Raw genomic sequence first — 107073 nt, 5'->3', positions numbered from 1 at the left:
AAGGAATTCTGAAACAGATCTAGGGTATGGTGTTGTGGATAGAAAGTGTTTTTGAAATTAATTTTCTGGATTATGTTTTATGTAAATGTAGGGAAAAGATATAAAATTTTTCTTTCATTTTTAGGTCAACTGGACTAGTTGTCAATCATTATGTCAGAATTTTCTTAATGTCACTTTTTGCATTTTACATAGATACAGTAGGTGTCAGTAATACACCGAGAGCTTGTGCATTAACTCAAAAGGAACGAATCTGCGCAGTTCGTGAGGCACTCGGAAATATTTACTGGCGTACGGAAGAAATCACATTTGTGGTGTGACAGTGTTTCGAGTCCCATTGTTGAAATATTGTAACACAATTTTGTGCTGTATATAAAATCAAATTACTTTAAAGTAATCCAGATTGTTTATCTTTATCGATGGAAGGTGGGAATAATGACGGAACTCCTTCTGTTATTGATCGGTATTTTACCCGATGGTATAAAACAGGTACGTAAATTAGTTCTTGTCCATTTAAACTGTTCTTAAACGAGAGAGCAACTTAAGTATTTACACAGATTTTAACCCTTTTTGAAATTTTGCCTTAATAAATAAGGTACATGGAGAGAGAAATAATTTAGGAAAAATTATATGTAAATTTCAAAGTTTAAATTTATAATACAGATTGTTGTGTCGAATGTTAATGTTATTGCACGCTTTGTATTTGATTTTACTATATTATTAATGTATATTTAACATTACATTTGTATGATATTACGACTTTTTATAATCAAGATTTGAAGAATAAACCGTGTGAGGACCACTGCATTCTGCAACATTCCAATAGGTAAGTACAGAAATTATTTTTTAATTGATGTTTAATTTACAGAAACAATTTGTAGTGTAACCAATTGCTTAGTTATTAATAATAAATACTTTAGCTCCCCTTTGCGATTTTTGGATAAAAAATAACAAAACCTAAAAGACCTGAGAATAAAATGTTGTAGAAATAAAAACTTTATTTAGCTGAAGTGTATATAAACCTATTAACGCTTATCTAAAATTATATACATTTATAACAGTGCAGTGGTCTTGCCCTTTTTATATCATGTTTGAAATTGTGTTTGTTCTAAGATTCATCTGAGCTTTGTTTGTGATTCAGGTTAGTTCTACAAGATGCACACATGCTCTGATACAAAAATACACATATAATACTCAAAAAGGGATTTTTTAAAGCATCTTTCACCTTGAATATCCAGTGCTGTTTGTACTGGATTGTTGTTGCATAGGAGATGTTTTCATATTTTTTACTATACCCCCCAAAAATCTTTATGTGTAGAAAATAAAGATCGGTTGTTTTGTAAATATCCTTTTTTAACCTTCAAAAAATGACTTAAAATGGTACGATAAGAAAATTTTACGTTTGCACTGAGGCTGTTTGGTAGAAATATCCTCTCCTTAAGTTCCTGGCTGCATATTGAAAGAGGACATTCCGTTATAAGGATCAAATAAAATACACTTGTAATAAAAAAAATTAACCTAAGCTTATTATTAAGTTGGTATTAGATTACTTTAGCATATCCTTTGTATCAAATGCCTTCTGACATTAAATGTGTTCTATTGGGGACTTTACATGCAGATCTGCAGAACAAGCGTGCTGTTTTCTAATTAGCTTAAGTACTGCTTGGGAACCAACTGTTTCTATGACAACCTTAATATTAAGTAGCCACTTTCAGTCGTTTGGAAATAAAGTGGTTTACTTCAAACATAATTAAAAAAACATTAACACCTAGATTTGTTAGTTTCTAGTTGTCCAAAGACTTTCTGACATTTAGAGTTGGGGAAGAATGTAGTCTGTGAATAAGGTCGTTGATGTGGGTGGTATTGAAGTCTGCATTAAGGCATTTTAACTTGTCAAAATTGTCAACCACAGAAATGTTGTGAAAGGTGAAAATGGCTGACTGTCAGCCATGTTTAAATGAATGAAATGTATTTGGACAGCTGTTTTTTATGAAGCTGCAGGGCTTACTTTGTGACACATTCTAGAATGATCTAAAAATCCAAGAAGCCCTTGTAGCAACGCCGATGTTACGTACAATCTGTTCAAATATGAAATATTCGGTAGAAAAACATTTCCCACTTAAAAAAAATGTATAAAATTGACTTTTAGGTGGGATTAGACAGATCCACAAACAGAAAGGATTAGCTTCTTGTATCTCTCTCATTCTGCATTTCCGCATTAAATAATAGTCTCCATTTGTCTTCATGAGCTTAATGATAAAAAGATTAATTTCCATTGCTGCTGTTAAAGTTTCCTTATTGATTGGATGCGTCTCGAAAGCTGTATCCACACTGCAGTCAGGGATTCAGACTGCATCTGATTTGCACCCCAAGTTCATAACCTGCCAGAAAACCCTTTCACCGTTCTTCTTTAGTTTGGTGGCTCTAAGTGTGGTGCTTGTCTTTTCTTTTTTTTTTGTGTGCAGAATCTGTGTCGTCACACTTGCGGAATCACATCCCATTTTACAACATGGGAAAAAAATCAAGAGCATCAATTACCAGATCAGTGCCAACTGCAGCCGACTTCAGAACAAAGTGTCGGGGAAATCAAAAAGGGTATTTCTCAAGCCTCTGTATACAGCATATGACATGCATGAACAAGCTCCTTCTTTCCAGTTTGGTGATACTTGTGACAGTCCTCTCAGTGTTGTTTGTTAGGTGATGGAGGCTTATTACACTGACTGAAAGCATTAGCCTACTGTATCGCGTGCTGCTGGTTAAATGTAAATTACATCAAGTATTGAGTCAATAATTTCTCCGATACTACCGAGGTACAAGGTAAAAATTGTTTTAAAATCATGGGGGGATAACATCAATTTTAGTTTGAAAATGTTCCCAAATTACAAATATCATTACAAGCCATAAGCATGTTGAAAGGGGTGTACGAAGTAATACAGCTACTAAACAGCAGAGATATCATTTGAAGAAGTATGTGTGAGCAATATATATATTTCTGTATATTTAAAACGTAAATTATTTCATCCCACTACTGCCCTTGTAATAAAATGTTTTATCCCTTTATTTCATTTTCTAGGGTGGACAGTTTCTCACGGAGCTTGCGCCTCTTTGTAGAATAACATGCACAGATGGAGAAGAATATACTATTTTTAGGTAAGACATGTACAAAGATGTCACATTTCCTTAATTTTAATCTTCTTCATATCCTCGGTTCTCGTGTCTTGCATGTACACGATGCCTGCAGCGAATGCCTTTGAGTTTCAGAAATGTAAATTAGTTACAAACCACACTTCTGACTACAATTATTTTCATATTTTAGAGTATTGTTAAGAAATTCAATGGTGAGAAGAGCATTATTCCTGAATTTTGGAACCTATTTTATATCTAAATGTTTTATTGGTATATCTCCAACTGAACTGCAGTTAGCATTACTTTGTGAGTAGCGACTTTATTTTTGAAGCTTTAGATCCCACGTTTTAAGTATTGTTCATTAATAAATACAATATATTTTAAATGTATTTGTGCTTGTAATTTGAACAGAGATTAAGTATTGTTTTTCAACTGTTGACTGTGGTTATACTATTCTAGTCTTGAATACTACATTAATGGATTCGTGAGTCATACCTTGATCACCCCAGACAGTAGATTACTTGATTGTGGGAGACTCTGGCAATTAATGAGGGAGATCTTATTCATTTTAATAAACCAGTGATATTTGAGTATTCAGACTTGTTGACGCCACATTAAACATAGCAGTGTATCGTCAATTTCTCCATAGCAGTTTGTCTTCTGAATGCATTGTGCCACGGTTCAACAGTGGCAGAGGAATGTTGTACAACTTAGTATTATAAATGCAAATGACTTTGAAGGTTTTAGACTTCCATTAGTGGAAAATTGTGAAAATCATGATTTTTGTGCTGTATCCTTTCTAGCTGTATCAGAGGACGCCTGTTAGAAGTAAATGAAGACATCCTCACGAATCCAAATCTGTTACTGGAAAAGGTGAGGTCTTTTGCTGTTGAAAGTTTGAATGTGGTAGTTTTACACTGAAGGAAAACTTAAGCCTAATTATGTGGATGTACAAGTAGTGGACAAAAAAATGGAAACACAAATGTAATATTACGAATAGGGCTCTGGTCCGCCATGTGTGACCTGTGTGCTCTGTGTTATGGAGTCCGCCAGGAGGAGTTCTGCAAGAGGGATGTGGCACCATTCTTCATGAAAAAAAATCTGATCAACTCACATCTGGGTAATGGAGGTGAAAAATGTTGTCTCAGGCATCTTACCAGAATATCCCATAATTCCTCGATCGGGTTGGGTTCTGGTGGCTGAGAAGGCCATGATGTATGGATAATATTTGTGCTCATCAAACCATAAGGTGACCACTTGCTCAGTGGATGAGGGCATTGTCAACCCGGAAGACACCCCTTGCAGCAGGAGAGATTTCTCCACCGGGTGGTAGTTTACTTCCTTTGCTCTTTGTACCACTGGACTCACAAACATCCACTGCCGGGTATGATGAGCGGTTTGTACACTTCCACCTGAATACGGAATCCTGCTCTGAGGAGATCTAAAGCAGAGAATGTGGTGAAGTGCTCGAGGCAATCAAAAGAATCACTTTTAATGAATGTGAAGCCCAAGTACGTTAACCATTCTGGATTGAGAGCTTCTGTCCACTGTTAACCTTTGCTGATGATGGCTTTGCCTTGGAGTTTCATGTTGACATCACCTTAGACACTGTTGCTTGTGAAGCATGAAGTTGAGCCATCTTGGTCAGTGAATCTCCAGCCAAACCCACAAACCCTTCTTTCCAGTCACTGAGGTCTCCTCTTACAGCCATGGCTAGTCATAATTAGAGGCAACCTGGACTGTCCATTTATATACATGGATGACATGTTTATACATGGCCCAAAGCATGCTGGTATGTTATCTCCTGAATTAATGCATGAGCCACACCTATGTGGAAGTCCTTTTGATATGTAGCGTCCCTCTTTACCCAGATGTCACCTTTTCTTTGTCCACTGCCTGTAAATATGCTAGTGTCAATTTCAGTGCCTGATCCAAATTTCCGCTTGAAATGTAATGTGCATCATCATTTTCTGTGAGCTGTCACAGTGTTTTAGAACCTTTCAAAACAAGAAAAACTTAGTGTAGCTTTTGGAACCACAACTTTCTAGTTTTACTCGGTTTCTTGAAAAAAAACATGCTTAACTAGTATCTGAAATTAACCTTTGAGGATAATAATAATAATAATAATAATCTAAAAGTTTATAAATAGTTATTAATAATTTATTAAACTAAAATTATTTTAAAAGTTCACTATCTTCCAGTTGTCCAATATGTTTATCTCTATGTGGGACCAAGGAATAGTGTAGTTGTACTCTCTGAAATGATTTACTGTGAATACTGTGCAAAACTTATCAAATATATTTTCTTCAGATTCAATACAGTATTTAAGGCAGGGATGTCCAATCCTTGCTGCGGAGGGCAGTTATTTTCATGTTTCAATTAATCTCTTAGATTAATTCATTATTAGTGTAACTGGACTCATTTAAAATCTCCAAAGTGTTTCTGCTTTAAAGAGAAACACTCCAGAGACACTCCTCCAAAAGAAGGACTGGAGAGTGCTGATTGAAGATGTCTAAATGATTATTCCCCTTTCTCTCACTAGCCATCCACAGAAGGCTACATTGCTGTGGTGCTGCCTAAATTTGAAGAAAGTAAGATTGTTACTCAAGGACTGCTGACCCCAACAGAGTACGAGGAGATTGTCTCCAAGAGACAGAACACCACTCCAGAGCCGTGCTGACAAGAGGAGCTGCTGGATTGTTAGCAGCTTTGTACAAATAGCCGTGTGCTTATGCAGCGTTTAAAGCCCGCTCTTGAATGCAGAAGGGATGTCAAGAAAATACAGCTTTGGTTTTGAGAGTTTGAAGGTCCCATTAGATTTAAGGGGGAAAACATGTAAAGAAAGCAGAGTTTTCTTTTGGTTTGTTTCACAGTTGAAAAAACAAGAGTGAATGATATGGGAACTGCTTTTTGAAAGGAGGAAGACGTAAGTGCTTATATATACTCGGAAAACAAAGCCAATACCATTCCAGATTGAGGTGTTGTAAATTAAGATTTTTATTTGAAAAATATAATTTTACAGGTTAGAGAATTGTAAAAAAAACTTGACTTTACATGAAAAATAAATATGGTACAAGTCTTCTACACTACAAATGTGCTCAGTAGTTCATTCATGCTTTATTTTCCTAACCCATTTACAAAGTACCAGACTGGCAAGACATTTATGTTCAGGCAATGACATGTCAATTAGGTAGAACATTAACCCTTTGATTATGGATGTGCATTTTGACTCAGGGCCTTAGTTTTTAAAAGGTGAAAATGTATTAGCACAAGAGAAATACACAGTATTTAGACACTTTGTCACAAGGTTATAACCAACCCCATGGTTTTAAAGGAGAGGACAGCTCTTCAGATGTCATAGAATTGGTATTTTGAGAATAGAGAAAATCTAAATCTAAAGAAATGTATGTAAAATCAGAATATCATTTTTCTGTATACTTAAAATATACTGTTATATATATTCTATGTAAGACAGTCCTAAAATATCATGTTATTCTGCAATCAAAGGATTAATGGTCCAGAGCTTACTATAATCAACATTTACTCCTAAACAGTAGATTTTCACTACATACAAGATACATGACAACTCCAAATATTTTTTTTTGCAAATGACCAGTTTAGCAGCATCTCTGAATCTTCAGGACATTTATATACAGTTACTCAGTCAGGTTGTAATTATGTAAGCAAAGGAATTTGGTATCGTTCTTTTCTTTGAATGTGTGGTGTTCCACGTGCCTTGAATTGTATACAGTGTGGAAACAGAAGGGGAGATGAGGTGACAGAATTGTTTTTGTAAAATTTACTGTGCTTGTTTGAGACACTTCATTGCTTTGTAGGAACTCACACATACAAGCCCATCCATGCAGTTCCAGTACTGCTAACAAATTCTAATGTTCTCTCCTTTAATTGATAGCTTTCTTTTAAAAACACATTTCTCACTTGATGCAATATCTATTACAACTAATGGTCAATAAAATAAAAACTAGGGGGGTACTTTTTTTAGTCAATGTTCAATGAACCAGGTATTGAAAAAGTACCCACCTCCCTACTTCTCTACTTGATGCTACATCTGGCTTCATTCAGTCATGGTGACAGTTCATGCATAGTCCCAGTCCCAGAAAGGATTTAAAAACGGCATTTTTTTTGGTGTTAGCATTTTAAAATGATGTGCTCTTTTCAAAAACCTTGACAGGCACTTACCTTGAACTACCTTTCTGTAAACAACACTAGGTAGTTTAAGATCAATGTAATCAGGGGTTGCTTGTCATTACTGTACACGGCTGAATATTTGTGAGTAGAACCCAGTCTTACTGCCCTTAATTCTAATTTGTAGTTTCCATTAGGCTTTTTCCACCCACAAAACACGCACTGTTTTGAGTTATTTTCCTTGTGTTTTTTTTAATTTCTACAAATCTATTCGATGAAGGCTAAAATCACATCAAAAAGCACTGAAATGATGCACAGCGATGCCAGTTTGTATTTTCCTCGGCGGAGCTCTGTAATGTCTTTTAATGACATTCTTTCTGTGAGTGCCAGGTGGTATACACCGAAAGGAGGCAGCTGGGAATGTCTAGCTTATTTGGGAGGTTGATGAAGGAGCCTTGCTAATGAATCTCAACAACCATAAAAGCTTAATTTAGTCCAGGTGGGCAGTGTTACTTGCTCTCAAGAAAAGTGAGGTTGGACATGTGGTGTTCCAGCGATTTTACTCCGAAGCCATTGGCATTCTTTCTATCGACAGCATCTTCATTAACAGGTGTTGGCAGCTGTTTCTCTCTCCAACTCTGAGGGGATCCCAGACTGCTCTTCTCAGACATGTACTGCAAAAATGTTTAACATTTCATTTTCTAACAAAATTTGCATTGTAACTAACCAGATCCTTGGGTGCTTACAAAAGGAACAAAGAGTGAACATTTGTAATGGGCACACCTTTTTTGTTAAGTGTAATTTTTTAGTTACAAGAGCAATACAATTTCCTTGTAATTTAGTGAAATTTTATTGGAAGCTTTTTAAAAAAAATCAATTCCTTTACTTGCTTTTCATACTTACACAATAGGGAACCACCAGTTGCATTTTACTACAAGCCAATGTAAAGGGAATGAGGACAATACCCACATCAGGTACAAATGCACACTGGAAGTTCCAAAGTGCTTTACAATTAGCATAGACTGGAGAAGTCTAGTCATTAACATATTTAGAATCCAAATAGCTAATTATTAAAACTATCACATCGTGCTATGAAACAGCATGATATTACCTTAAGATGAATATACTTTAATGACACTGGTCTTATAACAAGTGAAATACTTTATAAAAAAGCTTATGAATAAATGCAATAAATTGAGTTAATAAGTTTGAAGTACAGCTCCGTGATCTGATCTGATGAAAACATGAGTATCTGATCTATTATCTCTTGAAATGCACCACTTGGAATCTATAAAACAGCACTTTTTAAAAATATATGTTTTGGTTCTATATATTGCAGGCAATTTGGGTTCCTAAGAGAACACCTTCCTGATGTCTTTCAAAGACACTTTAGAAGTTTTATGTCTTCTTTTGAAAAAGCCTGTGGTATTTAACTTGTAGACTCTTTTATTTTGATGTCTGTCATGAATAGCTTTCCAGTTGGTTAGCTCTCCAATTGCTCTACTGTAGGTATTGAGCAGAGCAACTGAAGAATTAAACTAACACTGCTCAGTTTTACCATCAAGATGTAAATGAATGAGAAGCATGGTTTATAATATTATGTATTTGAATAATAAGGGTGAGAATTTAGTTTGTTCAGTAAATATAACTGTATGCTTACCTTTCTGATTAACTTATAACAAACAGGAAGGAGATACACCACCACTGTCATGATGTTTTTGGTGTTCTGAATAGATGAATCAACCTGAAGAGATGAATCAGAAGCAAAATCAATCAGCAAAATGGATCAGGGGTCAAAGATTGAGTTCCGATATTGTTAAGATCCATACTGACATTTTCCTTAAACCCATATTTTTAATCCTTGTTAAACAGTACTTTGAAGAAATGATTTGCCTTTCTAGGAAGCTTAAGAAGAGGCTTGTTTTCTCTGTTTTCTTCTCAGACCACTCAATCAGTTCAGAGAGCTAAATCCACTTAGCATCAAATATGACAGGAGAGTGGATCAGTGGCATCCCAGAAGACCATGGGGCAGTGCTGGTTTATCAGAAAAGAACTAAATGAGCCCATCCACATGTTCCACAATTGAATTCTGTAAAACTATTGACGTTTGCAATTGAATTTGATGATACTTTCATAAAGTGTTTTAGAAAATCTCACTGCTTGCCTTCAGCTGTGTACCAACAAACACTAAATCAGTTTGGATGGCATTTGAAATATCCGTTGGCTAAGACTAGCTAATTAGAATCCAATAATGGAGACAAAATACTTTAATTCCTCTAACTCTCTGGGATTAAAATCCATTAGTTAGAAAAATGTATTACAACTTTCATGGTGAGCATTGATTTTAAAAGACATAATGTCCAAAAGTCCTTGTGTCCTTAAGTGCTTTTAATATATCATTTTTTAAACTTTCCCCAATAGAACTATCCAGATCAATTTTACATGATCAGCTATATCAAGGGATCTCCATTAGCTAATTATTTAAAACGTTTACAGACGTAATATTGACAAAGAGTTGAAGTACCTTCATGAAAGTTGCATTCTTGCCTTGTACAGGTGTTTTTGCAGTGACCTGCAGTTGCTGACATAAGGCTCCAAGCTTCTCTTTCTCCGATACAATGAGAGATTTCTCATCATCTCCCAGCTAAGGAAAAGAAATGTATAATTTCATTAAATTGTAATACTAAACAGTACAGAAGATCCTGTTAAAAAATAGATCCTAGAATTACATTGCTCTGAAAAGGCCAAAACGCACTTTTTCCTAGATGACACTGAAACCCGCAGTAGGATGTAGTACATGGATTTCCACAAAACTTCTAGAGATGGCCACAGAAGAGGTGGTGTTTCGTTGGAGTATCTGCAGTTCCATTTTTCCTCAACACATTTTCATCGTTTTGGTAAAGGTTTGCCTCGTCTGTCCATAAAATTCTCCTGGTTCATCTTTAAACTCCTGAGCAAAATTTGAACTAAGGAAGTGGTAACATAGTAGCCAGGTCTGTGGAACTGCCTTGCATTTATTGATGGCAACTAATGGCAGCATCAGAACGTATTCTGAATTTAAGAAAACTTTTTTTGGTTATGTATTAGACTCCATATCTAAATTTATTTGAGCGTGCATTTTACACGCTGAAGTAAAAACTGAAGTCAGAACACACAAAGAATAGATAAGAAGTCAAAATGGGTGGATCAAAGCACCTCAAATGATGACACGAAGTTTAGTGAGCTCAATAGGTAGTACATTTATGAAGTTATTTAAAGGGATTTGCAGCCAAATTTTGACTTATATAGTCTGTATTTCAAAGTAAATCAGTCCCAATACATACGGCAACTTGATTTTCCTTGGCTAAACACAAAGTATGTTTTTGTTCTGATGTGACCAAATGTGTCATGTTAAAAGACTGAATGTCCTGTCAGGGGAAGTAAACTTAGTTTTATTGAACTGTACAAAAGGAATGAAAAACATAGGCTGAAAACATCCATTACTGTAGCATGGGTAGCCTTGGTTACTATTACTTACCATGCTATTGAACACTGCAGTGTACCCACAACATAGTAGTACTGTCATAACATTGTATAATATTAAGCATGAAATCACACAAAACCAAAATCTACTTCTACATTACACAAATCCAAATTTCATTTAAAGCAAAAATAACAGTTTAACTTTTCTGGTCCCCATACTTTTGGAGGGCACTGTATCTCATTATCCTTTAATGTTGCAGCACTTAACAGCTCAGTCTATGAATATATCTGATCACAGCTTAACGTTCTCCCTCCTGCCTGTTCAGAAACTCAAAGACGACAGAAGCAGGCGAACAGAATGACTCCAATTTGTCTCCCAAGATGGATGGAAACCATTAATGGTTGTCAAGGAGAGACTTTTAATTAAATACTGCTACTGAGGCTTCAAGGTGCACGGCTGGAAATATACCTTTATTATTTACCATGTCAGGCAAAAAAAAAAACAAATTAAAGTCTTAGCAATGATTTTAATTTCCTGGTATTGTGATTTATTGTCATACCTGAGATGAGAAAGCCTGGAGTGTAGAACACAGTTTAAACCCCTCTTCAGAGAACACCTGCAAAAATAAAAATGGAAAAGCAGTTTATTTGAACCACAAAATGATATTTTGTGCCTAACAATGTACATTGTAACTGATTCACTACATTGTAGGTTCAATACTCATGTATGGTTTCAACTCTCAATCATAAAATACATTCCTGGCTATCGAATGAGGCTTAATCTGCTCAGTACTTCAACAACACATAAATATATGAATATTTTTAGATATCACAGTTAAAAGGCTGCCAGGAAAGGTTTACTGTATATTCCTCATTTGAAGGTCTCGAAAAGACCCACTCCTGTTTCATTATCCAATGTACAAAAACCCTAGCAATATTAGAATTTCTAAGAAAAGAGCACAATGAAATAATATAAATACTGTTTTTTAAAATAAGATATTTATTTACATGGTCTTTGTCTTTTTAATTTGTCATTCTGTCTGGAAAAAAGCCAGCAAACTTTCAAGACGCCCTGTGAAATAGCACATCAGAAATATTATTATATATTATTAATATTATTTAATAAATGACCCAAAGAGAAAATGCATTCCTATGCATCCTATTCAAATCACATTAATCTATAAAGTATCTGAGCATTTATACTGAAGACTTGCTTTCCTTAAAATGAATTTGTGTTCACTAGATAAAATAACCAACCATTAAGGAATACACAATCACCATACATACTCAAAAGCAGGGGGCCTCATTAAATATCATACTGTATGTCCAAATCTCAGTACTGCACCAATTATTATTGTTGTGTTTTTTCCCCATTTTACTTCACTTCAGCATTCCATAGGTACTGTACTTAAATAAAACCTTCAGAAAGCAGAAAGCTTTAGGGTTAAAATGTTACTTTCCATTTCCAGACAGGAAACACTGGACTATGTCAGAGAGGCTGTTGTCAGTATGGTACCAGATTATTGTTTCTATGTGAAGCAGTGCTGCAAAGTCTCATCAGGCATCTGCAGATGTCTCAGGCATACAAACACATGATCAAGGATGCAGTTTAACAGTTAAGAAAGACAAATGACTGTTAGGCCTTTTAATAACATATCGATTGCTGGGCTTTCTGAAAGGAAAATACTGAAAGTCATTACTTTTAATGATGTTCCTGACAGAGTGCATTTAAAATCCTGATAAACTACAAGAAGGCTAAATTTTCAGAAGTGAAAGTCACATGTACCTCAGCTTGGTGGAATAAATCCTGGGTTGTCTTCAGGAGACCCTCCCCTCTAAATCAGAAGGATTAAAAAACTGTATTAATCAAATCTCTCCTGCATCTAGGCAGTTATTGAAAATCAATAAAGAATACAGTAAAATGTATTACATAGATTGTTTCCGACTGGTATGTGTCTGAAATAACTTTAGCTTGAAAACTATCATCCTTCTAAAGAGTCTGAAATACCAATATTTAGAAACATTAATTTACACTTTCAGTTTCTGGAACTACTGTGTACAAAAAGTGGATATGTGCCCTTTTTCCTCCTCAGTGCAAGAGGAATTTGAACTTGAAGAAGAAATTAACCTGTTCATCACTGCTGTATGTAACTCAATGATACCACAATACAGCAAACCACATCCTTGAGGAACTGATTAAAGTAGCTGAAGAGCTGGGCTGATCCAGATTAAATCCAAAACTTGCCCTTGACAGAAACTATCAAGATACCATGTTAGTATTTAACCATTACGGATAAAGCACTGAGCTAGTGCACACTGTCAGGGCATTCAAATCACAGAAACCTGAATCAAGTGGATCAAGTTTTCATAGCTACTGTTAGCAGAGGAACATTTACACTAGGTAATACTTAAGTAAAGGTTTTTCCAAAACTCAGATCAGAATTACTGTACAGCACTATATCATGACTATGACAGGTTTCAGACATCGGAACTTTAGAATTTCCATCACCAACATTTTTATGAAGTTATTTCTACATTATTGAATTTTGCTGCAGGCAGGAGAAAACAAAAAAAAACCTAGAACTCAGAAGGACTTGAATCATATTTGTTGTGGATTAAAGGGCTACTCATCTACAAGTGAAAACAGTTGTGATTTGCTAATGTCCTATGAAATCAAAACATCTGTTTTCCAAAATAAGGAGTAAATAATAACATTTGCAATGCAGTCCAACTATAACAATTTATAATAAACCATATATGTTCATTATTTAGATAGATAATCCTATTTTGAAGAAAGCCTTGAAAGAAAGGAGACCTCTTTAAAGATAATCTTAGCTGATATATTGGTCGTTTTGTAATTCTTTTTGTTACTGACTTCAGACACGTTTTGTGCAGCAGATTCCAAAATGACAGTGTAAAGAAAAGGCAAGATCAAATCTCAATTCAGCAAATTGAACATGGATTTATTTTTAAATTGCATACATATTGTTACAAACATAGGGGTGATATGGGATAGACCATGTGGCCTAATAAGTAATTAAAATGAATGCTTTCGAAATGATGGAATTAAATAAATTTTGTTTGTGATTTGGCTTATGATGCCGTCACTTGACAGGTTAAATAATACAATGTTAAGGATATTTTTTCCCCCCCGATTCCAAGAAGTTCTTTAGTTTCAGAAGACTACACCACAAAATGTAAGTGGGCCAGAAAACAATGCTCATACACACTGTACTGCTGTGCTGTTCAGTATTATCCATAGTGAGAGTTTTACAATGCAGAGTTTCACAAATGTCTACATCGAGAGCCTTCTGATAGTTGATCCAACAATATGTGTCCAATAACTTTATAAAAACACCCTTTGATCAATTTTTAAAAATTGAAGAGATGATCAAACCCTTAAAAGACAGAAGCTATGTACAACAGTCGCAGGTACCGTCTTTTCTGTGTAATATTTAGTCACTATTATGGCTGAGTTCTGTACATTACCTGGTGAAGAGATACATAGAATAAGCCATACTGGACATGCTCTGGCCCTGACGCACAATCTCGTGCTCCTGGTCCTCCCATTTGTCACTCTCAGAGTCCACGTCAGAGGTCAGCAGCCGTAATTCAAGGCCAAGTTTAGCTATAGTGCTCTGCTCCTGAAAAAGGACAGAAATGTCTTTTTTCCCCAATTAAATTCTCTATAGGACTAAACCCATTCTTGCTGTGTGGCCTAATTAATTGCACTGGAAGCAGGAAATGCAATTGGAGGTTTGTGTTCACGTACAGTGTATGCTAACATGCTGTATTTTAAAAGGGTTACATGCCCTGCAGTGACACAATCTTATGCTCAGGCTTATGCTCAGCAACACTGTTAAAAGACCTTGCCATTCTTCCATGTCTGTACAGCACTGGCTACTGTATATTCAAACACTGCAATGGTCAGGCCCAGGTTCAGGTAGAAAAAAATAAAACATTCCCGATTTCCATCAGAATGGCCTGGAGGAAAAAGTTGAAAATAAACTAAAATCTTACAAAGCGGGCCAAGAAATGAATGAGAAAAGGTCAGAACAGTCTGTAGGTTTATTTATGGCATCTAAGGTGCAGTTTGGTCTTTCTAATATGTACTTTCTTTACCATTTGCTATCCTTATAACTTTTTTTTTACACCAACTGTAGGACACACAGCTTTTATAGGCAAATGTATTATTTTTTAGTTAGTTAGGTCTTTGGACAAGACCTTTTATACTATGCTATGCTGAAAGTTTATGAATAGCAACTTGTGTGCATTCAAGATTATAATCACAAGATTTTCTTTATCTAATTTTTTTTCCCTTAGACTAGGGTGACAGATTCCCCCTAAGTGGAAATTTCACAATATTAATCATCCATGCTAAGGAATGTTTTTATCATGGTCTTTTAACACAAGGTTTGCGAGTCATGTCAACCTACCTCAGCGTCTAGCTTGACTGCTTTTACTGTCTTCAGGTTCGCTGAGTGTTTCTATAGGGGGGAAATGATTTAACAAACAAAAACTTGAGTAGCACAGATCGGAGCAAAACAAATAAAAAAGCAAAATAAAACTAATATTAAATAATTGGGAGGGACAAACAATAATACAATGAAGGCCCAATGATGGCAAAAAAATTGAACGAGTAGGGGAATGTTCTGTTACTCACCCCAGGTCTGGGTAATGATAAGTATGTTCGCTTGTCTCCTGGCATGAGACATAAAACAAAGATTATAGTTGTATTTCAACCTAACAACGGGATTTAGCACAATTTAGGAACTCGGACGTCTTTTAACGGCCATGTAAATTTTAAGAACGCTACAACAAATGTGATTGAGTTGTTTTATGGCATCTGAAAAACGCTGTAAAAACCGTCTGACTGAACATAAACTTTGCACTGGTATAGAAACCCTGTGGTATTTTAATATACCCCCTACTACCATCTCGAGAAGCAGACAAATGATTCAGAGTTTTACTATGAGAAAGCATCTCATGGGAGCACAAAAACATTCTTAAACTTGAGAGTGTTAGATGGATTCTTCCTCAGTTCAATGACTTTGCCAGGGCCTGTCAGGCTTACAGATTGGGTACCATTAATAACAGTATGTGGCAAAACCACAGGGCTTCAAAATGAGAGACATTGTGTCACGATAAAAAAAAAACACACAGAGAATAATTTAGTTACCATTAGCCATTTACAGCCTAGTTTGTCAACTTCAGTGAAGTAGCAACAGAAGGTACTGCTGAGACTTTCATTTAATGAGAAGTACAGATTTGAGTAACAAAAAGCAGTACTTTACTTGTTACACAATTCCTGCAAATTGTTTTCTTCAACATTGTGATTTTTTTTACTTTGCCATCAAGTTTACTGCTCTTTATATATAAAGCATATAATAATGACATTATACATAATTGTATATTCTAATACTTATACACTGAGCAAAAGAAAATTAGAACGCCAAAAACTTTGCAATGCTTTTATCAAGAAAATAATATTTTTGGCAGCGCCTAAAAATGAAGCATGAAATGTTGATCTTGGCGAGTTGGTGTCTGCATGTCTCTCAAACAGAGGCTGGACACCGAGAGAATGTGTTTAGCTATAATGTCATGCCAGGTTAAAAATTGTCGTCTGTGAATACCCCAGAAAATGAGGAAAAGTGTCTCCAATAAAGTGATGTTACTAAGGCATTTCGGGCTTGAAAACTGGGACATATCAGCTCTTTCTGAGTTTTCTTACTCGTATCCATTTTTGACATTTAACAGCTTAAATCACCTTACTGCCTTTGCCCTGTCAGTTCTATGACTAATGGGGCGATTAAGTGCTTATGCAACAGTCAAATTTAAGAATTTAATGGTCAATCAATCAAAGCTCCGCCAGAAAAATAAAAGCAATATTCAAAATCTGTAGAATTTGCATACATGCCTTGATGTATTCAACCATTGGCATAGAATACACATTTCTTGTGTGTAGCACTGTGTTGGTGAAATGAAAATACCCCTGTAATGACTTAAATAGATAAATATGATATTTCTATTGCATTCAAGGAAGAGCGTCCGAAACGATTAAAATAGCTGATGGGCAAGATCTAAAATAACTCCCGCAGTACCTCTCCGTCCTTCAAACACATCATTGATTTCTCTCAGAAGGATGGACATGTCGTTTAATTGAGACTCCCAGGCTTCACAAAATACATCCAGGTTCTCTTTTGCAATTTTGCTGGATGGGTGGAGGGCCAGCGTTTGTGCAGCAGAAATGATCTGAAGAGCAAGAAAAACAACAACAGTTAATTATTCTAATTAGGAGTCTGATAGAGTACAACTGCAATGCTGATCTCAGCCTTTGTTAGGACACAAAATGTTAGAGACTTTTGAGAATCCCCTGATTTTGAATATTGTAATTTTTATAAACATAGATTATGAAGTCCTTGTAAAATTATATTTAACATTAAAATTCATTATTGCTTTAGGTAAGGGAGTCTATAGAAGTTTTCCTACTAGTACTACGGCCCCAGTGTAAATTACAATACACACACTAGCACCTCAGGGCATGCTGTGGATTCTCTGTGGAAATACTGTGGAAAACTTCTATAGCATATTTGCATTCAACTATTTGCGATACAGAATATATTTTGGTAGTTGGTGTCTATATTCAAGCTATGAGGACATAAATATCACCTACCTCTGCAAAAACACACAATAAACATTTTTTACTACAGGGTTTTACAAACGAATTTACAATACAGTCCTACTGGACAGGTTTTAAAGTTTTTCTTTACCTTCCTTTCCATCCTTGGCTTTGTGAACCCTATTCAGTCCAATTATTACCACAAGATACTGTGGATACTTTGCAACCAAGTGACTATGATGTTAAATGAACTTTGCAATTACAGCTCAGAATGTTAATAGCTGTAATTCTTCATTTTTGTGCTCACCTGTAACATGTTAAACATTATGACAGATATGCTTAAATTCTCTCAAATAATTTTGGGATCACTTATTGACAGCAGTTTTCAAGTATTTCCACAAATTCTCAGTAGAATTCTGACTCTGACTGGGCCACTGAAGTATATATTTGGCCTTGTGCTTTGGATCACTGACTTGCTCTAAGCAGAATGTTTGCCCTCAGCTTTAAATTTCGACCGACTGAAACAGCTTTTCCTCTACTGTTGGCCTGTACACTTTCTCTTTAATCCTAACAAGCTATCCAATCCCTACTGATGAGATACAAAGCTATAACACTGTTGCCGTTACCTTGTTTGACAGCTCAGGTGACTGAGTGATGTGCTACGTTGGATCTGTGAGAGATTTTTTGCATTTAGACCATAAAATGCCAATTTTGTCTGGTCTCACCACAAAATCTTCTGCCCCATGTTGCCAGTATTACCTATAAGTTTGAGACTGTAAGTGATTCAAGATGTTTTTCTTTTAGTTCCATACAAGCCCCCTGTGAAGTGACTGGGATAGTGTTGACCAACGGCCATTTTTTCCTACACCAGCCACTGGACTCTGTAATGCTTTCAAAGTTGCCTTTGGCCTCATGGAGCCATTCCTAACCAGTTACTTCTTTGCCTGGCTGTTCAGTATGGGTTCCTTCCAGTTCTAAATGATCTACGTCACCAAGCTCAAAGAGATATGAAGGGTCTTTGAAATGTTTTTATATGCTTCTCCTGATCTATGTCTTTGAACAATCTTAGTGGGGGGGGGCTTACAGAGATGTAGAGGTGTATTTGTTTTGTAATCATGTGCACTACTATTAATTAAAGTCACTCAACTTAGGGAGTTGCTCACTAAGATAATGTTGTACACCTACATTTATTCTATGTTTTCCATGGCAAAGGTTTTGAATATGTACGCAATCTTTTTCAATTTTTCATTCATATCATCTATCTACTTATTTCTTTTAGATTTTTGCTTTGAATCCACAGAGTAGATTGTGTACAGTATATAACAAAAGGTAATGGGTACTTCAAAGTGTCGATACCCTAAAGTTTCGAGCAATGAATTGTGAAAACTGTGCAGGGCTAGTATATGCTGACGTATAGATTTTCAATGGGGCTTTCAACTGGAAAGAGGGCAAAAATCCAACTGAACACAGCAACTAGCAATTCCTATAAAAGCAAACTAGGTCGTCATTGTAAGCCAGGCCAAAAGCAATCACAATAGGAGATGATGTAACTTTTTGCAGCTAGAATGCATTTCCTATTGAGGCCCAAGTTCTATTGACTTTGCACAAGAGGTTTGCAATAAGAGTCTAGCTGCCATGTGTTTAAAGCCTCAGGCAAGAATGGACAGCGAATGCTCTGCTCTGCTTCCAAATTAAAGGGACACAGTCTCAGAGCTGAATCAGTCCACCACAGTGCTGGCTGGAAGGCCAGCATTAAAGTTGTACACTACAATGCTGATCACACGCTTGAGTTTTTACATTTGATCACATTATAGCCCTTGCTTCACAGTAAGTATGGTACGTTCCAAAAAAGCTCCTAAAGCCTTGTCACTGAAACCCTTATTTTAAAATTTTAAACTATCCAATGATACCTCGATTGGATCTGGGTGCTCTGTTTACAACTTACCTGTGGGCCTATAACCTGAAAGGTGTCTTCTGCATGTATGCAGGTTATCTCTAGGGGTTCTGTTCCTGAAACGTGCCGCAGTAATCGACAGGTCTGAGCAAATAAAGAAAAGAGAAACAAGCAGCCAGCGCATAAATCTCATGACTTAAGCAAGACAGAAGGTGGAAGGCTGAATTTTTTTCTCGATGAACTCATGTTTAATTACTCCAACAATGAGACCAAAGCAGAAGGAATGGCTTTGTTCAAGTTTCTAGTAGTCACTTCCTCCAGTGTCAAAGCAAGACCGCCCCATTACTATCGTTCGACTCCCCATCTCACAACCTTTGCTTGTCTAATTCTGGCCTCCAGTCCGCCCTCCTAGCCCGTCTTTACTCTATGGATGACAAGGTCTTCTGCTGCTACGCCCCCGAACTCTGGAACTCTCTCTCTAAAGATATTAGAGAGTCACCTTCCCAGATCTCCTTCAAATCTAGAATGAAAACCTTCTTTTTTAGAAGCGCTGCTATTTAACTGGTTCTGTGTGCCCCATAGCTTTCCTACTGTATTCCAAACCCCCATCTACTTTCTCCTTTTGTGTTGTCCTGCAAGCACTTTGAGAAGCCAATTTTAAAGGCGCCATATGAAAATAAATGCTAGTTGATGTTAATTGTGCAAATGCCCTTGTTGCCTAATTAATTCGCAGGATAAATAAAAGACTGCACCCTGGGGAAAAGAGGCCTCACCTCCACCAGCTGCTCCTTCTGCTCAGTCAGTTTGCAGGAGTATTCAGCCACGGTCTCCAGGTTGCCCTCCCCTCCAGAAACCTTCAAGGCTTTCAGCACAACATGATCTGCGTGGTACTTCAAGAGGTCAGCCGCCAGCCCCACTGCGGCCTTGTGAAGCTGAGGAAAAAGGACGCTGTTAAATGCGCGAAGTTTTATTTGGAGTTTCAACACTTCTCGGTCTGAGCTGCAAAAACCCGGCACAAGTTCCACTCCTTTGGGCACATCCACACATTCCGAGAGATCTTTTCCGACTTTATCTACAGCATTCCACTCAAAATCTCATTTCCTTCTGCTGCCTGCAGCCTCCTCCTTCAATTATGGTCAGTTTCATTTTTAACTCTCAAGACAATTTTGTTTCAGAGTAGAATTTATGCAGCTTTGCAATTTACAGTATGTGTTTGTGGGTATAATTTATTTATATACTACACGGTGGTATTTCCCTTGAAATGAAAATACCAGAAATCCTGTAAGTTTCATGGACCACAGCCAGACGATGCTGATTTAACAGAGCAGCTTAACAAGATAAATTAATGTTTTTTAGACTTCATGACTTGATGATTTACAACCAGGAACAGAGGTGCTACACCATCTTTTAAAAAATAAGAATCTAAAATCATAAAACACACACATGTAGGACCCAAAAAAGTACTTCAAAATCAAATGACTTCCTAAAAACCTGTAATCTGTGAAGTAAAGCTTTACCCACAGACATATGATCTTGGTTCTATCTTATTGGGTTTCATGTATTCAGAGCTGAAAGAATGTCTCTCTAGCAGTTGGGATCAAGTGTGTGAACTCTTTTTTTAAGATATAAAAGGTAGCTCTCACCTCTCTCCTCAGCTCATTCAGACTCTGACAGGTTTTAAGAATGGACAGCTCCATTTCCTCTGTCACTTCTTTGACTTTATAGGACTGCTGCTTTAAAAAAGAAAAAACATATTTAAATGCACAGGAGCTGGTAGGATCTCTTAATTTATCTCAGAATTATTGAGTTTTTGATCATGTTACTACAAGTGATTTTGCACAATTATCTGTATCAGCACCTGGGGTATAATAAAGCCTAGTGTATAATATAACCTTCAACTATGACATTAGTGTCCTCAGATCAAATTGTTTTAACTAATCATCAAACAGCTGTGGCCTTGACTAAGGTGGACTGGATATTTTCCAAATTTGTCAACATACACTCTAATACGGAGCTATATAAAGACATCTACAATATTTTCACTTTTTAAAAAGTGACTGAAAAGTGACTGAAACTTTGCATCTACTGAATATTTTTATTGGTTTTGGAGGTGGTCCTCTTGAATATGGCTGTTATGAAAAATCTCGCCCCCTTTTCATTGTAGTGGTTTAGCAGGCATTCATCATGTAGACACTAGTCTAAATATGGTTCTTGTGCAGAATGTAGCATCATTTGAAAGTGTTTCAATACAAACAGATTTCAACCTGGGGCGGAGCGGTGGCTCTGTGGCTAAGGATCTGTGCCTGTCGCTGGAAGGTTGCTGGTTCAAATCCCGCAGCTGGCAGAGGAATCCTATCTGTTGGGCCCCTGAGCAAGGCCCTTAACCCCAGCTGCTCCAGGGGCACTGTACAATGGCAGACCCTGCGCTCTGACCCCAAGCTTCTCTTCCTGTCTTTGTGTCTCATGGAGAGCAAGCTGGGGTATGCGAAAAGACGAATTCATAATGCAAGAAATTGTATATGGCTAATAAAGTGATCTTATCTTATCTTAACCTCTTGCTTTCCATCCCCATAGGTTTCTACCTCTGTTTTCAGAGCTATTGACACATTTGGAACCATTCGGCTGTCAGTCCTACTGTGACCAGACTATCACTTTCCATTGACTGAATGTGGTGAATTCAAACAGTCTACAGGGAGAAATTACAACAGCGCTTACGGTATACTAAGGATTCTGTTACTCTTTACATAACGACATCAGTCTAGCTCTTAAAATGTTTTTTTTACCTTGTTTCTTTCCCCAGTTCAAAACTGAACTGCATTCTGGAAGGCAGCCGGATCACAAGGTAAACTATTAAGGCTGACAGTTCTTCCTTTCCGTCATGAATAAAAAAGATCAAACCAGTTAAAAGATCTACTTTTCCCCTGTTGGCTAAACAGTGTAATACATAATATTAATAATCATCTGCTGTCCTTGCCTTCTGATAACATCTACCCCACTCCTCCTTTCCCAAGTGTTTAGTTTTCTGTCATTTTACTGCTTTGAATGCTTCTTATGTGACTGAGATGGTAGTTAAAATGAGTCCTACAACATACTTTGGACTTGTTTGCTATACTCGTAGTCAAGTGTATTTTTTTTGCCTTTTGTCAATTTGTTATTTAATTCTTCACCAAGTCCTTGAAATCTGGTTTTGTTACTGTAAACTTAAAATCTGCTATTACACTCATTTTTAAAAATAATGGTTTGGACAAGTAAGCCTCATCTGTAAAAGGCAGATGATTTAGGGCGATTGGGGTTCTCTAGGATCAGGCTAAGAGACCCAGTGGCTGTGGACATGTTTAAAACTTGATTGAAAGACAAGCTAGAACAATCACCTTTCTATGAATAACTTTGTTTTGTGCTTGGTTATTCTTTTGTAAATGTACTGTGTAATTCCTTTTACCTTCTGTGTTCTCTGTGTGGATCCTGTACTGTATACTGTAAGGGCATTGGAATAGACTGTATTTACTCTTCTCCATCCTGCCCATGCAGACAGGCGTTTTAACAGAATAAAGTTCACCACTATATTGTGAATTTGAACACAACCTGTGAAATACAACAGTCTTTCAGAGACACCAAACAAGCTCAAGTGTAGAATGTGTCTTCCTGCTGTGAGCAACTGCAGCAAGGTGTGAAACATGAGTAGCAATAGGATTGTTTTGTATATTTGGAATATGATTGCTCAAAACTATAGAATAACATACAACAACATCTCATGAAAAGCTGCAGATAATTGAATGCTCTGCTTTTAATGAAAAGGTGGAGGAGAACATCCTGTTTTCTGATAATGCTGACTAGTAAACCGTAAAATGAAAAATAAAGCAAACAGGAATCAGGACTGGATTCTGTGATATCATTAACGTCAGCTACAAGTCTAGAGCAGGCATTACTTTAAAGACACAAAACCCACAACCGAGTGCAATAATTTTCTACCTCCCTATTAATTATGATTTGAAAGTGTTGCCTAAGCAATATTAAGGGAATCTAGGCACAGTTGTACAAAATTCATGTCCACTGGGAAGCAGAGTAAACTGCATTATTGTCTTCATGAATCTCATATAAAAATAAAACGATGTGCAAGAAATCACTAACGGACTAATTCAGTACACTACTGAATATAAGAAATATAGTTCATTAGGCACATAGTACCTACTAGGATGTACAGTATGTCTATGAGATATGCAAATAATTACAAAAACTCCAAGATCAGAAGGACAATGTTCATGAAAACAAAAGAGGAACAAGACAGAGAGGAAAAAAGACTTAGTTGAATATAGTTATATAGTTATATTAACAATAAGCAAGGTTTCACTAAACGGCGTTTGTGTGAGGTGAAGTATAGAAGTGTTTAAAGATGAACATAAAATTCTTTATTGTGAAAATGTGCTTATAACAAACTATTTAGCCATCATGTTGACAAAAGACTGCAGTTAAAAAGAGAAAAACCTTCAGATGGCTCAAATACAAAAGGCTTTGTAGAGCACTACAGAGCAGGAAATTTGATTTTGATTTTTATAGCTCTTTTTACAAAAATACCCCATGGTGCAGTCCATTGTGAAGAAACCTAGCAACAATCTAAATGATCAGAAACATGTGATGAAAAGAAAAGAGAGAGAAGGAACAGTTGCAGTCTGGCTTTTAACACCAGAAACGAAAACTTGAATAACTGCTTCTCGGCAAAATAAAATACCAAAAAGGTTACTACATCTCTCAGAGGCTAAAGTCAAACCGTGAGGAATAGCAGGTAACCCAGCACCCAAGAATGAATTTGTGTGAGTCACCAATCTGTATGGAATCAACTGCACAGAGATCCAAGACAAAGCAGACCCAGGAAGCCAACCAATTACTGACATCACAAAATCAACGGAAAGCAGAAGGTCGCAAATAATAATTATGTCCATAAAAAGTACTTACTGCAATCCAAAAACTATTACTGAAGCACACTTTGACCTTTTCTTCCTCTCCCTTTTTTAAAAAATAAAGTATTACATTTCCCCTGCTTACGCCTGAAATGTCTTTTTTTTGCACCAGTAGGTACACAACTGATGACCCCTAAACAAATTACCAATCATAATTTACCTAAAACCAGAGGCCACTGTTAATTTGGTTTGGTTAAGCAAACAGTTAAGTCATTGGACAAAATCATTTAATTGAGCCGAATGAAAACCAATAAACCTTCAAGGTATGGAACTTGGATACCTATACTACAAGAGCCACAACTGTTGTAAAAGTCTTTTCTTTGCCTTGGGAGTACCTTTCTCTGAGGATTTTTATTCTTAAAGAACAGCACTGGATTAACCCTCGTGTCTCGGCTATATTCCACTCTAGGTTTTGCAAACTGGCCGCCTGTTAAATTCTTCCTTAATTCAATGTCTCAACTTTCCACCCCGATCTCATGTGGAGTGGAACCATGTACTGCTCTTCGGAAGCTACAGTGAAGGGGGTCTCCCCCTCTACAAGTAATGAGCTTCGGAATGAAAAATAATAAGGATGCCTCCAGATCTTACTGCTTGAATCCACACTGTGACGAGCTGCTCCAGCTCCTGCCTGGCCAACTGAGACAGCTCAAGGATTCTTTCCCGGTGTTCATGGCTGGTGTAGGCTGAATCTGTGAAGTCCTCTGTGTGCTCCAGGATACCCTCCAGTATCGCCAACAGGCTCTCTTGTGACATGGAGTACTGTTCCTCCCGCAGGCCCTCTACTTTGTTCTGAAGGGGAACAGAGGGAAGGGAAGCAGTCCTTTCAGGGACATTCACTGTTGTTAAGGTTATTGGGATATCTGACCTGCGTTCTATTCAATACTTGCTTTACAATGCTTGACTGCTCAATGGAGTCTTTACCTCCTGGATCACACTCTCTTCTAACCTGCCTATCCGTCGGGTCATTTGACAGCACAGCAGCCTGCAGGCGACCAACTACAGCACAGCCCTGTCCCTCGCTGAGATCAGGACAATACCCTAGTTGCCTGGGGCTCCATGCTTTCAGATTACAATCAACAGTCACTCGGACAAGTGGAGTTCTGCAGTAACTAGATACTCCTGCCCAGACCATCATGACATCTGGTCTTGGAAAGTTGGTCTTCCCTTGACCAACTGTCTTTGGCTGTCTTCACAAGTTTAAAACAAGCCAGTGCCTTGAGTTAGTCTACCCTCCAACATACTGGCACTGGTCTCTTGGTAAGCAAGGTATACTAATTCCTTTCCATGTTTTTCGTTCTATATTTTCACCAGATGTGACATTCAACAAGTTCAATCATCTCCTGTGACCAATTAACTCTCTCATTTATATAGTGATTTAGCACTCCCTTGAGTATACAGCACCATGGTCACGAATTTAATTGTACATTCAGATATAGATAACCCTTTCTAAAACAATATGCAGAAATCCGGCGATAGGTTTGTTCTGATGCTTACTATTCTTTAGTGCTGCCACTCCAACGTATTTCTTTCGTAATTGAGTCCTTGCCTGTTGTTACACATGGCTGGTTATTCCATAGGTAACCATGACTTTCAGTGAATGCAGATGTTCAAATGAATGAATAATTAAATGAAGTTAATTTTTTTTTAAATGTGAACACTCTGAAGTATAAGAATAAGACGCAAGAAAATTAAATTTGCCTTGACAAACAAATCGTCATAACAAGAAAAACAGTTTTACTCTCTTGAGCTATAAAAAAAGATACATTAGTGTTATTGCTCACCAGGACACAGGAATATAAAAATAAAAACAGATTACACGTTTCTTATACCCATGGGATGATTTGTATAACATTATAATTTCATACAAAAAAAAACAATAAAATTATTCAGAATTAGAATAAAAAAACAGACATAATTCATTCGTTCCCATGTGTTTAATAATAATAGTCATAATAATCATAATAATTGCAAACACTTATATAGCGCTTTTCTGGACACTCCACTCAAAGAGCTTTACAGGTAATAGAGACTCCCCTCCACCACCACCAATTTTTACCACTCCCCTCCGAGGAAGGGGAAGTGGGTGCTGTAAAAATACTTCACTGAGGGGAACACAGAAACCTGTAAGTCTTTGGCTCAGCTGTTACTGACTGCACTCTCTATGCCTCATTTCTGGAAAGTCTTATCAGGACACTTTTTACTCTATGTGCTTAAATAACGTAGTTTTGCATCTCTTTCATAACTGTAGGGTCCTTTCACCTTCACCAATGTGAATGTGCATTCGGATAAAATGAACCTGGTGTGTACACTTCCAGACCTAATATACAGCTTTCCAGCAAGGGCAGTACAACCTAAGCAACTGACTTTCGGTGTGTGTCTCAAAATCAGTGACAAGCCATGCAAACAAGAAAAAATATGTTTATATCATTGTGTGTAGTTAATCCCTGCCAATAATCCGTTAGCTAGAGTTCCCCCCACCTCCACTCCACTGAAAGAGTCCCACCTTGAAATCCCTGATGCCTGTGTAGATGCTGATGGTCTGGACCTCAGTCTCTCCATTGGGCCTGGCATCTGTCACAATCTCAATCACCTGCTCCAGGGCAAATCTCATACGGTGGAACACTGCGTCCTTGTTAATCCGTGCTGACTCACAATCTGGGTGTCTCAGACACGTCTGGAGGAGACGATGACAAATTCAGCATCTACAAATGTCAGGCCGCTCCACACTTCCTCAGGTACTCAAGTGGAAAGCTGCTTGAATGCTCACAAAATGTAACAGTTTTGTTACATTGATTAAAAATTACTTTTAGTAACATTTTTCCACATAAAAAAAGCATATTTTTTATATCTTTACATCAAGTACTGTATAAGCAGCTGAACTCTTTAAAGGTGAGGCACAAAATATAACATTCTTGCTGTGGTATTACGAGGTCATGTCCTGGTATGTCCAACACAATGTGACTAAAGATCCGTTTTTCATCCCCAAAGCACATGTTTCAGAAAAAAAGAGGTGTTGAGGTGCCTTTTCTGTTAAAGCTTTACTGATTTTAGCTCATAACATCTTTGAATGAGCAAGACAAATCCAGAGTTTGATCAGCTCCAAACCATGGTACTTTAAACCATGAAATTGCAAAGCTCATTCATACAAGTTCAAAGAGAAATATATAATGAGAATGGAAGTCCAGGTTTTACTTCAATAGCTCACTGGCTATACTTGAGGTAACTCAAGTCAAGTGATTTCCTAAAAGTACAGTGTGCTCACAGTTTTGTACTTATTATTGATCAATTCGGCTAGCACTCGAATCCAAAGCAACTAACATTTGTATCCATTTATACAGCTGGACATTTGCCTGAAGACAGTTCAGTGAACTACCTTGCTGAAGCATACAACAGCAGTACTTAGCAGCAGTACAACATCAATCAATTCTCAGGACTTAGGACTCCAGAGCCCTAACCACTACTCCACATTGCCACCATCCTCACAATCCACAAAAGCATTAAATCAGATCTCTTCAGAATCCATAAATCACAAACCAGAGGTCACAAGAGGAAATTACAGGGAAGTTCGTTGAAAACAGTAGACACCCTTTTTAATGGATGCTTGGAACAAGCTACCAAGCTATGATGCTGGGCTTCATTCAGGAAATGGCTGGATGAGATCCTTAGATTAATCAACTACAGGCAAACAAATGCATCAGGGAGGCCAAACAGTCTCATCATACTTCTAACCACTCATATGTTCCTATCTGGTCTGGTGGCTCTCTGGCTAAGTATCTGCGTCTGTAGCTGGAAGGTTGCCGGTTCGAATCCTGCGGTTGGCAGAGGAATCCTACTCCGTTGGGCCCCTGAGCAAGGCCCTTAACCCCAGCTGCTCCAGGGGTGCCGTATAAATGGCTGACCCTGCGCTCTAACCCCAAGCTTCTCTCCCTGTCTGTGTGTCTCATGGAGAGCAAGTTGGGGTATGCGAAAATGACAAATTCCTAATACAAGAACATTTATATGGCCAATAAAGTGATCTTATCTTATCCTTCAGCAATACTCCAGAGACACTACCTTAGAAGCAGTGAGAAGCATCATAGTGCATTTTTCCAGGACTGCCCTTGCTGCTGCCATCCTTGACTTCTTCTTCTCGTCTTTCAGATCCTGATGAAGACAAGTGGAAATGCACCTATCATCTTACATGACACGACAGCAACCGGACACTCATTAAAAGAAAATCACCAGATATAAGCACTTCACTATATATTCATCAGTACTGGAGAATTAAAGCTTTCTTTGTGTGGAAATTCAAGGAACTGGGATATAAGTACTTCCTAAAATGATCTACAGCTTTTTCCACGTCTTACTTTCCCACGTCTTAAGGTCCAGCACAGGTGAAAGGGCAGCTTTTGCTGAATATTGTTTCAGGTTGTGTTATAATCCCTAAGGTCACTATGGAAACAACAGCACTGTATTTCACCTGTCATAAAAACAGTACTTACACTGAAATATATTAGTGTAGTCTCCACAGAGCCTTATAATTACTGAAAAATTGCTTAATAGTAACTGAAGAATATATCAAAATAAATGTGTTGTTATCTCTTTTATCGCTTATCCCTTTATTTTTTCTTTTCTACCAATAAGATCAGCCCAAGAGGTGTTTCAGCAAGACAAAACTGATGACAGACCCTTCCCCAAGCATTGTGCCTTGGGTTTCAAGGAAAGATCGATTATCTCTTATTTTCTGTTGTGAGAACATCAACAGACAGTGCTTTTGCACTTTTGCTGTTGTAGGACCTAATTATGGTCTGATCATAATTCAACTGCAATAATAATAATAATAATAATAATAATAATAATAATAATTGCTTACACTTATATAGCGCTTTTCTGGAAACTCCACTCAAAGCGCTTTACAGGTAATGGGGACTCCCCTCCACCACCAACAATGTGCAGCATCCACCTGGATGATGTGACGGCAGCCATAGTGCGCCAGAACGATCACCACACATCAGCGGGGAGGAGAGCAGAGTAATGTAGCCAATTCATAGAGGGGGATTATTAGGAGGCCATGATTGGTAGGGGCCAATGGGAAATTTGGCCAGGACAAATTACACCCCTACTCTTTTCGAGAAGTGCCCTGGGATTTTTAATAACCACAGAGAGTCAGGACCTCGGTTTTACGTCTCATCCGAAGGACGGCGCCTGTTTACAGTAAAATGTCCCCGTCACTATACTGGGGCATTAGGACCCACATGGACCCATTAGCTTCAATGGGTTGCCAGTTGTGAGTTGCAGGGTGATATGGCTTCTGGCTTTGTAATGCTTTGTTTACATTTATAACTAAAACACAGTTTGCTTTTAAACCTGTCTGGCAGAAACTACTGTGTGAAATCAGATGCTCAAATATTAATGAAACAATTACACGAAAATTTAAAAATGCATGAACTCTTATAGTCAATGCAATCAATTATAAAATAAAATGCTTTCATGTATTCTTGTGAATTCTGCAAACTGAACCAATCAACAAGGCCCAAAAATATCACACTGCTGTACTGTCCCAGTGACCGAATGCTCTGTGTGTTCCAAGAGACTTTTGCCTAATGGATGGTGTTAGAATATCTTGAACCAGGGGGTAAAACACAACTAGAACAAGTAATCTAAAAAGAAGGACCAGTGGACTTATGAATATTACTTTATGGACAGCAAGCTGGGAGGTCACTCTAGCTTTTCAATACCCTGAGTTGTGTGGTACTGAGAACATCTCTAGACTAAATTCTGTCCCAATGCAGATAGCATTTTATCTAAACCACACATTCTCGTTTGATCTAATAAGACTGCCACTCATTTTACAGACCCCCTGGCTAAATAATATACCAACAAAACCCTCACTTGATAGAAGACATTAATTAAAAGATATATCTTTGATGAATGCATGAACATCTGTGTATTTGTTTTATAAATAGCTGTATTTATAAGGGCAGGTGGTAAGGTAGAAGTACATACATTCTGTCTGTCTCCTGTTAGATGAGCAAATTCCACCATCTCGTTCCCAAACTGACTGAAGATCTGCACAAACTCCTGGAAGCTGCCCACCTTCTCCAACTGCTCCAAGGTTGTGAGAACCTGCAAGATTAATAGAAAAATAATTTCACATCAACATCACTAAGCGGCCAAGACCGTCCTGAATCAGGTAATACTGGCAAAAGACTGAAAACTGACTTCAACTTGGCAAAACGCTATTTGACATGCAATGCAAGTGTATCAGTGTAAGTTTTGACAATATGTACCATACAGCATCAGTGACAGATTATGAAATGCTATCTTATTTTTCAGCCCTTGTTCTCAGGCATGCCATCTCTGCTTTTAGCCAAATGTTTGCATCTGTACTCCTGACCTTACTTTGCCGAGCCATGTTAAATAAGTTTTCAAATGGCAACAGTTAAGACCGTGTTAAATACAAACTCACCAACACTAAAACTTAAATCAAAGGACACTATTGGCACAACATGAAATTGGCTTAAGTTAATAAGAGTACTTCAGATTTCTCTTTTATTGTTAAAAAAAGAAAACAACCATAGCTTGTTTAGATATACAGTAAATGTGCATTACTTTTTATATTTTGAATTTCATGTTTCTCAGATTTCTTTAATTTTAAGATGTTGTTCCTCCAGGAAAGCATTAAGAGTACTCTAACATGCTGTCTAATTCCTGATCCCAATAAAAACATGAAATAGTGGTGGTATAAAGACCAAATCTTCACTTCCTCTGAGCTCAGGTTTTATGACTCGTTTAATTCTTATGCAGTAGATGCTTTTTTTGTATTAAGGAACACACAACTCTTAGAAAAAGCTGAGAACAGAACAACAATTTGTCATCAATCCTTTTCTCTGCTGCTGACTTCCGACCCAAATTTTAAAGAAAATGAGTGAAATAGAGGACAGCGCAGACAAATGGACTTTTCGTCTTTATGAAGCTCTCCTGTTTTCCTTCTCAACAGAAGATAACACAAGCTGGGATTTACACGCTTGCCAGCTGAATCACTTCACCCCAGCTGCAGAAATTCAAATACAGTACGTGTCTCCTGACAGCACAAAGAAGATAAGTGCTCCCTGGGTCACCCATCTCACTGTTTCTAAGGACTTCTTGTTTCATTGTCTTCTATAATCAGCCACCAGAAATCAGGGGACACTTGAGTGAAACTCTTATTCATTCTGTACAGGAGTGCTTCAGTAAAGGTTCATCAGCAAAGATGGGTTTTGTAATTCACACCCTTTTTATGGCATCAAACCATCTGGAAGAAAATAAAAGGTTCAGCTGTGCTCTGATTGTGGCTCAGCGACGCATTTGTCTCCATGTAAGAACTTGGTTAATTAATAAAGTTTTCCTCTTGAGTACTTTCTCAGGCATTCTGCTACTGAATTTTAACTTATTGACAGAATTATATAAATTATATCAGATCCAAAAGGGGGAATGGAAATGAAATGTTTGATTACACTTCTATTTCATCTAGTTATACCATTCATAAACTTCACCATTCTCTTGGTTGTCTTAATTTCTTATCATTCATCTAATTATTTTGTATCATATTACAATTCCCCATCTATTCACTATCATTCATCTATTCATTTAGCTTTATTCCTGTAATATTTCTGCAGAGCGGGCAGGGAGTGATAAAACATATGAAAAAAATGTTTGTGAAGGCTTCAATCGGGGTTCATAATTTTAATGCTGGCTGCAATCATTGCAAAACAAAAACCTTCAGTTTCAGTTCAAAGAAAGGCAGGGAGAAACCTTCTTAAGCCAAACTGTATTAGCTTTTTTCCTTTGCCTGCTTTCAGTGAATCAATCTTGTGTGGCCAAAACTCAAACTTGTGCCTTTCCTGTCACATGAATCAATATGCAAACAGGACCATAAAGCAAACATAATACCATGAGAAAACTACATCAACACAAAACTGTTCTACTACCAGACATTTGTGAACTACTAGCAACTATGTACTAGACAGCCACATCTCATTTAAAATCTCTTCTTCTTCTAATCTTTAGCTTTGCATGTAAAAGCTATAGCTTATCAACACTTTCCTTCACTAGGATTAAAGTACTATTTCTGCAGTTTTCCAAATGTATGGCTCTATTAAACACTTCTCATTGGCATAAACTTGTGCTATGAAAAATTGTTATTATTATACATTATACTGTATGATTACCATGGATGTCATGAGTGGGTTGATACTGTTGCCTCACAGCTCTTGGGTCCTGGGTTCAATACTGAATGTCCTCCCCATATCTCTTTCGCTCAGATCCCATTTTCTCCCACACTTCAAAGTAACGGTGCCTCATTGCTCCTAACTTGTGTGTGGAAGTAGTGCATATGGGCCCAGTAGTGGGCTGGAGATCCATTCAGGGTGTGTTCCCATGTTATACCTTTCAACAGCCAAATCAGGCTCTGGCTCACTGCAATATTCCAAGGATGAGGGGGTTGCTGAAAATGGATGATTAGCTGGAGACCATGACCTCAAGTGAGATTGATATCCTGTACATCACAGTAAGACAAATGAAGCCATCCAAAGATTCAGTTACTCAAGCTTCCAGCCCAGGTGTGTTCTGGTTTAGTATAGAAGAAACAGTACCAAAACAATACGTACAACTGACTTCATATTTACATGAGCAACGCCGGGGTGCTGGTATGATGGGGACTTTTCAGTGCAGTTTGATTAACTTGGAGACCGTGTCAATTCGGTCTGGCTTTTGTTCTTTACATCACACCCACCAAATCACTTTGCCCTGGGACACGACAAATGATTTCTTTTTATAGATCTGAAGGTTAAATGTGAGAAAAAATTCAAAATTAACATTCAGCGGAGTCAATGACAATTTATACTAAAGCTCTAACATTGATATGGCCAGCAGCCATATCAGTCTACAACTCACAACCGGCAACCCACTGAAGCTCAGCAGGTGTGAGCCTGGTCAGTACCTGGATGGGAGACCTCCTGGGAAAAACTAAGGTTGATGCTGGAAGAGGTGTTAGTGGGGCCAGCAGGGGGTGCTCACCCTGCGGTCTGTGTGGGTCCTAATGCCCCTGTTTAGTGACGGGGACACTATACCGTAAACAGGTGCCGTCCTTCAGATGAGACGTAAAACCGAGGTCCTGACTCTCTGTGGTCATTAAAAATCCCAGGGCATTTCTCGAAAAGGGTAGGGGTGTAACCCCGGTGTCCTGGCCCATTGGCCTTTACCAATCATGGCTTCCTAATAATCCCCATCTATTAGGAATAATAGATTCCTTAATCACTCTGTTCTCCTCCCCACTAATAGCTGATGTGTGGTGAGCATTCTGGCGCACTATGGCTGCCGTTGCATCATCCAGGTGGGGCTGCACATTGGTGGTGGTGGAGGGGAGACCCCATTACCTGTATTGTCCAGATAAGCGCTATATAAGTATAAGGAATTATTATTATTATATTCTCTTTACTGTTTTGTCAATAACGAATCTTTCAAAGTTGTTTTTTGTCAAATTGGGCAGCTCAACCGACGAAAGATTTCACTCTTTATGCAGGCCAAGAGCTTGAGCTGCGATGTTCTGTTCTGGGTTCATCAGTAAATTGTGACCTAGTATTTCCCAAGCATTGTAAGGCAATCAGGAGAACACCGAGAGGTCTGCTGGAACTGGGTCAGCCAGGTTTTTCCCTCCATTATCTGACTTAACGGGAACTCCTGGGTGCTTTGAGGTGCCTGAACACTTGCAGTAATTAGTGATACCCTCTGTGAACTCTGAATCAGTGCTCACTCTCCTGTCAGGCACTGTCAGGTGCTGTGGTGTTCGCGAATTGTCAAATAACGAATGGTTCTGACAAGCAGGCAGGTCAGAGATAGATAGATAAGACTTTATTGATCCCGAAGGGAAATTGAGGGAAACAGGAGTGTGAGCGCAAGTCTTCAATTTTGCTGTGCAGCTCATTGCATAGGCTAGAGCACTCAGTTGAACGGTTGGCGATTCTGATTGGGGTGACTATAAAGCAAACCTCCATCATCCTCCTTCCAGAATTATCAATGCAGGCAACAGGAAGTTCCAACTAAATATCTAAAGCAGTGGTCAGCAGCCTAACTCCTGGAGATCCCCTAGAGCAGCCAACAAATCTGCAATAACACAGTGGGCGATTTCACTGTGACCAGCTAAACAGGTGTTTTTTTTTAAATCAGATCTAGTGTATCTAGAAAAGCCTATCTCCTAGCTTCTGCAAACCCACCCAGGTAGATTCATTGCTACTGCTGCGAAAGACTACAACCAGAGTTATTCACAAGAGCACCAGGAGTAAGCACGGCATATTTTTGTATGAAACACTGGAGCAGGAAGAAGAAACCCAAGTCCAAAGCACTACCAGACACTCAAATATGTGGGTTAAAAGGTTCATGGACAACATACTCAGGAGCAGGGAAATATTATGATAGCACCTACGAGGGGGTCAAGGAAAAGTAAATAATTTGATGCTTAAGATCTTAAATTGAATTCATATCTTGGGGCCACTGTTTTCTGGCGAGGGATGTGTTGAAAGTGATATGTGGGTCTTGAAGTGACAAAATAAATTATGGAGATTTAGAAAGGATTTTGCTTTCCCACTCACAGAGACGTTATGGATTCAGGGAAAAAAAAACATTCCTTTATGGTCATGGCAAAGTAAACCTACTGCCTCAATTCTCTCAAATCTTCACAAAGTAAACATTACCAGTTGGGCTTAAGTAAAAAAAAGTGTACTTTTGTTTATGGAGGAGAGACGTCGGCTTAAAAACACTACTTTCTGAAATAAAGTACTAAGCAATAACAGCACAAGAAAAGTTGTTAGACTTTGCTTTTATGAAGGAAATTATTATAGTTTTGTTTTTAACTTTTAGGCATCTGGCTTTTATACTATTTTTAAACAGAGTACAATAATTGAGTTTCTAGTCAGACAAACCATTAAGGAAAGGCATAAAAGCAGCTCTGCTCTTCATCTGACCAAACAACCATAACGAGACTTGATTACTTACTGCTTTGAAAATGACTTATATATTTTGTAACCCTAAAAATAAAAGATAAAAGCTGCTTTCTTTTTCGGGGAAATATGCTCCATTCTTCCATTATCTGAGATGTAATTTGTGGCATATTCTCTGCTCAGTACGAAATACCGCGATAATACTGGACTGCAAGTGCACTACAAGGTAAGAGATCAAAAAAGGTATAACAATCATAGTTTATTAATGCTTTAGAGTTTCTGTGCCTTTCTGATCCATTTGAAGGTGCATTTTCTGAGATGTAAACAAAGCCATTAAGGTTTATTTAAATATCACTCCCTATACTTCAAAAGCATTTATTACAAATGAAGTTACTATTATTACTATGATTACTTCCATTTCTTTAGTTGTGTGACTGCCCAGTTTAGACTGGCAGCAATAATAGAAGATGGCCATGAATTATCTATCTACTGTATGTACTAACAGAGTGGAAAATCTCAGTCAAGGTGACATTCATATCTGATATCTCATATGAGGAAACATGGTTCTTTTGTATCCTCTTATTCTTATGTATGTTCTTATGTTCCTCCTCAACTTTAACTTTTGTCTCTCTAATGAAAAATGTAAAAACATCCAACACCCACATTTCAGGTCCCTAGGACGAACAACAAGATTTTACATAATATTCAGGCAAATGTTCATAATGATTGAATCTTAAGGGCAAATACTACCAATTTATTTTTTACTTTGAGAACTACCATTAGATACATGAACTCTGGTATGACTTTTTATACTGAAAGTGAGATATTAAGCAGAGGCGTAAAAGGTTTACAAAAGCTTTTTTTCTCGAATATATTTAACATTGGACTGTGAAAAGTAAATAGGAGTCAACAGATTAAGATTAAAAACTACAGTCATGTTTCACTACATTTCTGACTGTACTACTGCTTGCTATTTGTCTTTCCATAACTCATATTAAAAGAATAGCAGTATAAAAATTGATAAAAAATGTTTATACTGTATTTATGAATGGCAAAACAACACTCTTAATACCTCTAAAATAAAAAAACACATTTACCCCAACCATTTAAACTCATTCAGTATCTATGATATAAAATATATCATATATCAACTATTTTTTCAAACTTGTACTTGCATTAAGACACAGAAATGTTTTTTTACAAAGATATTATGAATTGTAACAAGAGTGTACAGAGTATGTATTTTTTAGAATAGTTTTCTAAGATAGAGTTGGAGAAAGATGTTTATCCTAAACAAGATACAGACTAAAATCACTGGGAGCTGCCAAGAAGCTACAAGAAGGAGCCTGTGAAATCTTGTGAAATTGTGCCCTGGCACCACTACAACACTAAACAACGACAGCAAGGTTTGTGGTTTGTGCTTCACAGACCCATTTTGCAGGCTATTGGAACATTACCCACCTTGTTCCGGGAAGTAACGATCTGTTTGATAACGATTCTGTCAGCCAATACCAGGACTTTGGTCACAGAGGAGAGCAGCATCCGTGCTGCTTTTACCATCCCGGTTTTGTCGCTGAAGATCGTCGACCGTCCATCCGACTCCGGATGCTCGGAGCTGACAACATCTGTGAGCTGAGCAATGCTGTCTCCTGGAAGCACAAGAGCATTAGAAATGCTGGTACTGTACCTCTTTAGGAAATGCAGTAGTTACACCAGACAGAGAAACATTACCACAGGGAGTTCTTGTAATCCTGTACAGATACGGTAGTCCCTATATATAATCTCTTGAAATCACTATTGTGATATAAAGTCTAGACTTAAAAATTATGCAGTTATGATACAGTATATATACTATACACACGGCGCAACTTCTGACTGTCTTTATAGTGCAAGGGTGTACAGTGTCAGTGTTTCTGTAAGACCTATGTACAGTGTCTGTTTGTCAATCAACATTAACAAAAGAATACTGATATCTGGAAAAAAAAGATTCTTAAAAAACCACAGTGCATTTTGGGTTAAAAAAGGCTTCTGGAAAGTAAAAATGGAAGGAACCTGAAATGAGTTGTACACTGTTAAACCTGTTTCTGAATGACCAGACCACTAGGAACTGGAATGTCAGCCACATATCAACTAGAAAACAGTTAGGGCATGTATAATTTGATAAATGTGTCTTCATGAGAACAATTTTAACCCTAAGCCATAGCAAATCTATGAGAAGAATCAAGAGTGTCCAAAATTTTTCTAATGGAGAAGCCTATAGGCAGACAGGACCACTGTTAGGACATTGAATAAGAAACATACACTTTTAATACATTTAATACATCATTCTCATGAGCTAATGAGGGATCTTCCAGCATTTCAGGTTTAATATACTGCATACAAATACTACTTTTTATACTGTAATTATAGTTTACCAATCCAAACATTTTACGAACTAAAGACTTAGGGAAGAAAGGACTCTGAAAATAGACATAGGAAAATTTCCCCCATTAATGTCATCAAACATCCTAAAGCACTTAAGCTAAGCCTGCACTGGGAGCAGCTGTGGGAGAAGTGATTGGCAAACAGTACTCATGCCTTTCGGAAAAGCAAAATGCCAAACGTTTAAGGAAGGAAATAAAGCAAAGACAACAGTGAATAATAAAAAGTAAAGAATGGTTACAGAAAATCACTGGCAGCCATAACAACTGTACTTTGCTCCCTTCTAAAACAGCTTTGAGATCTGAGAGTCCTGACAGAATCTTAGGCAGTGCTAGACTCTGAGCTGAGTACGTGTAGCATTAGAATTATGTGACTTAATCGGTGATGACCTCTGTTGCTTTGAATTAGCAAAGATTCTGAAAAGTACTGTACATTGCTCTACATAGGGAAAAGCTGTAAGGAAAACTGAAGTAAAAAAAACAGGTGTATTACATATAGCACATTGTGGCATTTTTTTAAATGTGCAGTGAATGAGGAGAAACAGCTACAAAGAGTCCTTAAAAGACTGCTTTATCTGTGAAATCCTATTGGGGAAACAAAACAAATTGTGATTACCTTCAAGTAATAGGCTCTACCAAACTGAACACAAAGCTTTGCCTTACAAAGAGCATTTCCAGCACTTCAGTTTTCATGTCATTTTCTCATTGAGCTGTATATTAACTCAGATTTCAGACTCACAATGGAACTATTATAATGTAAAACAGAGAATCAAAAGACAGTGCTATGCTGTGCACCTTGTTTCTATTTGCTTTTAAATTATAGAACGGCTGCTATTACACAAAACAAAGGTTTGAAAAAAATCTTAAAGAGGTTATACACAACTGGAAATTCCAGGCCTGTTATTCATATCATAGAGGATTTGTCATATCTAGTGGAACAGATTAAATAATTCGAACAAATCTGCCTCATTTCACTCTGGTGTCTCAAAATGACACAGATCAGCAGATTAATCAACCACATATTCCATTAAATTACAGTGAACATATTGTTACAAAGTGGGGGAGTGATAAAATTTGTAAAATATAAAGAGATGATTAAATCAATATAAAATCTGGTTCTGACAGCAATATGCTAGGCAAGCAAATTATAAAGAATGATCATTTCATCTCTATTACAGAGCGTTACACAGGACTTGTGTTCTTTTAATCAGCAGCACAGCAGAATAATAATTAGACACAAACTTATTTGAGAAACAACACAACCGTTTCTTTTATATATATACTGTATAGGTCTGTGAGCATCAGAGCCCTGCTTTCTTTAAACATAGCCTAGAATCACCTTTATAACCTGAAGATGACACCTTGAAGAAAGGACCTGTGTCCTAATAAAATAGATCATACTTTGGACTACCTCTCTACACAGATGCTCACCAAGGAAAGGCAACTAACTTCCCTAATGTTTATTTAATAAAATAGGAGAGATGTTTTTAGCGATAAGCACTCTTCTATTACAAAGGATAGAGTCAAGTCTTCCAATGTTCAGATTATCAGACTAATCACGATTATTGTGTTTCTAGTCTCACTGGAAAAACGTGCCGTTGAAATGATTTATCAGTGACTTTGTTCAACCAGTCCTAATTATGAGGACTCCTTCTTTAAACATCTATATCATGGTAAAGGCAGATGTATAAATAATTATCATGTTTCAAGCCTTTGGAATAAGAAAACTTTGCTGAGAACTACAAACGCTAATGACTTAAAACTGAGTTATACTTTTCTAGTGCTTTAACAAGCTCAGCAAAAAGTTTTTCTTATAGGCTTTTCTTAAATATTAATGGTTTTACTGCTTTTACAATAGCATAAGGGACACAGATAAGGGTCAAGAAGGGAGAAATTTGTCAATTTTTACAAATACAGTATCAAAATGGCCTCTATGGATAAAATTCAAGAAGTTAATAATTATAACAAGAATTAAAGAACAACAGAATATTCCCTCATGCATGCCTCTGTCTTCAATGTTCGTAAAGAACAGATGAGAAAATGAAAGGATGTATGTGGATGGATAGACAGATAAAAGAGATAAATAGATACTTGCTGTAACACTTGTGCTGTAAAATGTCAAATTTAGCATTTAAAATGGCAAACAAAAAGATGACATCAGCTTTGCTAAATTTCAACTGCCCTGTGGAAACACACACAATAGAAAGTGCACTTTTAAATGTAAGCAGAAATGACAAAAAGAATGCCAATGAAGAGCATAATGTCTTGAGGACACAGACCACAGCCAATAATTGTCAAGTGAAATTAGGTTCTAAAATCAAACTAAAGGCAATGACCAACAAGTGGGTGCTTTCTGAAAAATCTCAACTTTTCTCATGGAGAAAATAATTATCTAGGCTCCGCTTTTATATTTCAGTACCTCATTTATGTGATACGTATGTTCAGAGTAAAACTGAATCAATCTTTCAGTAGGGCCCTGTAATTTAATTCTTCATATAGTAAAATGAAACAGCAAAAAAAAAAGTGTAAAGTGTAACGATGGGGTCACTGCACAGTCTTTCAAAAGGCGTGTTAAAGTTTCTGTTTCGGCAAGAGTGGCAGGATGAGCCGTACAGTATCAGCTGAAGAGCTAGTGCAGGAACACTGATGTAATTGTAACATGTAGAAGAAATAAAAAAAGATTAAACAACCAGCTCATCGTGATGGTATAGAGCAGGGGTTCGTGACAGTACTGCAGGGGGTTCGTGAGATTGTGATGGAAAATGTCAAATTAAAATTCAATTTTAAAATATCTAAATATTTTTTACAGTAAAATATATTACATTATGACAATCAAATGTAACACTTTACCGTGACCTTATATGCAAAAACCAACGACAGAATTAGCGGATAGAATTTGATTTATTTAAAATCTCAAGAGGATACTTGAGGCAAATAATTTAGGTTGAAGGGTTCAGCTGACAAAAAAGGTTGGGAAACCCTGGTATAGAGAAAGAAGGCCTGGAGAAAATGCTAAAATCCCAATAATAACAATAAAATGGGACCCTGGGTTCAATTCCCAGTGTGATGCCAGTGTGGAGTTTGCATGTTCTCCCCGAGTTTGTGTGGATTTCTTCTGGGTGCCCCAGTTTACTCCTACAGTCTAAACATATACTGGTTGGTTAATTAGCCTCTGGGAATACTTTTGTGAGTGTGTGCATGTACGTGTCTGTGGGTGCCCTGTGCTGGACTGGCATCCTGTCCAGGGTGTATCCTGCCTTGTGCCCGTTGCTTGCCAGGTTAGGCTCTGGCTCCTGAGCAACCCGATGTCCTGGATAAGTGGACAGAAAATGGATGGATGTTCTATAGGTATGTTTCTTAGCCTATTTTGCAATTGTATAGGTCTATAGAAAACGCTTGATATTTTAACCACTTTTAATTCAGTCCCTTGGTAGCAGTAATCAATTTGTTATAAAATTCATACAAGGTTTGGTTGTAAATGATACACTTCCTCCACTGTATGTTTTCTGTGCTCTCTTGTATCGGGATTCAATGAAAAGCACTTCAAGATAGTACACAAACGGGAATATCCTCTCTCTAGCAGAAAACAGATTGATTAATTGAGCCGTTATATATTAGTCACTCTCAAAGGCGCTGCCCTTATTAAAATCTTGTATACTTACACATCTGCTTCCAGTAGGCTCATTTGATGAAAAAGAGGTTTTCAAAGAAAATTCCTTTTTATATAAGCATTCAGCACCATTAACAAATGTGGACTGATTACAAAATCATTTTGGCATGAGAAAGACACCTATGAATGAAGAAATGTAACATTTTATAGGGAATGTTTATTTAGCAAATTTTACAACAGACACAAAAAGGGTGATAATTCAGCATTTAACCATCTAACACATGTAATTTCAGTGTTTGATCCTTGCTTGTGAAAGACTTTGAATACATCAATGTTTCAGGTATAATGTTCTGCTAAAACTTATTACATAGGCCATTTTCAATATTCCTGTGCTTATCAAAGACAAGCTGTTACTAAAGTAGAAGACCTGCCATGACTACTCACAGCAAAAATGACATACTGACAATTGTCTGGACCATCTTCCCTACATTCTCACAATTCACCTCACGGAGTTGCTGGTCTTTATTTTTAATGAAGTCACAGATACTACTTTCACATTCTGGAAGATATTTAGGATACAGAAAACACTCTGTATGTGGGGTGCATACATACACTGTTTTTGCAGCATCTTCTGTTTACTCAGCTGCTCACTAATAAAACATCAATGAATAGCTCACAATGAAGCTGTTAAATAAGCGTAAGAAAATACACACAGCATACCGCAAAAACGAGCAAGGCTGTATACACAAAACACTTCTTAATTCTTTTCTGACTTGGAAAATACTGACAGTAAACCAAACCACATTCCGGAAAGGATCCACCTATTCAACCATTATGTGACATATCTCAGAATCAAAGGGTGAATGGAGAGACACACCCTGGACAATGTCATCACGGGACACACATGACACCAAAGTCAATTTAAAGACACAAAAAGTGTGGAGGGAAAAATAAAAACATAGCATGTCTAAAGTAATGAATGAGAAACTCGAAAAGAAAACCTCAAAAACTCGTCCACATGTGGACACACCCAAAGAAAACAAAAATAAACACGGTTTTATTTCCTGTTTGGCTAAACAGTGTATGTAAACTATACCACGCAATGGGCACTGGGTTTTGTTTTGGCTGAAGTTATTATTTTCACTTCTATATTCAACTTTAGAATAATTTAATTTTTCTTTAAAAGATGCTTGTTAAGCGTCTGCGGCATTACATTTTGGGATATATAATTTACCTGGAAAATCTCCAGGAAGTTTCAAAAGTAAAAAAATAAAGTCATTTGTTTAGTTTGTTATTGAATGGTAACGGAAAGGGAAACTGACAATGGGTCTGCAGGGCTGACAGCATTTGCCTTGATGAGGACGCCCTATTACTACTGCAACACTCAGGAGGCTACTTCACAGGGTTTCCAAGAAGGACTTCTGTCACTTGTAACAACAACAAATGTTGCTGTTTATTATTCCTTTAGTGATCGCGTAACCTGGACTCAATAAACGAAGATCCAATTTCAAAGCTGTGCCAGCCATAGGAATTCATTTTTGAGCCCAAGCATGTTCCGCTGCATATGAGAATCTATCAGATAAATGAGGTTTGTTTCCTTTGGAGTCATGCAGTTACAGTAAGCCAGGCAGCTCATTTTGGAGGGAGGCATTGTCAAAACTCAGCTGGGCTCTTCACTACACAGGTCCACGGTATCTGTTATTGCATCTTTGAAGCTCTGTGATTGGATTTAGTAATCTCATTCTGACAATACTGTACCGACACCCTTTATGTCTCCCAGACATTTTTTATAAGATACTTTGATTATCTCAGAGGATATGAACCTTAAATCCCTTGCAACTGACAATGGGACAGTCAAACTGCACTTCATTCTTCCTCTGAAAAGATACAACACAGGGGAATAGTTAGTGGAACTTTAAGAAGAGTTGGGCAACTGCATATTAAATTTAGAACGCACCATTAAAATGGGCATTTAAATTTTCTCTATATTCTTGACCCATTTTTCCTACACTGGAGGTTAACTTCTAACTTGACCAGACTGGAGGTTTTAAACTTCACAATCTCTGTCTTAGGCTACTCTGAACATATTTATTATTTACCATTTTGTAATGTACTGTCCACATTGTGTGGTGTTGTCGGCCGTACTGTGTTGTCTGCTGTACTGTGCATGGCACGAACAAGAACGTGTACATACGGCAATATACTCCTCTACTGCTACTTTACTCTTAATGTAGAAGAAAAATATACTGTTGCAAGAAATAAAACAAGTTACTTGGGTAGAATTTTCCATTTCTCATTGGTAACTGACAATGTTCAATTCTGGACTTGAGGTGCTATCTGGTGTTAATGGGCCCAGTAGGAGGTGCTCACCTTGTGGTCTGTGTGGGTCCTGATTCCCCAGTATAGTGACGGGGACACTGTAAAAAGGCACTGTCCTTCTGATTAGATGTAAAACCGAGGTCCTGACTCTCTGTGGTTATTAAAAATCCCAAGACGTTTCTGGAAAAGAGTAGGGGTGTAACCCCAGTGTCCTGGCCAAAAATTTCCCATTGACCCTTACCAATCATGGCCTCCTAATAATCCCCATCTATGAATTGGCTTCATCACTCTGTTCTCCTCCCCACTAATAACTGATGTGTGGTGAGTGTTCTGGCACACTATGGCTGCCATTGCATCATCCAAGTGGGTGCTATACATTGGTGGTGGTGGAGAGGAGTCCCCATTACCTGTAAAAAGCTTTGAGTGGAGTGTCCAGAAAGCGCTATATAAGTATAAGGGATTGGAATTATCATCATCATCATCATCATCATCAGTGTGGTGTATGAATGTTCTCCTCGTGTTCATGTGGATTTCCTCCCACAGTCAACAGCCAGATTAACAGGCTTCTGGGGAAATGGCCCTGCTTTGAATAGTGCATGTCTGTGTGATTCATGTCCTGTCTGTGACCCCGAATTGGATGAAGTGGTTAGAAAACAGATAGACAGATTTATACAGCCCTAACTCAACATCTTGGAGCAACCAAACTAATTGGGGAAAAAAAAAGCTATGAAATTAGCATAGTTACTTTTGCAAGATATAAAGTTTAGCCTTAGTACAAAATATAAGGTAAGCAATTTAAGTAAAGTCAGCAGTAGTAGCTCTGGAGCACCCAATATGTACTGCCTTTCTAGTCTCTGTTCTGTATTCATAAGTTGTAACAAACGTTGGAAAACCTAAGACCATATAGGAGTGTTTCTTAATTCAATCCATTTCACCTGTTCGTTGTAATGCCATGAATATTGAATAAAAATAGTATCTTAAAGGAAAGAATGGGGGAGGAAATGGAATCCATGTAGACGGTAAATTCTGCTGAAGGTCCCTATATGTTGTTTACCAAGTTTGCACTTCAGTGACTCAATCCAAGTAATGCCTGTTTTAACTGTAGACTGTAAAATCCAGGGTTGCTCTCCTTGGAAAAAAATCAACCATTCTACTGTATGCCTTAAAAACACAGTAGAGTTTAAGATGTACTGTGTATATTGGCATATTGAGTATTTTGCTCTGCTATCACCATTGACTGTAGCTATAACATTTCTCTGTTTTGGTGTTTACAGCTATGACCATCTTTCAGGCTAGTATTAATTACTAGCTGCAGTTCTACCATTTGACCACAAGAGAGGCCTCAAAGTTTACCCTGAACATTGGGTTAAAAAGCAGCACATAATTAAAAATATAATTTATACGATTTATTCCCACACACAATGCAAATATTGTTTCCCCCAATATGATGGTTATTTCATAGTTTAAGAGTTAGCAGTGTACAGTATGGGGCACATTTAAATTGCCTATACTGTAATTCTCCCTGTTAAGAAGAGAAACAGATTCAAATGTTAAGATGTAAAGTCAGTGTGTAAACACAGCGGAAAACCGATGGAATACAATAAGATTGACAAACATTGCTTACTATCAACTTTGGTTATTTTTCGGGTTTTCAGATCAAATAAAAAATACATTTTTAGCACACTACATCTTCTTAAAAATTATAGAAAAAAAAGTTGACCAATTCTAAGCAAAAAAACTTCTATCTACTTACTAATGCAAGTTGGCCAAAGGTAAGTGGAAGTGTTAACATAAGAGCTAAGAAATGACATTAAATCAGACAAAGCATAATCCTAAAATATGTCAGCCCTTCACCAGAATGGTTATGACTGCTTTTCCATCTCTAACTTGACAGCTGGTCTTGTTTTTTATATCTGTATCCCATTTGGATCCAATCCCTATTAAGCCCCACTGGCAGTTGAACTCCCTCAATAACCAAAGACAACTTAAGAATAACTTCAGACAACTTGTGCCGCAAGGCCATGCCAGGAGTAGAGTAAAACACACCAGCGTATCTGTCATTCAGCTGACAGAGACCAGACTCGATGTAGCCAGCAAGCGTGCCTTGAGACCTGACAATCTAGGTTTGATTCCAGCTCACTGCCTTCAGTATAAAGCTGAGGATACAGATGTACCCTCCCAGCAGCTCCCCACCATATGCTACACTGTGATCTACACTGGAGAATTGGATTTTTTCTTACAACAACATTTTAAATGCAGTACTTTATTTCATTTTAAGATATGTAAATTAATTAATATGTAAATGTAGGCTCACACCTGAAGAAGGCTCCACGGCCGAAACGTTGTGTTTTCTTTCTTCTTTTTTTCAGCATGGAATAAACCTATAACTTGTTCCTATATAGATATATCTTACTATATAAAGCGTATGCCTCTAATGGATTTTATCCTGCATTCTTGGAACAACCAGCATAACTTCTATTTAAAAAACAGCAAAAGAGAAATGGTTAATTTTTCATTACCATCCAATAACATGACTTTCCACACAGACCTACCAAAATTCATATCTTCATTCATAATACCCGTGTCTCAATAAAATTAGCATGCTAAAGAACAAAGCACTCCATGAAAAATTACAATATGATGCACTGCACTAATGTATTTTCGGTGCAGCGTGAACTATAACCCACGACCTCTATTGGATAAAGTGGTTAGAAAATGGATGGATAGAAACTACATCCCAGTTTCAAATTTTCTAAAAGGTAAAATGCTCACAAACTTGCAGGTTTCAGCATATAATTAGGATTAATGAAAGCTGAAATTCCAAACATTTAACAACCATAGACTGCAACTCTGCTGAATTCTCGTATGACTCAGGGTCCCCATTTCTCTGATTCTTGCAACCTGTGAAAAAGGGAAGACTATACAAAGCCCCGGTTATGAAACCACATCTATATAGATTAAAGGAACAGTTCCTCTTCATGCTTGAGGATTGGAGAATATGAGGGGTCTGAAAGACATTCACAATTTTCAAAGGTACTGACGAATTGAACCCAAATGTTTACTTTATGCTCAACACCAAAATAACAATATAATTGCAAAACTGGAACTTATGAGGACTCAGGAGTAACTTTTTTACACAAGGAGTGGGGTGTTTGGGGAAAAAAGTTCCCCTGCTATTGAACTGAGGATCCTAACCAGATGTTTCTAGAAGGTTCCTATGGAAGCAGGCTCAATATGGTACTTGCCACCAAAGAATCATAACTTGTGAAGCTCCCTCATTTGTACCCTAATTTTAAAAGCTGATGGATTAGTTTACTTATAAATGGCCATTACAGCAGAGAAAATGGTCTCCCCATTTTTGAGAAAAAACAAAACACTGTTATTGTAAGATGATATACAGCCTCTTCATTATCAACCACCTGTTGTTAAAAACAAACTGCAAGCCTGTTTATCATGACATATTAATAAGACTGGCCAAACATTGTGCATATTATCACCTGGGCCCTAGCTCTATGAAGGGCACAGAGAGAGTGTGGCGAGTACAATACGTCTGCTGCCTTTCAGCTAAAAAGGTTCATGTCGAGACATTCTGACACTGCGGCTGAATAGCCGAAGATGGGCAGTTAAATGAGATCTTCCTCTGGTTCATTTCCACAAAATTAAAACCACATGTGCTGGAGTACTCAGCTCTCATTATATTTCCTAGACAATAGCTAACAGGCAGGTAAAAGAGTTTTTGAACAAAATGACAAAAAGGAAGAGGACAGTAACGGACTGAAACGTCTCAATATAATACGATGCACACTAGACTACTAAAAATTCTAGTGAACGCATTTTTAGCAAATAGAAATTAAAAGACATCCCTTTTTGATCGTATAAGAGACAGAACCAATGTTAAATAGGAAATGCTTTGTACTTAAAATGACTAAAATTTCCCAATGTCAACCACATTTTATTTTTATGAATATATTCTGTGAATCATGCCAAAAAATAAAATCTAAAAAAACGTATGCAGACTAAAACTAATTAAAACAACTACAATTAAAATAATTAAAAGCTATTAAAAGTAATCTAAAAAACAAAAGTTTTTTGTTTGTATCCTCCACCCTGTCCAACAATTTCCAGATTTCTATTTAAGAGTTACATAATGCAGGAAGAATGCTTTTGTTTTTACACTCAGTTAGATTTGTAGTGAGATGAAAAGAGAACTCCTTTGATCAAAGCTAGTGTCTGGGCTGTAACAATTACACTCTGTTCCATGGGGTAAGCTATAGTCAAACAAAGGATGATAATTTAACAAACAGTACCGTATCTTTAAGGGATAATTACATAGGGGACACAAAACTCAAAATTATGAATAGGCATAGAAATAACTGATAATATTTAAAACTGAAGAAAAGTAATAATAAATATTAGAAAGTCTAAGAGAGAGAAAGAAAAGGAATATTGGAATAAAAACTAAACTAAAGCTCCTGAAGAATAAAGTGGCCCTAATATGATACGCTTTGAAGTATATCCTTAAACACTTGAGTCCGAAATGATTGCTTACTATTTCAGAAGTCTATGAGGAATGAGACAGAGCTTCAGAGACAGAACTGGGAAAGAATGGATATGGATTGTAGAGACTGGAAAATAACAGTTTGAAGATATTCTGTTTGAAACTCTAAATAGGTCTGCTGCAATAGCACGTAAATTGAAGGGTAGTGGCCCAAGTGGGTTTAAAAAAGAGCTTCAACAATATGAGAGAAAAGAATGACTGAAAAGGGAACAAAACAATACAATGAACAATGGAAGGGCCAAGAGAGAATGAAAGGAATATTGAAATTGAAGCAAAAATGTTCTTTTCAGCATTAAAAAAAGCAAAAGACCAGCACAGGATGAAGTATTTTGTTTCAGGGAACCACAGGACTCTCGATAACGTTGAACGCTCTTATGGTGGAAGGCCAGCCTTTTGGCATAATACAGGGCTGTCCACCTCCTCCCCTGTCCAGCCAGATTGTATAAGTCTCTCCAATATCTCCAGCTATTAAGTGCAAAGAAACGCGTTAACTCACACAATCAAGTAAATAATGAGTTCAATTATATAATTAAGCGCTCTGGTGGAAAGAAAAACCTTTTGGCCTTCTAAGACCGGAACTGTTCACCTCTGGCACACTGCAGTTAGTGGGAGGAACTTGATGGCTCCTTGATTACCACTGGGTATGAAGAGTCTAAATAATGAAACAAACCACAGGCACAGATAGTCTAAAGATCTAAAGTAGAAGATTGCCGACCTCAACGGTAATCTCAAGCACTCAACAACTCTGGGGGTGGTTAAAATATTCAGAAATCAACAGCAATAATAATCTGTGTGCAGTGTCTTCTTTTAAAATAAACTGGAAAGGTTGCCGGTTCGTATCCTGCGGCCAGCAGAGGAATCCTACGCCTTTGGGCTCTGAGCAAGGCCCTTAACCCCGACTGCTCCAGGGGCGCCGTACAATGGCTGACCCTGCGCTCTGACCCCAGGCCTCTCTCCCCGTCTATGTGTCTCATGGAGAGCAAGCTGGGGTATGCGAAAAGACAAATTCCTAATACCTGAAATTGTATCTGACCAATAAAGTGATTTCATCATAGTTTTACCTGCTCGTCGTGCTTCGTAGCAGGCAAAATTCATTTCCTCCTTGAGATCCTCGTTCTCCATGGCGATGGCCTCCCCAACGGTGACAAACCTGCCCACAGCGACATTGACAGCCTGCCCCACTCTCTGAATGGCTCTCAGTGTCTTTTCAGACTTCTTTGGTTTGTCTTTGTGGTTGATCAGGGTAGTAATCTGAAAGATGAGAAAAAGGTCAAGGCTACCCAGAATAAATCAGAGCCCTTGTTAAACTGGTTATTCATTTATTTGGCCGGTGCTGTAATTCATTGTGACTTAAATAACCAACCATTTATACAGAATGGAGCAAACTGAGTGCATTATCTTGCTCAAGGATATAACAGCAGTGCGATATCTGGGATTTGAATCCTCAAACTTCGATTTATAAATCCCCAGCCCTAACCATTAATCCACACTGTTGACCACATTGGTTGTTATAATTTGGGGAATACTGGAGAAAAAAAAAACCCTCAGAAATGTGGTATGTATATAGTATACTGCAAAAACCTCAGTGTTATTTTGTATTTAATGCTTGATGTCACCACAACCCTCACTAGACCAAGCAGACTGAAAATGGCTAGAGGTTTAATGTCCTAAAATATCACAGAAGCTAGGAAACAGCAAAAATAACAAAAAAAGCCTATTTTATAATTTGCTTTATTACTATCCAAAGACAACAGCTAATATAGATTGAGAAAAGGGTGCTATTTTATATTGAGCACACTCAAAAATCCATCCGTTTCTTTGTACTTCATGTATTTGAAACACTGTCAAAGCCAAAAGACCAGAACCAGAATGCAGTTTCTCAAGGCAGAATGGGCAACACCAGAATTGGAGGATTGGAGCACTATGGGTTGTTCTTTTCCTTCAATGGCAGATAGAATCAACAACCTAAAAACACTTTATACAACCTTTTTTCCCCCATAAATAATTAGCTCAATTAAATAATTAAGATCAATGTGATGAAAACCAGGCCTTCACGCCTGGAATTGGTCATCTTTACTATCGATTTCTACCCTAGCCTAATTTAATAATTCCAACTTCCATTAACTGGAACGATAGTTTTCCTGCAATGAAAACTAAGTCTACGACACCTGTACTCTCAATTTCCACTTGCTCCAATTGCTTTTCATAACTGCCTGTTTTCCCAGATGCTGTTAATGACAACAGCAAAAGGAAAGTCACTCACTCAGTGCTGCTTTTAAGCAGCCTCCCCTGCAGATGAGTTCAGTTAAACTTTGCTGGAGTGCATTTCAGTGCAGTCCTAGGAGACCCAGGCTTTTGTCTCCAATCTCACCACGGACCTTATATTCCTTACTCCTAACACAGAACTGGATTTCTGATTTTGAAGTGCAATTCAATTTGATTTTTACAAGACGCACTCCAGTAACAAATATAGAGCCATGTCAGTAATTAACAACAGAGGCAATTAATACCACTGCAACAGGCCAATCCATTCTCAGGAAGTGTACACTGCATGCTGTCTTCAGACAGAAACAGCTGTCATGGTGACCTCTAAAGAACAAGACATCTCTTCAATAGGCGAGATGGCAGGATTAAGAATATACTCCAAAGGCAGTGGGTATTTTGAGAAAAAAGCCCAGTTACCAAATGACCTCTGAGAAAAAAAAACCTTATTAAGCACATTACAGAAAACAAGCTAGGGCAGTGAACCAAAGACTGAATGAACCATCTGACTCACAGGAAGCTGAGCTAAATGAGAAGTTGCTTCATCAGCATATACTGTTTAATACTGACCATACATCTGGTGAACAGCGGCTTGTACAGTATAACATGACACAGTGGGAGGAATTAGAAATCTCAAATGTCCCAAATGAGAGGGACTGACAGAAACCCTAATTAAAAGAAAGGTGCCTCAGTTTTCGCTTTCTTGGACCTTCTATATAAAATGAGTGACAGAGTGAATTTTAACAAAAACTGCATGCCATGCTACAGCAATAATCACTAAAAGACAAATTAATTAAATCTGTGCATTTTATTTCTGGCCGAGTTTGTGGTTGTAGTGAACTGAAAGATGTAAACAGTACTTCTTGAGAACATCGGGCAATAGGGGTAAAATGAATATTCTGTAACATAGGTGTATCATTTACAGCACCACGTTCTGTTTTCTCTAAATTTTAGTTTTTGCCTGAAAAGCGATACTTTTCGACTTGCTGATCGGCACTGACATGCACCGACGTGGTTAATTTAACGGAGGAAGTTCCGCTATACAGATTAACACAAAAAAAAAAAACAAATTGCAAGAACTCCCCCGGTAACGAGCAAACTACAGAAACAACTGTTAAATCTTTCCTGTCTCCTACAGCCACTTGTCATCACCTCACGCTTCCCTCCCCCACAGCACAGGGCTGCAGTCACCCCAGGAAATCTGAGGGGAGAGAAAAACACAGAAGCTCTCCTCACCCCCCCCACACTCACCCACGCGAGGTTTCCCTGCGACCCACTTAACAAAACAACCCGGGAGAGCGGCCGACATGCTAATCCAACAGCCCCGAGATATTTAGCGCTGCATTGCAGCACTCAGGCCATTGTTGGCAAGAAAATGACACAACAACCCTCTGCTGCAAGGAGGGCAGACGCTGAAGTGAAGGCAGACTACTTTAAAAGTCCTGTGACTCATCTAATTTTCATTATCCCTGGTATTGCTGCATTCTCTGGACCAATAATATACAGGTAAAGGTTCATTCCATGTTGAAAAATAAGGGAAAAAAACTCAATTTGGCTGTGCAGCCTTCTTCAGGTGTGAGGGAGATAGGGAAAGTCACAGATAAGACAAAGGGGGACAGAAGACAGATTCGGCAAGAAAGGATGGAGAGAAATGGGGAAATGGGGCATAAAGCAGGTGAGGTGAGCAGAGTTTTTTGAAAGTTTCATCCCCATTTCCACAGTGTTTCCTGCCTCTTCTTATTTACCGGAGACTTTTCCTCTCTCCCTCACACCTGAAGAAGGCTCCACAGCTGAAACCCTGTTTTTTTTCCCCTTTCAGCATGGAATAAACCTTTACCTGTTCCTTTGCAGCCTATGCATGTTGATGCAGCTACCTATTCAAACATATTTAATATACATACAACCCAAACAAAGAGGTGTGTGTGTCTGAGGGGTGTGCAGAGGGCTTGTGTAGAGTTTACAAAGTTCTTCACTAGATATACAGTAAGTGTATGCAGACCAATTTAAATGTCTGTTAGTGTGGACAGGGGACAGGGCGTAATGTATGAGACATTATGGGAATTCTAGAAACAAATGCTTTGCTTGTCAACTCCAAGCTAAAATCCCTATATAGAGGACTTAACATCCTACCTATCAACCTACACTTAGTCACGACCCTTAATAGCTTTACAATACAGCTGATTTCAGAGACTGCATGGAGACTCACACTCTGCATCAAATCAGTCTTCTGAACCAACATTGAAAAGGAAGACAGGATGCACAAGCTGGTAATTCACCGGTTGACTTTCGACTCACTTCAAACAAATGTTCCAATTCCCAATTTATTTCTCGGTCTGACAGTGGTGGACCTTTAACACCCAGGAGGCCCGTTCATCTCTAAATGAGGTCATCAAAAATTTATTGACTGGGCCAATTACATTTCCAATAATTATCCTCTGAAACCGAGACGGAAAAGCAGAAAATAAAAAGCATTTTAATTGCCGCACAGCTGCAGGGCCACATGCTATTCCCAACGGGGATGGTGAATTTCTGAGTTTTATAGAGCGGGATTAAGGCCAAAGAGCCGAGAGTTGCATTTTGAAGCATTTTCCAGATATGTATAACTCGAGGTTAATGGTATTTTTTATTATTTTTATTTGCATGTATGCTCCTATACAAAGACATCAAGGAAACCCCAAAAACAAAAACACAGAACAGCGGAAGCAACAACAAGTTAGATAACATCAAGTGGAGTATACCATAGGATTCAAGCTGTTCAAACACCATCCCTTACTTAAGGAGCATTTTGTCTGAAATTCTTGTGTATTTACATCAAACGTAGGTTGATTAAATAAATGAAGTAATGAATGGGAAATTCCAAAATAGTTGTATAGACCGGGGATTAATGAACCAATGTGTTTTTGTACGGGAATAACAGGAACCATCATTACAAACATTACAACAGTTTTTACAGAAGTTCTCATGCGTTAGGCTTCGGGACCCCTGAGAGCTAAGTTAATAAGACACAGAAATAAAGAATGTAGGGTTTCCTTGCAGCTGAATCACAGGGGTCACAGACAAATAGTGTCCCCCTTGGTCGCTTGCCACTTCATTTTCAAAGTGGGGAAAAAAAAAAGATTTATTGCCTGAATGAGCACAAAATAATAACGCCTCACAATGAACAATAGCAAAAAGAAGACAATGATGGCTTGATGCAGACAAAATAGCAAATAGCAATACGTTTCAAGCACAAAGCTTACCTCTAAAATCAAACTAGTTGTTGTGGTCAAATAACAGCTGGTAATATTATAATATTTAAAATATAAAATATCATATTTAATTACAATAAAAGATATTTCGCAAGCTAGTACAGTAATGTAGCTGCTAGATAGCTAGAAGCTGGGGGGTGGAGGTTACCACTTGGCTTAAGCTTTTTCCTGTGAGAGACCCTCGACTGACAACATGATAAATGAAGGCTGAAACAGTGCCCTTTACCTACAGTATATAAGCCAGCCAGCTAAGACAACCTGCGACTCACAACTGACAACCCACTGAAGCCAAGCAGGTGTGAGCCTGGTCAGTACCTGGATGGGAGACCTCCTGGGAAAAACTAAGGTTGCTGCTGAAAGTGGTGTTAGTGGTGCCAGGAGTGGGCGCTCACCCTGCGGCCTAATGCCCCAGTTTAGCGACGCAGACACTATACTGTAAAAAGGTGCCGTCCTTCAACTGAGACATAAAACTGAGGTCCTTTCTCTCTGGGGTCATTTAAAATCCTATGGTGTCTCTCAAAAAGAGTAGGGGTGGTCCCCTGGCCAAATTTCCCACTGGCCTTCACCAATCATGGTCTCCTAATAATCCCCATCTATGAATTGGCTTCATCACTCTGTTCTCCTCCCCACTGAAAGCTGGTGTGTGGTGATCTTTCTGGCGCACAATGGCTGCAGTCGCATCTACAGTAGGTGGATGCTGCACATTGGTGGTGGTGGAGGGGAGTCCCCATTACCTGTAAAGCACTTTGAGTGGAGTGTCCAGAAAAGCACTATATAAGTGTAAGAAATTATTATTAGATAACCTCTGGTACTGGTACGTGTGTTGTTGCAGTGCGCTGATTAAGAAAAAGAACAAAAAAGTAAATTACCCTGCCGATCCCAACTTCTATGCAAGAAATGAAATTCTGAAGACGTCAAAAACGGTGCTATCACCATTGCTAAAGAAAAGAGCACAGAAAACATTGCTAGAGTGGTGTCGGAGACCTGTAAAACACAGACTCCCAAGAATTCTGTTTTGATTCTACTTTTCAAATATGTGACGCAAAAGAAATAGTTCAAACATCTTAAGCGCAACGCAATCTGTTGTGTAGTGGGGCTGTTGGTGGTCAATAGCCGCCGCACATCACATAGCTCGATGCTGCACAGCAGGTGGTGGATGAATCAGGTTCCCTTTAGTATGAAAAACCCTTTGGAACTCTTAGATGAACATATAATTATAAAGAAGGATGCCACATAAACTAATTTGTGCTACTGATACTATTTTCACTTTGATGCTATTTTTATAGTGATTTCGTCAAGCATGGTTCTCTGCCAGGGGCTCCAGTTTCCTCCCACAGTCCAAAGACTTAAGCTTAAGTGGCTTCTGGGAAAACTGGCCCTGGTGTGCATGTGTTTGGGTTTGTGTTTGTTCCTGTCCTACAATGGCCTAGTGTCCCATCCAGGCTGTATCTTGCTTTGCACCCCTTGCTTGCCAGGATAGGCTCCCCCATGACCCTGAACTGGATAAAGCGGATGAATGAATGATAAAATGGATGAATGAATGACTTGAATGAGAATAATGAGAACCGATTTTGGTCTCTTTGGTCACACACTTTGTGCCATTATTGCTTTGGTAGGATTGGACAAAGGTTTCCTTATTTAAAAAACAGAAACAGCGGTGAATATACAGTATCTTAGGCTTGGAAAGGGTTCTACTCAGACTTAGACTGTTCATTCGACCATGATAGTCAAGAGATTTCTCATTGCACTTTCCTAATGCAGAGAACTGCAGTGATGCTTTAAACCTCTTCTTTCACTACCAGTCAATGCTGATCTGTACATCCATAGCCATGGTTACCACTTACATGTTATCTAGACTAAGCATCATAAAGAGGCCCGAGTTCAAGTATGGTATTTATGAGACCAAAACACAACTCTAACTGGCTCCCATCCAAGAAAATCATCTAGGAGCCTGAACAGGAACAAGCTTGTCGTACCTTTCTCTAGAAAGCACGCTTGGTAATCACAAGCACTTCAAAGGAGTTAAAAACAATCTTGTTTTCTTACAGAAGCTTGATGCTTAATTGCACAGGGCCTTTAGCTAATGGCTTTTAAAAAAGCAAATGCAGGTGGCAGATATTGCCCAAATTGCCAGCTGAATCCCATCTTTCATTTCCCTCAAGAAAGATTAACATATGGGCTGCATGCACTCTGTAAACAGAGATGATGCAGAAAGGAAGGAAGAGGAAAAATACTAACAGAACCACGGGAGGGACAACCTGCTCCTGGAGGGATTTTTTCAAAAGCCATTTTTAAAAAATGGGCCTTGCCCATTTCTGTTTAATAATAATAATAATAATAATAATAATAATAATAATAATAATAATAATAATAATAATAATAATAATAATTGCTTACACTTATATAGCGCTTTTCTGGATACTCCACTCAAAGCGCTTTACAGGCAATGGGGACTCCCCTCCACCACCACCAATGTGCAGCATCCACCTGGATGATGCGACGGCAGCCATAGTGCGCCAGAACACTCACCGCACATCAGCTCTCAGTGGGGAGGAGAGCAGAGTGATGAAGCCAGTTCATAGATGGGGATTATTAGGAGGCCATGATTGGTAAGGGCCAATTGGAAATTTGACCAGGACACCGGGGTTCAACCCTACTCTTTTCGAGAAACGCCCTGGAATTTTTAATGACCACAGAGAGTCAGGACCTCGGTTTTATGTCTCCTCCGAAGGACGGCGCCTGTTTACAGTATAGAGTCCCCATCACTATACTGGGGCATTAGGACCCACATGAACCGCAGAGTGAGTGACCCCCCCTACTGGCCCCACTAACGCCTCTTCCAGCTGCAACCTTAGCTTTCCCAGGAGGTCTCCCATCCACATACTGACCAGGCTCATACCTGCTGAGCTTCAGTGGGTTGCCAGTTGTGAGTTGCAGGGTGATATGGCTGTTTTGCGTTCTGACAATTTTAAACTACCCCTTATGGCAGAAGAACCTCAACCTCTTGTACCAACGATCACTGCTAAATGACCTACATCATAGTTTAAAACCAAAAGGCAGATACTCATTCTGGGCCCCTAGGGAACAGCTTCAAATAAAGTCACGCACAATCACATCCACTACTTGACTGCTAACAAAAACAACAGCTAATTCTTTCAGCTTTTCCAAATATTCGATTTAGCCAGTCCTTGTGAAATCCTGGCAGAAGGTTGAGCATGCTTGACTGACATTTGAACTTAAAAGGCATGTGCAGTGCTGGTTTGGTTTGTGAGTTTCTGTAACAAACATCTGTAAGTAAACGTAAGAAAATGTTTGAGAGGCAAAGTGTGATATTGACTATTAAAGACAGCAGACAAAGTGAAAATGTTGTTTGATGTGCCTAAAGAAATTAGGTATAATGATTCAACTGCTGTTATTTCCCATGTCAGCACTTTAGATACACAGTGTAGCACTTTTCAATAATGAAAAATTTGCTAATTTTTTTAACCCTCATCAGTGGACTTTTTAACATGACAATATGTTATTTTAATATTTGTATTCCTATCTAATGTGTCAATAGGAATCGCACAATGAGCTTGATATTCTCTGTCAAGCCATGATTAGCTTTTTATTTAGATTTAGATCGAAGTACAAGTTAAAAAGCACTTAGCATAACATTAACACTTGTGTGTTTATATTTGACGTCAAACTGTTTCAAACATGCTCTGTAATTTTCAGAGTGACAGGCACAGACTGATAATTATACTTTGGTGCTCTGCCAAACCACCCAATTTGTCTGAAAAATTGTAGAGATGGCAAAAATATTACAGAAATTTTAAGATTACGAAAAAAAGTAATACATTTTCATAGAGGTTGGTTCTAATGTTGTAGCACAGCTTTACAATATAATAGAACAAGTATAAATTCACCATGGAATTTAAGATGAGATGGAATTAGTTTTTGATAAAACCATGCTTCTTCCCTTATACAGAGGAGGTTTCTTCTTTCTCTTTCTCTTGGATAACATCTTAAAAATGTTGAGAGTTATGAGAAACATGCAAATTAAACAGGGATGACTTATCACTTTCCTATGTAGAAACTATCGAAACTATTTGCTATTTGACAAAACAACTAAAAATATTGATTTTCAAACAAATGCATGTCTGGAACTGACACCTAGTTGGCCCTCAGTATATAAGCGAAAGAGACAATGTTCAGCTTAAAATAACTTCTGGGTTATTTGTCTAAGGGTTAACAAATGATGTCAACGTTTGACAACTTGCATAAATTGGAAGAATCTGGTCCACCAAACTAAGTTAGTGAGATGACACTTTTATCAGTTGTGGCTTCATTTGCCCAGAAAGCATAGCAAATCAAATTACTGCCTTGTGTTATCTCCACACACACTGATGCAAGAATGTTCTGCTTCATTATTCCATCTCCAATTTCTTAATTCAATTTCGCTGCTCGTCCCTAGTTTTTCCTCCTAATTAGGTCCTCTCATGTAGAGCCACATTTCTGCTTGTCCTCCTATACATACACAGAAGCAATTAAAGAAACAACCCATCTTTTAATTTGTTCGATGCTGCTCATTAGAAGTAGTAATCATAATACAAACCGAGTGTGCAAGAAATTAATGGAGAGGAAAAATGTGGTTTCATATACTTTTCCATGAACGGAAAAAAAAAATCACAAATTTTGTATTAGAATTTCATTGACTGATTAACCACAACTATAGATTTTTTGTGTTAAGCTGCTGAACACCTCAAGTAAAACCTATGATTTATTGTGTTCTAAATGGCACAAATTGTATGGTGTCTGAATCCTCAAAAACAAAAGTCATATATGTGAATAAGGCTTGCTTTTACAAGGCCATTTTTTTATCAGCTAAACCCACAATTCTGTCTTGTATTCATTCCTTTTGACCTCCTGTTTAATTAAAATTACACATTTCTAACACTTAGAATTCATTTTTACCTTCAGCTTAAATGCAGGCATTCCAGTTATTTATTTAAAAAAAGAGGGTCGTGTAGGAAAAGCACACCAGTCCTTTGTCAGGAAAAACTGACAAAACAGCTCTGAGCGGTTTGTGTTGGTTTAAGTGTCTGGAAAGCAGCTTTTAGAATGATTTCAAAATAAATCGTTCCTGGCATTTACATAAGACAGAGTATTAGGTTTTGCTTTTGCTTAAATGGCAAAAGAACTCAGGAAAAGGTCCCACCTGGTCCAAACAGTATCTTGGTTAGACTCCTAGGTTAAAGAAGCCTCAAGTCAGATGTGTTTCCTGGCCTCAGGATTGGATACCTTAGATCTCATTTAGCACAGTTAAAGTCGTCAGCTGGTTAGATCGTGCTTGAGATCCATCTCTTGGTTTAAATTACCATTTAGAGAGGGAAAATGTGTTGGGGGAAAAGGCACAGTTAGACCTCCCTTGGAATGCTCCACCAGCTAGGGAGCTAGATTATTATCCTGAAAGTTGGAAAGAGTGGGGCAAACACTTGCAGTCTGGCTTTAGATGTGGAAGGAGAGTATCATGGTTACGGCTCCCTACAGTGTAGGGAACACTATCTGAGGCTCATGGTTACAGAAGAGAAAACTGGGTGAGGAATGGGAACTTCTTCTTAAGTATGCTGAATGTATAGGATTTACATTTTTTAGAGGTTAGAGAGGGAGTGGATGCTCTTAGGTAGGAGTCCTATCAGCAGCAGTTGGGTCAGGATGAAGGAATCCCCATCACAGATTAGATAAAAGGAAACTGAGTAGACTAGGTAATGACCCTCTTCTACAGACCTGTCATTGAGTTTTTTTTTTACCTTTTCCATCACCGTGTGATATGCCAACACTTCTGCCCAGGACAAGAAGCAGCTAGAGTGAGTAGTGTTTATCCCCTCCGAAACTGTAAGACGTCATCTTTTCTCCGTGGACTCACTCTACCTCTCCAGACTGAAACTCAAAGCTCTAAAAATCCTTGCCAATGCTTCCCACCCTACGAATTCTCTGTTTACTTTCCTCCCTCTGGTAAGTGGCTCCGGTCTATCAAGACAAGGACCTCTAGGTCCTCTAGATGCATAAACGCCGCACTTTCATTTTGACATTTAAGTGCAGCTCATTTGTATTCTACCAGGCCCCACTGTTACTTACCACACTGTTATGTATTTTATTAATGCACTGCTGTGTGTTTGGGATGGTTTTTGAATGTGCTGGGTGGATGCTCTCTACTATCATCTTTACATTTTATATTTGCATCGCATGTCTTTAACTGAGCTCGCCAAACCAAATTCTATACAATTGGTTGTTATGGCAAGTATTGAACTCAAACTAAGTCAAGAAGAAAGCAACAGCAAACCTGACTACTGCTGTGTTACGGGTGCTGGAATTGGTTATTGAGAAGCATCCCTGTCTACATAGGATTAGCCAGGCAGGTCTGCAAAACAGATTTAAGTTAAACAGGTTATATTACAGGTTAACGAAGAACAAGGGAGAGATGACACCAGAGTAGAGTTTTCTCTCCTCCCCAGAAGGGCAGTTTACATAAATCCCATAGGGGGTTTGGGTTCTGGGGTTTTCAACACCCACGTGGATGCGCCTGAAAGACTTAAATCTGCTGGCTATAAAAAGAGGCGGCTCTAAGGGATCCTTGTGATGCATGACTGCTGGTTAAAAAGGGAAACAGTAGCCAGGGAGCACTCCCAGAAACCGGAACTGAGAAAGGGATAGCTCTTGGAAGGCAGCCTGAGGAAGGAAACCCTGTCTCGGTGAGGTAACGGAGAAATTCCCTGGGAAGGGAAATTCCGGTTATTGATAATCCCAGAGGGGGTTATGTCAAGAAATAACTAAAGGTTAGGCTGAGAGAAAATGGTTTTGGTGCTGCAAAAAGGAAAAAAACAAAAAAACTAACGGTTAAAGAAAGAAAACAGGTTAGAGAAAGGAGACAAAGTTTTGGCTCTGGAGGTACTGCAGTCCTACGCCTTTATCACCGTCTCCCAGAGCTGCAAAGTCCCAGGACTGTGGAAGAAATATCCATCTGCAAGTCAGCTGAAAAACCGCACATAATTTGCGTAACTGGGAAATCACAAGCTGCAAATGGCTGAGGCTGCAATGGCACTCAGCCAGCAACAAGCTGTGCACCTTGTATACTGATTTACTATACACATATAAAGTAAAAAATACAAATTAACAATTTTCAAATATTGACATACTTTAGTATGTGATTTTAATACACAATTCAATTATGGCACTGGTGTCCTCTGCACATATACAGCACTTCTCTATCTGAACAACCCAAGTTCTATTTCACAAGTATTATTCCAAATCTCACTTGTTTTCAACATGTGTTCCTAGGTTAAAATTGCTTCTATATAAAATAAGTCGGCAAAGTTTAATTCTTTCAACATGATCTGAAGGAATGGTCTCGACAATTAAACCTGCTTTTGATTTTACATAACGGTCATAATAGTTTATTTTACTACAGTGGTTTTTACATCAAGCATGTCTTATTTCCTAAGCTCTGAAGGGAACAGAGGTTTATAGAGTACAGGATTTGTAATTGTGTACCACTATTGGCGAATCAGCAGATGCTCACTTTTAAGGGCTTGAACGATTTGACTGCTGACTTCCTCAATCAACTGTTAACTGTTAACAGGCCAGCAGACATATCACCCTGCAGCTCACAACTGGCAACCCACTGATGCTTAGCAGGTTTGAGCCTGGCCTGTACCTAGATGGGAGACCTCCTGGGAAAGTTGCTGCTGGAATTGGTGTTAGTGGGGCCAGTAGGGGGAGCTCACCCTGTGGTCTGTGTGGGTCTTAATGCCCCAGTATAGTGACAGGGACACTATACTGCAAAAAGGCAATGTCCTTCGAATGAGATGTGAAACCGAGGTCCTGACTCTCTGTGGTCATTAAAAATCCCAGGGCATTTCTCACAAATATGGACCACTTCAGAATAAACTTGTGAAACCAGAGGACACAATGGAAACTAAGGGTAGCATACTTAAAACTATGTAGGGGTGTAACCCCCTGTGTCCTGGCCAGATCTCCCCCTGGCCGCTACCAGTCACAGTCACAATCCCCACCTATGAACTGGCTTTATCACTTTGCTCTCCTTTAGCTCTCCATTACCTGCAAAGAGCTTTGAGTGGAGTGTCCATTATTATTTAGGATCAGATGCCCATTGCAGACACTGCTGTACAATATCAGAATGAATATGTCTAAATATGTTTTACAGTTACATCAGACGTCTCTCAAAACCTCATGGCTTTGACTGGATCAGCATTCAAACTGAGCCTCTGCTGTCCTCCCACCGGTAACACAGATACAAGCAGGAGAGGTCTCGGGATAGGCCTAGACGCAATGCTAGCAAGGCACTGAACACTCAGGCTCCCATTACATTGCCATCATCTTATTAGCAGTAGTCAATCCAACCACCCTAAGAGAACAACACGTGGACACTCACAAAACATGAAAAGGTGCCACCGTGCCCTCTAGACAGAGCAAACATAAAGGAATAGAAACTACTACAGGTTCATGTTCATGTGACATTGTCTATGAGGAGTCAAATACACCCCGTGAAGTATTTAAGAAAATGATTATTTGTTTAGGACTTCCGAAGGCAGCAGAGTTCATGTTACCCCACATAATGTCCTAAAAAATTGCTTCATCTACTAGAATCCAGTTTTCTGATAGCAGTGAGTTAATTAGCACAGGTGCTACTCTTGCATATCTTTTCAATACAAAAGCAATTGTGAAATAGTAAAACAACCAGAGCAGACAAAACGGTTCAAAAACTGTACTGGGAACGTGAGCACTAACTGGGCTAACTGGGAGGAGAAGTACCGCTGCCCCTTTCAGACCAAAGCAATGGAAGCCAAAGACCCATCTCTCCCCTTCTGCAGCTCAGACTCATCAGGGAGTCTATGAATCTCCCGTTCATGACATCAAAGACTGAACGACTGCTGTGTGCATAAACTGTGCCTCATACCTTGATCAGTCCAGGCGATAATTCATAATCATTAAGTACCTAGAGGCAAAGACTCACAGTTAGATACACTGCAAGCTCAAAACATCTTTTTGTAGAATACTCAGCTCTTATTTGTTTTATACACAGGTATAGCATGTTGTAGGCTATTGCCAATTTTTCTTTAGTTCAAGGGCCTCTGTCACTTAAGTCCCAAATAATTCTATGGAAGACAAACGAAAAAGTGAAACACAAATGATCAGAAAATATCCCTTATTGCAAAATAAGGCTAATTACAAAAAAAGAAAATGTTCTTTATGGGCAACAGAACAGCCGCTCCAATGGAGAAGGTAAAAGGAATAAACCATACTGAATCTGATTTTTTAATACAATAATTCAGTTATTGGAGTTTTTACATTTTAAACATACCCAGATGTTTAAAAAACACAGGGAAAAGTGCAAAAATAAAACCTTATGTTCCACACAGAAAGCGTGGCAGCTTGGAAAAGAACATCAGAAGAAAACAAATTTAAATCATACATATTTATTCTGACCTACTCTGGTATCTTGTGATAAGGCCAAAAACTATTTTAGCAGTTTGCCTCACTGTTCAAACAGTAACGTATAAAAAATGCATTTTAGCAGTGTTTGCAAAAATGCAATGAAACTTCAATTATCTGTGATTTGTAGAACATTTCTCCTTGAAAATGAATTCCAAATCAAGTGTGACTGTGTGTCTATACATACATTTAAAACATTATGTTTAAATATTTTTGCATCCTTAATCATCTTTCTTTAATATATGCATACATGCTATCCGAAGTAGATAGTTAAATTAAAAATGGAAAATGTTTCACTCTCTAATTAGTTCAGTCAGTTAAATGAGGCTAGTTCCTTTGACTGAAAGAGAGAACATCACTACATTTGCTAAATAATAACTGGATAGCAGTTGATAAAAACATATTCTATTTCTTTATCACCATTGGGTCATAGGAAATTCCTTGGGATTAGCTTTGTAAGACAAAAGTTTAGCTGTCAGGGTTGAACAGGCACTTGGCCTAGTCAAGACACCTTAAGTAATTTTAGATCTTATTGTTTTACGGGCTATCAGTAATAACTAGCTGTCCTTTGCACTGAAAGCTGTCATTAACTAGTAGCTGTCCTTTTCCATGAAGCCTAACCTTGGAAAATTAAGATATGTCAGGCTTGTAGACAATATATGGCTCAAGGCATATACAGTCAGACCAAGACACCTAATGAACAAACTAATAATTAACTAGAGGTTTTTTTTTTGCATAAAATCAAATCGACAAGTGGATCCTTACATATTTTATATATGTATACCGGGCAAAGTATATCACCAATTCATGAAAAAATGTGAAAACTAAAGAAGGTTAATGCTTAATGCATTTAGAAGTAGAAGTGCTTTTCTTGAACCTCAAATAATTTAAATTCTTTGAAAATATACACTCTTTTCAGTCCTTTGTACTCTTTGGAAATACATGATGGACTCTAATGGCCAGAATGAGTCAGAAATTATCTGCACATACTGTACTTGTAATGTTCCGTCTCCTCCATTGGCTATATTCTAATTTCTGATTTGCAGGTCAGTGTGTGGTTAAAATAAACTTCCGGGCTGAATTCATTAGTATGCCATAAGAAAATGTAGGGCACAGGTTCGAGTCCCACCAGTTTTTGTTCTTAGAAATCTACTTGAAAAAGTATTTAAATTTAATAAGCATGATTTGAAAGGAGTAACTGAATAACACAAAAAGATTTTTAATTCACCTGAAGAATAAGCTTTACAACTGATGTATAGCCTGCAACTGGAAATTTAAATTATTTGATTGTAGTGTTGATTTATAGATGTTCACACGATCTCTAAGAGCAAAGCAACCCAGACAGAAATAGTAAATTGATCAAACAATCACAAGTTGTCCTCACATACTGCCAAGTTACAAACCTCAGGATTCTTAAGAGGAATGATAACTTGGAAAGTGTGCTCCAATAGTAGTCTCAATAAAACCGTGCTACAGAAACAGTGGTTGCCGCTTAAATTTCATGCCTCACTAAATTCCTCAGCCCCAATCCATCAGTTTGGATATACTCAAACCCCACAAGCTACCATTACATCAACATTTGAGTATTACAATTAAAATAGCAGGAACAAGTATTGTACACACTGAAGCTTTGATGATTTTGGCTCATAGTAATAAAGAATACACAACTGTACTGTACTGTAGTTTAAGCACATACTACACACTCAAAACAACATCCTTAGATTCTTACAAGTTTTAAAAGCAGTATTATTCCAAAGTTTTCCTGTACCCAAGCTTATGAAATCATTTCTTTCCTCCTTCCAAACTGCTGGCCAATCATGCCAGACCAAGCTGGCCAACACAACAGAGTTTGACAAATCACCTGCTCTTAACATTTTCACAAAAATTGATGATAAAACGCACATCATTTCATGCAATTTAAATAAAGGTATCTCTGTTTCAAATAATTAGAATTGAATGAACTTGCTAAAAACAGGAAAAGTGTTTCCTATTTTTCTAGTTTCTCCCCTCAACTCATTACAGCACTTGCACTGTGATAACCTTCGCAAAGCTGTATCATCATAAGAACTTGTTTTTGAGGAAGCACAACTGTTCTTATGTATCACTGTCATGCTTTTAATGTTGGTGGTAAAAGATCTAGGTTGTTGGTGTTTAATGCTCTGATATGACAAATAGAATTTTGTGAATTAATTCATTTCTAATTCCCTAAAGCTGAGATCTTTCCAGAAATGTCTGGCCTATGATCTGTACAGGTTTGAATTACATACTGAGAAATACCACCCCAGTCCATTCGCATTGGCAGAGAAAGTGACCCAATAAAAATGAAGCTGTTTAAAAATACTTTATTTATTCTTGGTAAATTTAGAAGATTGACATTCTGCCAAGTGTCTGTGGCCATATTTTCAGATGGGTTTCTACCCTGCAGATAAAGTGACGAAGATACAACTTTGATCCAATTAAATGCACAGACATTATAAACAGTAATTAATGGCTTAATGCAATTACTGTATAACACATTCATAAAGAACTAAAATCAATCCATGCCTATTTTAGAAATGAAAACAAAGTACAGTATCATTAAAAGTGGGCAAACGTACTCAGTATTTAAATCAATTTGTTTCTAAGATTCTATTTGAAGAATCATGTTATATTTTTTTATTTAAAAAATCCTGCTGGCAGTTAAGAGACATTTCAAAAGAGTGAGTTATCTTGCTTCCCAATTTCCAGTTAAACAGAACAAGACTTCACAGAGATTCATCCTAAGGACACCTAGAAGAGCTCAAGTAACCAATATGTTTGATTCAAACCAGAAACCCAACACTGTTAACAGGTCTATATAAAGGAACTTCATTTCCTTTGTGTTAGATAACCTGGGAAATAAGCAAGACAGTAATGTCCCTAAAGAGAGTATACAGTTGGTGGCCTACTCTACTGTACAGTATGTTATGAACAATATGCTGACAGGAGACCAAGTCTATCAGCAATTCACATTTCAAACATGAATCCAATCAGTGGCAAATCGCTAAGTAAAGGAAAAGTGATGAATAATTCTCACTGTGGTATAGTGCTTGGGTAAACTTTCTAAGCACAATCAGCAGATAAAACCTAAAATGCAATCAAGGAAGAACACATTCATAAAACTGAAAATAATCTAAGGCAAAAAAAGTCTTTACAGGAAATAAGTGTCAAAAAGACATGTTTATATATTGAAGCAGAATCTGTTTAGTTGAATTGAATTTAAATGTTAATTGCTGATGTGGAGACACCTCAAAATTGTAGAGCACAACTGACAAATGACCACCAGGGCTTAGTGACTTTATTTTGGCCTGAGGTGTTTCATGCTTGCAGTATAGCAGTGACCCTTGTAGCACTGGTCATTATGAACAGCAGAGACCCATGTGGCAGTGAACACTAGGTACAAGCATGAATCCTTCTTTAAAGGGAAACTGCAGTCCTAATTTCTCAGACCAATTATTAAATCTCGGTAACAAAATACATTCAGTGATGCTATAGAAAACTTTCAGAACTTTTGAATTAAGCACAAAATCGTGAAGTTTTCTGTAAGTCGACATGTTATCACAAACCCATGGTCTCACCACGGGTGAGAACAAGAGTTCCCACGAATTGCGACATAAAGGGGCCCTTCTTGCTCACTAGTCACTGTAATGACTAATGTAAAGCAATGTACAAGCGAATATATACAGGTTGTGCAACGGATGTCTGTAGTACTACATAGTATTTTTTGGGTACCATGACCCATTACAGGAAGAAGTGAATGTCATGATGTAATGATAGAATCATGAAGAAATGTCAAGATGGATGGATAAGCCTTAGATATGTGCTCTGACTTTCTGATGATTGATATATTGGCCTCGTCAGCACATTTTGGAATAGAAAAAAATGTTTTAATCTTCAGTGTGCAGGTTGCCTACAAACTAAGTTGATTATAAAGTGACGATAACAATAAAATAAATGTAAATACCCCCTTTATTAAAAAAAAACCCTCATATCAAAATTGTTCATTTTAATTACCGCCATTCGGCAAGTGTAATTTGAATGTTCTATAATAATTTTCACCAAATCTGAAATGTCAGCATTCCCCAAACAGAGACTCTGCTACCAGAATCACTAAAATGTTCCAGGGCTCTCAAGCTAGTGCAGAAACTAGCAGGCTTAGAGTGTTGCTTCAAAGCAAAATGTGATCAGACTTTTTCAGAATTGGAAAAAAAATCAAGATCGATCTTTTCACTATAGCATAAGAATAAAATAAATGAAAAACTTAAAAAGAGGTGCACCAAAAAACTTTTACAGTTGTCCTGCAAGCTTAGTAAATAACCAAATACTCCACTGCTGTAAAGAGACTTAAAGTGTTTGGTTTCATTCCATAATAATGTTCTAACAAACCTTTAGAACGTGTGCATGACAAAAAATTAGCAGAATTAGCAGCGTTTACAAAATGCAAACTTAATAAAAATAGACTTTCTTTTATAAAACACGTTTAAAAGAAGAATCACAAGGCCCTTTACAGTAGGTGTAAGGACACCAAATTACAGAACTAACATATAAGAAACGCAAGCAGTAAGAGATGAAGCATAGATATATGGTCATTATAGCAGACAAAGACATTTCTTAAATAAAAGCCTTTCTGAAAAGAGAGGTTTAAGCCTAGATCTAAATACACTAAGGGTGGGTTACTCTGATATCCTTGGGGACAGAATTGAAGAACTCAGGGGTATAAGCAAGAAAGCCCTCCCACCCATGCGTTTTGCAAAGTTTTGAGAAGGCTGGAGATTAATAACATAGAATTAAAGGAACCTTCTCGCTCTTAAGAATAAAGCAGGAGTTGAATAAAGCCTCATTGCACATATGACCAAGTGAAGCCTGCAGCTTTCAGACATGGTACACCAGATTGCTCCCAATTCACACTCCCAAACTGTACACATTCCACTGTAGTGATTACTCACTCACTTCATCCCTGTAGACAGGTCTGTGATTGACTGGCTTTAGATGAAAAGATGTTTACTCAGTTTCAGCTTTCTCCTGATTCGCTAAAACAGGTGCTTGTCTCTTGGTGAAGAAATGTGACACATTATGAGTTAAAACATCTGCTTTAACATAACATGTACCATAACTACGTGTGGAAATGGGGAAGACCGCGTTAAAAGGTTTGCTCTGAAGCTCAAGGGAAAAACTCTTGTGGTGGTGTTGTGAAAAGTTACTACATACAGTTTAACTTGTACTGCAGAATTGGTTACTAACTGGTGGATATTAAAAAGCTCATTCAATTATAAACAAAATTATAATACAGGTCATTATAATTATCATCAAAAATTTATATTCTATTCTATTTTATAACACTCCTATGATTTACCATGTTTTGATTTTAAAATATTCTGCAATTAAAATGTCAAGGAGGTAACTATCAGACCAGAGACTTAAAACATCTTACATTGCTGGCTCTTAGTCAAACAGGTTTTAAAAAGTTCCAGTCTTTCTCGGACTCCAATTTGTTTTTAGAAGATTTACATATATAAAGCCATGTATTATAGGGTGAAAGCACTGCTCCAGAACCATACAGATGCCTTTGGAGTGGTCTGGCCTCTGATGCAGGCCAGAAAGTTTGACAAAAACCCATAATGACAACTTTCAAGTCTCAAGACCAGTGAGTCCAGGCAGTTGCAAAAAGATCCTGTGACCACGGACGACAGGAATGTTAATCGTCTTGGATTTTACTAAACTATTTTTGAACAAAGAACCAAAAAAAAAATCATTCCACTGTATTATTTTTCCTTCAAGAAGTAAAGGGCAGGGCAAATTACCACACGAATTAAACTGCTTTAAATGTGAAAGAAGCCGTTAATACCTTTTCAACAGCACATTATGGATGGTGTACAGCTGCTAACCCACACACTGTTTTCCAGTCACATTGGAATCCAATGGTTCAGCAAAAAGTCAAGTGCTACATGCCATGGGTTAAAGTTGTTAAATACAAATATTTCACAGTGACACCTACACCTTCTTTACAGAATTCCTATATCTTAGCGATTGCTTATGGAAGTGTGTGGAAAAACAGGACCTTTAGCAGTCATTAGCACCCACCATCTAGAAATAAGTCCATGGTGCGATACAAATGGAATAAACTATCTAACAAAGATGTTGAAGGGTCTGATGAGAAATGGCTGAATGAGGTCCTTGAATCAATTAGTTACTGGTTGCCAAAAGACTGACCAAATGGATTCCTCTCGTTTGTTCTTAAGTCAAGCCATAGTAACATAGTAACTAAAATATCTGTTCTGTATAACATGCAGCACTGTTTTCTGTTACTGTCCAGCTGTTATTTCATCACTTCAGTTTTTACACTTAGCTCTCTGGAACACTTTTTTTTGTGCCATGAGTCAAAGGTTTCCTTTTTTATCGATATTGCCAGGAAAAATGCTGAACGCACTTCCCCACTGCTTCCCACACAAAGTGGCATTTTTTCCATGGAGCTCTCCAAATGCAGCACTAATTACTGCGCAAGAACATCTGCAAGACTAATCGCATTAGGTGACTGTGCCTCACAACCATGATTGTTTAACGCGATAGAACATGTATCCTCTGTGCTGTTCTTCCAAAATGTTATGTAATGTTTTTACTTGATTGTGTAAAGAGGACTGAGAGAGCTCTGAATTTCAACGGGGCTTTCAAAAGGGTGTTCAATTGCAAAACAAACGCCTTCCTCTCTTCCTTCCTTCCTTTTAAGCTTTGAAAAGCAGGTGGATTTTACAATTAACCATGTATCTCCTCCTCTCCTTTGTAACACTTATGTTCAAGACAGACATCTTTTCACTGTGTGAAAGAAGACTCAAAAACAACATGTTAAGGGAGTTTTAGGTGTAAAAGAAGGTAACATTTGGTTAAGCCTCCACATCATCTTCGTCAGTGATTACAATCTTTGCAGGGCTTTTTGCTTAAAGTTTGACCCCACAGTCATAATAGGCCCAATACACATTCACCCACTCAAGCACACATTTTTGTTATTTCTGTACTTGTTAGGATCTCCCCTTCACTCCCAGTGACTCTCATTCTATTATTGTTCTACATTTTGGAGATTAAAAGATTTTTACATTTAACTTGTGAGAAGTGACTTGTGATCCTAGTTATCTTGATGGCTTAATATATTTTAACTTACTGCAGGGCTTATATTCCGTACATTTGTTAGGTCTGTTTTGCTGAAAACAGACTGCAACATTATACTCTTCAATTGCTTATGTGTGTGCAGCAGTCACAATGTCCACAATTCTGTCTTTTTGTTCTGGGCAGCTGAAAATGAAACAAAATGATAACATGTAATAGCAATTTAAAGGTAACTAGAAAGTTTTATGTGAGAAAATGTAAGGACTGTACAAGAGGAAAAAATATTAATATTAATTCTTTTGCATCTTATTCATCTGAAGGCTGAAGGTGTATAAACCAGTTCTAAGGAAGCCAGACAGAAATCACATGCCATTTTTGGGTTGTTTTCTGTTATTTATTTTATAATAACTTAAAATTAGACTAACGAAGCAAAGGCCCTGGAGAATTTCAAACAGTATCCCCCTATTAATTTCCAGTACAAACTCCAGGGTTACACCAAGCCTGCAGAACAACAGACTCCACCGAAAGGGATTAACAGCAGTTTACGCTGCAGTTTCCCATACCTGTGAAAACATACCCTGCTGTTCTGCATACGCTTGGGGGATTTATCTAAAACCTTTCTTCAGAATGTAATTTTGGTCTCCTTTCATCTTCTGGCAAAAACAAATATAAATGATGTGATGGTGTACAGTACATATTCATTGAATACTATAAATCCTAAACCTCACAGCCCTGTTCTCATTCAGAAGTGCTCTATAAAACAAACTTTTTCAATCCCTCAGCTACAAAGAAAATAGAAACCTCTACATCTCTCTTATTAGTATGACAGAATTTTAGACATGTTTTAACTCTTAACGTATCAGAGATCAAAATAATCAGAACACCTCATTTTTAAAACAGCACATTTTAAGGTACAGAGTTCCCCACTATCACTCTGATACTCAGCTGCATAACTGTATAACCAGTATAAACCATACTGTGTAACCAGTTATGCACTAAACATAAACAGGATTATTAACATGAATACTTCCTAGGAAGATAACACTATGTTATTCAGTGTACTAAATGCAATTTATAAGTATCCCAGGACTTGCTGTGATGAGGGTTGAAGTTTAATCTAAAATATACAAATAAATAAGGCTTTGTACCAGATATCTTTGGTATATCTTCACACCATTGGATTCATGCTTCCTTTCTGGTATAAAGAGTACAGCTACATGAAGGCAACTATACATAAGAAACTACATTTTAGCCAGGATAAAAGTGGATCTTTGAAAGCTGACTTGCAATGAATCCCAATCAACGGGTATTAAGAAAATTGTAAAGTTAATTTTTACCGGTGTGTCATCAATTACCACACAGAACTTCATTTTGAAACCCTCACAAGCTACTGGCAGTGGTAATACCAAAACCATTTTTTCCATGGGTCATGAACCTTGCCTAAAATGTTCGCATATTTTAATCAGAATTAAAAAAAACAGCCTTCTGGGTAAACTAAAATGTGATGTTTACAACCTGTTTTTTTTAATTACAAAACCTACTGAGAAACCTTTTTTTAACAGTGTTTAGCACATCATCTCTTCCATCTTACCAGCATAAAAGATGCAAGTGCTGAGATAAAAAAAAAGATTAAAGTTTAATGCATAGTAACTAGTAGTCTGACTTTATGGAGGAGCCTGTCTGTCAAAACATTCAGAGAACAGTATAGTTTTATGTGAAACACAGATGTTTTCCTGAGCCTATATAATATCTGTATCACAAACACAGATCAGGAACATATGTTCCTCAATATACAGCTTATTTTTTCCCAGCTGGATAGAAAATTTATATTTTCAATACGCCAACGATGAGGGAATTATATGAATAAAATTCCTAGCCTAGCAGCAATAAAATCAAAGCCTCTCAAAGTCTATAGGTTTTAGAATTCTCAAGCGTTTTAAGACAGTTTTAAAATAACAATCAGCTACAGTTACAGTTCAGATGTGATACTGAAATGAATCATTGCAATGTTTAAGGCAAGAAGGGTCCAAGACACAATAAATATGGTATCTGTGAAGGGAGCCCACAGCTTGAAATACTAAAGAAATAAAGTACTACTACTGCACATGCCTTTACAGCAATATTTATAGGCAGTGATATAATGAAAAGAAAATGATCACCAAGGAGTTGAATTAAAAGTGCCAAAAAAAGAAGATCAGATAAATACAAATGCTCCAGCATGATAATCCAGGTGTCAGATCTCAGAAGTGGAGCAGAGAACATAAGGAATATACAGTACAGGTTCGAGGGGACTCCCCAGTGAGTATGTAATGGCTTTTCCTACCATGGTGTATCAGCTCTCCAGGCTCTTACTATACAGCAAAGTCACTTTTAACTGCTCAGTGCTGCCCATGACGTAGAGCAGAAAGGAACTTTTTTCATCTTTCATACTAGACGGTAAACACGAAAATACGAAAAGCAAATTCCCGGTAACACAGTTTACAAGTTTATTCAGTCTAAAAACCATGGCTGAGACTGCATTTGCCAATACCTTAAAAAGAGAACCGGGGTGTGTTTGGGTTAGTGGTGTGAGGGATGAGGCCTCTGTAGACGAGTATTTTTTTATTTTCTATATTCTTTCACTGGATTACAGAAGGTTTAAACACATGCAAAGACCAAGACTCCAAAGACCTGCCCCTAGAGATGCAGCATAATAACTGTGTTAGTCTACTATATTTTTCTTATACTATACTAAAATGATTTAAACACTGGAAACAAGTATATTCTACTGCTAATTAAAGCAGAGAACCTCACAGCAGCGTCCACACTCCACAGGTGTGGCAATTTACATTAATAGATTCACCGAAGCAGCAAACTTACACTTAAAAGCCAAATGCAGAATATAGAAACAAAAACACAGACGACAGACAAGCAATGAATAAAATTCAAGTGCTGCAGAGTAGCAGTACTTAACAGTAACAGTAGTTAAGTCTTTAAAATAGAACTTCTAATGCTCATGCTTCAAGAAAGGTTGCACTAATAATAATAGTTCACAGTGCTCCAAACACTTTGTGCGGAGAGGCTCTGCGAGGGTTTCTGATTTTTCTTATTGGCAGCAGTTGCCAACAGTTTTTCCTGTTCATATTTCATCTGTCTAGCTTTGATAACTCCTCGATAACAATAACATACTACTGCCGGGGTGTTCCTCAGAGCCCATCACAGAAATCTGACCTCTGACAACATCCAAAGGAGACGTCTTCGGAAAACGGCATGCAGTAGCTGGTCCCTAGCACATCATTCCACACATTAGGCATTCTGGGGGTTATAACAACCTTTTGCACAGTGCATGCACTGAGAACTGCATGACCAGCTCTGCAAAAAACTTAAGTCCACGTGTGCAATTTACAACAGTGCTGCAGACTCTAGAAGTGGCATAAGAAGTAAACAGTTTATATGCCTGAAGGAGAAGACAGAGCCTGATATACCCAAAATGTATCCTCAAAGCATGGATAACTGAAAGGATTGTGATGGCCAAAAGAAGGTACTAATTTCAACCAGCAGACCAGCAATTTTAGGAGCGAAATAGCACTTTGGTCTCCAGCTGTCTCACCCCGTTTTGAATCAAGGCCAGCATCAGTAGCACAATGCGTTGTGCAGCTTTCCTACCAAGGTTAGTGTTCACCGAGGTATGAACTAAAACTAATTAGACTTGATCTCCAGGTATGAGGCACAAAAACTACATGTATTTTTTATCTCCTATACCCTTTCACTTCATGTCTTCCGCATGTCTCACACCAATGTAGCATTCAACATGGTTCGCAAATGTCAAAACAGTGAAAACTGGCTTGCAGATAAACACTTTAAACTTTAAGGGTTATCTGCAAGGAAACCACTGATCAGTAGTTTTTTACTGAATACGTTAGTTATATAAATAATTAAAAAATCACCTAATTATGATGTTTTATTAGACAAATCAACTTGATTTTGCTATGACTCAAACGCTATGAGTTTGCTATATCTCATTTGTTTCTGATATTTACAGCAAAGTGTTTGAGATGATCATTTAGAATGCTCAATTTGGGGCATTTTTGTTTGTACTCAGGAAACTTCAGATCTATAGGTGATACAGACTCAAACTTGGCATAATATTAAAATGATTTGCACATCTCAATACAGTACATTTACCTTATAAATAAACTTTATATATGCGTTCATATATCAGCACCGAAAATTTAAAAAAAAAAATCCGATACTTTCAGTACCGTAACCAGCTATGTGATGGAGAGGGTGAGGGGTTGTTGGGATTTAAGAAAATGCAACAAATGGGCTACAATTCTAAACACAAACAAATCCCCTTTCTACCTGTAACCAAAACCTGTCCTTCTGTACCAAAAAAAATGGTATCTAACAGATGTTCTTTTGGGATCCCAGAACTCTATTTGTTTACCCATTCGTCTTCTTCTGACATATGCTGCATTTTTCCTGTTGTCTGAAAATGGCTCTGAAACTGTCAAAGCGTGGTCTCCAGATATCACAAGAAGACTAGCAGTTCTAGGATACGGGTATGAGCAAGCAAGTCTATCTGGAAGGGAGAAGATAACTTGTACTTAGTTAATGCTATTCGACGTGGAAAACCTCCAGTACACAGCCAAGCCACAACCCCATCACATTATATTGTGACAGAGACAAAATCCAAATTCTATTTATCCTCCAGGTTGCACAGTGTAAGCCAATTTGGACGAAGTGCTTCTTTAAAAAATACTTTTTGTTCCCTACCAAAAATGGAGATGTGACCTTTTTTTTCCCCTTGACATCATCCTGCTAATTTTGATATAAACCGATAGATAGAACTCGCTCTTGCTGAACCTGCAATTTAGCTTTTCTACTCTGTCTGTATTGTTTGAAAGATCCAGGCTTTTGGCAAGAGTGTTAATATTTGAATGCTGTTTTCTTTTCTTTTACAATATAGGAACGTCTCTTAACTGGACCACCATATCTGTCACTCTTAATCTTATTCCAGTGCATACAATTTGGCTGTATTTTTCTGACAGTTTTAAATGACTCTTTTGCATTGGAGAATTCCCAGTGTGAGAAGAGAATTTACTCGAGCTCCTGCTCTACAGTACCAAATCGACATTGGTTAGGTTTGCTGACTCACAGCACTGGGGCCCTGGGTTCAACTCCCAGGTGTACTATCTGCATGGAGTTTGTGTGCTCACATGGGTTTCTTCCAGGTGCTCCACTTTCCTCTCATAGTCCAAAGACATACTGGTATGCTAAAGGACTTTGGGGAAAACTTGCACTGGTGTGAGTGTGAGTACATTTGTGTCTGTGTGTGCCCTGCAATGGACTGGCATTCCATCCAAGGTGTATCCCTCCTTGTACCTACTGCTTACTGGATTAGGCTCAGGTGCTCCCTGCAACCCTGCATCGGATGAACCAGTTAGAAAATGGAAGGATGGATATTGCAGTATTAGAATATGGAAGGTTAATGACAATTTCCACAGACACTCAGCCTTGCTACTAGAAGAGCTGGTGAGATTTGTACGATTAAAAAAAAGCTAAGGTAGCTCTCAATCCTCTAGCAGCTTTCTTGGCATGTATTTTGAAGGCAATGGCATTTCTGCTTAAGCTTATAAAATATTTTTCCATTACTGAGAGGCTGTTAATCAACTCAAGAAGTAGTTTAATCTCTCGTATCTTGTGAAAAATTGCAACTATTTCACTTCACCTCTCTAAATGCAACTAAACATTCTTCAACATTTTCTTCTGTGTCTTTTTATAACACTCATTTGTAACTGAATAATTACCATGAATGTCAGAACTGTTCGTTGGTGATGATCAAAATGTTTTGATGATCCTGCATGTGCTGAGCGCTGACTCTATATGACAATCTCTTCTCCACATCATATAATTGGTCCATAGCTCTTTAACTACTGGGAACTCCAGGCTGTAATTTTCTGTACTCATGCATCAGAGTCTGTAGAACATCATACCAAAAAACAAGATTTTTTGAAAGACTTTTTCTTTTTTTAAATTTAATTTAATTTTTTTTTAAATGACCATGTGTCAAAAGCTATTTGAGGTTTTTTTTTTGCTTCTGATTCGCCCTCCATAGGATGGATGTACTATACTGTATGTGCCAACTTAAAGTAACATTTGAGATGGTTCTATCAAACTCAGTTTGATTTCACACAGAATGACCTTTCTAAAACTAAACTACAAAAGTCAGGCTATCACCTAACTTACCTCACAGAAAAAGAAGTTGCATTGAGTACTACACTAATCACTCATTTCTCTGAAGGTCAAATCACACTCTGATACTGTATACCCTGCTAATCATACTCTGTGCAAAAGTTTCTTTTCTAATTTTGAAAAGCACAGTATAGAATTAAAAAAACATTGGTTCACTGAAGCTGGACTGTGGAATTCACCGTTTACAACATCCCTGTCATCAGATCCTGTAGATTTTACAACTCTGCTTATCTTTGATTTTCTGCTTTTGTACAATGCTAGAGAAACAATACTTGGCAAAACGACCAGAGAATACAAAGGCCTTCGACTCCTACAGGGGCAAGCTGAAAGCAAAGGGCACAATCCTTAGAAATTAATTTGATTAGCTGTTCTAACTGGGGAAAGTCCTGCTCATCATCTACCAGTGTCGATTTTCAAGGCCACTTGCAAGTGAATGATGAATTGCTTAAATTTAATTTTATATAAAGAAGTAAAAAGAAAATTTTATAGAAACCTTTATAGTAATATTTACACCTTACACCTACGCTGGTAATATGTTAAAGATCCTTTTGGTGATTTTATGAATCTCCAATGAAAGAAAACAGATTTATTTTATAGTTAATTGTTTTTAGAATCTTTTCTCTGAATATAGGTAATGCTTAGTGTTTAATCAGCTTGGCAAAATGCTACTTAAAACAGTTATATGTAGAACACTATAGCTTATATAAAAATTGAAATAGAGAAAGAGTTAAAATTATTACTTCTACACTTTGATTAAGGCTCTAAGTAGCAAAATGTTGCAAAAGAGGAAAAGTAAAACTAGGGGCATTAACAGAAGAAAAAAACAGCAGATCAAAAAGGCATTCATGTCATATTGCAATATCAAAACTGCATGTAATCTTTCTTTGCAATAGGAATCATTGATTTCTTCATAATGTTTGTCTGTCAGAAACGTTCCATTGCTGTCTAAATAGAAAGCATTTTTCCCCTAGGGCTGGTGTCATCAGGATCAGATTGAAATCATGTCATGTTTCTCAGATATATGTCATTTTGTACAATGAATAACATTTGTCTATTTTTCATGAAAGATTAATTGTCACTCACAAATGTGATTGAATACTTTGTATCACTGGAGAGGAAGCATGGGGAGTTTGGGGGTGAAGTCTACTTAGCACTGCCATTCAGAAAGTTTATTAAAAAAAGTATTTTAACTGGAGTGTCCATTAATTCCTATGTGATTATGTGATTTATAATAATAGAAAGGGGGTACTTTCTATTACATACCTTTCTAATTAGTCACTCTTAATTCTGATCACATTATTTACAGTACATTTATGTTGTGCTGTGTAATCCAGGTGCATATACTGTTATATATTAATGTTTAGTTTATATAACCTCCTATATGGGCTTTATTTTCAGTGCATTCCTTAAATAAAGACAGACTTGACTGTAAAACAGTCTTAATAGTTATATTTGATATGAGCATCAACACAAACTTAATAATGCTACAGAACAAATGACCAAATCGTCATGTTACTAGCAACACAAACCTCAGTATTTAAACCTTTAGAGGTAATGTTTGGGTGATGTGCTTTATTCTTCCTCTACTATATTGTAACTAGTTTTTCCATTAGATACACAAAGTCCCCCAACTAATTTGTCACACCAAACCACTTAATAAATTGTGCATAACACTGTACTGATTTGTTTCTAAACTGACTTTTACATCATTAAACGATTACAGACTAAACATAACAAACCAGACGATTTAATACTTAAAATTTGTACTTAAAAAATAATCTAACTACATACAAGTGCTGATGAGTAATGATTTACATAATTGAAGGTGTATGCCCCAGTATGGAAACTGTATTATTTTATGACATGTTTCTAGACCATAATTGCAATAAGACAAAATTGTGATAATTGTGTTATAGTGATTTGTAGATAATGCATAGTTGTAACAATACTTTTGTTGTATACCTCCTTAACATCATGGTGCTTGACTCTATACAGCACATACAGTAAAATAAAAGACTGCTCTGTTATCAACACACTCAAGATTTAGTTACAAAATGCAGACATGCACAGCATTCTGTCTGGTAATAATACATGAAAACATAATGAGCCTTTATTTGTCTATAGCGAACTGAAAAATCATATTACAGGGAACAATTATAGATGTAGTGCTGAAGACGTAATTCAAAGTTCAGAATGCCTTTATGTCTTTTGAGATGAACATTGTTTCTGTTTTAACTGAGCCTGTGAACGTACTTACTACTGCATCACCAGCATGTTACATTTTTTAAACTTTTCATAAAAAAATACCTTTTTACAGGATGGTATCCATCATTAAACTTGGCTCCAGCTTTTACTAAATGCAATTAAGTTAAATCCAGGATGTCAAAGTACGAGGTCTCTATCATTTTTAATCTGTAGATAGATAGATACTTTATTGATCCCGTGAGGGAAATTGCAGTGCAACAGCAGCTTAACACACACAACACAGCCACAGTTTAACGAATTATATAATAATAGTACAATACATACAATACAATACAAGAGTTACTCACAGTCCGGACACACAAGAGGAAACTAGAACAGAACAGTACACAGTACCACAGTACCATCCTGACAAATGAATGGAATCATCAAGAAAACAGTTTGCTTAAACCAACAGCAAGTGTTGGTCTCTTAATGGATCCTTAAACACTTTATTCCTTGTTCCATTAAACTACACAAACACTGCAGCCTTAAAGGATTAAAAACAAGGCAATTCCCCAAAGAAAGCATACTGATAAACCCGCATTAAGCTTTGCTTCAGCACTGTCTATTGCCATATAAAACTCAAGGATTCAAATGTTTTATTTTAGATTTCAATGCATTACATTCTGTTCCTTATTTTTCTTTATTAACATGAGTCAGCCTCTGTAAGTTGTATCTGATTTTTTTTTTTAATTAAACCAAATCCTCATCTACTGTAAGAAAACATCAAATCTGCAACACACTTTGAGAACATCTGACCAAGACAAACACTGGCTACAGCCAGCCTCGTTAATATAACTTTCTTTCATCTCTTAGACCGCCAATAACATATCTATTTAAAGTAAAATATGTACCCTCAAACCTTTTCAAACAAAATTCTTTACACTCGACACCTTTTTTTTATTTCTGCTAGACTTCACAGAATCTTTCATTCAAAGTGATTATAATTCCTATGTCTCGCCTGCTGTTCTAACCCATCATTAACAACATCCAATCAATAACAGTTTTGTTCCACTTTTTCCATCCCTTCTGCATCTTTGAAAACTTATAGAAGAAAAGATGGGAAGGGAGAGATTACTGCAATTAGTACTCTGCATCTTTTCATCTCCAGCAACTTGAAGTGCTAGTTTCCTGTGTTTAATGTATGAACAGATCACCCATTTTGCTTACTTTTCATCAGGCAACCTGTCATCTAATGATGTAGTCCCTATAGCCTCACAGGGCACTAATGACAAAGACTGTCAATTTCCCCTCCAGATCAGTAATGGCCGAGTATTTACAAGACAGCTGCTTCATCAAGGCACTGGTTGATTCAGTGCTTGATGGAAGCTTTTCTTCAGCTTCACCATGCATGCCAAGCAACCTCAGATAAGAATCAAAAGAAAAGAAGTGGCATGTAAGCAGATAAGACTCAAGCAAGAATGTGCCCTAGCCCCTTGTGTAAACAGTTTTCAAACAATGATTTACCAAAGTGTCATCTAGAAACACTGGAGATGGAACCAAATATTGACAAAAGCATTCATAACTGCAGGCTACTATGGGAAACCAAGGACAGAGTTTTATTGTACAACAGTTTACACCTCTAGCTAGAAAACTAACGTGTTTCTTTTTTGCATAAATAATGACATTCTAGTGGGCTTTTATCCCAAATTTAAAGCCCCCAACTGCCATAAGGGCATGACAGTAGCCCATCTGCCTTCTTTAGTAGTGAGTCTCATTCAACTCAAAACCTGTTTCCTGTTCTCCACTTCTGCAGAGTTTCCACTTGCACCTCCTGGCTTAGGTTTCACTGTTCATTCTTAAGACATCAATGTCTTTGAGGATTAGGAAAACTTCAATATTCAGTCCCCTCATAATCTTCTCTGTGCAAGACTAAAAACGCTTCTGCCTCTCAGTATAGGATCTTGTAAATATTCCAATCTGGCAATTTGTTAATTCAATTAAGGTTGCAATTAGGCAATTACAGTCAAATGGGATTAAATCCAACAGGTGTGTGGTTTTCCAAAACCAGGATTGGGAAACCCTGGTCTATAAAATAAAAATGATGTTAAACACCTATGTTTTTTCCTTAAGTAGCCTCTATCTCATTGTTTACCATTATGTATTTATAGCTTGTTTTTTTTATATCTGTATGTAAAACCCTACAGTTGTTTACATTAAGCTTCATTTACCAGGTGTTTGCCCAGTCCTGAATTTGATCTAAATCTGAATGTTATTTGCTGCTTCTATAGTGTTTAATAATGCTCCTAATTTGGTACGATTTGCAAACTGGACATGTTTTCTGAACTAGGAAACTAATCAAGAAACGAGAATCCAGATCATTCATACAAAGTAGGAAGAGCTGTGGTACTAGTACAGATTCCTGAGGCACTCCACTAATTACATTACCCCAGTCCAAGCTTTCACCCTTATTTGTGCTCTCTTTTGCTCAATTCTCAATCCAAACATCAAAACACACAATTCCCTGAATGCCTATTGCACGTAATTTAATAATTACTCTTTCATGTGAAATGTCTTTAATTTTTTTTGAGGAACATTTTTTAAATCCACTCTCAAAGATACTTCAGAAACCCAGATGGAAGTTTACAGAAAACAGATTTAATCAAATGGAAAATCAACAAAAGTGTGTTTTCTCCCCCATTAATTTTGAAAAAACAAAATCTTCTATATTCTGCTATGGTTGTGAAAATATTTGTGAACAGTTATAAATTCTCCCTATTTCATTTTCTCACATGCTAGAAGGTGCAAAATCCAGGCTCTGAAATTTCAACCCAGCCAGAGGATTCTGAAGTCCCTTAACCACAAAGGCAAACTTTGGACTAGTAAAATAAAGGTTAGAAAATGCAACAAAAGGATAAGTTAATTTCTTAAAGAGAATGTAAAGATCTCAACTTACAAAGTTCCCAAATATAACCAATACCAGCCAGATTAAGTACATCAGTACATTCAAATTCATTACTTTACTCTGCGAACTAATGAAATGGAACCAATCAAAGTTAATGACCTATACTTAATCTATTTGAAAGATACTCTGCAATTCCCTGTCCGTCTATTTCATTGTTCATCTCTTAAGTGTCTTAATCTTTTATATTTGAAAGGTCACAAGAGTAAATCAGAGTACTCCGGAAATTAATGCACTTACACAATAATGCTACATTTGTGTTTTGCAATTTGCCAGGACTATGTAAAACCAAACTATTGTAAAACCTTTTTTTAAATATTTTATTGGAATTTTACTGACTGAGATTGAGCAGTATAATTGAAGTGCCTTATTCTAAGAGTTTTTTAAAACTGCTTTAGAATTACCATGCCTTTGTAACATAACTCACCATTACTGTATATGGCCCACACTTTTCTTATAAGAAGCTACTTTTCTTGTAAGAAGCAAAACTTCACAGGGTTATGTCATTGACATTCACCGAAACAGTAAGTACAAGCGGTCTAGTGGTTCCCATATTAGATAATAAGATCAGATCACTTTATTAGCCCTATACAATTTCTTGCATTAGGAATTCATCTTTTCGCATACCTCAGCTTGCTCTCCATGAGACATAGACACACAGACAGGGAGAGAAGCTTGGGGTATGAGCATAGGGTCAGCCATTGTACAGCGCCCCTGGAGCAGTTGGGGTTAAGGGCCTTGCTCAGGGGCCCAATGGAGTAGGATTCCTCTTCCAGCTGCAGGATTTGAACCGGTAACCTTCCAGCCACAGGCGCAGATCCTTAGCCACAGTGCCACCCCTCCACCCCCACGGTCTAGTGGTTAGGATTCCTGGTTTTCACCCAGGCGGCCTGGGTTCAACTCCTGGTATGGGAGCTCTCAACTGGGAACACACTGAAGCTAAGCAGGTTTGAGCCAGGCCAGTACCTAGGAAAGCAATGGTTGCTGCTGGAAGAGGTGTTCGTGGAGCCAGTAGGGGTTACTCACCGTGCAGTCTAAGTGGGTCCAAATGCCCCAGTATAGTGACGAGGACACTATACTGTATTAAGGCCCCGTCCTTCGAATGAGACATAAAATCGACATTCTGACTCTCTGAGGTCATTAAAAATCCCAGGGTCTCGAAAAAGAGTAGGGGTGTTACTCCAGTGTCCCAGCCAAATTTCCCATTGGCCCTTACCAATCATGGCCTCCTAATAATCCCCATCTATGAACTGGCTTCATCGCTCCCCACTAATGGCTGATGTATAGTGAGAGTATTGGTTCACTATGGCTGCTGTCACATCATCCAGGTGGGGCTGCACATTGATGGTGGTGGAGGGGAGTCACCATTACCTGTAAAGTGCTTTGAGGGGAGTGTCCAGTAAAGAGCTATATAAGTGTAAGCAATTAGTATTATTATTATACTGGAGCAATCTGAGTGAAGCCCCTTTTCTCAAAAGGACAACAGCAGTGCCTCACCTAGGATTGGAACAAGCTTAAAATTCTTAGTCCAGAGCTCTAACCACTAATCCACACTGATTTTCATCTTAAAACATTGGTTTTCATTGGTGGTGGTGGAGGGGAGTCCCCATTACCTGTAAAGCGCTTTGAGTGGAGTGTCCAGAAAAGCGCTATATAAGTGTAAGCAATTATTATTATTATTATTATTATTATTATTATTATTATTATTATTATTATTATAACAGAGTCTATAAACTACAAAATAGGGGAAAAAAACATTTGTTACCATCATAGAACTCTTCCTCAGTCAATTAAATGATAGCTTTTACTCTTTTACAATTGGAACCATAGAGACAGGACTGGCTCGACAAAACTAAATGGCAGAAAAGTTCCTTCTAATTAAACTGATTTCCCTGAGAAATGCCAAGATTCAAAGAAATTTACTTGGGCAATAGAATATCAATGTTGATAACACACTGGTGTAAAATAAATTAGGAAATTAAAGTTAAATTTTAATGACAAAAGGAAGCAACTATTGACTAATGAAAGGCGTAAGGAGACAAAAAGACACACATAGCACGTTCCTGTATTTTACATCACAATATTCTTCAAATAACCACTCTATAAATGTCAACAAACTCATTTCACAATACAATTGTCATTTGTAATGCAAATGCAGTATCAAAGTGAATACTGAAAAAGTTAATGTTGAAAAAGAAGGATTATTCAACATTCTCTGTGGTTCAAATAATATTGTGAAGGGCAATTACCCCCAAAACTGCAAAAACTAACATTTTTATATAGCTTATTAAGGCAGGAAGGAACACTACTTTTCAGTACACAAATAAGGTACTGTATGGAGTTCATCTATTAGTTTTTCATTTCAAAGGAAACATTAAGAAATATTTCAGCCCTTTCTGCACAACTGCCAGGCAATTTTGGCTGTATCATAAACTTTTTCAGCCCTATACCTAAAATTATCTGATGATTATCTGACTCCTAGTTGGATGTAAAGGGGCTGGAAATCAAATTGTCTAATTTTGAAAAAAAAGAAAAAATTTGTCATTAGAAAAGTACTATACACATGTGGAAAAGCAAATGATTTGATAATCGGTAGTATTATTTTGAAATGACTGTTCTACTCTTGCTGCACTGTCTCGTGTTTATCTGAAGTGATTTAACTTTTGTCACAAACGAAAGTGTGAACTACCTTTTGAATTACCATGGAAATAATTTCAGCAATTCCAGTCTTCATCCACATTACAGAGTACACCTCGGGATTATAACATGTGGCCGTCTACTCATCTGCCAACAGCCTGCAAACATTTGTTCTTGCCTAGAAACATGACCCAGCACCTTGGAATGCATCGCAAACCCATTTGCCAAGATGTTATAGGGTTGTAACGTTACACAGTCATAGTGTTCAGGGTCAGACAATAACACTGGGGATCAGAACTACTAAATCACAGTATCCCGTTTCATTACAGCATACACAGACATTTCAACAGTGCATCTATTACTTTCCTTACAGAAAGAAATGGAAATCAAATTCCTAGCTTTCTTTATAGTAGGAAAAGGAAATCAAATTTCTAACTTTTCATTTAAAATAAAACAATTCTAGCTTGCTCCCATTTCTTTTTCTGCTGAGCACATCCATTCATTATTGGACAGCTGCTTATTGCTGATAAGGACATTGGCAACACACCCTATCTTCGAAGCACAGGTTGCAAAACGGAACTTAAACACCAACCAACACCACTAAAGAAACCAGAGCACCTGAAGAAAACCCACCTGGACACTAGGAGCACATGAAAACCCTATGGTGAAGCAGTCCCAGGCTGAAATGGAACACGAGTCACAAAATTTGAGACACAAGCGCTCACTGAGCACATGAAAGGCTGTTCAGCAGATGTTTCTCACACACAAAATGCCTAGTGAACAAGGAAATGTCTAGAAAATTAAACTAATGCCTCAATATGAGCAGGGACAGTGATATGCAATGTGCTGTCTTTAGGGTGAGAAATTAAACTGTGGTCATGACTACTATGTAATTAAAGATTTCATAGTACTGTTAATAAGAGCAGGGGGTGTGAACCCTGGTGTTCTGGCTCAATTTCACTCTGCTCTTAAACAATCTGAACTATACACATTCCCCCCCAATGCAATTTCTCACTTTTCCACTTGATGTGCAATGTGTAGAGTATGTGAAAACCCACAACCCAAGAGGAGGCTGTACTACTGAGGAGGATGAAGCGGACTCCTCCACACATGTGAAGTGCTCCAGAAACTTTTAAAAGTGTTCTGGTTACGAACTCTCCCTTGCACACACATCACGTTTTCAGCCACAGCAAAAGGAGAAAAATCCTGGCAGAAAAAACACAAAAAGGCAAAAGAAATGAAGGTGAAAATTATAATACATACACAAAAGCAGTATCAGAAATGGACGATCGGGCAGGCAAGGCAGAAGAAACAGCAGAAATAAAAACAGGCAAAAGACTAATTATTGATGGCTTTCGCTGTAAAGCACAAAGTATTGCAGTGTAGGCAACAGTACAGTACTTCTGAAATTAAGGAGTTTTGGATAGTTAAAACACACCTAAACGCATGTCAAAGTCTACTCATGTCGGTCTGATTAAAGAGCGCTCATTGTATTTTTTATAAAGAAGGCCATGCATTTCTTTTTGGGCTTTGCACTAGGTTCCAACATACACTACAGCCAGGTACGTCTAGGCCAAGTGTAAGGATTTGTACTGTATGCTGCCCAATCGTGCACAATATAGGCCTATTGTACAGGAACTGTTTGTGGAGCTAGAATCTCCTCCAGCCTGATAAGCGTGCAGTAAAGCTGGAGTAATAATGCAGAGCTGTAGCCAACCAGATTACGGAATGTAGGCCAGAAATCATAAAGACTGAGAATTAATTCAAGAGTGAAAAAGCGCTCAGAAAGCAGCATGTCTTGCATTTCACAAAAGCTTTTCTACTGCACGCGTTATTGGTGGTGAAATGGCTAATGTATGTTACTGTGCAGTTCCTCAGTGCTTGATACTAGCATGATTGATGGAACTAATTGCCCCAGGACCCTGCTTTAAATATAAATAAGATCGGAAGCCCATTTAAGCTTTCAACTGTAGCAAAAGAAAAAAAAAACTACGTATGGGCTCTTCTTCACTTCCTGCTTACATTTCTGAGGCGTATACTTCAGAGTCATGGTTATTACGACATTTTTTCTCTACTGTTAACAAAATCATACGTTAATTGATCCTTTCTTGTCTTTAAAAAGCTCAAACATTTACATAAAAACAGTGATTAATGTTGCACTAGAAGAAGTAAAAGCACAATTGAAAACATACGATTTTATATAATTTTACAAAGCTACAAAACTGCATCCTGAATTGACTCTTTTAAAACTAAACATTATATTCTGTAAACTGACTTGATTTAATTGTGCAGCTATATATTGAGATGTCTCTGTAAAACTTTTTACACAGTATTTTCTAAAGCAGTACTTATTAAAAGTATAAAAAGGTAGTCAACAAAAACTACTGCAAAAAATCAAAAACTAAGATGTTGACTGCAGAAATATAAACCTCCTTTGCTGAAATTACAATTAAATTGCTTGCAATGCAAATTACTTTGACAGGTTGCTCAATCAGATGAATGACCTGCACCACTCAGTGAATTTAAAGCAAAGATTCAACCAGGATGTAGAAGGAGCTTGCAAAATAACTCAGGGATAAAGTTGCATGAACATACATATCTTAAGAAGGGTATAATAACATTCCAAATACAATGAATACCCCTTTGAGCACAGAGTTCATCATTAAGAAGTGGTACATAACGTATATCACATACAGTACCTCCCACCAGATTTAGGCAGTATATGCTAGACAAGGAAGAAACTAGTTCGGGAAGCCACTTTGAAGCAAATGATAACTCTGAAAGAGCTACAGTGTTCAATGACTAAGATGGGGAAAAAATATCCTGGTCGTTACACAAACACAACCAGCACGGCAAAACTAGAAATGTATTGTCAAAATACACAGTGTTATGTCTGGCGCAAACCCAACATATTGTACATAAGAATACCATAGTTTAGTTTGGGATTTTACGTTGTAGTTTTTGCCGACATTAACGTTCTTTCACCTATGTAATTGTGCGTGTGATTGTGTTCGTGTCTGTGTGTCTACCCTGCAATGGACAGGTGTCCAAGGGTGTGTCCTGCCTTGTGCCTGTTGCTTCCTGGTTTAGACTCTGGCTCCCCCACAACCTTAAAATGGATGAAATGGAAGGGTGTGAATACTTTTACACTGCTCTGTATATCAATTTACATCTGTACAAAATAATGGAAGGAATAAAAACTGGCATCTGATATACTATTTTGCACGATTAGGTACCATTTAAAGTACAACACAAATTTCTCAAGTCTTCGGGAAAAGGAGGATTTTTCCGTCATCCTTTAAATGCTCAGCCCCGTACTGCCCATCCCGAGAAAGATGCAGATTTCTTGCTGGACGGCTAGCTGAGAAGGGTAGGGACTGACAGTGATGTATTCCGACTTCTAGCACAAACTGACAAGCAATTCTGAGGGCGATGGAAATACAGACAGCCAAAAACAACACACTGGGATAACCCAGCTACAGGTTAAGAGCTTCAAGAGGGGACAGAAAACAGGCTGATCGATTTACACTCCAGGTGAATGCAAAATGAGCTCCTAACTGTCTGCCAGGTTCAGTTTACTTTCAATGCAATGTGTAACCTCTAGCTATGGTTTCAACAAACTCTATAATTAACATGCACAACCTGTAACACAATATTACAGGAGAGGAGGGGGGAAAAAAGACAGCGCTCAGAAGGAATGCTCATGTAACACTGGTGTCAGATAGCATGTCTTTGTGGCAAATGTGTATATGAAGTCATTGCAGCACTAAGAAGTAAGCAAAAGCTCCATCATGTCTCACTGTCCGTTCATACAACTGTTGCAACAAGATGACAGATGAAACACCCCAAGAGAATAGTGTAGTAATAAATGCAGTTCAGTTAAGATGATGTCAGGCTTGAGGACAAAGATTATTATAGCCAAAAACAAAATATGACGTTTTTAGAGTTACAAGAGTTACATATAATGCACTATTAGGAGAGATCATCTATACGATCAAAATAAAATATGCAGTAAAATCAAGCAATTAAAACACTACATCAAAGTAAGTTATCATCTAAGACCAGGAGGAACTACTTAGCTAAAGTTTTGTTTTTTAGCTTAAATACTAGAGAGAAAAATGATAAGCAGAACAATGCACAGTCCATAAAGTATTTCAAGTGTTTTATCTCATAACCCATTTTCAGAAGGTAGTTCTTGTGAAGCTTCAGGTATAACTTGCAATATTAAAAATGCATACAGATAAAAGAGACACCATTACAGAGAACTGACTTTAGAAACACAGTTCCTAACACACTGCAGGCAATGCAGTATTATCTTTCCCAGCCTGACCGACCTGCTGTATTTCAAAAGGTGCTTTCAGGATGTTCACAAGGTTGATATGACTGCAAAAGCACAGCTAGGGGATAAGTAGTCCACAGGTATCCTATTAAACTTGCTAAATGAGCTCCAGAGGCTAATCTGCTCCAATAGAAGCAATTAAATTCTAAATATTCTTGGGCTCACATTTTTATAAGTCTGAAAGAGACTGAGACAGGCTCCCTTACATTCTGTACAACCATCTTATTAAACTGAAAAACACAACCTTATGCATGTCATGGAACATGTTTCTGCAGAAAAGGAGCTCTTTAAATGTGCTGTATCACAACTGTCATGTTGTGATAGTATGCTTTTAGATCAACTATTCAACTGGTTGTCCTAAAATTCAGTTAAAAACTAGCAATGCAAAGATCTAAACAACAACGTGCAAAAAATTAAGGTTGGAATTCATCACAAGTGAATATAGTATCTATTTAGTTCAGGTGTTTAGCTGCGTCAGCATGCGTAGGCTGCAAAGGAACAAGTAATAGGTTTTTTCCATGCTTCAAAGAGAAGAAAGAAAACACAACATTTCGGCCATGGAGCCTGCTTCAACTTTCTCTCAGCTGTGAGAAGGTGTAGAGCCTTCTTCACACCTGACAGAGGCTCCACAGCCGAAACGTGTTTTCTTTCTTCTCTGTCCAACATGGAATAAACCTATTACTTGTTCCATAGTATCTATTTAGTTCAAGTAGGTGGCTGCGTCAGCATGCACTGGCTGCAAAGAACAAGTAAAAGTTTATTCGATGCTGAAAAGAGAAGAAAAGAAACAACTTTTCAGCTGCGGAGCCTTCTTTGACACCTGAACCTTGTTGTTTAACTTCTTTCTTCAGCATCGAATAAACCTTTACTTGTTCCTTAATATCTATTTATATTCAATTAATAATACCTACATAGCAGTCTGCAAAAATGACCAGACGCTATTGTTATGTATTATGTTATTAATGGCAAATCAAATCCTTTTGGATGTTTTGATATTTTCCTCCTTATAAGAAAAAAAAAAAGGAATTCACCAGCTCCCCTAAATTGTGGCAGAAAGCCCTTTTCTTTTCATTTAAAATCTCTTGAGCTACACTGTCAGCCTTTGGCTTAAATTTAATATAACACAATGTATCTTTCCTGAAAGTTGAATACAGAAATAAATTATATTTAATGAACTGGGAAAAAGCAAATAAAGAATGGCTAGAAATGTAACTAAAAATAATCACCTACAACAATGGTAAAACACTTCTAAATAAAGCACTGTTGAAAAGCCATAAAACCTTTGCTCTTTAAATTGTTCTGCCAAGGGAACAAAACGTAGCTCTGGCTACTGCAATGTACTTCCTTTTATACTACTGCTGAGGCCTTTATAACAATAACCACTGTCCTTGATGAAAATCTATGTGCTCAGGCACAGAGAAAATGGAGCATACTTTATAAGGAGGTGAAAAATCTATAAATCATTGCTTGACTAGAAGCTGTAAATGCTTCTTTTGTATTTTTGCTTTATAAACCATATCACACAGTATCAGTGATTCCCAGTTTGAGGATCTACGGTACAGTATTGATGGTGATTTGGGTGTGTTGCACTGCTGTTCAGTTTACAAGGTTTCAGAGCTGCCATAACAGTGTTCTTCATAAGCAAAACGGGCTGTGCTACCGTCCCCACAGAGATAGTCTTAGCGGTAGATACTCTCTTCAATCTTTATGTGATCATGAGAGACAAGATGCTGAAAGAAATTCCTGCTCAGAGAGCGATAACATCAAGTGGGGTTTTGATTCCTTTTCAACCATCAAGCTCTGGAACTTCAGCCAGGACTAATCTCAAACTTCAGTCATCTAGCTCTGGAGTCTTGCCTCGCTAATACATCACAACTGGACATCAACGATTGAGACTGGTAAAGTAATACTATTTGATTCAGCTGAGAATGTCACAAGATTCTTCCTTCAATGCATCAGCAAATAGTATGCCATCATGTAAAACTTAAGGCCTCAAAAACCTTACTAAGGATTTAAACTATTTTAAACTATGTAAAATCATCTTATAATTTGTAAAGTATGTACAGTACTATCACTCAAACTATTGCTTAGTTCTACTCACTCTTTTTCATGAAACCTCATGAAATATACTCAAGTGTTATAATTTTTATAACAAATAAGGATGGCTTCCAATTGTATAGTGCTTTTTAATCCCAAAGAATCTCAAAGTGCTTTACATACAGGAAGGAATCTGCTTCAACCACCACTGAAACACAGTGGCCACCTGGGTGATGTGTGGCCTTCACTATGCTTCAGCCACCCCGTGGCACTGTAGTTCAGTCAGAGATTAATCGTGACTCTAACTGAATTAAGAATGACGGAGAAATCTTATAGGACCAGATAGTTCTGGCCCAGAGGGGAATTTTTCAAAGGTTCCAGCACACTCATACTTGACTGTACTCAATTACGAAACATAAATGAATTGGAATCTATTCTTCTACATTGCCTAAAATCAAGTAGAACATGTTTGCTTTTAAGTATCGATGAAACACCAAATTCTGTTTGATCAACAGTCTACTCCCAGCTATGAGCCAAGGGGTCAGAGTTTCTTTCATTTCCTGATCAGAATAACATACAGCACCTAATCTGGAAGAAATGGCTGCCTGGTTATTGCATTTATATATCAGAATGCATATTTATTTTGTCTACATCAAACACTGTATTTATATTTCAACTGGACCTGAAACTGGTTTCATTTACATCTAAAACAACAGACCATTATGAATAAGCAGTGCTCATGTACTGTATTCGCTTGGCAAGTTAAGATCATTACAAGTAATAAAGAGTTAACTATGGAGCTAAGGAGGTCAAGAATGTATGTTACACCATACCTGTTTGTATTTTAATGCTTGCTTTCTTAATTTAAAATGCAGTATATGCACTGGAAAACATAGCTTAGATGCTTTAGTTTTCTGTACACCCTCACTTCAGCCATCAAGCTCCAGTACACCGACGATGCTATAGGCCCATAGTCTGGACAGATCATATATCTCTAGACATTTGTCAACATATTTACTGAGATATACAGTATGAGAAATTGAGACTTACACGACCAATACTGAAAATGAAAGCCAGCAAGGTATAAGTGCAGTTTGTGGCTACTTTTGAGGATTGTGACATTAAAACCAAAATCAAATTGACAAATCCCCACCATTTGCAATTTCTACCTCATTGCACAGATCTGAAAAAGTGATAGCGGGCATAGACAAATAATAAACAGTAGTGAATATATAACATATAACAATCTGGATGTAACACTACAGGCTGCCAGATTTGGTCCTCTTGAATTAACTTGATTGCCCTTGAGGGGATTTACCTTGCAAGAGCTTATAAACATAAAACATACTGTATATGACAATAATATAATGCAAAAGAACATTGCAACATCGCTCTTCTCCCTTCTTATCAAAGGCATTTTCACCAGAACAGGACAAAAGAATAATTTCAATCATACAGCAAAAACAAACAGGAAGAAATACAACACTGACATCCACAAGTCAGGGATGACAGCTGTTGGAGTCCAAAAGCATTGAGACCCAAGATGTCAGTACAAGGAAGCAATAGTTCCCCATGACTGATTCAATCAGAACTTGACCAGATAGCTCCCATGGTAACACAGGCTCAAATTGTCAGAGAGTGTGCGGATCACACACTGGTCTAATCAGTTACCTTTTGGATCATGGAATATAATAATATTTGACCAGAAAATAACTAAAAATATTTCTATAAGATATTCTGAACTATATTTTACAACTCTGATATTTTCTAGATATACTTACGTGGCAAGTACAGCATATTTCACCATTTATTAAATAATTTATGGGCTTGTGTTGTAGGACCACTTCTGTATGTTATGATTTTGTTCACTTCTTTTTTTCTCTTGTAAATGCAATACAAGTAGAACAATTAAATGAAACCTGTTTTTTTAATAACACATCACTTAAATATATTTATGAGCACAGAGAATTTTAATTCAGCTTTTTGCATGTTCCAATTAAAAATAATTTACCCTTGGTCAAATTTTGTTTTGGTCTAGCAACCCCCTGAAGAGGATCACTGTTTTATTGTGCTACATACTTTTATTTTTTGCTACAAGGTTATTATAAAGCCATTCAGGAAATGAGAAACCGAACAGGAGTGATAACCCAGTTATCAAAAGTGATCTACTAAATAACGGAGCACAACAAACACTGGAGATCTACGTGATTCATTGCCTACCTTAACTTTTCTCTCTCCAACACATTATCATCCATCTCAAAATACTACCATAAAAGTGCCTTTAATCTACCTGTCAGATACTGCACAACTCCCACTTTTGGCATAGTTGCAACTTTGTGGATTATGGGACTTGACTTGGTAGAAGCTGAAATGTTATTGGCAGCACTGTGAGAGATCCATGCACATTCTTCTTATAACATACTTCAACTGTAGCTGAACTTCATTACATTTGAGAACGTGCCTCAACTTCTCCAATCCAAACAGAAGTGTCTTCAAGTTTTGTTTTCCCAGGATCCCTTGCTACCTGCCTCAGAGTTAATTTTCCACCTTACCATTCAGCAAACAAGCATCCTACCTATTACACAAATAAATTAATGGTTCAGCAGGCAGTTATTTAAAAGATACAGCCCATCTGATGAGAGCTTCAGGTGCCTCTCCATTTCTGGTACTGAATTTCTACGAAAACTTTAAAAAGTAGCATATGCGTGCTGCTCAGCAAATTGATTGCAAACTTAAGCTACTGAATATTTCTTAAATTGGGCTTCCATATGGAGAATCATTTTTGTAGTTCTTCGATGTTCAAAAAAAGCAGCTGACTTTGTCCTATCCTGTGTGCCAGCTGAAGCTCAAATACTTCAGCTGAAGCAGACTGTGAAGATCATATCAGTAACTATACTGCAACTGGCATCCATGAAACTGCAGTGTCTGTGTCTGACATAATAGGAGAACACACACATAAGCACAACAGTTTTTTGGGGGTTCTGCCTGAAAAGTGTCTGGTCTTGTAAAGCCCTTGGAGTTCAGACATTGCTATCAAAACATGCATTTCTTTTTTGCATTTACAAGAAAACAAAAATCAATGCATTCAGTGTTGCGATTCAATAACTCAAAGAATGAATTCAGATAAATACATTTCAGCAAGTAGTTTGCAGCATTAGTTGTTATTGTTTATTTATTACAGTTTTCTGTTCCAAGTATTTTTCAGTTGTCACTTTAAACAACGAATGTAAGAAAATGTTTTCAAGGAAAATAATCAATCAATGATTCCATATAATCTTCCCTAAATATATTCACCACTGGCCCCACACTTTTGCCTTCAGTGTCTGTGTACATCTCTCCTGACACATACAAAAAAAGCTTTCCCCTGGCTAAGTAAAAGCTGACCTTTATTTGCTGTACCAGGATCATGCTGGACAGAGGAAGCTGACTGTTTCAGTTAAATGACACTGTAATACAAACGCTGCTTAGGGTCAAAGAGAGTCTTTGCAGCAGCGTGCTGAGCTAGTCAGCACTCTCATGAGGATAAGCTGAAATTATATACAATCAAAAGAAAAATCACTTACAACTGCAACAAGATCACAGTTTATTATCTTTCTGAGGCTGCGCTGACACTTTATTCGACCGACGTGCCATTGGCAAATTAATTTTGCTGATTAACAGTTGTCATCAACAAAATTAATCACAGGGGAGTACCATGCGAGGCCACTGCTGGAATGTGACACCATTACTGTCACATACTCAGCTTGCAAGAAAGCTGTTGCATAAGCAGCAAGAGGCTGGGAATTGTGCTGGTGAAATTTTCAAGAGGGTAGCCGAGTCAGCACGTGCTAGTTTCAACATAATGAGGTTAAGGAACAAGTAATAGGTTTGTGCCACGCTGAAAAGAGAAGAAAGTAAACAACGTTTCAGCTGTGGGGTTTTCTTTCGTCTCTTTTCAGCATGGAAAGAACCTATTTATTAAAATAGGTTTTAATAGGAATTACTTGTTCCTTTGCAGCCTACGCATGCTGATGCGGCTACCCACCTGAAATAAAGGTTAATTCCACTCAGAAAAGAAGCAATAATTTTGGCTGTTCAGCCTTTTTCAGGTATGAGAAGGTAGTACCAGGAGGAAGTTAGTACTTCTAACTGTAAGCCATGGTGCATGCTGGCGGAATGTGGTGATGACTTCACTTTGGTGTTTTTTCATTCTTTCGTCCACTGCCGGTAGGCTAGTATTTTACCAGCAAACCACAGCTCTTCCTTAACGTCTCATTCAATCGCATCCAACACAAAGAAAGAAATCCTTACACTTATATAGCACTTTTCTGGACACTCCACTCAAAGCACTTTACAGGTAATGGGGATTCCCCTCCAACACAACCAATGTGTAGCCCCACTAGGATGATGCAATGGCAGCCTGTACACTCACCACACATCAGCTATCAGTGGGGAGGAAAACAGAGTGATGAAGCCAATTCATAGATGTGGATTATTAGGAGACTACAATTAGCAAAGGTCAGGGGAATATTTGGCCAGGACACCGGGGTTACACCCCTACTCTTTTCAAGAAATGCTCTGGGATTTTTAATGGCCACAAGAGTCTGGATCTTGGTTTTATGTCTCATCCAAAGGATGTTGCCTATTTTAGTGAATAGTGTCCCCGTCACTATACAGGGACATTAGGACCCACACAGGTCTCAGGATGAGCACCCCCTATTTTCCCGGGATGGTCTCCCATCCAGTCTAACACCTGCTGAGGGTTGCCAGTTTGGCTGGGACACCAGAATATCCCTCCTACTCTTTTCGTGAAACGCCCTGGGATTTCTAATGATCACGCATCTCATCTGAAGAACAGTGCCTTTTGTCCCCACCACTATACTGAGACATTAGGACCCAAACAGACCACAGGGTGAGTGCCCCCTACTGACCCCACCTCTTCCAGCAGCAGCCACTGCTTTCCTAGGTCCTGGCCTGGCTCAAAACTGCTTAGGTTCAGTGTGTTGCCAGTAGAGAGCTCCAGGGTGATACAGCTGCTGACAAAGGGAGTGAAAAACACTGTTCGAGCCTGGTTTCACCTGCTGAACTACCATATGGAGGAAAACTCCACACTCAATGATTGTTTGAGTAGTGAGATTTTAGAAGAAAGCATCCTTAAGGAAAACAATTGTGTCACTCTACACAGCATTGAAAGGACATGCATCCAGAACAAAACACAATACATGGACTGATAAATAGTTATCAGCTGAATCTTTTTTCCTAAACATAGAGGCAGAGGTAATTTGCAATTAAATAATGTCTGAGGGCACTGATACTTTGTTCAAAGGTACTACACCATGCAGATGAAAAATGCTTGTAGATTAAAAAAAAAATGGAAAGGAAACACTGGGCTCTTTGACCAGATGATGAGAATTTAAACTTCCGCCAGGTAACTAATAAACTATGAGCATGAGTCTCCAAACTGGTACTCAGAATATTGTGCTCACGGGATAGAGTTGCAATTAGTTTGTTAGGACTCACTCAACTTCTCAGTAAAAAGCAGCTAATGCAACTTCCCAGACATTTGCAGGACAGCAGTGATACACAACCGTGCCGTCCATTCAGTGTTAAATCTTCTCTAAGGTGTTGTGGAGATTACAATGTGTCAAAAGAGTAGCAGTGAAGGGCCCACAGATTAGAGAAGCACATCAACCAACTCTCATTTGCTCCATGCTGTCATTGTTGGGAGCTCAGACATTCAACAACTGCCAAATTGCCTAACGCCCAATGAAGCTGGGTACAATGAAATTAAAGAAGTGTTAAAAATGGCACACTGTGGTTTTTGTCTCTTTGTCATGCATATCAAACTACTACAGTGCACCTGATATTCAGTGTCCAAAATAAATGTGTGAATCAAAACATGAAAAGGATAATATAGTCTTAAGTGATCTACATGTAATTTATTGACTAGACCAAGAGCATGGAGTATTGATGTTTGTCCAGAAAGCTATAAATGTACAAAGAAGAGGTTTAAAAAAAATTCATTACATTTTATATAGCTCTGCCTGAAGGTTACAGGAATTTATTAGCCAACTAAATTCCGCAAAGACAGATTACTAATTGATTTTCAGTGGCTGCTTTTGTCACAGAAAGAATGCACAAGAGCACACTAAGGATAATTCAATCTGGAATGAAAAAAGCAAAAACTGGATTTTTCCTTACTTTATTCTGGAACAAATATTAATATATTTAAACACAAGAATCAGAGATTGTTTATAGCATCAATCATATATTGTTTATAGCATGTACTGTACATTCACCTTAACCAACACAGTCCAATCATTTTATTTATATACTGTATTTTTTATTTCCAATTAAAAAGTGCAAGAGTCACATATTTCACAGAAGCTTAAAAATTGCATTTACACATCAAGACAGAAAAAGGGATTCTCTGTCACTTACAATTCCATATTTTCCATGCATAGCGCCTTAGCACTGTACAAAAGTGACAGACCCAGCACAAATTTCTAATAACTAGCCATGCATGTCAGTGAAGTTTAAAACCACTGTGATTAAAAAGTTGGAAAGATCAAAGAGTTACATGGCGGATTTTAATCCCACTGACTCCAAAACTTCCACCCTCTCCCTCACAGCAGCAGATATCTGGTGTTGCAATATCCCACAAAATAAAGACATTCCTACACTTACAATGTACTATGTCTTACAAACAAGCAGACAGTAACATATAGGCTAATTAAAACAAAAAGAGTCCCTTCAATGCATCTGTAATTTGGATATTTGTGGGGGGTTCCATGAAAAAGAAGCATAATCAACTAGGAGAAGAGGCTCTTCTGTCAGTCACAGCTTTGCATTCATACAATTGAAAGATCTAAAGTAAACAATCTCTGGATTAAGTATTTCCCCCTTTACACTACAGGACATAGTGACTGTCCTGGTCATATTCAACAAAACAGAAAATGTATTTTGCTAACGGTTGGACAACCAAACGTTAACCTTTCTATGTCTTATTCATGAGGAAAAAGGAAAAAAAACTGAACACTCACGAGAGTGCAATTATACCATCATTGCTTCACACCAGATTTGAAAACCAAGATCTGGACACGTTTTGAAGGATATAGACTACCCATCTGAGCTGCAGGTTGACCTCAGTCAAGCAAAGTCTTAAACAAGATTCTAATTGGAAAAAAACACCATGCTTGATCACAGTAGATCACAAAAATTACCACAATTGCAAAAAAGGTGGTTAGAATGGCATTAGTTCTGACAGTGACAAATAGGTCCAACCTTCACAACAACCAAGCCTCAGCTAAAGTTGATGCTTTCCTGACTTTCATTTCTCTCTATTGATAAAGCAGCCTGGACAATTCTATTGTCAAAAGACTTGAATAAGCTGTTATGTAAATACTCAGAAGATTTAGCAACTTATCTGCATTGCGACATGCTTAAACTTATCTATCCTATGCTTTTTTTTTTGCATTTTGTAACATTTCTAGATGTAAAGGTCACAATCATCTAGAGTGGCAGTTGAACTGTATAATAACAGCATAACTAAAGCACTGGAAAATCCTTAGTCTACCCTATAAAATGCCAAAATAATGTTTTGGTAGGTTAAAATGTCATTTTTGGTTCTCCAAGTTTGAGCTCACTGGTCTTTACACAGTAACGCAGTTTCAAATATCAATTGCTTTCTCTGCGGGATCTGGCCTAGTCATTATCCACCTTCGTTTATTAGGGTAAAAAATTCTCATTATTTTCTGCGGGTCTCTTTTGTTTTCCATCTGCTCTGTGTTCAGAATTATTGCTCCTGACAGCACAAACACTGTGAGCCTTAAATAAGACCCCGTGGTTCCAAAATCACAGAAAAATAGTAACTCATTTTGTGAAGAGCGGGCAAACGCAGTCTTTCTTGATATTTCTCCTTTTCTGTGAAGAGGCATTTTGAACAGGATATGCGAAGGTGGTACTCACACAGAGGTAATTGAAAAGCATAATTACATAAGGGTAGGAGACACTATCTGTATAAATTAATATAACTGAGGTGTAAAAACAAACAGACCACAGATGGAGCCCAAGCCTGGAAAAATAAGATTATCTGAATCAACTCATCTTTTGTTTTCCACGGCACTCCTTTCATTTCCTTTCCAGTTATCATTTTCTATCTCCAAAAGTGAAAACAAACTAGCCCCCTCTGATACGTTTGGAGCACTGTCTTCTCTAATCCTGCACATAATAAAGATAACCATAATAAGCACGTTTCCAGCAGTGTAATAACAGAAAGTCACGTGACTTATTGAAGTGAAGGGACACGTCTCATTGAGCACAACTTGGCAAACTTAAAAACAAAATACCAAAATAATATCATATGTCAGAGGCAATGAGGATTTATCCTTCCTAAAAACAAAATCACAAAACTGGGGACCTCCCAAGTAAGAGCAGTGAGCCCATAAATGGTTCTTCCCAGGATAGAGGCAAGTATGAAAAATGTCATGTCAAACATGAACACAGGCTGTGCCACTCACTGCTTATATCAAGGCCTCTCTGGTACCAGTAGGGCACCCAAATAACTGGACATGGCCAAACAGCTCAGTGTTTTATAACCTTTTAGATGCCAAGGACTGGCTGGCCACCTTCCAAAACTGTTGTGGATCTTTCAATCCTTTTGAAGTCCTGGCCAGTTCCCTTGTTTCTTTTTTATTGCAAGATTTTCTTTCGATAATTATCAACGTGTAAATATTACATATGAAGTGAAAGTGCGCAAGCTGGAATTACATAAAAAATTGAACAGTCTGTAACGTACCCTGTTTAATTATACATATAGATAAACATAGAAAGAAAGCCACTTCTCACACGTAGTCCTGAAAAAGTTATACAAGCAGAAGAATATTGCAAAAACAAAAATTGCGTTTTGTATGCAGTGCTTTACAACAACATAAATCATTACCGAAAAAAACAGATGGGGAGACACAAATTGTACCATAAACAGTATATTACTCTTCTACACTGCATTGCACATGAACCAAAATAACTACCGTCATACACCTGAAAAATAATTACTGGCATGTACCTGAATTCAATAACAGATGGAAAGATACAAAAGCATCATTCTTTCCATTTGCAATTCTATATAATTACATATGGCATGCGAATAAAAATCCCCCACTAAAATATGGCATAATTTTTCAGATTACCTCCAATTCCAATGAAACTTTAAGAAATTGAGCATGGTTATTTTGGATGAAAAATAACTTTCTGCATCAGGCAGGGTGGAGCTACGCCAATGTCCTCAGTCATCGGTTACATTTTAATGATAATGAGTGCTGAGGCCTTCTCGGTGATGGGTTTGAAGTCTCACTTCAGAAGGAGCTTTTTCCCCTCATGCCTCGGCAAGGAAAGGATTGCTTAGATAGAAAATCAAGATAAAAGTCATGGAACACAACCTTGTAATTCACACCTTTCGAGTTGCTATGTTGTTTTAATTCGCTGCTTTGTTAAGATGTTTAAAGTGAAGTATATTCGGAAACACGCAAATTAGGTTCACCCTACTCCTAGCCAGATGTTCAAATCGTGCCTGTCCGACAGGGGTGGGAACAGATTATTTTCACGCACATTCCATTCCAGAGCCGAGCTAACAGGACCGGAACGCAGGCTTACTATGAGCACTGACGGGCTCCAGATTGCTGAGAGGGGAATTTTTGAGATTCACATTCATTAAGCTGGAGGAATTCTGCCGGTTTTGTTTATTTTTCAAATGAAATCTCACCCGGACCATCCAGACGGCTGCCAAGCACCAGCACGATTTCACGCTCGCGTGGCGTGGAGAAACACTGCAATAGGGGACCTCTGTCTTGTCTGGGCAACCATAACCCCTGGACTAACCAGATATTCTCAGGGTAGGAGCTCGAATGGTTTCTCTCCTCCTGCTGGCACTGAAGCGCACAGAGAAGCTGCTTCCTGTCCAGTTAGCATAGAGTAAGTGTCAGAACGTTTCAACATACGGTTACTCCCCAGTTAGCTCACCAGTGCAGCAGATTGGCTTAGCAACTGGCAACATTAAACTGATGTTTCAAAAAGCTTGGAAGGAGCATTCCGTTACTTTAAAATAAAAAAAGACAATAAAAATAAAAACTGAACGTAAGCCTTGGCTGAGACCATAACTGTAATATATGCACATTTTTTCCATTTGATTAAACTCTTTGTTGGTACATCTATTTGCTAAATCAATTTCATTTTCCACATTCACTGCATATGACTATGCATTGGATGCCGCTCTTTGCAATCCTGAGGACAATTACGAATACATGTGCATCTTAAAAATGACCATCTTTGTAACGCTCATCCAGTGTTCAATAAGACTAGATTCTGCCCATGGAGCACTATTCACAGTCAAAGTCTTGTCTTTCAGAACCACTACTGAGAACAACAGGAGACTGCTACGTTAAACATCACAAAAGACGTATATTCTGAATTAGGTCACTTAACAGCTTCTTTGGAAAGTGTCTGGAAGTGATTATAATAGGTGCTTTTCAGACATCTGCTGATTAGCAATTTATAGATTACTAACCTTTTAACCTTCCCTTCACTAATGACTGGTATTATGTGAAACCAGCTATCAGAAAATATATATATATATATTTTAAATGATTTTTCTTAATACACTGAAGAAGGAGACAATGGATTCTCAAAGAGATTATTTTTTACCGGATGCTAAGGCCTTTTAGTGGGGGGAAAAAATAATGAACACATAAGATGTCCCATTGAAGAGAAGAGAAACGAACATCATGGACAAGACTGTGAGAAACTGCCTCCTACTGAGAAGCCAATGGGTTTTGTTGTGTTGAAATGGGCAGCACACAAATTAGCACACACAAAAATCAGAGATAAATGTATTGGCTCTCAACAGCTAATCGACAGCTAATCCAAACTGGAGAAGATGTTCCATCTTTGAGCCATTCTTTGAATTCAAGTTACCAAGCCAAGTCATTTTTGTTTTAAAGTCTGTTACTGTACCATCGTTAGCGCTTTTAATAGGGGAGGAAAATGACAACAAATGCGTTCCTGATACACAGCAAAAGGATCATTTCAAAAGATTGATGGAACTGCACAATCCATACTGTAGTTCTTTGAATACATGTACAAGACGACGCTCAATAATTATAAAATGTAGGCTCCACAAAAATTGAGAAAATACAGTACCTGACCACGTTGCTACGTCAGGATGATTTTTAGTACACAGCAGTAAACTTGCACTGGAGTTGATGCTGGTTAAATAAATTGGTTTAAATCGAGGAGTTACAGCCCCGATACATCATCTTCCCAAATCCATAAAAGGTAAAACAATAAAGATATGCACTAGATTACAAGAGCTGATTGCACAGTTGCACATTACATGAGTACTCATCTTAACCTCAGGGCCAGCGGTGTGGGAGTAGTTTCTAAATTGACCTTGGCTCACACTGCAGTCTACAGTACTGGGCTGTTGCACTAAATCTGTAAAGGAAGCAAAGCCTGCAGACACTGATAATAAATGCTGCTTATGAGCTTTCAAAACGGCACAATTCTCTTTTTGACTCATATCCAACGACACCATTGGGCGCTCACAGAAATTCAGTAATTATCAAGATCCTGCAATATGGAGATCTGACACAGTTGTGGTATTCGGTTACACAAAAATTACAGCACATGCCAGCAACCATATCACCCTGCAACTCACAACTGGCAACCCACTGAAGCTCAGCAGGTGTGAGCCTGGTCAGTACCTGGATGGGAGACCTCCTGGGGTTGCTGCTGGAAGAGGTGTTAGTGGGACCAACAGGGGGCGCTCACCCTGCAGTCTATGTAAGTCCTAATCCCCCATTATAGTGAGGGGGACACTATACTGTAAAAAGGCACCGTCCTTCTGATTAGATGTAAAACCAAGGTCCTGACTCTCTGTGGTCATTAAAAATCCCAAGACGTTTCTCGAAATGAGTAGGGGTGTAACCCCTGGCCAAATTTCCCATTGGCCCTCACCAATCACGGCCTCCTAATAATCCCCATCTATGAATTGACTTCATTACTCTCTTCTCCTCCCCACTGATAGCTGATATGTGGTGAGCGTTCTGGCGCACTATGGCTGCCGTCGCATCATCCAAGTGGAGGTTCCACATTGGTGGTGGAGGGAAGTCCCTATAACCTGTAAAGCGCTTTGTAAAGTGGAGTGTCCAGAAAAGCACTATATAAGTGTAAACAATTATTATGATTACATGTAGAACTACAATTGTGATACAGTTATCACAATTCAGACTTCCCATTTCCTGCGATGTGTAATAGGGTAAAATGTTAAAGACCATCTCCTGAGCAGCTGAAACAGTCAAGGGCTCTGTGTGTAGAGCAGGTGGAGCCCTTCAGTTAAAATTGCTGACTCCATGTGGTCATACCACAAGGTGAAGTAGAACAGTTTCTCAACAGTTTCTCAAAGTGGTGACACACAATTGATTGAGCACCTCAGGCAGGGGGCAGGGGGCCTGACATACAAAACCCAGGGACTCCTGTGGTTGGCTGGGAACCCAAAAGCCTGCAGTCTGGGGTCTGAGTCCCTGCTGCTGGTACTGTAGGCTAGCAATGCGAGAAGAGAGGGTGTTTGTTTCAGAGGACATTCCCAAGTACATGTGGGTCTTCATCTTCATCTCTCACGCTAGTCCTAGAGTACCAGCTTTAAATTAAATTGATGACCGACTGCCACCCCCAAAGTGGGGAACATAAAATTAGTAGAAATTCAATATTTCCAGCAAAAGAAAACACAACAGGTTTTCTTCGCATTTCTTGAAGAGATTTATGTCCACATGTGCACCAATCCAGAACCACAAGACACATGTGCTGATTGAAATACAAAAAAAAATATTCTGTAGAATAACCATTAAATAAGTACTGTTAGTCTCAGCTATGTTACACAGTGTATACAAACTCCAAAAGATTTATGCTAGTTTTGGTAACATTGGAAAGCACATAACTGCTGGATTCCAATGTTCCCTTCTTCTGAAAGAAGTCTTAAAGTTCCCGTTGAATAAACATGATACATCCTTCCTGCCAATTGCTTGCATGTGCACAATACAGCAAACTGCAGTCTACTGACATTGTATTAGAACATCTTTTGTTCTTCATACAAACTGCTAACTTCTCACTCCTCAGCAGCAAACGTCACCAGCTCTGGTCCAGAGGGCTGGAAGCTGGTTTTCTAGCTCTCAAATACCATAACCTGTAGAACAGGGAGATGTTAAACTTGTCCAATACAGCCAATAGTGAATCCACTGAAGTCATTAAAAGCCCAGCTGGGCTGAAAACCCACAGACATACTGGCCCTCCAGGACGATAATTGGGGATCCCGGCTCTAGGGATTTTAAAGGGGACAAATGAACTATTTATATACAGCACTTCACAGTTAATTGCATGGTGGACATTCTTTATATTTCTGTATATTAACAGCAATATACAGGATTAATATAAAAGGATTTGACAAGCTAAAATCCTTTTAAGAAACTTGCTTAACGTACAGGGCAGTTTTTAAAGCCTTTTTTTGTTTGTTCGTTCTAGAGAAAACTATTCCTGAAGTAATCTTTTCGGTTTTAACTTTCAGATTCAAGGCATGTAAGGAAGGAAACAACTTTTTTACACATAAACAGAGTGTTAAAACTAAAATGACTAATTAATAACCAACACTCAGCCTACCAAAAACATCTGTGACATTCAGTATAAGGTTAATGCGTCGATTACTGTTATTCACGATACTTTGTGATTGGCGGAACATCTTCTATTTTTAAATGGTCCAGCAATTCACACTACACAGTCGGTAGTAACTGGGTGACAAGAGACGTGAAAATTAAACCACTTCAATACCATATTAATGTATTCCTTGTCCATGATAAAATCATTTTAAACGTTTATTTAAAAAAATTAAAACGGACTTTTCCCCCTTTTGTTATTTTTAAGGGAAAATGTTCCAGATAATAACAAATCTGGGAGTTTTTTTATTTTGCGCATCAAACCGAGTTTCCCTCAATACGTAACAATGTTTAAATAGTAAACAAGTGGAAGTATATTTGAATCAATGTTTAAAAACACTAAATGAAAATATTTATACAGTTTTTGTTTGTAGTAATTCACTCGGTTGCACAAGTTTAAAAAGCATTTACTGTAAAGTATGTTAATGTTGCCAGCACTGTAGTTCAATTCAATGTTACCATGTTCAGCAAGGTTGTGTAAATAGCAGATCCGCGGCTCAAAACGCCAGATTCAACGCAACGGGTTTCAATATTAAAATAAATTTAAACAACCTTCAGTATCTGGTCAAAGAGGAACTAGTGATGTAAACCTGCCATGCACTTAAATGTCTACTACACAAGTACAAATCATATGACTAATTTCGTTCACCTAAACCGCAAACGCGCTGCTGTGGATCCCAGTCTCTGCATTATTCAGTGTTAATCTACCTGGCCTAAGAATCTCAATTACAACGCCGAATTCTGGATGATTATATTTCAATAAAGAAAAGTTGTTTCAGTGTTTCACCTTCCACTGCGCCCCCTCTGAAACGAGCACTGCAAGGTACGATTGGAGATCAATATCTCTATCCTTCATGAAGAATATAAAGCGTTAGTTCTCTATGTACGATCAGTGGCAGTTTTATAATGGAATTGTTCCGCGTTGTTAAAACCGTCATAAAATTAAAAGTTTACATCCCTATCGCCGATATGGAGGAATATAACATGCGGCCTCCAAGCTCTTCCGATAAATTTAGAGTGTGATGCAAAGTAGTTAAATTCTCCACTTCAAACACCAAAACTTTCTATCATATTACTACCACTCTGGTTTACCACAAGAAAACAACCACGCGAGTTTCGCAGCTGCTAGCAAAACTCCATGGCATAAACAGCTCAGTACTGCTTCTGTACAAGGCTGATTGTTTGCTTGTGGAAAGCCCACCGCTTTTTTAAAAATGCATTTTTCCCCCAGCCTGAAATCAACGTAAAATGCAGTTTAGCGCGGTTTCTTTCTCGCAAAACTTACCTGAGAAACAAGGGGAATGAGAGTCTGTTCCACCGAGCGCGTTTTGATCTCTAGCCCGGAATCAAAGCTACTACTGCCGCAAGGAGATGAAGCCATTCCCGCCGGTCTTTTCTTTTCTTTTTTTTTAATTTCTTCTACTGCAAAGCACAATTCGGTTTGAGCTTTACTCCAGTTTTTAAAAAGGGGGAGCGCTTCTCTTGCGGACCGGCAAGTGAAAACCTAATCTCCGTGACGTTTATTTGTTTTTTGAAGTCATCGGCATTACTGGAGAATGCACTCGTGTTCGGCGTTTCTCCTTGCGATAATGCCCACACACTTCGCTCAACTACAGTAAACTGCCCGTGCGAACACTGCACCGCTGACTGCACCACCAAGAGGGTCTGAACACTACCGGGACTCGCCGAGCGGTAACTGGCTTGCTCTGCTGTGCTGACTCTCGCAGCGCCTGGTGACGACATGGTGCCATTCAACACCGCTCCACGAAACACTGCTCTGTCCCATTTCGTATTCAGACCGTCTCCGAGCACATTCCTACTTCATAATCATATTGTACTCTGTGCAACACCTTGATTAAAAGATCTGCCACACTCTTTTCCACGTTACTGTTCTTTTTTTTCCCCTAAACGTTTTGTGGACGTTTCTGTTTTAAATGTACAACATACTGGGAGATTGTTATTCATGCTTTGCCCAGAACATACTGTGGCAATTTATTTGTTTTCAAAGAAAAGACAGATGTTAATATTTCTGAGAGTACGAGGAAATTCCTGTAGGAGCTCATAAAACAAATTGGCTGTAGTTCCGCTGCATTTTCAGGGGCTACATCTCACGATTTGCAGGAACTTGTGTGAAACGTAAATGTGAAGTAACATAATTCTGCACAACCTGTATCTTTCAATGATAGAATCCAAAAGATACAAAACAACTGACAGATACAAAAGTTGAATGTAAGAAACATAAGTTAGAGCATTAACATCGTGACTTGTTTCTAACATGTCCAGTGCACTTATAAGCTAATTACAATCTAAGAAATATATATATGTATAAATGCAAAATAATGTATTATGCCCATTAGCCTTTTATTACCAGTTATGCAAGAAAAGGTCAGCTGTTATTTGAGTCTCAGTCATGTGGAGTTACATTGCATTTTAGGCTGTAGATCTACACGCCATTTAGGCACTGAGCTAATAATGGAAAATCATCCGTGGTCTATTTGCAGCTCATCCAGAACTTTACTATTCATCTCATACTCTCTCAGGCTCTTTACTTCTCTTTATTTCTCCTTCAGATTTATCTATCACCTCATTCCTTACACTTCTTAAGGCTCACCTGCAGCCCATATTCATTTCTCAGCATTAACGTAATAGATAGATACTTTATTGATCCCATGAGGGAAATTGCAGTGCAACAGCAGCTTAACACAGACAACACAGCAACAGTGTAACGAATGATACAACAATAATAATAATACAATACATAC

At 37.8% G+C, this 107073-nt stretch overlaps 2 protein-coding genes across 3 annotated transcripts; one reads left to right on the top strand and one right to left on the bottom strand.

Moving 5' to 3' along the window:
• Positions 1-291: 291 nt before the first annotated feature.
• abitram (actin binding transcription modulator) lies at positions 292-6216 on the top strand. The gene is made up of 6 exons (XM_006635832.3): positions 292-486; positions 772-823; positions 2463-2592; positions 3071-3147; positions 3927-3996; positions 5666-6216. Exons 1-6 carry the CDS (start codon positions 417-419, stop codon positions 5801-5803), a joined length of 537 nt encoding a protein of 178 aa, XP_006635895.1. The 5' UTR covers positions 292-416; the 3' UTR covers positions 5804-6216.
• ctnnal1 (catenin (cadherin-associated protein), alpha-like 1) lies at positions 6097-106018 on the bottom strand. Of its 2 annotated transcripts, none has more exons than XM_015357510.2 (19): positions 105597-106018; positions 49123-49312; positions 36616-36803; positions 30185-30304; positions 28253-28342; positions 26703-26873; positions 24788-24988; positions 20888-20977; positions 20018-20176; positions 19296-19388; positions 16833-16983; positions 15395-15432; positions 15168-15218; positions 14221-14375; positions 12518-12566; positions 11292-11348; positions 9794-9913; positions 8930-9013; positions 6097-7943 (listed from the first exon to the last, which is right to left on the bottom strand). In XM_015357510.2, exons 1-19 carry the CDS (start codon positions 105690-105692, stop codon positions 7779-7781), a joined length of 2268 nt encoding a protein of 755 aa, XP_015212996.2. In that variant the 5' UTR covers positions 105693-106018; the 3' UTR covers positions 6097-7778. The 2 variants fall into 2 exon arrangements, with proteins under 2 accessions (XP_015212996.2, XP_006635845.2); XM_006635782.3 differs by having other exon boundaries at positions 20888-20974.
• Between the last annotated feature and the right edge of the window lie 1055 nt (positions 106019-107073).

The sequence above is a fragment of the Lepisosteus oculatus genome, chromosome 10 (genome assembly GCF_040954835.1).
Source record: "Lepisosteus oculatus isolate fLepOcu1 chromosome 10, fLepOcu1.hap2, whole genome shotgun sequence".
Classification (NCBI taxonomy): Eukaryota; Metazoa; Chordata; class Actinopteri; order Semionotiformes; family Lepisosteidae; genus Lepisosteus; species Lepisosteus oculatus.
Note: the sequence above shows the minus strand (reverse complement) of the source record. Positions and strands in the feature narration are given on the sequence as shown.

What these genes read in the sequence shown, in the direction of transcription:
- ctnnal1 (XM_015357510.2), bottom strand. Translation starts at nt 105,692, where the DNA reads ATGGCTTCATCTCCTTGCGGCAGTAGTAGCTTTGATTCCGGGCTAGAG. An exon ending in AGAAGGAGCAGCTGGTGGAG is followed by an intron (nt 19,389 to 20,017) that starts GTGAGGCCTCTT and finishes TTATTTGCTCAG; the next exon opens with ACCTGTCGATTACTGCGGCA. An exon ending in TATCATTACCCAGACCTGGG is followed by an intron (nt 15,219 to 15,394) that starts GTGAGTAACAGA and finishes TCCCCCCTATAG; the next exon opens with AAACACTCAGCGAACCTGAA.
- abitram (XM_006635832.3), top strand. Translation starts at nt 417, where the DNA reads ATGGAAGGTGGGAATAATGACGGAACTCCTTCTGTTATTGATCGGTAT. An exon ending in TACCCGATGGTATAAAACAG is followed by an intron (nt 487 to 771) that starts GTACGTAAATTA and finishes TTTATAATCAAG; the next exon opens with ATTTGAAGAATAAACCGTGT. An exon ending in CAAATCTGTTACTGGAAAAG is followed by an intron (nt 3,997 to 5,665) that starts GTGAGGTCTTTT and finishes TTCTCTCACTAG; the next exon opens with CCATCCACAGAAGGCTACAT.